At 43.4% G+C, this 144179-nt stretch overlaps 1 protein-coding gene across 1 annotated transcript; it reads left to right on the forward strand.

Annotated features, from left to right (window-relative positions):
- Nucleotides 1-9995: 9995 nt before the first annotated feature.
- Nucleotides 9996-69923, forward strand: SCN1B (sodium voltage-gated channel beta subunit 1). The gene is made up of 7 exons (XM_063436797.1): nucleotides 9996-10426; nucleotides 17088-17705; nucleotides 50529-50695; nucleotides 58511-58748; nucleotides 59603-59744; nucleotides 64831-64927; nucleotides 67309-69923. The coding sequence occupies exons 2-6, from the start codon at nucleotides 17666-17668 to the stop codon at nucleotides 64895-64897; spliced, it is 654 nt and encodes a 217-aa protein (XP_063292867.1). The 5' UTR covers nucleotides 9996-10426; nucleotides 17088-17665; the 3' UTR covers nucleotides 64898-64927; nucleotides 67309-69923.
- Nucleotides 69924-144179: the final 74256 nt, after the last annotated feature.

The raw sequence follows: 144179 nt of genomic DNA on the forward strand, positions 1-144179 counted from the left end.
TGAATTCGCCGGACTAAACCAAGCAACTCCATGGAACTAATTTCGGGAATGTACAGAGCCTCGAGCCCCAGACTTTCGACACTGATATCTCGGGCTCTGTAAATCCAATCGCCCCACTTTTTGTAGGGATCCCAGATGGGACTCGGGGCTATTCCTCAAAATAAGTGTGTCCCTGTGTCCTGTTAGTATCTCCCAGAGCAGGAGATGGTTATCTGTCGCCCAGCCCCCTCCTGCCTGGGATTGTGTTGTGTTGGATGGAGACCCCCTGTGGGGGTCTTTGCATAAAAAGCTGTGTGCCCAAATAAAGATGATCAAAGTTGTACCCTGGAACTGTGTGCCGTCCAGTTACTGGGGAAATGGGTCTGACCTATTATTACTAAAGGGAATAACCAGCCGGGTTACCCAGGTCCCACTACATGTACAAGGACAAGTTATCCCGAAAACCAGTGGGTAGCAACCTGGGTGCTTGAGCATCATAGGAAATATATTACGTCAAGGCCTTAAAATGTCCTTGGATGTAGACAATATGGAATGAGAGGAGGGGACAGTGCAGGAGTATATAGTGTTATATGTCAAATATTAATGGAATATGTGGTCTGTCCCACATTTATAGAAGAAGATACAAGAAACATTGTACATAGGACAATGACGACTCAGACTGACGAAACAGATTCTCAGCCATATTTGAAGTGTTTGTTCCACACTTTAATTTCGCGCACACTGTTCTCGTTATATTAACAATGGCTGGATACTTTCCAGACAGACATTGTTTAGAAGAAGAGATACACTTACAGTTTATAGTGCTATTAGTTTGTTCTACTCTTGTGTGCCTGGGTGGTGTAATCCCTTTATGAGAATGTGTGGTGTATCTCTTGATCCAGATAGAGATGACCAAGGAGGTATTCAAAATAAACAAAATAGACACCAATATAGTGTAGTGCGTATAGTACCACAGGCTTGATGCGTAAATAAATAAAGTTACACTCACATTTAATAGAGCCTTCTAGTGGCTCCTAGTAAGTAGTATGCAGTGGTACCATCCCCATTCTTGGAAATATTGGTATCTGGAGTCCTCACTGTGGTGACATGTAAATGAAAACAGGCAAGTGTACACATTGGTTTGGAGAAAAACTGCTTTGCTGAATCCACAATGCTTAGGTGTTACATTCCCCATTACAGAATATGATGTCCAGGCATCAGGAGAATAAAGCATAAAATATCTATCTTTATATAAATGTAATTGAAACAATTAACACAAAGAATAACGATATAATACTGAAGTGTTTCACCACTAACAGGGCTTTATCGAAGTGTTCCAGGGACCTGGACACATGCTGCTTATATAACGAGGCAAATTCAAATTTTGCGGTTAAATAGCGTCATCATGGCAAATGTCGATCAAACACGAAGCAAGCAAGGCTTTCACTGGACATATGGTCAGAGAGGTAAAGAAGATGGACTTTCTGGGACCATTGGTGGTCAGATATTTTTGGGCCCTCCATAGTCACTGTACCATTATTATTTTTATGCTAGATATAATTTGTGTTATCGAGTCACTCACCTCTCTCTCAGAGGCGTTGAGAGATATCAGTGCAAAGCGCCTCACCATACACTTTAAGCATTTACCCAAAAAACAAGCCATTTCATTTTAGATTTTAATATATTGAAGCTAGAGAGTTAGAGAGAGAGAGGGAGAGAGTAAGGGAGATTCCAAGAGAGAATGATAGGACGTGACAGGAGAGAGAAAGAGATATAGTAAGACAGAGAGACAGACAGAGAGAGGGGTGGCAATAGAGAAAGAGAGATAGACAGTGAGAGAGAGACATAGAGAGAGAAGGGGATGGCAATAGAGAGAAAGAGAGAGAGACAGAGAGAAAGACAGTGAGAGAGAGAGACGGGGCTGTTATTGATAACAGTACATAATAACTATACATACTAACAAATAATAACTGATTACAGTGCAGAACTCTAAATGATAACTGTATGTAATAACAGTACATTATATCAGTACACAATAAAATGGATTAAGTTTTTAAAAGAGCGCTTTACCCTCGCAAAAAATACTTGAACAAACATATAGATATATATTACATGGATCCTGCCGTTGTTCTGACCAATAAGATCAATACATGCGTTAGTGAGATTATAATCAGCTAAGAGCTATTTATTAAACTGGGATTGGCAAATTTAAGGCCAAAATAGACATACTTGTAAAATAGTCAAATTAATTTGGATAAAAATGTACAACTCCCTAATCAAGTACCAATAATCATGGTTTTGTTAATAAATCCAGATGGTTACATTTATTAATATAAATATATATATATAGTCTTAAACATAGGCCTTACTGGATACATTAGAACCCTAACGTTCTAAGTCCACTTCCTTATTCCATCATTTTCATCTGCATGACGACTTACTGGTTACAAACCCAAACGCCTTATGGTTTCTGCAGAAATAAGGGCAGACGAGACTTGATTAGGCCACGATTTCTTCTTCCTTCATTGCATTAGGGTTAAGTATAGTTAATATGGTTAGACATTAGGCTCAGTATAAGGGTATGGTTGGACATTAGGCTCAGTATAAGGGTATGGTTGGACATTAGGCTCAGTATAAGGGTATGGTTAGACATTAGGCTCAGTATAAGGGTATGGTTGGACATTAGGCTCAGTATAAGGGTATGGTTAGACATTAGGCTCAGTATAAGGGTATGGTTGGACATTAGGCTCAGTATAAGGGTATGGTTGGACATTAGGCTCAGAATAAGGGTATGGTTGGACATTAGGCTCAGTATAAGGGTATGGTTGGACATTAGGCTCAGTATAAGGGTATGGTTGGACATTAGGCTCAGTATAAGGGTATGGTTGGACATTAGGCTCAGTATAAGGGTATGGTTGGACATTAGGCTCAGTATAAGGGTATGGTTAGACATTAGGCTCAGTATAAGGGTATGGTTGGACATTAGGCTCAGTATAAGGGTATGGTTAGACATTAGGCTCAGTATAAGGGTATGGTTGGACATTAGGCTCAGTATAAGGGTATGGTTGGACATTAGGCTCAGAATAAGGGTATGGTTGGACATTAGGCTCAGTATAAGGGTATGGTTGGACATTAGGCTCAGTATAAGGGTATGGTTAGACATTAGGCTCAGTATAAGGGTATGGTTGGACATTAGGCTCAGTATAAGGGTATGGTTGGACATTAGGCTCAGTATAAGGGTATGGTTAGACATTAGGCTCAGTATAAGGGTATGGTTGGACATTAGGCTCAGTATAAGGGTATGGTTAGACATTAGGCTCAGTATAAGGGTATGGTTGGACATTAGGCTCAGTATAAGGGTATGGTTGGACATTAGGCTCAGAATAAGGGTATGGTTGGACATTAGGCTCAGTATAAGGGTATGGTTGGACATTAGGCTCAGTATAAGGGTATGGTTGGACATTAGGCTCAGTATAAGGGTATGGTTAGACATTAGGCTCAGTATAAGGGTATGGTTGGACATTAGGCTCAGTATAAGGGTATGGTTAGACATTAGGCTCAGTATAAGGGTATGGTTGGACATTAGGCTCAGAATAAGGGTATGGTTGGACATTAGGCTCAGTATAAGGGTATGGTTAGACATTAGGCTCAGTATAAGGGTATGGTTAGACATTAGGCTCAGTATAAGGGTATGGTTGGACATTAGGCTCAGTATAAGGGTATGGTTAGACATTAGGCTCAGTATAAGGGTATGGTTAGACATTAGGCTCAGTATAAGGGTATGGTTGGACATTAGGCTCAGTATAAGGGTATGGTTAGACATTAGGCTCAGTATAAGGGTATGGTTGGACATTAGGCTCAGTATAAGGGTATGGTTAGACATTAGGCTCAGTATAAGGGTATGGTTGGACATTAGGCTCAGAATAAGGGTATGGTTGGACATTAGGCTCAGTATAAGGGTATGGTTAGACATTAGGCTCAGTATAAGGGTATGGTTAGACATTAGGCTCAGTATAAGGGTATGGTTGGACATTAGGCTCAGTATAAGGGTATGGTTAGACATTAGGCTCAGTATAAGGGTATGGTTGGACATTAGGCTCAGTATAAGGGTATGGTTAGACATTAGGCTCAGTATAAGGGTATGGTTGGACATTAGGCTCAGTATAAGGGTATGGTTAGACATTAGGCTCAGTATAAGGGTATGGTTGGACATTAGGCTCAGTATAAGGGTATGGTTAGACATTAGGCTCAGTATAAGGGTATGGTTAGACATTAGGCTCAGTATAAGGGTATGGTTAGACATTAGGCTCAGTATAAGGGTATGGTTAGACATTAGGCTCAGTATAAGGGTATGGTTGGACATTAGGCTCAGTATAAGGGTATGGTTAGACATTAGGCTCAGTATAAGGGTATGGTTAGACATTAGGCTCAGTATAAGGGTATGGTTATGGCATTAGGCTCAGTATAAGGGTATGGTTGGACATTAGGCTCAGTATAAGGGTATGGTTGGACATTAGGCTCAGTATAAGGGTATGGTTGGACATTAGGCTGTTGTATAAGGGTATGGTTGGACATTAGGCTCAGTATAAGGGTATGGTTGGACATTAGGCTCAGTATAAGGGTATGGTTGGACATTAGGCTCAGTATAAGGGTATGGTTAGACATTAGGCTCAGTATAAGGGTATGGTTAGACATTAGGCTCAGTATAAGGGTATGGTTGGACATTAGGCTCAGTATAAGGGTATGGTTGGACATTAGGCTCAGTATAAGGGTATGGTTGGACATTAGGCTCAGTATAAGGGTATGGTTGGACATTAGGCTCAGTATAAGGGTATGGTTGGACATTAGGCTCAGTATAAGGGTATGGTTGGACATTAGGCTGTTGTATAAGGGTATGGTTGGACATTAGGCTCAGTATAAGGGTATGGTTGGACATTAGGCTCAGTATAAGGGTATGGTTAGACATTAGGCTCAGTATAAGGGTATGGTTAGACATTAGGCTCAGTATAAGGGTATGGTTAGACATTAGGCTCAGTATAAGGGTATGGTTGGACATTAGGCTCAGTATAAGGGTATGGTTAGACATTAGGCTCAGTATAAGGGTATGGTTGGACATTAGGCTCAGTATAAGGGTATGGTTAGTGTGGCGGAACCCACCCCGCCACTGGGCATTGGAGGGGCCTGGCTGCCTGCCTCTTACCCGCTGACTATGGCCCCTGGAAAACTGGTACATTTAAAGATTTATATTTGGGCATATTGTACTGTATATTGCTGCTACTGGCCCTTTTAACAGCATCTATGGACACATTGGGACTTTTGGGACTACTGTCCCTTTAAGACTGTGAAGCATGTTCTAGTGTGCTGCCTGTAGTATTATATATGTATTTATATATGTGTTAAGTTTAACCTGGGTGATTTGTATGCAGCATTCTACTGATTGTTCGGTAGAATCACTCCATTCAGTATGAGTGAAACTACCGAACAACCAGACCACCCAGGAACGAGTGTGCCTCCAATTACCGTTTGCAACAATGTTGCAAACGGGTAATTGGCAATCAGTGCAGTGTGGTCTGTGTCCTCTGGGTGGCCGCCATTCGGGAGCCGAACACGTGGCGGCGGCCATCTTAAACTACCGAACAGCGGTGTTTTGCCGTCGAGTGTCTGGAACTGAAAATGGACACTCGACTAGGCAAGCACCGCTGAGACCTCCAGACTTCCAGGATTTCGTGGGGAAACTACCGAACGGCCCGCAGTTCGGTAGAAAGAAATGCACGAACTAGGGGATTCATACGAATCCCCCTTAGTCTCTATAACCCAGGCAATTCGTCTGTTTCATTCCCTTTTCTGTGACCGACCGCAGGGCCAAAATGCATGGAACTGTTTTCGGATACTTTAAGGTTGCAGCGTTAGGATTAAGGTTGCAGCGTTAGGCTCACTTTAAGGGTTATGGTAATGGCATTAGACTTAGTATTAGTATTAGGGTTATGACGTTAGGCTTAGTGTAAGGGTTGGGTTATGGCATTAGCATAAAGCATTGAGTTACAACATTAGGCTCATAAGGCTAAGGATTAAGGTTGCAGCATTAGACTCGATATAAGGGTTATAGATATGGCGTTAGACTAGGTATAAGGGTTATGGTTTTGGCATACGGCTCAGTATAAGGGTTACAATTATGGCATTAGCCTCGGTATAATCATTGAGTTAGAACATTAGGCTCAGTATAAGTATTATGATTATGGCATTAGCCTTGGTATAAGCATTGAGTTACGACATTAGGCTAATTAGGCTAAGGATTAAGGTTGCAGCATTACGCTCAGTATAAGGGTTATGATTAAGGTTGCAGCATTAGGCTCAGTATAAGGGTTATGGTAATGGCATTAGACTTACTATAAGGGTTATGGTAATGGCATTAGACTTACTATAAGGGTTATGGCGTTAGGCTTAGTGTAAGGGTTGGGTTATGGCATTAGGCTTGGTATAAGGGTTATGGCGTTAGGCTTAGTGTAAGGGTTATGGCGTTAGGCTTCGTGCAAGGGTTATGGCGTTAGGCTTAGTGTAAGGGTTATGGCGTTAGGCTTAGTGTAAGGGTTTGGTGTTAGGCTTAGTGTAAGGGTTATGGCGTTAGGCTTAGTGTAAGGGTTGGGTTATGGCATTAGGCTTGGTATAAGGGTTATGGCGTTAGGCTTAGTGTAAGGGTTATGGCGTTAGGCTTAGTGTAAGGGTTATGGCGTTTGGCTTAGTGTAAGGGTTATGGCGTTAGGCTTAGTGTAAGGGTTGGGTTATGGCATTAGGCTTGGTATAAGGGTTATGGCGTTAGGCTTAGTGTAAGGGTTGGGTTATGGCATTAGGCTTGGTATAAGGGTTATGGCGTTAGGCTTAGTGTTACGGTTATGGCGTTAGGCTTAGTGTAAGGGTTGGGTTATGGCATTACTCCAATCGAGTACCTTCGCCCAGTTCGCTTCCTAGCTGCTTGCAGGGACTCTGGAAGCAGCTGGGGTCCCTCCGCAGCTCTTACACCCGATGAAGTTGCAGCTCTCTTTCCAGGCAGACATCGTCCCCTCTGCCTATTCCGCTGCAGCCCTTTTTCCAGGCATGGGTCGTCCCTTCTGCCTATTCCTCTGGAGCTCCGCTTATAGTGCTCTCAGGCCTAGCTCTCTTCACTTATCCCAAGGCTAGAAGGATCCTTCAGCTAGCAAACAGGTCCAAAGACTCTGTCACTGGGATCCCTAAAAATCCACAAAAATCCAAAAGGAACTAACATAACATTCTTTATTTTTAACTCGGGACTAGCCTATATGTTCATTACATATAGATTACTGTTACAACTCTACCAAAATATAAACAGTCAAATCACAGACAACATACAGGAACTTATAATAACATAATGATTATATATATATATATATATATATATATATATATATATGTCACATAAAGGGGTAGGAGAGACAATAATTAACACAAAACATCTCTCCTGCCTGCAGAAATAGCAATATGCAAATCTACCTGAATATGCAAATTAGCACCCCCCTTGCTATTCAGGTAATGCACAGCGGTTGCTAGATCCTTGTAACCAACAGGTGGTGCTGCACAGGCTCTCTCCCCCTAGTTGATTGCAAGCATTAGCAAGACAGGAGAGCACACTAACATTTAACCAGAAACAACAACATTACACACACACCCTGCACCCACAATGGGTACAGGATGACTTAAACATAGGGTTTAATCCAGGGAACTTATTAATGTGTCCGTCTTATGTTCCCAGTGATGGTGACTACCGTTACAGTTAGGCTTATGGCATTAGGCTTTATATAAGGGTTAGGCTTACAGTATAAGGCTTGGTACAAGGGTTGGGGTTACTGCTCGGTATAAAGGTTAGGCTTATGATGTTAGACTTCGTATAATGGTTGGGTTTGGCATAAGGCTTGGTATAAAGGTTGGGTTTGGCATAAGGCTTGGTATAAAGGTTGTTGTTACTTCATTAGGCTTGGTATAAGGGCCTTGGCTACGACATTAGGCTCACTATAAGAGTTAGGGTTATGGCATTAGGCTCAGTATAAGGGTTAGCGGTAAGGAATTTAGTTTGGTACAAGGGTTGGGTGTTACGGCATTACCCATGGTAGAAGAGTTAGGGTTATGGGATTAAGTTTAGTATAAGGATTAAGGTTTTGGCTTTAGGCTTGATATAAGGTTTGTGGTTATGGCATGAGGCTGGGTATAAGGGTTGGGGATACGGCATTAGGCTCAATGTAAAGGGTTGGGGTTACTGTATTGGGCTTGGTATAAGGGTTGGGGTTACAGCATTAAACTGGGAATAAGGAATGGGGTTACTGCATTAGACTGGGTATAAGAGTTGGGGTAATGGCGTTAGGCTCTGTATAAGAGTTCAGAATATGGCATTAGGATCGTCATAAGATTTGGCTTGCTTTGCAGGCCCACTTGTGGTGGTCGAGGACCTTTAAAAAGGCTCTTCAATAGACACTCCTTTGGTTTCTGCTGAGTAAGGCTAGTAGTTCACGAATAATGTTTTAGAGACAGACAAAAGGTTGAAGCCATATGTTCCATGGAGGAGATACAGTGGTCATCATTGGAAAAAAAAACATAAATAAGCCCAGACACGGGCCCCTTTAGTTGACTCTTTTCAAGGCACCTCTGAAGACCGTGGTGGTAGGGGTACTAATCTGAGAAAAAGATTATCCCTGTTTGACAGTCACAACTTGGCAATATCAAGCAAACCCAAGAAATAACACATCTTTGGTTATTTCGGGTTAAATTTCATTTTTAATTTTTTAATGTTATGTTGATTATTAAAAGTAAGCAAAGCAAATACCTTCTTAGGATCATGCAGTTTGACCCATGGAAGATGTGGTAGAGGTCACTCTGAGAAAGGTGACTGTCTATACTTTGATAAGCGACATTGGAGTGATTTACATTCAAACAATATCAACCAGATGGATCCAGTGATAACCCACTTCTTTAGACAATTTATACCTCTCTGCTATTAGAGAAGTACACAAATGCTAGATATGTCTAAATAAATAATACAGTAATTAACAATATACTTGTAGATGTAACAGGCATAATGTCACTCCTGTGTACGATACCTGTCTGATAATATCTGTTGGGATGTTCGCTCATTTTATCGCTAATGCCATTGATTGCTGATGCACAATGTAATGTATGTAAAAATATAAACAATAAATACATTTAATAAAAATGATTTGGCTTGCTATCCCCTGGTTAATCTCAGGCCTCTCCTTTATTTCAGTTCAATCATTTTTAGTACCTTGTGATGGGCAGGATATACTTCCTTTTTATTTTGCTTAATGCAGATTTCAGTGACTTGGTCCCAGATCTCCAGTTCCCTATCCCGGGCCATGTACTATATGTCATTGTTGGCTGCTGGTCAGAGCCTGGTTACCTATGGTTCATCTGGCATCATATAGCATTACACAGAGCTATGATAATATTAATGCCGAGAGGCCATCTGTGGCTGTCCAACTATGCGTGGACCTCAATTCCTATCATTCTCACGTTGTTGGCCGTGGGGTAAATGAATTAGAGTCTATAAACCTCTGATTTATATTCTTTCATTCAGGACAAACTAATACATAATGGAGAGTCGTGCCGTACACGAATCCATTAATTTTGTGTTATATATTTATTACAAAAAGCATGCCATGTCACGCGTATCTAAATATATGGAACTTCTGTATCCAAAGATTAACAGGGCGAGCGTTATGTCTGATCGTCTGCGTGTTTTCTTCACCTATTGCTGTGATTTATTGATGCTTATCTAACATATTCCATAGCGCTGTACAATGGGAGCCGGGACACTCAGAGAAGATGAGCTAATGAGAGCAGATTTGTCCAATGTAGAGAGTAGAAAGAGAGTTCAGTGCTGCTGTCCCCCATCCTTATAGTCTACCCTTCCCCCTCTGCGATCTATGCTAATAGGAACCATCACTAGCCCCACTCCTTCCCTAGCTCATTCCCATCAATGCAGCAGTGAGAGTCAGAGGGGGGGGAGACTGCTCAGTCAGGCAAAGGAAGGGATGACAGAGATAATGGAAGGAAGGAGAGAGAGAAAGTGACAGGGGGAGGAGGACAGAGACAGACAGGACTAGCACCGGACAGGGTGGGAAAATAGAAAGAGAGGCATCCAGGGCGATGGGGAGAGCGAAGGATCTGCAGGGAGTGAGTTTTTAGAGAGATACAGCCAGAGATACTGTCTCCAGCAGGGAGTGGGTTTATACAGAGATACTGTCTCCCTGGGATACAGCAGGTATACACTGCATTGCGTTGGGAGGACACAGCCTGGAAATCCCTCAGCAAGAGACGGTTACCTGCCCTGGGTGTCTCAGTGACAGCCGCCTGCACCTGGCATCCCTCAGCACCACCAGCCCAGCAGTCTGCAGAGGCCAGCAAAGAGAAGGGGCACAGAGAGGTAATGGGGGGCACCGTGTGCATGGCATCCACTGGCATCTTTCTATTTCCAATGGCTTTGTTTTGCATCCACTGAAGATGAGTTAAAGGAGGAGGAGAAAGGGAGAGGGGGAATGTGATACTGCAGAGACAGACAGAGTGAGAGAGAGAGAGAAGGGCAGAGCAGAAGGTGGATGGCTGAAGGTGGATGGCTAAAAGTGGATGGCTGAGGGTGAATGGCTAAGAGTGGATGGCAGAGGGTGGATGGCTGAGGGTGAATGGCAGAATCAGCATGGTGAAAGGATTGCACAGACACAGGAAGGATGACGAGTGAGCAAGCCAGAATGGGGCAGACTAGGGAAGTGATGAGAACAGAATGCTGGATGATGAAAGGGTAGAGTCAGCTAAACACAGGGACATGGATAAACACGAGAGACAGACAGAAAGAAGGAAGAGTAGAGATCTAGATACTCTGACAGGTCTCATCACTAGAACGTGAGGTTAATGGAAGCTGCAACTGCAGGATCTATGTTTGACCAAAAGGTGTTACATCTGTCAGGAAACCACTTAGTGAATCTGGCTCGTAGTGATGGGATCTTAAACTATAGTTTAAGACATATCGGTTTATAGAGAAGGTTTGGGGTCATATTATAGAGAAGATTTTGGCTGATATTATGAAGTGGTCTGGGGTCAGATTATTGAGAAGGTTTGAGTCGGATTATAGAGAAGGTTTGAGTCGGATTATAGAGAAGGTTTGAGTCGGATTATAGAGAAGGTCTGATTCGGATTATAGAGAAGGTCTGATTCGGATTATAGAGAAGGTCTGATTCGGATTATAGAGAAGGTCTGATTCGGATTATAGAGAAGGTTTGAGTTGGATTATAGAGAAGGTCTGAGTCGGATTATAGAGATGGTTTGAGTCGGATTATAGAGATGGTTTGAGTCGGATTATAGAGAAGGTTTGAGTCGGATTATAGAGAAGGTCTGATTCGGATTATAGAGAAGGTCTGATTCGGATTATAGAGAAGGTCTGATTCGGATTATAGAGAAGGTTTGAGTTGGATTATAGAGAAGGTCTGAGTCGGATTATAGAGATGGTTTGAGTCGGATTATAGAGATGGTTTGAGTCGGATTATAGAGATGGTTTGAGTTGGATTATAGAGATGGTTTGAGTTGGATTATAGAGAAGGTCTGAGTCAGATTATAGAGAAAGTTCGGGGTCATATTATGAAGAGAATGTGGAGTCAGTTTATGGAGAAGGTAAAGGTCAGATTATAGTTAAGGTTTGAGTCATATGATAGAGAAAGTTTGGGGTCATATTATAGAGAAGATTTGAGTCAGATTATAGAGAAGGTTTGGGGTCAGATTATGAAGAGAATGTGGAGTCAGTTTATGGAGAAGGTAAAGGTCAGATTATAGTTAAGGTTTGGGTCATATTATAGAGAAGGTTTAATGTTATATTATGAAGAGGGTCTGGGGTCAGTTTATTGAGAAGGTTTGGGTCAGATGATAGTTAAGGTTTGGGTCGTATAATAGAGAAGGTTTGGGGTCATATTAGAGAGAAAGTTTGAGGTCAGATAGTCAGGTTTGAAGTCATATTATGGAGAAGCTCACTGGGTTAATTTATAGTGAAGGTTGCCAAATCTAGTTGTACTGACTGTCACAAGGTCACAGCCATGCCCTCTTCGCATGTCAGTGCATTGTATGAGCCGGATTCAAGTGAAGTCACAGTCACATCCAATTCTGCTGTCAGCCACCAGTCTTTCTGAATTAAACCAGGAAACGTGGGGTTAAGAGCATTAGGTAATGAAGTAATAAGCCTGCTTACTGAAGAGCCAGGCGCTGGCTTTATGGAAACAATACTGCCTGCCCAGGATCAGTGTGTGATCCTAAAAACTCCTGAGAAATGCACAGCGGGGACCACAAACTGTGGCTATATCAGCATGCGGGTGGCATGTTAGTAAACTGTATAACGTTACCTGTTTCACCATACCTTTACCTGTGTACGTGTCACTATGTGTTATATGTGACATCATCTAGCATGTCTACAAATTCCTTTTCATTTTCTTAAACAAATAATACAATTAAATAAAATGACGTATATAATGTGGTGGACGACCAGAGTATCGCCGCCACGGATTCCCTTTTCCCAGTGTGAAATAGCTCTATCCAACCACAGTAGTGATTATTGCTGGTATAGCTTTCCCCTCATAAATTAGTCGAGACTTAATGTTGGGAGTAGATCTGGTGTATTTGGTCAAATAATACAAACTCCTCCCAGGTGTCTCTGGGAGATAATTGAATCAAAAGCCTGGTAATTCAGTTGTCTCCCAGTTACAGGGATACATACAGATTTTACACAAAAAAGCACCCCAAACCCCCATTAATATCAAACAGGAACCCCACATGTCCTATATCCCTGGATAGCCTGGATCTGAATGCCCAAGTTGTCCAAATAGCGCTTAGATGCCTTCGATGTAGTGGGATCGCCACTGGGGTAAAGTTTTGACCGGCCGGCCACGAGGTTGTAGCCCAAAACAAGAGGCAGCGGCTGGTCAACTTTCGGGAGCTCCTGCGCGAAAACAACCGAATGTTCCCCCTGGCTCTTAGGGCGTGAATGTTCCTCGTAGTTCAATGAGTCTTTTTCCCGAAGAGCGCTCTCCTGGCTTGTCTGTAGGGGGAGCAGGCAAAGGTACAAGTTCAACAGGATTTGCAAGTTGTAATGTCCGAATTTAGTTCCATGCGATCAACGACAAAGTACCGCTACCTGCATTCGGCAGACAAGATGGCCGCCATTCCAAAGAGCACTCGTGTTCGGTCATACGAATGTCGGACTTCCAGGGAGAGCACTTGAATGAATGACCTTCTTTGAAGTTAATGAGTCAAGGGGTGGTCTTTGTTTCGGGAGTATAAAAGGGGAATACAAATCATCGTTCGGGAAACGAACAGGGGGTACGGTGAAACGAATGAAGAAGGGAACTAACACAAGTGATGGGGTATCCTTTCACATATATATTATAATTGTGCAATACATAGATACATAAGCATACAAGATTTCTATTTCTTTATTTTATTATTATATGTCCTTTACATTTTCATTACTAGTAAGTACAGTTCCTGATTCAGAGCACTTTAGGGGATTTAATTTGTCCCAAGAGCAGACACTTCAGGGAAAGCAAACACATAATTTTGATATGTCCCGGGGTACGTGGGAAGTGAAGGCTAATAAGAAGCTTGTACAATGGATAACAACTTTGATGTATAAATGGTTTTTAATTAATATTAAGATTCGTTATGGAGAAGATGATTAAGAACGCTGTAATAATAATTTGAGTGTCGCCCAGAGATGTGAATTTGATGGAGGTGGGGAGAGTGTGACACACTGCAAATGTGTGGGGAGAGAAAAAAAGATTGGGGGGCCGAGACAAATACATGGGGACACATAAAGTTTGAGCAGTGAGACACAGCACAAATGAGACAGAGAAAGTGTGTCTGGAGTAAATGAGACAGAGTGAGAATTGGGAGAGAAACTGAGGAGCAGAGAGCGATTGTGAGGGAAGAGGGGGACTGAATGGAGTGCATAGAAAATGTTTGTTTAAAGGGGGATAAGCATGAGTATTTGTGGAGGGAGAGATGAGGGAAAAAGACATGGAGAAAGACAGAGTGAGATGGGTAAATTAGACACAAAGTGTTTGTGTTGATCAAATGAGCCACTAACAGGCTGTAGGGGAGATAATGACCACAGAGAGAGAGAGAGAGAGAGAGAGAGAGAGAGAGTGTGTGTAGGGGAGGGAGAGATTGAGTCATAGATAGGCTATGGGGGGAGAGAATAAATCCCAACTAAGGTATTTGGGGGAGAATGAGTCCCAGATAAAGTATGGGGGAGAGAATGAGCCCCAGGTAGGGTATGGGGGGAGAGAATGAGTCCCAGGAAGGGTATGGGGGGGGAGAGAATGAGTCCCAGATAGGGTATAGGGGGAGAGAATGAGTCCCAGCTAGGGTATGGGATGAGAGAATTAGTCCCAGATAGGGTATGGGGGAGATAATGAGTCCCAGATAGGGTATGGGGGGAGAGAATTAGTCCCAGATAGGGTATGGGGGAGAGAATGAGTCCCAGCTAGGGTATGGGGGAGAGAATGAGTCCCAGATAGGGTATGGGGGAGAGAATGAGTCCCGGATAGGGTATGGGGGAGAGAATAAGTTCCAGCTAGGGTATGGGGGAGAGAATGAGTCCCAGATAGGGTATGGGGGAGATAATGAGTCCCAGATAGGGTATGGGGGAGAGAATGAGTCCCAGATAGGGTATGGGGGAGAGAATGAGTCCCAGATAGGGTATGGGGGAGAGAATGAGTCCCAGATAGGGTATGGGGGAGAGAATAAGTTCCAGCTAGGGTATGGGGGAGAGAATGAGTCCCAGATAGGGTATGGGGGAGATAATGAGTCCCAGATAGGGTATGGGGGAGAGAATGAGTCCCAGATAGGGTATGGGGGAGAGAATGAGTCCCAGATAGGGTATGGGGGAGAGAATGAGTCCCAGATAGGGTATGGGGGAGAGAATGAGTCCCAGATAGGGTATGGGGGAGAGAATGAGTCCCAGATAGGGTATGGGGGAGAGAATAAGTTCCAGCTAGGGTATGGGGGAGAGAATGAGTCCCAGATAGGGTATGGGGGAGATAATGAGTCCCAGATAGGGTATGGGGGAGAGAATGAGTCCCAGATAGGGTATGGGGAGAGAATGAGTCCCAGATAGGGTATGGGAGAGAGAATGAGTCCCAGATAGGGTATGGGGGAGAGAATGAGTCCCAGATAGGGAATGGGAGGGAGAATGAGTCCAAGATAGAGTATGGGATATAAAGACAGTGTGCAGTACTGGGAGGGATAAAGGATGGGGTATAAAGACAGTGTGCAGTAATGGGAGACAGTGTGCAGTACTGGGAGGGATAAAGGATTGGGTATAAAGACAGTGTGCAGTACTAGGAGAGATAAAGGATGGGGTATAAAGACAGTGTGCAGTACTGGGAGGGATCAAGAATGGGGTATAAAGACAGTGTGCAGTACTGGGAGAGTTACAGGATGGGGTATAAAGACAGTGTGCGGTACTGGGAGAGATAAAGGATGGGATATAAAGACAGTGTGCAGTACTGGGAGGGATAAAGAATGGGGTATAAAGACAGTGTGCAGTGCTGGGAGGGATAAAGAATGGGGTATAAAGACAGTGTGCGGTACTGGGAGGGATAAAGGAGGGGGAGATAGAGACAGTGTGTGCAGTGCTGGGGGAGGGATAAAGGATGGGGTATAAAGACAGTGTGTGCAGTACTGGGAGGGATAAAGGATGGGGTATAAAGACAGTGTGCGGTACTGGGAGGGATAAAGGAGGGGGAGATAGAGACAGTGTGTGCAGTGCTGGGGGAGGGATAAAGGAGGGGGAGATAGAGACAGTGTGTGCAGTGTTGGGGGGATAAAGGAGGAGGCAGAGACAGTACATATATATATATATATACTCTCTGACATTTGTCTCAAGTTTACTGTATCTTTATAACTCAGCCTGCATTTAACGCTCTATTTCAAATAACGGACTTTGCTTCCTGATTGAGCACACAATACCCATTATACACCAATAACTGCACCACATCGAAGGAACATACAATTTAAACAACTGCACATTAGCCATGGCGTACACATATCATTAATTGCTCTTTGGATTTGTGTTATACACTTTGTCTACTGATACTTTCTCATATAATTGAATGTAATTAAACTGCACTAAAAATGATACTCTTTAAAGTCATGGGAGTTTATTTACCATATGGGGATATGCAACTAAGAAAGAATTGTATTGTGCTGCAATTATAAGGAGCACGAAAAAACAGAAAATAATCGTAATTCTTTTCAATAATAGTTAATATAGAAAATATCAGCATCTTCTGGTTAAGCAATAAATCCTTTTCTCTCTATTGGGCGAATCTTTTCTCCGCTAAGGAAAACCTTCGCTGGTTTCTGGTAACTCAATGTGCCCTTTGCAATGGCTTTATCATTTTAGACAAATCCCTTCTCAACCTTTTACCTCATCACACCACCCTCTCTCTATAGTCTGTACCTCACATTCGTGTCTATGTGCTCCTTCCCAATTCCTTCATGCTCCCTTCTAGTCCTCTTAACACTGAAACTGACTGCCTCCTCAAATCCAGTTAGCCACCAACCCCAGGCGCTAGCTTGTTTAATATATGAGTGGATGGCCTAATTATAGACTCTGGTTTAAGAGGAGTAATAGTGTGCGTATCATTGTGTTAGATCCCCAGGAATGATATGGTATACCCCCTTTCCTTTTGTGCCAGGACAAGTAGACAACAGGCCGTCTTTGGGGTGTTTTTTACAATACAGACAAGTGGGGTGTGAATAAAAAATGGTGTGTTCAAAACACTCCTGCTCTACGTGGACCATACTGGGACCCAACATCCCAGAGGGCTGATTTGGTTGCTCCTTATTACCAGATATTATTGAACTGAGCTTGGGATCAGGGGATAGTGTGTCTTCTAACAGAACATATTTGCTTGTGAGATGTTTAGCACTGTGACCTGCACTTGGTCCTATCAATCTTCTTAGTTAAGGTCCATTTTTATTGCATGGTGGTGTCACCATTACCTAATGACTGCACATAATTTGTGTCTTTGCTATTCTTGTAGGATTGTGAGAAGCTACCTCTCCTTCAGTGAAAAAAGATCTTCGTGTAACACTGGATTTAAACCCCAATGCCAAGTTCTACATTCTGGTAATCTCAGTCAGCTAAGGAGACGGGAAGAGTGGGTGGGACACCTTCGTCCATTTCAAGCTAAAATTAGGCACCCTGGAAGGGTCAGCTGAGAGATCGAGTAACATCGTCTAGAAGAGAATTAAGAAAGGGAAGGTAGAAGAACGAAGACGAGAGAAGACAACAAGTACTGGAGAAAACAAGGAAGGAGGGGAGGCTTTGTGGGGTGGCATATGGATCCAGTGTAGGAAGAAAAGAGATAGACAAACATTAAAAGGGTGACAGCAGCCTGTCAGGGGATTTGAAACAAATCAGTTTGGAATAAAAAGCAACAAAACCGAGAATGGGAGGAGAGAAACAATGTAGAAGATAAAGACTTAATATATTAACAAAGAAAACGAACTCCAAGACAGAGCGATAAACAAAGCGAAGGAGTATAACAAGGAGTGTGTGACTTGGTGCCAATTTGGCCACGCAAGGAAGACCTCGGTGGTACAGGACACAGGACAAGACATGGACTCTTGGTCGAGATTTCTACTCTGTCTCATGACAGGTGAGTCCTTAGTCTCTGTCTGTGAGTCTGTCCATGGGGCCGGGACAAACCAGTCTGTATTATTGGAAATGATCCACTGATAACTTCTAATAATGTATTAATTAATTAACAGATTGCATATAGTGCTCTAATACAGAATTATTTGGCTATAAGTTGTGTACTGCATTAATAATACATCTTAATGAAACCCTCCAAATCCCTGTTAATCGAGCAAAGCCTTGTAGTTAGCTCAGCCGATGGTTTTATGTTTATGCTTTGTTTAAAGAATGTGATCTACAGGGGCTTTTAACATAGTTTACTGCACAAACCTTTCAGAAATGGAAAAGACGAATTTACAGTACGTTTGGTTCATGTCCCCCAGTAATATGTTGAATTCAATGTCCCCCAGCGTTTTATTAAAGAAACACTAAATTATTAGGAATACAAACCCCGTACACACCTGAATTCCGAATGCTAGTGTCCCTGTCCTCTGTTACGTAGGACCCCCTGCACTGGGAGTTCCCTAAAAATAATGAAAGTTTGTCATGACCTTTTTCCAGTGCCAAGGCTCTCTCTGCCTCCCGTGATGTCGTGGAGGAGTGGGGACCGGATATGCATACCCAATGAGTGCTATGCACACATCAAATGTTCCCCATAAGAAAGCATCAAATGAATGCTTTTGTATGGTGGCTTTTGCGTCGAATGACAGGGTTTTATTCGGTCAGTGCAGCGGACGTCCTGTCTGTCAGTGGAACAGCCACTGGAGGTGTGTTTAACCCTGGGAGGTAGACATTGCAATGTTTTGCCTTGAATGGTTAAATTGACAGGACCACAGTACCCAGATCATTGAAGTGAAATGACCTGGTTGACTCAGGTGTTTATTAAATATTTTATTGCTAATGTTTTATATTATATAGCAATGTAATTGTATTGGGACACGCAGCACTTCTGGAAAAAAGAATTGGTTTCCATTAACCGCCTAAGATGGTATCAGGCATCTGACAGATCATTGCACAGAGGATCATTCGGAGTTAGGATTTGTGCATAAAGTTAGACAGATTGCTTTTACAAAACAAACACTGGGCTCTGACTAATCTAGCAGGGAACCCCAACTTGCCAGTGACGCCTTCCCATTCTGCTCTGTTCCTACTGTATCAGATTCTGACACCACCTTCCTCTATAACAGGGGTAGGCAACCTGCAGCACTCCAGATGTTGTGGACTACATCAACCATAATTCTCCTAGAGCCATAATCCTGGCAAAGCATTATGGGGGACGTAGTCCACAACATCTAGAGTGTCGAAGGTTGACTACCCCTGATCTGTAATGTGTACGTGTAGAATTATGGTAGATTTTGATTGACATGTAGGACAATCTGACATGATTGAAAACTTGCGCAGGAAAAAAACAATGGATGTAACAAGTGGACAGTGTGCTAGAAAGAGCTATGACATTGCATGCATAGTCTGGTTCATTGTGTTCATTCATTCATACGGTCGCCAAAGGTAAAGCTTTCAAAACTGACAGCTAAACTCTTCATGACAGAATCCCCTGCTGCCTGTACATTACTGGGGAAAAGTTCATTTTATTCCGTTTTTGTCTCAATCTACTTTTAGTCCTTTTCTGTCCTTTAAATGCAGTGATGAAAAAAACGCAGAGGTCTGTTTCCGTGATTTATTGCAGAAAATACACTCATAGCTTCCATGGAGAGCCGATACCAGCTCTGAATTTATACTTTGTCTCGTCTGCCAGGTCTCTCTCTGTCAGCGGGTCCCCTGATGGAATATAAAATTGGACCCTTGGCATTCTTTGCAATTTCTCTAGATTAAAATATTGACGCTGTTTCGGGTTATAATGGTCTGTCTGTCTTTCTTTTGTTAATTGCCATTCTGACAGCAATTTACCATTTCATGCAGTACGGCACATCCACGTAATACATAACAGGGTGTAGTAACACAGTCTGTTTCAGAGCGTTTATTAGTAATCATCAAATTGGGGACACCTGTAGGAGCTGGGAGCATCCACAGACAAGGTGGGATTTACTGTCATTAACCAATTACTTGCTTCTGGGAAAAGGCCTTTGTTTATAACTCAGAATTGGACATTATTTTTCAGTTTTTGGTAACAAACTAAAAAAATTGGAGGCGTTCAAAATGATTGTCCGATAGAGTACTTTTATCAGGGATAACCATAGAGGATAATAGGAGGACCGAGACTGGCTGAGAAAGTTCAGGCAATAAATTAAAAGGACACTACAGCTTAATGTAGTTGTTCCGCTGTCTATAGCCTGTTCCTGCAGGCTTTTCAATGTAGATGCTGCCACGCATTCGTAACAGCCTCCCAATGCTATCCTATGGGTAAGCATTGCATTGCATTGGCTAAGATCATCAAAACTGATGATCTCAGTCATGGAAGAAGAGCCAGTAGGGAGCAGCCACGGGGAGATCGGTGCAGCATGGGAAGCAGGGACAGTCTCCTAAACCGCCACATCAGCCCTATAGTGTCAGGATCACATGTTTCCGTACGTGTTTCTTTAAGGCAGGATATGTGCAGTGGCATCAGAATACAGGGGAGTTACTGGTGCATGTGTTTATGTATTGTTTGCATGTATTGAATGCTTTATTTCCATTATGAATTTATTTTATATTATAGCGTTTATTTTTATTGCGGATTACCGGGCCCACTTTGTAAAAAAAATAAGTTTCAAAAAACAAACAAAATCCGAAATCTTTTTTCTAATGCAATGCTGTGATCCGGACATCGATGATCTCTTCTCCTGTCTAATGCATGGTGTACATGGCGTTCATCTACCCCACCACTACGCCGAAAGCTTGTGCTTCATAAATAAAACAAATATTGCATTTTAATTCCACGTGACAAGCAGCAATGTGATTGAATATGTTTTCCAGAAATACAACATTTACTTCGGAGTTAAAAAGTAAACCCACAAGTTTGCGTAATATTTAGCAGGTGGGATTTTTGTCTGATTAATGTTTGGTGGTAAATGTGAATCACAGATAAAATATTCACAGTCACTATCGAACAAGTATCTGACTCCCACTTTATTCTATCAATTACCGGTATTAAGCTGGAGACGTTTTGAAGGTGATTAAGACATGGGGTTTAAGACTGTGGGTTTAGCTGTAATTAGTCCAGATTTACTAAAAGAGAAAGGAAGGAAATATATTTTATTTTTTCAGCTGAAATTTTGCCAATAAGGTTTATTCACTGAGCAGGAAATTATGGTGATTTAAAAACCAAAGTACAAATTTCAGGCTAAAATAATCATTACTCTTGATAAAAATGAAAAGTTTTGGTTTGTGTAGTTGCTTTGTGTTAGCCGGTTTGTGTAGTTGCCTTGTGTTAAGCCGGTGTGTGTAGTTGCTTTGTGTTAGCTGGTTTGTGTAGTTGCCTTGTGTTAAGCTGGTTTGTGTAGTTGCCTTGTGTTAGCTGGTTTGTGTAGTTGCTTTGTGTTAGCCGGTTTGTGTAGTTGCTTTGTGTTAGCTGGTTTGTGTAGTTGCCTTGTGTTAAGCCGGTGTGTGTAGTTGCCTTGTGTTAAGCCGGTGTGTGTAGTTGCCTTGTGTTAAGCCGGTGTGTGTAGTTGCCTTGTGTTAAGCTGGTTTGTGTAGTTGCTTTGTGTTAAGCTGGTTTGTGTAGTTGCCTTGTGTTAGCTGGTTTGTGTAGTTGCCTTGTGTTAAGCTGGTTTGTGTAGTTGCCTTGTGTTAAGCCGGTGTGTGTAGTTGCTTTGTGTTAGCTGGTTTGTGTAGTTGCCTTGTGTTAAGCTGGTTTGTGTAGTTGCCTTGTGTTAGCTGGTTTGTGTAGTTGCTTTGTGTTAGCCGGTTTGTGTAGTTGCTTTGTGTTAGCTGGTTTGTGTAGTTGCCTTGTGTTAAGCCGGTGTGTGTAGTTGCCTTGTGTTAAGCCGGTGTGTGTAGTTGCCTTGTGTTAAGCCGGTGTGTGTAGTTGCCTTGTGTTAAGCTGGTTTGTGTAGTTGCTTTGTGTTAAGCTGGTTTGTGTAGTTGCCTTGTGTTAGCTGGTTTGTGTAGTTGCCTTGTGTTAAGCTGGTTTGTGTAGTTGCTTTGTGTTAAGCTGGTTTGTGTAGTTGCCTTGTGTTAGCTGGTTTGTGTAGTTGCTTTGTGTTAGCTGGTTTGTGTAGTTGCCTTGTGTTAGCCGGTGTGTGTAGTTGCCTTGTGTTAAGCTGGTTTGTGTAGTTGCTTTGTGTTAAGCTGGTTTGTGTAGTTGCTTTGTGTTAAGCTGGTTTGTGTAGTTGCTTTGTGTTAGCCGGTTTGTGTAGTTGCTTTGTGTTAGCCGGTTTGTGTAGTTGCTTTGTGTTAGCCGGTCTGTGCAGTTGCTTTGTGTTAGCCGGTTTGTGTAGTTGCCTTGTGTTAGCTGGTTTGTGTAGTTGCTTTGTGTTAGCTGGTTTGTGTAGTTGCTTTGTGTTAGCTGGTTTGTGTAGTTGCCTTGTGTTAGCCGGTGTGTGTAGTTGCCTTGTGTTAAGCTGGTTTGTGTAGTTGCTTTGTGTTAAGCTGGTTTGTGTAGTTGCTTTGTGTTAAGCTGGTTTGTGTAGTTGCTTTGTGTTAGCCGGTTTGTGTAGTTGCTTTGTGTTAGCCGGTTTGTGTAGTTGCTTTGTGTTAGCCGGTCTGTGCAGTTGCTTTGTGTTAGCCGGTTTGTGTAGTTGCCTTGTGTTAGCTGGTTTGTGTAGTTGCTTTGTGTTAGCTGGTTTGTGTAGTTGCTTTGTGTTAGCTGGTTTGTGTAGTTGCCTTGTGTTAGCCGGTGTGTGTAGTTGCCTTGTGTTAAGCTGGTTTGTGTAGTTGCTTTGTGTTAGCTGGTTTGTGTAGTTGCCTTGTGTTAAACTGGTTTGTGTAGTTGCTTTGTGTTAAGCTGGTTTGTGTAGTTGCTTTGTGTTAGCCGGTTTGTGTAGTTGCTTTGTGTTAGCCGGTTTGTGTAGTTGCCTTGTGTTAAGCTGGTTTGTGTAGTTGCTTTGTGTTAAGCTGGTTTGTGTAGTTGCTTTGTGTTAGCCGGTTTGTGTAGTTGCTTTGTGTTAGCCGGTTTGTGTAGTTGCCTTGTGTTAAGCTGGTTTGTGTAGTTGCTTTGTGTTAGCCGGTCTGTGTAGTTGCTTTGTGTTAGCCGGTCTGTGTAGTTGCTTTGTGTTAAGCTGGTTTGTGTAGTTGCTTTGTGTTAGCTGGTTTGTGTAGTTGCCTTGTGTTAGCCGGTTTGTGTAGTCGCCTTGTGTAAGCCGGTTTGTGTAGTCGCCTTGTGTTAGCCGGTTTGTGTAGTTGCCTTGTGTTAAGCCGGTGTGTGTAGTTGCCTTGTGTTAAGCCGGTGTGTGTAGTTGCCTTGTGTTAAGCTGGTTTGTGTAGTTGCTTTGTGTTAGCCGGTTTGTGTAGTCACCTTGTGTTAGCCGGTTTGTGTAGGTGCTTTGTGTTAAGCTGGTTTGTGTAGTTGCTTTGTGTTAGCCGGTTTGTGTAGTCGCCTTGTGTTAGCCGGTGTGTGTAGTTGCCTTGTGTTAAGCTGGTTTGTGTAGTTGCTTTGTGTTAGCCGGTTTGTGTAGTTGCCTTGTGCTAAGCTGGTTTATATGCAATGTGCACTGTGAGTGATGCTTTATCCCAACTCGGCTGCAAACACTCACTCGATAAACGCATTGTGATGTAATTCCAGTAAAATACAAGTTTAGCAGGCTAAGATTGCCACAAGGCATATGTATGTATATGTGTTTGTAGTATCAGTTGGTTAATTACACGTAGCTAAGATACTGTCATCACTGTACTGACCAGGTGCAGGAATGTAAGAACTGGAATTACGCGTCCCTCTCCTTTGTATCAGATGAGCCACGTGGTTAGACCGGATGGATGAGTTTAGACTCTATTCATTAAATAGGTTAAGGGTATGTGTGGGTGTAGTTAATTGTGGGAGGAGCTACAGTGCTATATAAGGAATGTACTCTATGTATTCAGTACTCAGACTTTGCTGTATTTTGGTGACGCTAGTCCCTCTGAGTCCCGATCGGTGATCCAATAAAGAATCTCTTCCTTCCTGAAGAAACCTGTGTCCATCTCTCTGTGCTTGGCTTCCGTCAGTTTCTCCGGTATCATTTGGTGCATTGGCCGGGAAGCTCATCGTTCAACGGTAGCTGAGAGGCAGAGGCGTGAGACGGTCTATCTTTGCCCACGTTCTCTACGGCTGCACCCCTGAACTTCTGCGTGGACCTCCCTTCGTCTCGGCGCCACTGGTCTGTTGTCCAGGAGATCATCGGCCTCTACGTGAGAAGTGCTGGGGTGTCCCCGTCGATGAGTGTGAACTCAGGTTCAGGAACGAGGAGGTAAGATAACTGCTGTTTTAGACGGCAGGACCCGCTAGGGGTATACCGATTGTGCGGTAGGCCCAAAGGGGTTTTTGAATCTGTATCTGCCCCCTCTGTCGGAGGGAAGGAGCGAAGGCGCACCGCTCGATCGAACGCTCTTTAGTCAGACCGTTTGATTTGGTTAGTCAGGCGGGGTCCTGGTGTAAATAGCCCTAGCCGGACACCGGTGTCTTGTCTAGACTAGCGTTCTAGGGTGTATATTACGTTCGCTAGGTCGGAGGGACCGGGAGACTAAGCGGCGCCTGTGTAAATTCGGTTCGCTAGTTCTCATCCTATCTGGGCTAAGTGGGAAGGCGTGTAAATTTGGAACCCACTAGACTTTTGATAGTACGACTAAGAGGCGCCTGTGTAAATTCGGATCTCTAGCTCGTTGTATAGTGCGACTAAGAGGCGCCTGTGTAAATTCGGTTCTCTAGCTCGCTATGTATATGTGGTGATTGGGCAGTGTGGCTAACCAAAACGGGTGTATATAGTTTTAGGTAGTCCATTCAAGGTACTGGCCAATAGTTTAGTTGGGAATTGTAAATGTGTTAATGATTGTTTAGTAAAGTGTATATCTTGTTAGATAGCGCGAGCTCAGCCGTCTAGCGAGAGTGTTAATAGTGTGTTGCTGTATTATAGTGCACGGTACCATAACCCTGTATATTTACTGACACTGTATAATAAGTACTAATCATTGTCGTCCATTGCATGTTTAACACCATAACCACTAATAATTGTATTGTGACCTTAACTTGTGCTTTGACCTATGCTAACCGTACTGTAACCGCTATTTGTAAAAGACGATGTTACTGGGGTGTGTTATAGACGGGTAATTCGTATATAGAGAATTATAGCGTGGGTGACTGTGTAGTTACGCCAAAGGGCATAATATTGATTATATAGTGACTGGTGTAGCAGCTGTGTGTGTATGGGAATTCCCTGAGTGTTTATTGTTATTGTGTACGTTTCACTTGGTAACCATACCACGTGGTGCTGTTGCCAGAGGAAACGGGTGTGACTGTTGAATAGTACGCGTGTATAGTAATCGTTGTCGACGACGTTCCACTGTTAAATATGGGTGCGTCGCAGTCAACGATTCCGGATCCCTTAGGATGTATGGTTAAGAATTTTAAAAAGGGATTCAAAGTTTGTGATTTTGGGGTTAAGATGTCCCCTGTACGTTTGGTCACTTTGTGCACTAGGGAGTGGCCTACTTTGGTTGCGGCATGGCCGCCACGTGGCAGTTTGGATCCAACTCTGGTACAGCGCTTACACGTGGCTGTATCAGGTAGGCCTGAACTTTACGGCCAGTTTCCTTATATTGATTGTTGGAGACAGGCCGTAAATGACTCGCCAAAATGGCTCCGGACATGCCACGAGGAACAGTGTCGCCTCATGGTAGCTAGGACTTGTTCGTCCACTAGGGCTGGTGTTAGGCCCATTTTGGACACGCCCCCTGAGTCCGAGATCCCTTTGCCGCCCCCTTACTTTCCGGTAAGAGGAAGTGACGCAAATACAGGAAGTCCTGTAACCCTTCCCTCATTACCCTCATCCACTTCCGCTTCCTCCTCCAGTACAGGATCCACCCCCCCTCATACTAAATCTCCCCTTCCGGAACCAGAACCCACCCCCATTAGAAACGAATATCCTGATTTGGCGCCACTTCAGACTTCCGGTCAAGCTTCATCTAGCTCGGCCCGAAGTGTTCTATTCACTACCTTTTCCCAAAACCAACCTCCCACATCCCCATACCCTAAATCTCCCCGACCGGAACCCATGACTGACGCTTCCCTACGTAGCCCCATCCAAACCCGACAGTTGACTGGTGCCCAACAATTAAAGCACTATCAGATGCCTCTTCGCTTAAATCCCGGGTCAGCTTATATCGATGCCGCAGGTCAAATGGCACACGCTGACCCTGTCTTCGTATATGTCCCTTTCACCACTACCGACCTTTTAAACTGGAAGACCCATAATTCCTCGTATACTGAGAAACCACAAGCCATGACTGATCTGTTCACCTCAATAGTACAGACACATAATCCGACATGGGCTGATTGCCAGCAGTTATTAATGACTTTATTTAACAATGAGGAAAGGACAAGAATAAATCAAGCAGCCATTAAAGCATTAGAGGATAGAGCCCGTGCTTTGAACCAAGCTAATCCAGCAGCATGGGCCGCAACACATTATCCCAACACTGATCCCGATTGGAACGTAAATGGTGCTGATATGGTTCAACTCAGAGCCTATAGAGACGCTATAATTGCTGGCATGAAAGCCGGAGGAAAGAAAGCCATTAACATGTCGAAGACAGTTGAGGTGATCCAGAAAAGCGATGAAGCGCCCAGTGTCTTTTATGACCGATTATTGGAGGCGTACCGCTTGTACACCCCCTTTAATCCGGAAGACGCAGACAATTCCCGAATGGTTAACTCCGCCTTTGTCAGCCAAGCTTACGGAGATATTAAGCGCAAGCTACAAAAGTTAGAAGGGTTTGCAGGTATGTCAATCTCCCAACTAATGGAGGTAGCTAATAAGGTCTATATGAATAGGGAAACAGAAAGCAAGAAAGAGGAGGAGCGCAAGATGCGTAAAAAGGCTGATATGCTAGCGGTAGCGATCGCAGGCGTAGATAAACGGGGCCCAGATAGAGGCAATAATAGATGGAGTAGGGAGCCTTTGAGTAGGGATCAGTGTGCGTATTGCAAGGAAGAAGGGCATTGGAGGAACGAATGTCCGCAAAGAGAGCAGTACGAGAGAGACCAACCCAGGGCAGGCTACGGAAACTTTAGAGGCAGAGCGAGAGGTAGAGGAGGTCCCGGAGGGAGTAATGGTTATAGAGGGAGTAATGGGAACAGAGGAAGTGTTAGGGAAGACAGGTATATTCCAGCAGCGCAAAGGTCTCGCGATAGAGAAGGTAGGGACTTTGTAGGATTGGCTGACACGGTCATGGAGGACTATTGATACCGACCGGGCTCCATCCCCCTTGGTCGAGCGGAGCCTATGGTCGATGTATCAATAGGGGGGAAAAGGAGTGCGTTCATGATCGACACTGGTGCTGAACATTCAGTGGTGACTAATCTAGTTGCTCCTCCATCTGGAAGGACTATTACTGTGATAGGAGCAACTGGAAGAAGTGCTGAAAGACCGGTTCTTAAAAGTCGACTCTGTACATTGGGAGGCCACGTAGTAAAACACCAATTCCTTTATATGCCTGAATGTCCAGTCCAATTGCTGGGACGTGATATGCTATCCAAATTACAAGCGCAGATTACGTTCCTACCAGATGGAACAACATCTTTAAAGTTTAATGGACCTTCAGGTATTATGACTTTATCCGTACCAAAGGAAGAAGAGTGGCGACTTTATACAGTGTTGACTAGCCAAAACCCTAGGAGTGATGAGACATTGTTTAACATACCAGGAGTTTGGGCAGAGAACAACCCACCAGGACTGGCCCGCAATATTCCACCAATAAAAATTGAACTGAAACATGGGGTTTATCCAGTGAGCCTAAGACAATATCACATTCCGCAGAAGGCTAAGAAGAACATCCAATCCTATCTGGATAAGTTCATACGGTATGGTATCCTAAAATTCTGTACTTCCCCCTGGAACACCCCATTGCTGCCTGTTCAAAAGCCCGGCACAGATGAGTATCGACCTGTGCAGGACTTAAGAGCAGTCAATGATGCGGTTGTTAGCATACATCCAGTTGTACCCAATCCATATAACCTGCTTGCTTTAATTCCGGGCGGGGCTACTTACTTCACAGTTTTAGACCTCAAAGATGCCTTCTTTTGCCTCCGAATTGCCGCAGAAAGTCAATGTATTTTCGCTTTCCAATGGGAGAACGCTGTAACGGGCTCAAAACGCCAAATGACTTGGACAAGACTGCCCCAAGGGTTTAAAAATTCACCTACCCTATTTGGTTCAGCCCTAAGTCAAGATCTATTGGATTTCGAGTCCATCCCAGGAGAGTGTGTATTGTTACAATATGTAGATGACTTGTTGATAGCAGCAGTTACAAAAGAAATCTGTCAGCAAGCAACGCACGATCTACTACACATTCTCTGGAAGGCAGGATACAAGGTGTCTAGAAAGAAGGCTCAGTTGTGTTTGCCAACTGTCAAGTATCTAGGATTCCATATCTCTGAAGGTCAAAGAATTATGGGGCCAGAGAGAAAAGAGGCTGTCTGCCAAATACCAATACCCAAGAATAGAAGACAAGTGCGAGAATTCTTGGGGGCAGCAGGCTTCTGTAGGATATGGATTCCCAGCTATGCGATACTGGCAAAACCTCTGTACGCAGCTATCAAAGGTACAGAGCACGACCCCTTCCTATGGACCCAAGAACAGCAAACGGCATTTGAAGATGTGAAGAAGGCTTTGATGAGTGCCCCAGCATTAGGTCTACCTGATCACACACGACCATTCTACCTGTATGTACACGAGCAAAGAAGAATGGCTGTGGGAGTATTGACACAGTACTTGGGATCATGGCAAAGACCTGTTGCCTACATGTCTAAACAATTGGATGCAGTGGCCAGCGGACTTCCACCTTGTCTAAGAGCCGTAGCTGCAGCCGCCCTGCTAGTAGCTGAAGCCGATAAACTCACTCTGGGTCAAGAACTTTATGTACGAGTCCCACATGCAGTACAGACGTTGTTGGATTACAAAGGAAATCATTGGTTTAGTAATAGCCGTATGACCAAGTATCAAGCAATGTTGTGTGAAAACCCAAGAGTGCATTTAGAGACTGTAAACACCTTAAATCCAGCTACCCTTTTGCCACAACCTACTGAAAGTCAACATGATTGTTTGGAAGTAATGGATGAAGTATTCTCAAGTAGACCAGATCTTCGTGATTTTCCCATCCAGAACCCCGATGTTCAATATTACACCGACGGCAGTAGTTATGTGAAAGAAGGGATCCGCTATGCAGGATATGCAGTGACAACAATAGACAAGGTGATAGAAGCTCGGCCACTGGCGAAAGGAACATCAGCACAAAAGGCAGAATTAATAGCACTAACACGAGCGTTACAATTGGCTGAAGGTTTAAGAGTAAATATCTATACGGACTCTAAGTATGCGTTTTTAACCACTCATGCCCACGGAGCTTTGTATAAAGAAAGAGGACTACTGAATTCAGAAGGCAAAGAAATCAAGTACGCAGCTGAAATCCTACAACTATTGGAAGCAGTGTGGGAGCCGAAAGAAGTCGGTATCATACATTGTCGAGCGCATCTGAGAGGAGATGGTGATGTAACCAAGGGAAATCGGATGGCAGATAGTGCAGCTAAGCGTGCTGCTGAATCAGGAAGACAGGAGTATGTAGGGCATATAGCTGCTCTTATACCAACTCCACTGTCCCAATGGACTCCAGTTTATACAGCTCAAGAAGAGGAGTGGTTAAAGACTGAACCGGGAAAGTATCTGGAGAACAAGTGGTATCAGCTAGAAGATGGAAGAATAGTTATACCAGCATCGCTAGCGGTAGAAATTGTCCAAAATTATCACAACGGGACACATTCTGGGAGAGACAGTACTGAAGAATCTCTTAGAAAACATTTCTACATACCAAGATTGTCCAACTTGACTCAGGCCATTGTACGCAGATGTGTAACGTGTGCTAAGAATAATGCAAGACAAGGACCAGTAAAGCCACCAGGAGTTCAGTTTATGGGGGGACTCCCCATGTCCGATCTACAAATAGACTTTACAGTGATGCCTAAATCGGGTGGACATCGTTACCTGCTGGTAATTGTGTGCACCTATTCAGGCTGGGTAGAAGCATGTCCTACTCGTACAGAGAAAGCAGGAGAAGTTGTGAGATTCCTGCTACGAGAAATAATACCCCGATATGGACTACCCTGTTCTATAGGATCGGACAATGGTCCAGCTTTTGTTCACCAGTGCCTACAACAACTGACTCATATGCTTGGTATAAAGTGGAGGCTTCATACTGCATATAGACCCCAGAGTTCTGGTAAGGTAGAGAGAATGAATAGAACTATAAAGAACCAGTTGGCTAAAATGTGTCAGGAAACCCAACTTAAGTGGAACGTTCTCTTACCTATAGCCTTATTGCGAATCCGCAGTACCCCTACCAGAAGGATGGGCCTCTCTCCTTTTGAAATCATGTATGGGCGACCACCTCCCGTACTTGGTAACTTAAGGGGGGACTTGAGTCAGTTGGGAGAAGGAATTACCCGGCAGCAGGTTGTAGAGTTGGGTAAGACTATGGAGGAGGTACAGAAATGGGTACAAGATAGATTACCTGTGAATATTTATCCCCCTGTTCATAGTTATCATCCAGGAGATCAAGTGTGGATTAAAGAGTGGAATAATGTACCGTTAGGGCCCAAGTGGAGAGGTCCTTATGTTGTTCTTTTGTCTACCCCTACAGCAATAAAAGTAGCAGAAGTGACTCCGTGGATACATCACTCCAGGGTTAAACCAGCAGCAGTCGATTCTTGGCAAGTTACAGCAGATCCAGAGAATCCCTGCAAGATCCGGTTAAAACGCACTACTCAGTCGGAGTAACGAGGAATTATTGTGGATTACAAATTTTATTGTTACAGGTGTGAGTGAGAAGGCCATAATAAAGCCTGTCCGCTTACCATCACATAGTGTATAAGCCAGGAAAGTCTCGAAGGGACACCTGTGAAGATGAGCAGAACTCCATTCCCTGCAGCCCCTCACATCCTGGAAGCTGAGGCGCCATCGCACGGACGAAGACTGAGGATGACGGCGAAAGATGTGCTTTTGATAGTGTTTATTTATATGTGTTTTTATATTCAGGAAGGTAGAGGTACCGACACTCCTAGCTGTGAGGTATGCATTAAGACTACGAGAACAGGTAACCATATTTCCCAAACCCTAATTTGGCATTCACAATACGAGTGTAAAGGAGATGTATCGAGATGTAGATACTTAAATATAGATTATAGTGTGTGCCATTTAGGAGTAGGAGAACCTAAGTGCTTCAGTCCGGAGTATCAACCTCGTACAATTTGGTTGACTCTCAGGAATGGAGATCCTCAGGGGACCCTAATTAATAAAACGGTGTTAGAATCCGTACATTCTTCGGGTGTTCTGCTATTTGATGCGTGTAAAGCGATATCGAGTGGTAGAAAGCCGTGGAATGTATGTGGGGATCTTAGATGGGAGAGGACGTATGGGTCTAACGATAAATATATTTGTCCCAGTAGCAAAAATAAATATGTAAGTCCTAGATGCCCAAATAGAGATTATAACTTTTGCCCATATTGGTCTTGTGTGGGGTGGGCAACTTGGGGACAGACAGTAGACAAAGACATGATAGTGACTAAGTTGCCGACTAGCCCTTATTGTAAGTCTATGGAATGCAACCCAGTCCATATACTCATTAATAACCCCGACAAGTTCTTAGATAAGTATGGAAATTTATTTGGGTTTCAAATATACGGGACGGGTTTAGATCCTGGGACATTATTGTTTATAGGAATAGAGACTGATACGGTATCCTCCCAGACTCATCAAGTATACCATTCCTTTTACGAAGAGATGAGTATAGATAATAAGATCCCCCATAATGCTAAAAACCTGTTCATTGATCTAGCTGAAAGTATTGCCGGTAGTCTTAATGTTACCAACTGCTATGTGTGTGGAGGTACTAACATGGGAGACCAATGGCCTTGGGAAGCAAAGGAGGTAATGTCCGGTTCTGAGGCAGTTGACCAATTAATATCTACACAAGCCGATTATCATATGAGTGTTAGAGGTAAATCTGAGTGGAGATTAAAGACCTCCATCATAGGTTATGTTTGCATAGCAAGGAAAGGAATAATGTATAATACTTCTGTAGGAGAATTAACTTGTCTAGGGCAAAAAGCTTATGATGATGATACAAAGAATACAACTTGGTGGTCGGCTTCAAATGTCTCAGAACCATCTAACCCGTTTGCTAGATATGCCAATTTAAAGGATGTGTGGTTTGATCTATCCATCACATCTATTTGGAGAGCCCCAGCAAATTTGTACTGGATCTGTGGTAAGAAAGCCTATTCGGAGCTGCCACAGGACTGGGAAGGGGCATGTGTGTTGGGTATGCTCAAACCATCCTTCTTCTTGTTACCGATTGAAACAGGTGAGACTTTAGGTGTTAAAGTGTATGATGTGAATCATAGGAAGAAAAGGGGACCCATAGAGATAGGCGCCTGGGAAGATGATGAATGGCCTCCCCAGCGTATCATAGATTATTATGGGCCAGCCACGTGGGCTGAGGATGGTACCTTTGGTTATAGAACCCCTATTTATATGCTCAACCGTATTATAAGATTACAGGCGGTGGTTGAGATTATCACAAATGAGACATCACAAGCGCTCAATCTTCTAGCGAAGCATAACACCAGGATGAGGACAGCAGTCTACCAAAACAGATTAGCCTTGGATTACCTTTTGGCAGTAGAGGGAGGTGTATGTGGGAAGTTTAACCTAAGTAATTGCTGTCTTCAAATAGATGACGAAGGGCAAGCAATAGCTGAGCTTACTAGCCATATGGTTAAACTAGCGCATGTGCCTACTCAGGTATGGAAAGGGTACAATCCAAGTAGTTGGTTTGGTAGCTGGTATGAGTGGTTTGGAGGGCTTAAGGCAGTGGTAGGTGGAGTCCTACTGATTTTACTGTTGTGTCTACTCCTACCGTGTCTTATACCCTTAGTAGTTAGGTCTGTGCAAAGCCTGATAGGAAGTATAGCAGAGAGGAAGGCTGCTGCACAGATAATGGCGATATATAAGTATAAGGCTCTAGATCAGGGAGAACCAATGCAAGAAGATGAATGTTGAAGATTCACATCATAAGATAAGTCTGGTCTGGTTCATGGTAACCTGAGGTATATGCAAACCAAGGTTAAGTGATGCCTCAAGTAATTGTGAAATATCAGAGGCATCAAAGGGGGGAATGTGATGTAATTCCAGTAAAATACAAGTTTAGCAGGCTAAGATTGCCACAAGGCATATGTATGTATATGTGTTTGTAGTATCAGTTGGTTAATTACACGTAGCTAAGATACTGTCATCACTGTACTGACCAGGTGCAGGAATGTAAGAACTGGAATTACGCGTCCCTCTCCTTTGTATCAGATGAGCCACGTGGTTAGACCGGATGGATGAGTTTAGACTCTATTCATTAAATAGGTTAAGGGTATGTGTGGGTGTAGTTAATTGTGGGAGGAGCTACAGTGCTATATAAGGAATGTACTCTATGTATTCAGTACTCAGACTTTGCTGTATTTTGGTGACGCTAGTCCCTCTGAGTCCCGATCGGTGATCCAATAAAGAATCTCTTCCTTCCTGAAGAAACCTGTGTCCATCTCTCTGTGCTTGGCTTCCGTCAGTTTCTCCGGTATCAGCATGCTTTCATGGCATATGTCAATGGGCTCTGGATTAGGATTATTACTGTGTGTGTGGCACAGTTTGTTACTAATATACAATATATGACTAGAATGGAGTTCTCCTACGCCCAGTCTTTATGGCTACATGCTAACAGCTAGGAAAGTGACTAGAGGGATGTGGGCTCACGGAGTACACTACATCGATGCATTCACTGTATAGAACACATGTTTTTATTACAGTATACTTTCTATGTGGGCAATTTGCCAGTCTTTATATTGACGTTTTTAGGAAGCCACATCCCCAGAAATGCTATCAGGCTCCTTACTGAGTATTGTATTTGGTTATTTGTTGTCACATCTCTTTCAGACAAACATGGTATATGTGCATGTACGTTCCTGTGCGCAATATTGCATTGTGAGAGGCACCATATAATACATACAACTTTTGGCCACCGATATCTCTATAAATGATGTACAAATTAATTAAAATAGTGTCAGAACATATAGTCACTTTAAACTGACACTATACACAAGATTACAAACATGCACTAATGCTCACACTATACACACAAAAATATACAGATGCAATGACAGATGTTTTATTATCAGACACTCACACAGCAATCTACACATTCATACACACACACACACACACACAAATTCACACAGTAATCTACACATTCATTCACATAGTAATCTACACATTCACTCGCACAGACACTCACACAGCAATCTGCACATTCATTCACACAGTAATCTACACATTCATTCACACACACACACACACAAATTCACACAGTAATCTACACATTCATTCACATAGTAATCTACACATTCACTCGCACAGACACTCACACAGCAATCTACACATTCACTAACAGAGTAATCTGCACATTCATTCACACAGACACTCACACATTAATCTACACATTCACTCACATAGTAATCTACACATTCACTCACACATTCACTCACACAGTAATCTGCACATTCATTCACAGACACTCACACAGTAATCTACACATTCACTCACACAGTAATCTGCACATTCATTCACACAGACACTGCACACACTAGGCCGGGTGTCGGTGGGTATGTTATTTCATGGTATATTTAATATGAATTACATTGTACATCATTAGTCAGGTTTATAAGGATGTATTCCTCTGTGTTTGTGAATTCTTTGGAAAATGTAATTTGCAAATGTCTAAAGTATCTCTGCATCAAGGAAGCCCCCAGCCATGTATTATAGATCTACTCTACATGCAGTGTATCCTTGGAAATGTTACTCACATTCCCCGCTGTGCTCATATTATTGTTACTGTGACGAAGTGCCCTTCGCCACTTGGTCCAGGAAAGGCCTGCTTTCCAGCCTCCTGCCCTGTGATTATGGCCCTGGGGTGTATGGCCCTTTAAATGAAACTGGCTGCTTTGTCCCTCCTCAACCTCTCATCAGCCCGTGCTAAACTTTAACCCTATGGCGATTTTATTCTGTTCATGGGATCTGAGCACTGTTCGTATATATTGAGCGCTCAGATCCAAGCTATCTGGGGATAGGTCGAATGTGGGGGCTCTGTTCAGTGTAATGGGAATGATGTATTTTTGTGTATTTTTGCTGCTGTTGTGAATGGAGATATTTTCTGTATCTGGAGATAATTGGCTTACCACACCCAGTTATGCCAATTATCTCCAGGATAGAGGAGAAGATAGACCGGCTGCACAGCCTAACTCTGTGGAACTGATTTGGGGCAGAAAAAACATTCTTGCAGTCGGTCAAAAAGGACTTCCATCTAACTTTTGAACCACTGGACCAATTTGTATGATTTTGACATATGTTTGTATACTGCGTATGCTGGTTCAGAATATGTGTGTGATGTGTACTTTTAAAGTTATGAATATTGTGTAAAACTGTGTATTTTCCTGCCTTGATAATTACATTAACCCATTGCGTCCAGTAATTATATCACAGGCAGAGGGGAGGATTTTGTGGGAATGAATGGGAGTGTTTAACTGTATTATACGTGTTTGATTGGCTGTTCTACAAAACCATGTGGGTGGCAACATTGTGTAAAAATGTGTATATAAGAACCAATAAAGCCACAGCTCTGTCTGTTCCTGCTTACACTCCCAAACTGTGTGTCGTCCAGTTATTGGAGGGAAGAAGATTTGCTCCTGTGTCTGCGGTTCCAGCTGGCAGGAGATTCAACGGGGAAAGTCCTCGTAAGGACTAGAGCTAATTCCCTATGAGGTTCCAGAGTTCCCAGGACTGAGTGTCGTCCAGTGTCTGGAGGTGTCTGCTGGAGCCCTCAGGAAGCGCTAGGAGCATCTTTCAACAGAGGTACCCAGTCGGGTGCCAGGCGATCCGTTACAGTTATTATTTAGAAAGTGCCAACAAATCCCGCTGCACTATAGAGGGCCACAGAGAGAGAGAGAGATCCAATGGGGCTCCATTTAGTCCTCACATAGGGATGGTGAATCGGGCCAAGCAGATTCATAGTTCCGGGGCCCCTGTCCAACCCCTGGGCTCTGGGCGGACACCCACGCTATGGGTAATCTTGCCAAATTGAGCCTTTAACCCTTTTTGTTACCATGTCCTTGCTTACCGATTGGCGATGAAAGAGTGAATGTAATTCTAAAAATCATAATAATTACTTCCCTTCCTAAGTTGTCAGGGGAATCTGACGGAAGTATAGTCTGAAACACAGAGCTGATTTCTGACATTGATCAGGGACATGACACAGTGCTGGGCAGTGTGTGAGTGTGTGTGTGTGTGTTAGTATGTGTGTGTGTGTGTGTGTGTGTGTGTTAGTGTGTGTGTGTGTGTGTTAGTGTGTGTGAGTGTTAGTGTGTGTGTGTTAGTGTGTGTGTGTGTTAGTGTGTGTGAGTGTGTGTGTGTGTTAGTGTATGTGAGTGTTGGTGTGTGTGTGTGTGTGTGTGTTAGTGTGTGTGTGTGTGTGTGTGTTAGTGTGTGTGAGTGTTAGTGTGTGTGTGTGTGTGTGTGAGTGTGTGTGTGTGTGTGTGTTAGTGTGTGTGTGTTAGTGTGTGTGTATTTTACAAAAGTAGACAGAACGTGTAAAACATACAGAGTCACACAATGCTTTTTTTTTTTTAAACTCAATGACATTCAGTGAGTATCTCTCTTTTGGGCAGGAAACTACCATTAGTTGCCATTGAACTACAACTCCCATAATTCTTAGCTGTAGCGGTAGCAGGTATTTTAGCATGCATTTCAGCAATCGTGTTCTACAGGTTACAAGTGGCTGTCAGTGGTAATAATTGTAAATCGTGGCTGTGATGCTAAAGGATCAGCTGGCATTAATTAACTTTAATTAACTTTACATTGGTGGCATTAAACTCCCCGATGTGCCCTGTCCCAACAGAATGTAGAATTCATGGGTGAAGAGTTTGATAAAATGTCTCCAGTCAGTGAATGGGCTGTACCTATTGTCTATGAAAATGTTGCTCTCTCTCTTCCAGCTGGGAAGATACAAATTAGGGTGGAGTCAGAGGTAGGTGCACACCACTGACCTTCACATCACTGATGGCAGACAGGCATCCAAGGAGCGATGCCCAGGTGCTGAGTATGGCTGATGCAGAGTCACATGGGCAGAAATGCCCAGAAATGATGGCACACATTGACAGACGGGCTGGCAGAGAGCTTACTGTTTCAGGGTTAAATGTGAGATGAAGGAGATAATGGCTGATAGGAGGTCCATCACTTCCTAATAACCCAGGGAGGGAAGATATCCAGTAGCCAGGCCAGGCCAGGCGTGTTTCCTTGAATGCAGGTGGGCTAAATTAACAGACAGACAAGGAATGTCCCACCTGTGTTCAGGTTACACTATTCCATAAACGAGCGCTGCTGGGGGTATTCAGGACTGACACTGACAAAGCACAAAAACAAAATGCTTTAAACTTGCCGTTTATTTGTAAATACATAAACACCATGCGACAGGCTCTGGGGTAAATGTGTCCCAATTTCCTTCCAGTTCATACATCTTTCTCCCAGGCCTTACACGTTCTCTCTGTCTCCGTATTCCTCTCTCTCACCCCCCCACCAAGCTATCGTAGTGTTCACATCGCTCCCCATATGATAGATGTGTAGAGATCTCCGAAAACAGGTGCAACAACTTAAGGCCGCGTTGAAATTCATCCTGCGTGCTCAGCGTGTTCTGCTAATAACATAACATCCTGTTCATTTCACCATTAGTTAGTTCGCATTAGGTGTCTGTTTTATTACTCTGCAATACAGCGCAGTGTTTAGACTGGGTGTATTCGCTAAATGGTGTACTGCTAGTCTACTTCAGCTGCAGTCTGCTAAAAAAGCAAACGTGCCCTAAAGAAATCTTGTCTGCAACTGGAGCAGCCAAAGAGATGTTGTTTTGCTGCTAAATGGAAAATTGTGAACAATTGGAAAATAAATTATACATTTTAGGAGAAAGTAGCTTAAAAGTTAGGTCCAAAATGTGCATTTCCACATTATTCCACGTGCGGTACATACCTCAATGTATGGAAGCAGAACTAAGTGGATGGGGGTCATTACTCTGCAAACAGAATTCTCACTCCTACCTCTTCTCTGGAGAATTCCCACAAAACACCTACAATCTGCGGATATCACCCCAAACAGCATCCGCAATCTGGATATAAACAGGCAGAGAGCCGCTCCACTCAGCAATTTACACGTTTTCATAAATCTGACACCGTTTGCAAGAAGTGAAAACAGGGCTTTTCCATCTCCAGCAATTAGAGGCCAGGATCTCATTCATTAGCGATAGATAAAAAATAACGCCAGGAACGGATGGTCAACGGATAGAGAGAATTAACTAGCAATAAAGAAAGTGAGAGCAGAGTTACATATAGTTACATAGCTGAAAAGAGACTTGTGTCCATCAAGTTCAGCCTTCCTCACATTTGTTTTTGCTGTTGATCCAAAAGAAGGCAAAAACCCCAGTCTGAAGTGCTTCTTTGGAGATAGAAAAAGGCCAATTATAGAACTTACCATGAGGTGAACACATGGAGACATTGTATCTATGAGCCAGTGGTTGAAAGGATGACCTGAAAGTGTGGTTGTGACTCAGGGTATGACACCGGTGTTGTAGGAAAGTACAAGCACAGTCAGAAATAGGAGTCAGGTAGCTGGCTGAGGTCAGAAGCTAGAGAGACAGCAGGTAAACGGATGATCAGAGAGATGTCATGGTCAGGAGACAACAATGAAGGACAAGGGAAATCCAAGATTTCTAGAATATAAAAAAAGAAAGATTTCACCTAGAGCAAAGGAGTGAAATTGCAGTGAGAGCTAGAAAGATAGAGTATTCTACTGGATCCAATTTAGTAGATTTCTGTAAAAAGGTCTGGATATTTTTTTTTAACAAAACAGGAGGATACAATCATGTTATTAATCCAATGAGAAATCTGAATGTCACTTTTAGTGAAGGTTACCACAATTTGATTTACTAGTTTGGGTGTTCAACTTCTTCTAGGTCAGCAGCAGAAGAGAGATGTGTAAAATGCTGAATGTGATAGACTGGAGTCTTTTATTTCATCTCGTATTACTCACTAACTTTGTAAAATGAATCCTGCCTGTGCACTACTTAGCTCTAATGTGCATTCTGTCATGACGGCACAGTTAATTAACCCGGGGTTTATTATTTCAGCCAAAATAGATGACTTGGAAAAAAAATCACAAACTCAGTTATACTACAGTCACAGATAAGCCATTTTAGCCCATATTACACAATTCTATTTAAAAAAAATATTTGTTAATTTGTTTAGTAAATAAATAGTTTTGAATCATTAGAACAGCGCTCCATAAATACAAATGATGATAAATATTATTTGAAAACAGCAGCTATGCCAATGTATTCATTGATCAGATAATCTCTATGAGACGATCTTGTGAAAATATCAGAGTTTTTCATTTACATTTAAACCTTGTGATGAAAACTTTGCTATTCCTGAAGAATGACAATGTTTTACATGGCTGTGTTAAACGAGGGGACCTGGGACCCCGACCACGTCATTGAGATACGTCACATAGATACAGCACTGAGATACACCATGATTGAGATGCAGTGGTCTGGGTGCGTTTATTAGACCTACAATGTGCACAAAGCTTCCTGGATAGAATGATGGCATGTGTGTGCGTGTGTACATGCCGTGTATGTAGCATTCAATATCCGCTGGCCGGGCTAATGCGATTTCTGCTGAGTGCATTATTTGTGTCCCTGGCTTGGGCCGCTGGGATCATGGAAGAAGAGGGAGTTGCTGGTTTTTGAAGCCTAATACTCCACAGAAAGACAGTAACAGATGGAGGGATGCAGACAAGGAGGGAGCAGAGACTTGGAGAAAAATGCAAACCCAGCAATTCTTCCACATCATTTCTGAAAATCTGCGCGTGAGTGGTCCAATCATTATTTAGAAAGTAGAATAGATGCCATAACTTTAACCCTTTTAGTGCTACAGTGCTGACCAACAGAAAGGGTTAACGTTAAGATGGCGTGCACAGCAGAATGAGCAACCTTTTTACCCAAACACTGCAGGCATAAAAAATGACACTTCACCGGTGTGATAAGTGCTTTCCATTCTCCGCGGATTGAAGCAACGGGTTTAATTTTCTTATATTGTTCTGCGCTCAGTAATTTACCTGCTATAAAAACGTGCATTACCCTATTATAGAACAAAAGCACTTAGTATTGATATCACTGAATAAAGCAGATTATCGACTGTGTGAAACCATTCCAATCTAACGGGATATTAATAACGAACATTCCTAGGCTGCAGAGTGTACGATTTAATTAGTCTTAAATAACAAGGTTTATTTTACATTCATTCAGAGAATGGCTCGGATAAAGGCCCCAAATAGGTTATCTGCCTTTTGACACTGCTCGTGGGTAGTTATGTCAGCATAACCCACCACTCGCTAAGTAAGAGTTTGTAATCTTTGTTTTCCAAAAAATTGGTCAAGATGCTATTCAATTAGAGGTTCCTGCCTCTCTCTGTCCTATATTGCACAGAACCATCAGTTTCCAGTGAACATACCTGTGGCGAAACCAACCTTGCCACTGTGAACTGGAGAAGCCTGGTTGCCCGCCTGCTGCCTTTGGATTATGAACCGGCATTTATTCCTTCCTTTCTGCACAGCCATTCGGTAGATTCTATCTACCAAACAAACAGCCTTTTATCCGCCTCCCCAGAGCCGTGGGAAGCCGGCCGGCGCTGTTAATTGGCCACCCAGAAGCTGGAGTGTGCCCTCCATCTACCTCCCTAAAGCCGCGGTTAACCGCGGCTTAACAAGCGTGTGCCGGCAATTGACCACCCAGTAGCTGCGGTTAACCGCAGCTTAATTGACTGTTACTGTGGTCGCGGTGGTCGCGGTTACACCTAGCCGCCACACGATGGCGGTGTTTTGGAGCTCCCCGGGCAGCCAACGCTTTTCTGCCCGGCTTTCATGCACTAAAAGCGGACACTTTTACGTGCAGGCACTGCTGAGCCTCCAGCCCCCTGGTTCCTATTCGGGACAATTCAACCAAACACCTGGAACTTCGGTAGTTTATTTTATGTGAATGTTTTAACCCAGATAGCTATGCCATGGAGCCTATTCGTGTAATTAAAGACTTTGGCTCCATGGCAATTAAACTATTCGTGTGGTCTGAGTGCCATTCTCCTAATAATGTGCACCCAGACCTGAGCTATCTGGGGATATGTTACATGTCTGTGTTTTATGTATAAAAAGTAACTTTGTGTATTGTAAATAATATTGTATCTGTGTTCACCACATGCATAATGGAGTCTTGCTTCTGTTCTGGGAGATAATTGAATTACTTCTCAATTATCTCCAGGGCAGAGGGGAGGAAGCCAGGATGCATTGTGGGAAAATATTGTGGCTGTATGTCCTAAAATGATACATGTCTGTCTGTTGTTACAGTCTCCCATTTGGTCCCCTAGGGGAGTGTCCACCAGGTGGGAGACCTGCATAAATACTGGGCAGGTAGCCCTCATTAAACAGATTCTGCTTAACCCTCAAAGTGTTGTCTCGTATTTGGGGGAATTGGATTGTATGCTGATTGCCAGGAGTGTAAGTGGATTGTATGCTTTTCCTGTTCAGCTATTTCAGTGTTCGTGTGTTTCCAGTTCGGGAGATTGGGGAATTCAAGTGTGTCTCTTGTTCGGGATTTGGTGAATTCGGGCAGTTTACAGGTTGGGAGATTGGTTATTGCAGTAGCTGCTTGTCTATCTGGAAGGGGATTATTGCCTAAATGGTTTTTATCCTCTTGTGAGCGAAACGGTCCGTTACAATACCATTTGGAGCTACACAGTGTGAGAGTTCTCCCTCTCAAGTGGAGTATTACACACCCAGATCCAGGGGTGATAGGGCTCTGGTAAATATCTATTGCTATCAGTTTAGCGCCCTTCTTTGGTAACCATTTTTGATATTTGGGCGTACTTTTTGTATCACTGTGGTTTAGTGCTGCTATACTGAGTGCTCTATTGCCTTCATAGCACTCACACACTGCTTTTTCATTTTTCCATATAGACTATTTGCACTGAAGCTTTCCAAGTCCCTTAGTGATTCTCCTAAATTCTCAATTAGTGCGAACTCCCAAATCCCCCCTCCCACCATTAATACCAGCGTTACCGCACGCGGCTTTATTAGCGCACAGAGAAAAATGCAAAAATGCAGGTTCTGAAAATGTTTCCTTATTGTAAGAATGGATGAATCATTGATGAGTAAAATCCAGGAGAGTGGGAAAGACTTTCCTTTTATACAGGGCAGGAATACTTTAATGTAACCCCCCCCCCCCCCCCCCCCCGGAATTAAAATGCAACATTTGCCAAGCTGCTACAATAGCTGAGCTGGAGATTTTTCCAGGATATAATTTACAATTCAGTTAGTTCTCTCAGGTTTAGTAAATAAGGCTCGAGCACAGCCTGTGTGATCCGCTCTGTAAGATCTGCTCTGCACATGCTCTGTGAGGCTCTGTAAGATCTGCTCTGCACATGCTCTGTGAGGCTCTATCAGATCAGCTCTGCACATGCTCTGTGAGGCTCTATCAGATCAGCTCTGCACATGCTCTGTGAGGCTCTATCAGATCAGCTCTGCACATGCTCTGTGAGGCTCTATCAGATCAGCTCTGCACATGCTCTGTGAGGCTCTGTAAGATCTGCTCTGCACATGCTCTGTGAGGCTCTGTAAGATCAGCTCTGCACATGCTCTGTGAGGCTCTATCAGATCAGCTCTGCACATGCTCTGTGAGGCTCTATCAGATCAGCTCTGCACATGCTCTGTGAGGCTCTATCAGATCAGCTCTGCACATGCTCTGTGAGGCTCTGTAAGATCTGCTCTGCACATGCTCTGTGAGGCTCTGTAAGATCTGCTCTGCACATGCTCTGTGAGGCTCTATCAGATCAGCTCTGCACATGCTCTGTGAGGCTCTATCAGATCAGCTCTGCACATGCTCTGTGAGGCTCTATCAGATCAGCTCTGCACATGCTCTGTGAGGCTCTGTAAGATCAGCTCTGCACATGCTCTGTGAGGCTCTATCAGATCAGCTCTGCACATGCTCTGTGAGGCTCTATCAGATCAGCTCTGCACATGCTCTGTGAGGCTCTATCAGATCAGCTCTGCACATGCTCTGTGAGGCTCTGTAAGATCTGCTCTGCACATGCTCTGTGAGGCTCTGTAAGATCTGCTCTGCACATGCTCTGTGAGGCTCTATCAGATCAGCTCTGCACATGCTCTGTGAGGCTCTATCAGATCAGCTCTGCACATGCTCTGTGAGGCTCTGTAAGATCTGCTCTGCACATGCTCTGTGAGGCTCTATCAGATCAGCTCTGCACATGCTCTGTGAGGCTCTATCAGATCAGCTCTGCACATGCTCTGTGAGGCTCTATCAGATCAGCTCTGTACATGCTCTGTGAGGCTCTATCAGATCAGCTCTGCACATGCTCTGTGAGGCTCTGTAAGATCTGCTCTGCACATGCTCTGTGAGGCTCTATCAGATCAGCTCTGCACATGCTCTGTGAGGCTCTATCAGATCAGCTCTGTACATGCTCTGTGAGGCTCTATCAGATCAGCTCTGCACATGCTCTGTGAGGCTCTATCAGATCAGCTCTGCACATGCTCTGTGAGGCTCTGTAAGATCTGCTCTGCACATGCTCTGTGAGGCTCTATCAGATCAGCTCTGCACATGCTCTGTGAGGCTCTGTAAGATCTGCTCTGCACATGCTCTGTGAGGCTCTGTAAGATCTGCTCTGCACATGCTCTGTGAGGCTCTATCAGATCAGCTCTGCACATGCTCTGTGAGGCTCTATCAGATCAGCTCTGCACATGCTCTGTGAGGCTTTATCAGATCAGCTCTGCACATGCTCTGTGAGGCTCTGTAAGATCTGCTCTGCACATGCTCTGTGAGGCTCTATCAGATCAGCTCTGCACATGCTCTGTGAGGCTCTATCAGATCAGCTCTGCACATGCTCTGTGAGGCTCTATCAGATCAGCTCTGCACATGCTCTGTGAGGCTCTGTAAGATCTGCTCTGCACATGCTCTGTGAGGCTCTATCAGATCAGCTCTGCACATGCTCTGTGAGGCTCTATCAGATCAGCTCTGCACATGCTCTTTTTTTCCTTTGTAATTGTGAGTGGAAATTGCTGTTTCTGCTCAGATATTGCAAAAAGCTAAGGTTCTTGAGTTCTGCCCTCTGACAATCCATTAGCAGGCACACCATGCACACTTTGATTCACTGAAACTCTGTATTAAAGCTTTGTCACTGTCTCCGCACAATGCAATTCCTCCAATAATGCACTGAGTCTTCACAGTGAGAAGAGGTGACCCCCATATTTAATGTCCCATATAAATAAAATATTAACAAATGTAAACCAAATCCTAAAAGGACTCATCTTTCGAGGGCATTTACTGTAATTCCCCCCGGGCTTCCTGTGTCTGGCTGCAAGCTCTGCTCAGATTAGAAACTAGCCTTTCTGCTCTCTTCAGCAGCTGTGACGGAGCTCAGTACTCAGTCTGAGTACTTTAGTCTATAGTATTTCTTCAAGCTGGAGAAAGTTGCTCTTCAGTGATTCTAATCGACCCCAAACACTAGACGACACATAGTGTAGGGTACAAGAACACACTTTTTTGCCACCAAACAGTGGTATATATAGGGACAATAGCAACAAACTGGCACAATGGGTTACTACCCTGGTGCCTCTAGGTGGGGAAGATAATTTAATTAAGTGCTGCTAACTTTATTCAATCCCCAGACACCAGGGCGCCGTAATAATAAAACATATTATACATCACCGGATAGGTCTCGTTCCCCCAAGCAAAGGGTCCATTAAGTGACCGGATCAGGTTGTCGAATGAAGTTTGACTTGGCATGGAGTTCCAGGCTGCTGTGGCTAGGTGCCTGTCATTGAAACTGTCTGTTCACGGCGTAGAGAAAGGGGCTCCCCCTAGCCCCCGAATAGCGATTGTCAGCTTTTCTCTCTTCTACCTCCCCTCCAAAAAGCCTCCACCTCCTAGGTGGTAAATTGCAGGAATGCTGGTTAGTTTCACCGGGCAGCAGCACTGCACCAGGGTGTCTTAGAGTACCATGAACTTGGCGCCTTTGACTGCTTGAAGTATTGTGGCTGTCCTGGGCTCCTGCAATAGTTTTACGGCCTGGAAATGTAGCGTTCAATGCTGTAGGTGCTTGGAGAGGGTAGGGGAAGCCAGGGGGTGTAATTTTCGAGTCAACCGCCAGTTAATCCACAAACATGGTGCAAGATCTGCCACAAAGCAGAATAGCACAAACATCAAAGTGCGAGTGCATCGCTTACAGTATGTTGAACTGTACCTCTTCTGTGGATCAAAATCCTTCAATATAGTGCACATAGGAAATGAAGACACAAAAGGAGCACACAATAGTGAAAGTACCTCTGAGGTAAAATAGAATGTGACGGCAGATAAGAACCATTCGGCCCATCTAGTCTGCCCAGTTTTCTAAATACTTTCATTAGTCCCTGGCCTTATCTTATAGTTAGGATAGCCTTATGCCTATCCCACGCATGCTTAAACTCCTTTACTGTGTTAACCTCTACCACTTCAGCTGGAAGGCTATTCCATGCATCCACTACCCTCTCAGTAAAGTAATACTTCCTGATATTATTTTTAAACCTTTGTCCCTCTAATTTAAGACTATGTCCTCTTGTTGTGGTAGTTTTTCTTCTTTTAAATATAGTCTCCTCCTTTACTGTGTTGATTCTCTTTATGTATTTAAATGTTTCATATCCTTCCTTTAGTGTTAAAGTTATGAACTTAATCAAAAATAAACATTTTAGGGGGAGGCGGGGCCTGACAGCCGAGCTAGCCAGACGCACAGGCTAAAAGCGATATATTTAACCTGTAACCGGGGTTCCAGTAGCCTAATTCAATGATGGCTCACGGCACAAACGGGTGGGAACCAGAGGAGACCAACTCCGAGTTTTCCGCCGAGGCATAAAGCAACCCGCATTGAGGCCTAGCGCGGAAGGCGGCTTAATGGCTGGGAGAGACGGCCGCTCTTCCGCCGTGGAGACCGCGCCAAGCGGCAACCATCCCGACGCCATGCATCCCCCCCCTTTGGACCGGTGGGGGTCATCCCGGTCCCAGCTGGAGAGACTCTCACACCAGCAATGGGGGAGTACTCAACCTAAGTGTGGCCCGCACGCTACATCTAAGATGGCCGCCGAGCCACTACCTCTGAGGTCCCAGGAGAACCCGGAAGTCTGGAGGGAGCACTTTAATGCCAACTTTGACCGCATATGTCAAGAATTTTGGAGACGCCTGGAGTGCAGACCTCCCCACAGCAACTCACCTACAGCACAAGAGAAGCTGGCGGATGCAAAAGCCTGCCGACCCGGCGTGAGGCCCAGCATGCTGCCCGCCTGCACAATCCCCTTGCCGGTCGCCCACTGGACCCCACAGGTATCAATACAAGCAATAATGTGTGAGTCTGTCTGTCAGTGTGACTGTATGGGTCTGTCATAGTGTGTGTCTGTCTGTCTGTCATTGTGTGTGTCTGTCATGGTATGTGTGTCTGTCTGTGTCATGGTGTGTGTGTCAGTGTCATGGTGTGTGTGTCTGTGTCATGGTGTGTGTGTGTGTGTCTGTCATGGTGTGTGTCTGTCATGGTGTGTGTCAGTCATGGTGTGCGTATGTGTGTGTGTGTGTCTGTCTATGTCATGGTCTGTGTGTATGTCAGTCATGGTGTGTGTGTGCGTGTCTGTCTGTGTCATGGTGTGTGTGTATGTCAGTCATGGTGTGTGTGTCTGTCTCTCATGGTGTGTGTGTGTGTGTCTGTCTTTGTCATGGTGTGTGTATGTGTGTGTGTCTGTCTGTGTCATGGTGTGTGTGTGTCTGTCATGGTGTGTGTGTCTTTCTGTGTCATGGTGTGTGTGTGTGTGTGTGTGTGTGTGTGTCTGTCATGGTGTGTGTCAGTCATGGTGTGAGTGTATGTCAGTCATGGTGTGTGTATGTGTGTGTGTGTCTGTCTGTATCATGGTGTGTGTGTGTGTGTGTGTGTCTGTCTGTCTGTGTCATGGTGTGTGTGTGTAGGTTACCAGACCCCTTCCGTTCTCAAGGGAATGGTGTTTTTACTCACCTTATTTTTCCCCACGCCGTGCTGGTCTCCTCTTGACTGGCCCAGCCTCTATGGCTGAGATCATCAAGCTTGATGATCTCAGCCAATCCAATGTTTTGCCATAGGATTGGCTGCAAAACGCTGCACCAATCAGCATCTCCTCATAGAGATGCATTGAATCAATGTGCAATGTATCACCATTTCCATTCAGCACCAGACTAATGTATCATAATATAAGGATAATCATCAATTACCGATTATATTAATATATAAAACATTCCCTGCACCCTTGTACGAGTGTGAGATTTCCTCTAATGTAACGTCAGGCTCTAAAAGCTGTAAATGTACCACCAGTTGATATAGTATTAATCTATCTGCAAATGGACAGCACAGCCTTTATTGCAAGCGTTCTCCTGAGTCAAACGCTAAGTGGCCAATTAACTGTTTGAGAGATGGCCTGGTTTCTCCTGGAATGTATTTGTAAACAGTTGTTGATGAGAGATTTCCTGCCATGTGGGTCCCTGTGCCCCAGTCAATATAATGCCCACGAGATATTGCTCTGTGCCAGGCAGACATGCAGTGCTCCAGCTCTCTGAGAATCAGAAACCTCGGATGAGGAAGCCACTGTTTGGCAAAGCTATGACAAAAAAACACACAAAAATAATGCTTAATGTGTTACGTGTCCATTGTTTAGGAAGCTGTGTTTACCAGCAGATGTAATGCATTAAGCAAGCGGTATAACTGGCTGATGGAGATGGAACAAGACAGACTGGCATAGGAAGCTTGTATGAGAGGGTTATATAGCCAAATCTGCTTTTACTACGTGTCATCGGTGATACCTGCGCTAGTTACAGTGAATTACCCTCCTGTGTAGGCAAAGATTGTGCACCATACAAATGAACTGACTCAACCGCTGACATCATACAAACTAACCATCATAAAAATTAACAGCTGACATCACACAAATTAACTGCTGACATCATAAATCAACCGCTGACATCACACAAATGAACCGCTGACATCATAAATAAACCGCTGCCATCACACAAATGAACCGCTGCCATCATACAAATGAACCGCTGATATCATAAATTAACCGCTGACATCACACAAATTAACCGCTGACATCACACAAATTAACTGCTGACATCATACAAATTAACTGCTGACATCATACAAATGAACCGCTGATATCATAAATAAACCGCTGACATCACACAAATTAACTGCTGACATCACACAAATTAACCGCTGACATCACACAAATTAACCGCTGACATCATACAAATGAACCGCTGACATCACACAAATTAACCGCTGACATCACACAAATTAACTGCTGACATCGCACAAATTAACTGCTGACATCATACAAATTAACTGCTGACATCATACAAATTAACTGCTGACATCATACAAATGAACTGCTTATGAAAAGCAGAGTATAAATTATCTATGGCAGCAAAGACGCAGAACTAGCTGTTCCAACCTCTGCGAGCCATGGTCGGAGTTACCCAGAATGTCCCTTCTATTTTACAGAAATGTTTGAGGACTGACCGGCAGGAGAACTCGGAGTCCAACATTGCTACGATAGGAATCCTTGGTTTATTATAGCCCATGTAATAATTAGCACCGGTAAAGACTGCCTGCCAGGTGCGGAATTAACTCACAGAAACTTGTGGCGTTTTGCCCAGTAACACCACATGGCAGGGGGTTGGGACATATTTGGCATCACTGGCACAGAGGGGATGCGATTGTGCCACACGAAGTGACCGGACATTTATAAAGGTCCAGCTTGGGTCAGGGAGTGACCTGTGCTGGGACCCACAGGCAGGGGAGGTGCTCTCCACCTGATGATGCAGATGACTGATTGATAAAACCCACTACGGGGAAGGATGCAGATTCTGAAGTTTCAGCTGGGACTCCAGCTTTTAAGAGTTTAGCCATGGTGGTTATTTGCTGCCACCTTCTGGCCATTGACTAAAATGCAGAATTTGGTTCTAATGAAATTTGAGAATGTGGCAAAAACTATGAATCTAGTGTCTTTTTCAAGCCCTTGGACCCAGTCTAAGCAATTTCTGGTTTTGCCTCCAGGAGAGATTAGGGTTCAAGACCTCAATTTAACATAATAATAATAAAGATAATAATAATTTAATATTTTTGGATAAGCATTGCAAAATGCTCTTTGTTTCAAAATATCATAAAATATATATTATATATAGGGTTTGCCACCTTTCTTGGCAAAAAATACCAGTGATACTGATTTGCATATTTAATTATATATGTCATAAGATGTAAATCACAAGGAGTGACATAAGAGAAATTTATGTAAAATCACCAAAAACAGATTGCTCCCACTGTCTCCCTGTCTCTTAGTGTCCCCATGTCTCCCCTAGTCTCTCAGTATCCCATGTGTCTCTCAGTGTCCCCTAGTGTCACCCAGTGTCACCTAGTTTCTGTGTCTGCCAGTGTCTCTATGTGTCTGTGTCCCCATGTCTCCCAGAGTCCCCAAGTGTCATCCAGTGTCCCCTAGTGTCTGTGTCTCCCAGTGTCCCATGTCTTTTACTGTCCCCATGTGTCTCTGTGTCCCCATGTGTCTGTATCCCCATGTGTCTCTCAGTGTCCCCATGTGTCTTTCAGTGTCCCCATGTGTCTCTCAGTGTCCCCATAAGTCTGTATCCCCATGTGTCTCCCAGTGTCCCCATGTGTCTCCCAGTGTCCCCATGTGTCTCTCAGTGTCCCCATAAGTCTGTATCCCCATGTGTCTCCCAGTGTCCCCATGTGTCTCCCAGTGTCCCCTAGTGTCTCTATGTGTCTGTGTCCCCATGTGTGTGTCCCCTAGTGTCTGTGTCTCCCAGTGTCCCATGTCATTCACTGTCCCAATGTGTCTCAGTGTCCCCATAGGTCTGTATCCCCATTTGTCTCTGTGTCCCCATGAGTCTGCATCCCCATGTGTATGCATTCCCATGTGCCTCTCAGTGTCCCCCAGTGTCCCCCAGCGTCCCCTCGTGTCACCCAGTGTCCCCTTGTTTCTGTGTCTGCCAGTGTTCCCTAGCATCTCTATGTGTCTGTGTCCCCATGTCTCCAGTTTCCCCAATGTGTCTCTCAGTGTCCCCATGTGTCTGTATCCCCATGTTTCCCAGTGTCCCCATGTGTCTCTCAGTGTCCCCATGTGTCTATATCCCCATGTGTCTCTGTGTCTGCCAGTGTCCCCATGTGTCTCCCAGTGTCCCCAAGTGTCTGTATTCCCATGTGTCTCTCAGTGTCCCCTAGTGTCTCCCAGTAAATGATAATTGCTGTTTATCAATCCTAAAGAGTTGTTCACTAAAGTGAGAATTAACGATTTAAAGTGAATTTCAAATTTAAGGCTAAAATAGCCGAAATAAAAACAGAATTGGCACAGACAATTTTTTGTTTGACAATTTTGGTCTAAATTTTAAAATGAACTTTGAATTAAGTGTAAATTCCTGGTAATTGCTGTTCCTGTAATGAATCCATAAAACCTTTCTCACTTTTCCCTGTGCTCAGTGAGCTGCTGCTGGGCAGGCTGCGTGGAGGTGGACTCTGAGACCGAAGCCGTTTTGGGGCATGAATTTAAGATCCGGTGTATTTCATGTAAAAAACGAGGAGAGACAACAGCGGTAACGTTCGTTGAATGGTTGTTCAAAGAAAAGGGGACAGAAGAATATGACCGGGTAAGTGTTATATGAAATTGTGTAATGTATACATTTTATTGTTAATAAATCATCCGTATGGAACCGACGACCATGATTAAACCTTAAAGGGACTCTCCAGTGCCAGGAAAACAATCCGTTTTCCTGGCACTGCAGGTCCCCTCTCCCTCCCACCTCCCATCCCTGGTTGCTGAAGGGGTGTCCCACATCGCTGCTTCTTCTTCCGCCACTCCTCCCCTTCATTACGCCAGCAGGCGGGGGAGACTGATCCCGCCGCCGGCTGGGGAGACCTAATGCATGCGCATTAGACCTCTCCATAGGAAAGCATTGAAAATGCTTTTCAATGCTTTCCTATAGGGATTTTAGCGACGCTGGAGGTCCTCGCACAGCGTGAGGACGTCCAGCGACGCTATTGCACAGGAAACCTGTGCTATGGACCAGGAAGTGTCCTCTTGTGGCTGTCTAGTAGACAGCAACTAGGGGAGGAGTTAACCCTGCAAGGTAATTATTGAAGTTTATGAAAACTGCAATAATTACAGTTGCAGGGTAAAGGGTAGTGGGAGTTGGCACCCAGACCACTCCAATGGGCAGAAGTGGTCTGGGTGCCTGGAGTGTCCCTTTAAAGGGACACTATAGTCACCAGAACAACTACAGTTTATTGAATTTGTTCTGGTGAGTAGAATCATTAAAGGGACTCTCCAGTGCCAGGAAAGCACTCCGTTTTCCTGGAACTGCAGGTCCCCTCTTCCTCCCACCTCCCAATCCCTGGTTGCTGAAGTGGTGAAAATCCCTTCAGTCACTTACCTGAGACCCCCGCCAATGTCCCTCGGCGGTGGTTTCGGGTCGCTGCCGCTCCTCCTCTTCATTACGTCAGCAGGTGGGCGAGACTGATCCCGCCCGCCGGCCAGGGGGGTCTAATGCGCATGCGTGAGGACGTCCAGCGAAGCTCTAGCACAGAAAATCTGTACTATAAACTATAGGCAGCCACTAGAGGTGGAGTGAACCCTGCAAGGTAATTATTGCAGTTTATAAAAAAAACTGCAATAATTACACTTGCAGGGTTAAGGGTAGTGGGAGTTGGCACCCAGACCACTCTAATGAGCAGAAGCGGTCTGGGTGCCTGGAGTGTCCCTTTTCAGAGAAAATGCAGTGTTTACATTACAGCCTAGTGATAACTTCACTGGCCACTCCTCAGATGGCTGTTAGAGATCCTTTCTGGGTCATGGCTGCCTAAAATGCATCCAAACATTCAGTATCTCCTCCCTCTGCATGCAGACACTGAACTTTCCTCATAGAGATTCATTGGTTCAATGTATCTCTATGAGGAGATGCTGATTGGCCAGGGCTGTGTTTGAATCATGCTGGCTCTGCCCCTGATCTGCCTCTTTGTCATTCTCAGCCAATCCTATGGGGAAGCATTGTGATTGGATCAGGCCACCACTTCTGATGATATCAGAGGTCAGAGGAAGTTCACAGGCAAAGGCAGCAGCTTCAGACTTGAATACATATAAGATTTGATTTTGACTATCTTTAGGGAGGCAGAGGGGTCCAAAGGGGCTAGATAGTGGTTTTAACACTATAGGATCAGGAATACATGTTTGTGTTCCTGACCCTATAGTGCTCCTTTAATTTCCCAGGAGTCAAAGACAGCAATTGCTCAGAGCACCTGCCTTGCAAAGACATCTCATTGAGCTGCATTAGGAAGTCTGTGATTGGACAGCCACAGAAAGACTGGGTGGGGTTAAAAGGGGAGGGCTTACAGTCTTGTCTTCAGGGTTTATAAACTATTTTTTAGATATACCTCCAATGAAACAAAACAAGTATAATTAAATGCATGCAATGTACCTTTAATTTATATAAATGTCACAAATGGACAAATGAGGCATGGTTGTAAAAGTAAAGCAATCACCATGGAAACCAATTCAATGTATCTGCTTTTCCAGTGGTTTCCATGGTGACTGCTCTACTTTTAAAAGATATTTAATTTGTAGTGTTTGGGAGTTCCTCCCTTTATCACGTCTAAAGCATGATGAGCATAATACATTACTGGAATAATAAAACATCTCAAATATCATGGCTACTTTTACAACTATGGTCACATAGAATTGTAATGCATTCTGGGTGATATAATGTTTGATGTCCTGAGAAAAGGAGGTAGAATGATAGGGTCAGTTATAGTCATCTTCTTGCTCTGAGTATGTGACCTACACTGAACAAAATTATAAAAGCAACACTTTAGTTTTTGCAGCCATTTTTCATGAGCTGAACTCAAAGATCTAACACTTTCTCTATGTACACAAAAATCCATCCACCTCACAGGTGTGGCATATCAAGATGCTGATTAGATAAGCGCTACGGAATCTGTTGGCGCTATATAAATGGCGATAATAATAATTAGAGCCTTTGGAGATGGCTTGTGGTAGAAAAATGAACATTCAATTCATGGGCAACAGCTCTGGTGGACATTGCACGCTCCCTCAAAACCTGCGACATCTGTGGCATTGTGCTTAGTGATAAAACTGCACATTTTAGAGTGGCCATTTATAGTGGCCAGCCTAAGGCACACCTGTGCAATAATCATCCTGTCTAATCAGCATCAGCAATCAGCCACACCTGTGAGGTGGATGGATTATCTCGGCAAAGGAGAAGTGCTCACTAACACAGATTTTAGACAGATTTGTGAACAATATTTGAGAGAAACAGGCCTCTTGTGTACATAGAGAAAGTCTTAGATCTTTGAGTTCAGCTCATGAAAAATGGGGGCAAAAACAAGAAAGTTTTGCGTTTATAATTTTGTTCAGTGTATAAGTCTATAGACTCAGAGATCAGATGTTAGTGAACATAAATTGATGTCAAATAAAAAAAAAAACACTAAACACCATAACCACTGTAGTGTTATGTGCTTGGAGTGTGCCTTTAAATCCAAATCCATCTAGCATGTGTATAATAACTAACACAACTAATAAATGTTTTGAATTCACAATCACAGTACGGCAAATAGGACAACTTTTAACATTTCCCCACCTCTCCCGTGAGCCCCAGTTAGAGTTTTGGTTCTGTGTTCGGTGGTGTTTCTCCTCGCTGCTAATGAGAGATAAAAGTCCTTTCATCTTCCAATCCATCTCAGGAAACACAGCTTTAATATTAATGGAGGTATTCTTATAGCGGTTTTACTTTCCAACAATAACAACCGAATACATAATCAGTAATAATACTCTGGTATTTGAGAGATTAAAAGTTGTGAAGATACAATTTAATGTAGAAACCCACATCTCTTAGCCTCCATCTTAACTCCCTGTCAATCATTGTTATAAGCTCCGCCCTTTACACCCGGCAGTCAGTATAGAGAGAGCCACCTCCATCTTAACTCCCTGTCAATCATTGTTTTAAGCTCCGCCCTTTACACCTGGCAGTCAGTATAGAGAGAGCCACCTCCATCTTAGCTCCCTGTCAATCATTGTTATAAGCTCCGCCCTTTACACCCGGCAGTCAGTATAGAGAGAGCCACCTCCATCTTAGCTCCCTGTCAATCATTGTTATAAGCTCCGCCCTTTACACCCGGCAGTCAGTATAGAGAGAGCCACCTCCATCTTAGCTCCCTGTCAATCATTGTTATAAGCTCCGCCCTTTACACCCGGCAGTCAGTATAGAGAGATCCACCTCCATCTTAGCTCCCTGTCAATCATTGTTATAAGCTCCGCCCTTTACACCCGGCAGTCAGTATAGAGAGAGCCACCTCCATCTTAGCTCCCTGTCAATCATTGTTATAAGCTCCGCCCTTTACACCCGGCAGTCAGTATAGAGAGAGCCACCTCCATCTTAGCTCCCTGTCAATCATTGGTATAAGCTCCGCCCTTTACACCCGTCAGTCAGTATAGAGAGAGCCACCTCCATCTTAACTCCCTGTCAATCATTGGTATAAGCTCCGCCCTTTACACCCGTCAGTCAGTATAGAGAGAGCCACCTCCATCTTAGCTCCCTGTCAGTCATTGTTATAAGCTCCGCCCTTTACACCTGGCAGTCAGTATAGAGAGAGCCACCTCCATCTTAGCTCCCTGTCAATCATTGTTATAAGCTCCGCCCTTTACACCTGGCAGTCAGTATAGAGAGAGCCACCTCCATCTTAGCTCCCTGTCAATCATTGTTATAAGCTCCGCCCTTTACACCTGGCAGTCAGTATAGAGAGAGCCACCTGCATCTTAGCTCCCTGTCAATCATTGTTATAAGCTCTGCCCTTTACACCTGGCAGTCAGCATACAGAGAGCCACCTCCCTCTTAGCTCCCTGTCAATCATTGTTATAAGCTCCGCCCTTTACACCTGGCAGTCAGTATAGAGAGAGCCGCCTCCATCTTAGCTCCCTGTCAATCATTGTTATAAGCTCCGCCCATTACACCTGGCAGTCAGTATAGAGAGAGCCACCTCCATCTTAGCTCCCTGTCAATCATTGTTATAAGCTCTGCCCTTTACACCTGGCAGTCAGTATAGAGTGAGCCACCTCCATCTTAGCTCCCTGTCAATCATTGTTATAAGCTCCGCCCTTTACACCTGGCAGTCAGTATAGAGAGAGCCACCTCCATCTTAGCTCCCTGTCAATCATTGTTATAAGCTCCGCCCATTACACCCGGCAGTCAGTATAGAGAGAGCCACCTCCATCTTAGCTCCCTGTCAGTCATTGTTATAAGCTCCGCCCTTTACACCTGGCAGTCAGTATAGAGAGAGCCACCTCCATCTTAGCTCCCTGTCAATCATTGTTATAAGCTCCGCCCTTTACACCTGGCAGTCAGTATAGAGAGTGCAACCTCCATCTTAGCTCCCTGTCAGTCATTGTTATAAGCTCCGCCCTTTACACCTGGCAGTCAGTATAGAGAGAGCCATCTCCATCTTAGCTCCCTGTCAATCATTGTTATAAGCTCCGCCCTTTACACCTGGCAGTCAGTATAGAGAGAGCCACCTCCATCTTAGCTCCCTGTCAATCATTGTTAGAAGCTCCGCCCTTTACACCTGTCAGTCAGTATAGAGAGAGCCACCTCCATCTTAGCTCCCTGTCAATCATTGTTATAAGCTCCGCCCTTTACACCTGGCAGTCAGTATAGAGAGAGCCACCTCCATCTTAGCTCCCTGCCAGTCATTGTTATAAGCTCAGCCCATTACACCTGGCAGTCAGTATAGATAGAGCCACCTCCAACTTAGCCCCCTGTCAGTCATTGATATAAGCTCCGCCCTTTACACCTGGCAGTCAGTATAGAGAGAGCCACCTCCATCTTAGCTCCCTGTCAGTCATTGTTATAAGCTCCGCCCATTACACTTGTCAGTCAGCATACAGAGAGCCACCTCCATCTTAGCTCCCTGTCAATCATTGTTATAAGCTCCGCCCTTTACACCTGGCAGTCAGTATAGAGAGAGCCGCCTCCATCTTAGCTCCCTGTCAATCATTGTTATAAGCTCCGCCCTTTACACCTGGCAGTCAGTATAGAGAGAGCCACCTCCATCTTAGCTCCCTGTCAATCAATGTTATAAGCTCCACCCATTACACCTAGCAGTCATTATAGTGAGAGCCACCTCCATCTTAGCTCCCTGTCAATCATTGTTATAAGCTCCGCCCTTTACACCTGGCACTCAGTATAGAGAGAGCACCTCCATCTTAGCTCCCTGTCAATCATTGTTATAAGCTCAGCCCATTACACCTGGCAGTCAGTATAGAGAGAGCCACCTCCATCTTAGCTCCCTGTCAATCATTGTTATAAGCTCCGCCCACTACACCTGACAGTCAGTATAGAGAGCGCCACCTCCATCTTAGCTCCCTGTCAATCATTGTTATAAGCTCCGCCCTTTACACCTGGCAGTCAGCATAGAGAGAACCACCTCCATCTTAGCTCCCTGTCAATCATTGTTATAAGCTCCGCCCTTTACACCTGGCAGTCAGCATAGAGAGAGCCACCTCCATCTTAGCTCCCTGTCAATCATTGTTATAAGCTCCGCCCTTTACACCTGGCAGTCAGTATAGAGAGAGCCACCTCCATCTTAGCTCCCTGTCAATCATTGTTATAAGCTCCGCCCTTTACACCTGGCAGTCAGTATAGAGAGAGCCACCTCCATCTTAGCTCCCTGTCAATCATTGTTATAAGCTCCGCCCTTTACACCTGGCAGTCAGCATAGAGAGAGCCACCTCCATCTTAGCTCCCTGTCAATCCTTGTTATATGCTCCGCCCTTTACACCTGGCAGTCAGAATAGAGAGAGCCACCTCCATCTTAGCTCCCTGTCAATCATTGTTATAAGCTCCGCCCTTTACACCTGGCAGTCAGTATAGAGAGAGCCACCTCCATCTTAGCTCCCTGTCAATCATTGTTATAAGCTCCGCCCTTTACACCTGGCAGTCAGTATAGAGAGAGCCACCTCCATCTTAGCTCCCTGTCAATCATTGTTATAAGCTCCGCCCTTTACACCTGGCAGTCAGCATAGAGAGAGCCACATCCATCTTACCTCCCTGGCAATCATTGTTATAAGCTCCGCCCTTTACACCTGGCATTCAGTATAGAGAGAGCCACCTCCATCTTAGCTCCCTGTCAATCATTGTTATAAGCTCCGCCCTTTACACCTGGCAGTCAGTATAGAGAGAGCCACCTCCATCTTAGCTCCCTGTCAATCCTTGTTATATGCTCCGCCCTTTACACCTGGCAGTCAGAATAGAGAGAGCCACCTCCATCTTAGCTCCCTGTCAATCATTGTTATAAGCTCCGCCCTTTACACCTGGCAGTCAGTATAGAGAGAGCCACCTCCATCTTAGCTCCCTGTTAATCATTGTTATAAGCTCCGCCCTTTACACCTGGCAGTCAGTATAGAGAGAGCCACCTCCATCTTAGCTCCCTGTCAATCATTGTTATAAGCTCCGCCCTTTACACCTGGCAGTCAGTATAGAGAGAGCCACCTCTATCTTAGCTCCCTGTCAATCATTGTTATAAGCTCCGCCCTTTACACCTGGCAGTCAGTATAGAGAGAGCCCCCTCCATCTTAGCTCCCTGTCAATCATTGTTATAAGCTCCGCCCTTTACACCTGGCAGTCAGTATAGAGAGAGCAACCTCCATCTTAGCTCCCTGTCAATCATTGTTATAAGCTCCGCCCTTTACACCTGGCAGTCAGTATAGAGAGAGCCTCCTCCATCTTAGCTCCCTGTCAATCATTGTTATAAGCTCCGCCCTTTACACCTGGCAGTCAGTATAGAGAGAGCAACCTCCATCTTAGCTCCCTGTCAATCATTGTTATAAGCTCCGCCCTTTACACCTGGCAGTCAGTATAGAGAGAGCCACCTCCATCTTAGCTCCCTGTCAATCATTGTTATAAGCTCCGCCCTTTACACCTGGCAGTCAGTATAGAGAGAGCCACCTCCATCTTAGCTCCCTGTCAATCATTGTTATAAGCTCCGCCCTTTACACCTGTCAGTCAGCATAGAGAGAGCCGCCTCCATCTTAGCTGCCTGTCAATCATTGTTATAAGCTCCGCCCTTTACACCTGTCAGTCAGCATAGAGAGAGCAGACAGAGAGGAAGAGACATGACACAATGGCCTTAATAAAGTATTTTTCAATAAGCTATTCAAATTATTAAAATATCCAATACTATTTATTATATCAAAGTTTCTTTTTAAAAAAATACCAAAAATACAGAGTAACGATATTACCTTGAAATGAACACTCCAACACCATGCCCACTGCAGAACGCGCTAACTCTTATGGTGCACGGAGTGTTCTTTTATGGATAATGAACAAACCGAAATAAATAAAAATAATCTTTTCCTCTTTGGTAAATTCAATCCTCGATGTTTTCTCCTTTTTTGCCAGATTTATATATATAACTATCCGCAAGACGATGTCCTTGATGAACGTTTTAAGGGCCGTCTGGTTTGGAATGGAAGCAAGAATACAGAAGATATACAAGATATGTCAGTCATTATAACCAACGTCTCTTACAGTCATCACGGGGACTACATTTGTAAAGTAAACCGAACACTCACATTCAACAGCCATGAATACAATACCAACGTCACCAAATTTATCAACGTGACAGTGGTGGCCAAAGGTGAGGTGGTGACATTTAAAGTGTAAAGAGATATCTGCGTTGGTGAAGACAATATATATATATATAATCCTGAATGGCCAATCCAGAATGGATTATTCTATATACCTTTCAGTTTGTATTTGTCACTTTATGGGTAACAGAACACTTTATGGGGAGAATGTTCTATAGCATTCCTGCAAACAGTCTTTGTCAGAAACTACAAAGTTTTAAAGGAATATTTTAAGCACTAAAATAACTTTATCTTAATGAAGTAGTGTTGGTGTATAGATCACGCCCCTGCAGTCTCACTGCTCAATTCTCTGCCATTTAGGAGTTAAATCACTTTGTGTCTGCAGCCTTAGCCACACCTCCCTGCATGTGACCTACACAGCTTTCCTAAACACGTCCTCTAAAGAGTCATCTAAGGTTTAAACATACTTTATTTCAAATTTTGTTTGATTAGAATGTCTTAACTCCTGCCATGTGAACAGCCTGCAAGAGCATGCAGCTGCTTCATGTGTCTAATTACAGTTCAATTAACAAACGTCTAAAGTAAACACACTGCTTTAAGATCTGAATAAAAATTAAACAATTTTTCAATACAGGCTGTGTCAATCATAGCCAGGGGAGGTGTGGCTAGGGCTGCATAAACAAAAACAAAGTGATTTAACTCCTAAATGGCAGAGAATTGAGCAGTGAGACTGCAGGGGCATGATCTGTACACTAAAACTGCTTCATTAAACTAAAGCTGTTTTGCTGCTTTGGTTATCCATTTAAATTAGCCTGTAATAAGTCTGCACTACGGTCTTCTGGCAAATACATCTGCTGCATTCAACTCATCCAGTAAGATGTTCATTTTCCTTTCCCTCAACCAGCAAACAGAGATATTGCATCCATTGTGTCGGAGATCATGATGTATGTTCTGATCGTCGTTCTGACCATCTGGCTGGTAGCAGAAATGATTTATTGTTATAGGAAGATTGCCGCGGCTGGTGAAGAAGCCGTTCCAGAAAATGCGTGAGTATGAATAAAGATATCTTTTTTAAAAGAGAGAGACAGAGAGAAAATTAGTCGTCAATAAGTGAAAAATAATTGGAGGTGCTTCTTAGATTGCTTGAAAACTTAAATACAGAAATGAGTCCAAGTAACATAAAGTGAGTGAGTGACTGCTTGCTGTAGCCAGGAATTCTGGCATTTTCACTACCCCATACTTCACCATATTTCTAATCACGTTAACCCTCATAATTCCACCTCTGATTTAACTTAATTTTATTATACACTGGACCTGTCAACAGCTAAAACATTCGCTTTGGACCAATCACTTTGAAAATAAAATGCAGTTCCGGTGGTCCAATAGGCGCCCAGTTCGTCTCATCCGAATATCAACTATTGAAAATATTCAGGAAAATTATTCAGTCATACACAAAAGGTGCAAAAATGGAGGAATCAGTGCACTGCAAACCATATACACAATATATTATTATTATTATTATTATTATTATTATTGCCATTTATATAGCGCCAACAGATTCCGATATCATGTATATGTATTACCGTACATTGATACCATTTGGTTCAAAGATACAGTGAAAAACAATAACATATAGAGAAGAAAAAAATCTATATTTATGTAATTATTATATTTATTGACTTTAAAATATAAATAATTATTGAAATCTATATATTTTTTTTCTTCAGATTTTCTTGTTTTTCCCTTTATTGCCCACTTATTACTTGATCTGTAAATAAAATCCACATTTAGTGACTGAGCCCATGCAATCAATTAACTTTTATTTACACCATCGATGGAACTGTAAATCACAGCGCACACTAACATGATCCATTAAACCATACGTTTGTTTGGTTAGATATCTGTATAGCGCTTTGGAGTTACTTTATTTGGATGAATTCCGAGAAATTGCAATTGCGCCAAAACCAAATGCATAAGTTTATTATTATTATTTATAAAGCGCCAACAGATGCCATAGCGCTGTACAATGGGTAGACTTACAGAAATGTAATTGTAATCAGACGAGTTGGACACAAAGGAACAGAGGGATTGATGGCCATGCTCAATGAGCTTACATGCTATAGGGAATGGGGTATAGTGACACAGTAACAGAGGGATTGAGGGCCTGCTCAGTGAGTTTACATGTTAGAGGGAGTGGGGTATAGTGACACAGTAACAGAGGGATTGAGGGTCCTGCTCAGTGAGTTTACATGTTAGAGGGAGTGGAGTATAGTGACACAGTAACAGAGGGATTGAGGGCCCTGCTCAGTGAGTTTACATGCTATAGGGAATGGGGTATAGTGACACAGTAACAGAGGATTTGAGGGCCCTGCTCAGTGAGCTTACATGTTAGAGGGGGTGGGGTATAGTGACAGTAACAGAGGGATTGAGGGCCCTGCTCAGTGAGTTTACATGTTAGAGGGAGTGGGGTATAGTGACAGTAACAGAGGGATTGAGGGCCCTGCTCAGTGAGTTTACATGCTAGAGGGAGTGGGGTATAGTGACACAGTAACAGAGGGATTGAGGGCCTGCTCAGTGAGCTTACATATTAGAGGGGGTGGGGTATAGTGACAGTAACAGAGGGATTGAGGGCCCTGCTCAGTGAGTTTACATGTTAGAGGGAGTGGGGTATAGTGACACAGTAACAGAGGGATTGAGGGCCTGCTCAGTGAGCTTACATGTTAGAGGGAGTGGGGTATAATGACACAGTAACAGAGGGACTGGGGCCATGCTTAGCGAGTTTACATGTTAGAGGGAGTGGGGTATAGTGACACAGTAACAGAGGGATTGAGGGCCCTGCTCAGTGAGTTTACATGTTAGAGGGAGTGGGGTATAGTGACACAGTACTAGAGGGATTGAGGGCCTGCTCAGTGAGTTTACATGTTAGAGGGAGTGGAGTATAGTGACACATTAACAGAGGGATTGAGGCCCTGCTCAGTGAGTTTACATGTTAGAGGGAGTGGGGTATAGTGACACAGTAACAGAGGGATTGAGGGCCTGCTCAGTGAGCTTACATGTTAGAGGGAGTGGGGTATAGTGACACAGTAACAGAGGGATTGAGGGCCCTGCTCAGTGAGTTTACATGTTAGAGGGAGTGGGGTATAGTGACACAGTACTAGAGGGATTGAGGGCCTGCTCAGTGAGTTTACATGTTAGAGGGAGTGGGGTATAGTGACACAGTACTAGAGGGATTGAGGGCCTGCTCAGTGAGTTTACATGTTAGAGGGAGTGGAGTATAGTGACACATTAACAGAGGGATTGAGGCCCTGCTCAGTGAGTTTACATGTTAGAGGGAGTGGGGTATAGTGACACAGTAACAGAGGGATTGAGGGCCTGCTCAGTGAGCTTACATGTTAGAGGGAGTGGGGTATAGTGACACAGTAACAGAGGGATTGAGGGCCCTGCTCAGTGAGCTTACATGTTAGAGGGAGTGGGGTATAGTGACACAGTAACAGAGGGATTGAGGGCCTGCTCAGTGAGTTTACATGTTAGAGGGAGTGGGGTATAGTGACAGTAACAGAGGGATTGAGGGCCCTGCTCAGTGAGCTTACATGTTAGAGGGAGTGGGGTATAGTGACAGTAACAGAGGGATTGAGGGCCTGCTCAGTGAGTTTACATGTTAGAGGGAGTGGGGTATAGTGACACAGTAACAGAGGGATTGAGGGCCTGCTCAGTGAGCTTACATGTTAGAGGGAGTGGGGTATAGTGACACAGTAACAGAGGGATTGAGGCCCTGCTCAGTGAGTTTACATGTTAGAGGGAGTGGGGTATAGTGACACAGTAACAGAGGGATTGGGGGCCTGCTCATTGAGTTTACATGTTAGAGGGAGTGGGGTATAGTGACACAGTAACAGAGGGATTGAGGGCCTGCTCAGTGAGTTTACATGTTAGAGGGAGTGGGGTATAGTGACACAGTAACAGAGGGATTGAGGGGCCTGCTCAGTGAGTTTACATGTTAGAGGGAGTGGGGTATAGTGACACAGTAACAGAGGGATTGGGGGCCCTGCTCAGTGAGTTTACATGTTAGAGGGAGTGGGGTATAGTGACACAGTAACGAAGGGATTGAGCTTACATGTTAGAGGGAGTGGGGTATAGTGACAGTAACAGAGGGATTGAGGGCCTGCTCAGTGAGTTTACATGTTAGAGGGAGTGGGGTATAGTGACACAGTAACAGAGGGATTGAGGGGCCTGCTCAGTGAGTTTACATGTTAGAGGGAGTGGGGTATAGTGACACAGTAACAGAGGGTTTGAGGGCCTGCTCAGTGAGTTTACATGTTAGAGGGAGTGGGGTACAGTCACACAGTAACAGAGGGATTGAGGGCCGTGCTCAGTGAGCTTACATGTTAGAGGGAGTGGGGTATAGTGACACAGTAACAGAGGGATTGAGGCCCTGCTCAGTGAGTTTACATGTTAGAGGGAGTGGGGTATAGTGACACAGTAACAGAGGGATTGAGGGCCTGCTCAGTGAGTTTACATGTTAGAGGGAGTGGGGTATAGTGACACAGTAACAGAGGGATTGAGGGCCTGCTCAGTGAGTTTACATGTTAGAGGGAGTGGGGTATAGTGACACAGTAACAGATGGATTGAGGGCCCAGCTCAGTGAGTTTACATGTTAGAGGGAGTGGGGTACAGTCACACAGTAACAGAGGGATTGAGGGCCCAGCTCAGTGAGTTTACATGTTAGAGGGAGTGGGGTATAGTGACACAGTAACAGAGGGATTGAGGGCCCTGCTCAGTGAGTTTACATGTTAGAGGGAGTGGAGTATAGTGACACAGTAACAGAGGGATTGAGGGCCCTGCTCAGTGAGCTTACATGTTAGAGGAAGTGGGGTATAGTGACACAGTAACAGAGGGATTGAGGGCCTGCTCAGTGAGTTTACATGTTAGAGGGAGTGGGGTATAGTGACACAGTAACAGAGGGATTGAGGGCCATGCTCAGTGAGTTTACATGTTAGAGGGAGTGGGTTATAGTGACACAGTAACAGAGGGATTGAGGGCCCTGCTCAGTGAGCTTACATGTTAGAGGGAGTGGGATATAGTGACACAGTAACAGAGGGATTGAGGCCCTGCTTAGTGAGTTTACATGTTAAAGGGAGTGGGGTATAGTGACACAGTAACAGAGGGATTGGGGGCCTGCTCAGTGAGTTTACATGTTAGAGGGAGTGGGGTATAGTGACACAGTAACAGAGGGATTGGGGGCCCTGCTCAGTGAGTTTACATGTTAGAGGGAGTGGGGTATAGTGACACAGTAACGAAGGGATTGAGCTTACATGTTAGAGGGAGTGGGGTATAGTGACAGTAACAGAGGGATTGAGGGCCTGCTCAGTGAGTTTACATGTTAGAGGGAGTGGGGTATAGTGACACAGTAACAGAGGGATTGAGGGGCCTGCTCAGTGAGTTTACATGTTAGAGGGAGTGGGGTATAGTGACACAGTAACAGAGGGTTTGAGGGCCTGCTCAGTGAGTTTACATGTTAGAGGGAGTGGGGTACAGTCACACAGTAACAGAGGGATTGAGGGCCGTGCTCAGTGAGCTTACATGTTAGAGGGAGTGGGGTATAGTGACACAGTAACAGAGGGATTGAGGGCCCTGTTCAGTGAGCTTACATGTTAGAGGGAGTGGGGTATAGTGACACAGTAACAGAGGGATTGAGGCCCTGCTCAGTGAGTTTACATGTTAGAGGGAGTGGGGTAAAGTGACACAAAAGGTAAGGATAGGGTAGAAAAGCATGTTGCTAGGATAGTATTCATTGAGGGCTTAGTGTTTTGTTTTGATGACAGTTGCAGGAGAGGAATCAAATGTTGATATGAAACATCAGCTTTAAAAGACTAAACATCCTTATAACTGCTATAATCGGGTTATTTTCACACAAGTGCAGTTCAATTACAAGTATAAATTATCACATCATGATATAATATATTATAACTACAATTAATTCCCTTAAATCAATATGTATTATTTCTTGTCCTGTCCGTGCAATCTCCTACAGGACACCCCATTCCGTGAGCAGAGATTTGGTGTTTTGGTTAGATACACGTTACTAGGTTTGATGCTCGGAGTGACCATATCCACCATTATTTGTTTCCCTTACAGCTCAGACTACTTAGCAATAACATCGGACAGTAAAGACAATTGCTTGGGAGAGCAACCACAAGTATAGATTGTGGCAGAGAGTGACTCAGGGTAGCAGGTACGTGTCTTACTATACGGACCAGTCAAATATTTCACAATATTGCAATGTGTTTTACCATGAATAATATTTAAAATAAGCTAGAAAAGTTTACAACTGTTTTTAAAAACACACAAAGTAAACAATTCTAGTGGGATATTGGGATGGGATGGGCGTTGGTTTGTAAATATCCTTCCTTTGGGTGGGAGATTTAGAATGTGAGTGCAATGCGAAGGGTTAAAAAGACCACATTTAATGAGTAGTAACCCGCATTGTGTGTATTCTGGAAGGTCTGCAGGGATATACGGGAAGAATATCTTGTTTTTATAGACCCCATGAATCTAGAATAGTAATCGTCAACCTTGAGAATTATTTGAGCACCATGGGAAATGCAGTTAATGCATACATGGTGTGCCATGCTAGAATACAGACACATTGTATAACGTTTTAACTCTTAGTGATGGTAGGTCAGCTATAATGAAGGTAGCAGCCCCGGACAGCCGGTGCCATCATGCCACAGCCATCAGACTGCCATTATTGTAGTGCCTCAGTCCGGGTAGTACCTGCAAATCCCATTATACTGGCTTATAGCTAGACGACTTGTGTGGCAGCCGTGCAATATGGGATATGAGACCTCTGAATCGGGTATCCCATTGGTTGTGGGGGTTATAAGAGGCCTGATCACATTAAGATCATTTTCATGAGGATGGATAAATGGTATAAACTAATTTAAAGAAAACCATTAATCACAGTGTGAGTTTAGCTATATTCAATGAAATGATTTACCTCACAAAACTTTCAGGCCTTTTGCTTATAATTTAAATAATTTGAATATAAATCTTTGTGATTTTGATTTGCTATTTAGTTTTGTTGTTTGTCTGGGAAGTCTTTAACCAGTATATGTAGTAGAAAAAAGGGAGGGTTGCACTCAGTCACAAGTTTTTAACACAGGGTGCTTCTGTATGTGTCAGCAAACCCCAAGGAAAAAAAACCTCAGGCACTCACTGTGATCACTTCCTGGCAGATTTATTGCAACGTTTCGACTTGTAACCAGGTCTTTATCAAGCTTGGTTACAGGTCGAAACGTTGCAATAAATCTGCCCGGAAGTTATCACAGTGAGTGCCTGAGTTTTTTTTCACTTTAACCAGTATATGAACAGGAAAAAGGTGAATTGTGTTGAACTGATGTAGGCAAAGTGCACTTTTTAAAAATATAAATTGCCCTTCTTTCTTCTTGTTGGGTGGCCTGTAGTAATGTTAAGATACATTTATATTATAATTCTTCTGTGTGTCAGTTTGAAACATTAATAAGCATCAGACTTACATTATCTGTAGATTTATTCTGCTTACAATTACTAATAAAAATAAACAAACCAAAACAGAGGATTTTACAGGATAATGGGTGTTCAACAGCAGATGGTTATTGCTGGACTCAGGAAGAGAAGGATAGAGTATTTGTCCTTAAAGGAGCACTATAGGGTCACGACCACAAAAATATATTCCTGATCCTATCGTGTTAAAACCACCATCTAGCCCCCCCCCCACCCCCGGGCCCCTCTTGCCTCCCTAAATATAGTAAAATCTTACTTATAATCATGTCTGCAACTTCTGGCTCTGCCTCTGACCTGCCTGCTGTTTGCTGACATCATCAGAAGTGGTTGCCTGAGCCAAACACAATGCTTCCCCATAGGATTGGCTGAGACTGGCAGAGGCAGATCAGGGGCAGAGCCAGCACAAGCCTGGCCAATCAGCATCTCCTCATAGAGATACATTGAATCAATATATCTCTATGAGGAAAGTTCAGTGTCTGCATGCAGAGGGTGGAGACACTGAATGTCAGTCACACTGTGCAGCACTGCCCCAGGAAGCACCTCTAGCAGCCATCGGAGGAGTGGTCAGTGGAGGTATCCCTAGGCTGTAATGTAAACACTGCATTTTCTCTGTAATAAGCTGTGTCCCTGTAAAATCAGAGAAGATCCACACCTACCCCCAACACACCAGTTAAAAAAGGATGTATGTGACGAAGCCTTTCTTTGTGTTTTTACACCAATCGATTAAGAACATTCATATGATCCCTATTGATTTAGAACCACATTCCAGAATTCTCAGACAAAGAAAGTCTTGTGACTTATACCATCTCTTACTTTTCTCAATCCAGACACCCTATCTAATGTGAATAGATTATGCAATATTCTACAAAGGAATTGTCACTAAGCAGCCGAGATGTAAAATAGCTGGGTCCGAGAATTTCTGGATGAGATATTTACTACCGACTGGTTCAACTCAGTTCTCTTTTCAGTGAAAACATAATGTCACAGTGCACTAGATGCTGAGTAACCTTCTCTGTGTGTATGTGTGCAGTTTAAAAGATAACATTACTCTTTTTGTATCTTATTTAACAGTCAGACGAGCGAGGAAGAAGAAGGTAGCCTCGCGATATTGCCACTGCTGGGTGTATCGAAAACTGTAATGGGTCACAAATCGAACCGATTCCTATGGCCAAACCCTTTCATCCATAGGAATCCCGCGAAAGATGTCATTTTCAGTTTTTTTTTACATTGTCATCAAACTTGCTGCTTCTGATCCCCATTGCCGACTTCCTTGTGCGAATATTATCAATCGGATCGAAAAATCCTTCTTTAAACTAATCGTTTTGTTTCCCCATTCCGGCAATGTAGGGGAAAAATGCCAATATCAAAGAGGCTTCCAGAAAAAGTGGAACAATTTTATAATTACACATTTCTGTTTTATTTTAGCATGATTTAATTACCTTTTATAATTGTCTTTCGCTGGAGATGGGATATGAATTGAGGGGTAACTGCGTATCACGTACACCTATTTTCACATTTAGTAATTGCTAATTAGTTTGCTCTGATTAAGTTTCAGAAATTGTGAAATAATGGCCGGCACTTTACCTGAGGGCTAATACTGACTTTACAAGAATCATTAGAGCAATGAAACTGTCTATAATGTGGTGATATTTCTTTAAACAAAATGTCTGTATTCAATATTTAATTTTTATTATTTTCATTTAGAATGCTCCTCCCGGCTGGAGATTCCCCCTATGTGAACCTAAAAACACACACAATGGGCAGCCACTAGAAAAATGAACTCGTGGTGGCTACTGCCTTGTGTTTTGATGAGTACTCTATGCACCAAATATTGAATTTTGGGACAAGTAGGATAAGGAGATGGGTTTATATAGGAAAATATTCTTTAAAAATAAAGATTAACAAATGTGAAAATAAGTGGACAGCTTTTGATGCTCACTTGGTTCTTTTGTAGATGTTATTAAATTTCTGGTAATCTAAAATGTACGGCACGATCTTCACGTTCTCTAAACACTGCACAAATATCTGACTCTATTTATTCTGCCCGGGATGTCTGCGTAATATTGCTGAGCAACATGTAGCAGACTGCCCTGGAATTCAATCAGTTAAACAAACAACAACCCAGATTTCTTAAGCTTTAACAATATGACCTATGGCGGCAATAAGGCACTGCAGGGAAAGGCTTCTCATTGCCCCTAGGATGGTGTTCTGTTTTGTTGACCCAACTCCTGAACTGCACTCGGTCTGTGAAACTTGTGGGTGAAGGGGTTTAAAGACTTTTTAACAAAGCATGTTATTTATTTTTTAATACAGAATAAAACAAAGATAAATTAGATTATATTATGTATGATCGGATGAGGAAGTTTTGGCCCGGACGCCTTCCCTATCAGACTTGACCGGTTGTCTAGGTGATCTTTGCAGAACATCACCCAGACTTATGGTTTCATTGAAATAAAGAGACCGATGATCCTCAGAAAAGATCAATTCACGATGAGATGCTCGATAGGCCTGTATACGAGGATGCCATACAGGGACGGTGGAGGATAAGTATCAGCAGGATGTAGAACAGATACAACATATCGAAAGGCAAACCATTAAGGAGCAGGAAGCTGTCTTGGACATTTCGTCCCTATGGACACCAACATCCCGAGAGTCATCGATATCACCTAAATTCTGGACCGATGGTTGTTGCCTGGATTGAAAAGTCCTGCTGTAGCATTCTTCAGTGTTTTTATTCCGAGAGAAATGTTCGACAATCCCTTAGGTGAAGATTCACCATCACTGTGGATAGCCATCATGGCACTAATATTCAGCCGTCTCCTCACACAGCTTGTCTTTTTTACAGGCGGTGGGGATAAAGCACCGACGAGCCATGTCTCCCCCTACTCAATATTAAAGGAATATACATATTCTAACAATGAAAAGACACAAAGGAATTTATATCTTGTCTTCTGAACAAAACGCAGCTTCTCTGATCTCTGGAGGAAATCCCGTTATTAAAGCCGGCTCTTTGACATTGCGGAGACACTTTGTAGCTGGTGGGCTCAGTGTTCATTGTGCGCACCACGTGGTCCTGATAGCTATGACAAAACTCCAACACTGCTTTCAGAAACACAATTCTACAAACTGAATTATTTATCTGTGAATTATTTTCAGAGGTGTGGGAAGCAGCGAATTGTGCAGTAATTAAAACCCTTTGAGAAAAATTGATTAATATTCCTTTAAGTGCCTCCGAGCTGTGAGTCCCATAGGGAAGGTGTCATGGTCGGAATAAAACTTTCTCAGTAGCATATTGTTTAGTAGGGCTACCGCGTAGCCGAAATTAAGTAAGTACAATGCATGCTGGAATTTCTTGTACCAACAATGGCTGCAGCCTTGCATAGCAAGCTTCTACTGTCCTATATTGTGCCTGCTTTTTAACCCTTCCTGACCCAGTCAGCGCTTGTTCAGGTTTCAGCCTGGGAACGAAGGTGTTAAATATATCTGTCTGTCTGTCTGTCTGTTTTCACCCGCAAACCCCTATGTGCTACGCCTTGCTGTAAAATTTCCTTTTCCCTTTTGCTCCTGGTCTATGTTGTTTTTCATTTAATATTTGCAACAACAAAATCTATCTAATTTTTTGGAATGGGCTGAAATTGGTTTGCGGTTCTATTTGATTGGAAAACAATAAAGATATTAAATCACTATTATTTGTGAATATGTTTTATTTTATGAAACCAAACCCGGATTTCAGTTACATAGTTACATAGTTACATAGTTACATAGGCTGAAAAGAGACTTGCGTCCATCAAGTTCAGCCTTCCTCACATATGCTTTTGCTGTTTATCCAAAAGAAGGCATAAAAAACAAACAAACAAAAAAAAAAAAAACAGTTTGAAGCGCTTCCAATTTTGCAACAAGCTAGGAAAAAAATTCCTTCTTGACCCCAGAATGGCAGTCAGATTTATCCTTGGATCAAGCAGTTATTACCCTACATTGAAAGATTATATCCTTGAATATTCTGTTTTTGCAAGTATGCATCTAGTAGCTGTTTGTGCTCAAATTGTGTAACTCCAAAACAGGATAACAATAAACTCATGGAGGGTTTACCTGGTAGTAGGGATGGTCCTTAGGGTTATTCACTAAATACCAGAAAAACTCAATTCTGTGAAAATGGATGAATTCTGATCGCAATGGGAATTCTCATATTTACTAGAAGCCAATTCTGGTTAGAATTTGCTCAGCCCAACCAAATCTTAACCAACTAACCTGGTGCATTCGGTGTCACAAGAGAACCATTTACAAAGTGTAGGATCCGGAATATTTAAAGAGCACTAATCTAAAATATTATATGGGAAAAAAACTAAAAAAGTCAACCTAGAGCATAATTTTAAATAACACAAGGTAAAATGCACAAAAAAGGGGGGTAACCCTTAAAGCTGCTCTAATTTGCTGACTGCCTAGAAAACAACTTATCCTGTAAATAGAAAATATACAACAGCAGTAAAAGAGAAAAGATCCTTCATTGGAGTTGGATTGGTTAAAGGGCACTGGGGCATGACCCAGAATAATAATAGAGAAAATAGAGACTGAGATGGGTTAACTAAACAGCGCTCCCAATATCAGTGCGGATACCCTGGTGAAAGCTGCTCCGCCAGTATCAGGCAATAGTTTGCCAGTTATAGAGCATAGGTAGAACTGTAATTAAAATTAAATCTTCATTAGTCCCTAGTGGGGAACAAATTAAACAAAATAAAATAAAGAGTGTATATGCAGTGATAGTGAGGATAAAATCGGACCACCTATTATTATGCAAAGACCCACAGTACAATAGCCACCTAGATGTTTGTTTAAATCCAGATAAATAAGTGATGTGTAATGTTGCTAGAAACTAGTCTGCAACAGAGTATCAATGGTGATCTGGAAATGTTCTAAAGGTGATAGTGTAAATACACGGACGCTAAATGCAGCTGCTGGTTTCATGGACTCAAGTAATTTAGAAAAAGGTGAAGTATACCTGCACATACAAGTGCCGTTTAGTAAGGGTATATAAGTGTCCCCAGAGAGTATGCTGAATACGCTTCCTATAGTTTTAGGGGTTTTAAAACCATTAATAGGAGAAGGGTATCAATGGGTATTTGGGGAGAGTGGACAGCAGTACAACCCCCACTAATAGTACAGTCGGAATACTGACCGAAACAAATACCTACAACCCCAATTGTAATATCCCATATAAACCCAGTTACTGTCGATAAATCGAACAGGTATGATGCAAAAGATAGCATCAAAAGTAATGGGTTATGAGAACCCAGCACTGATATAAACAGTTAAGGTAGTTAGTCCGGCAGGACGTAAATAGAGGTAAGTATATAGTTAATAGTACCCTCTATACTTCTAACGCTGTCCCATCAATTGCAAATCATACTCGTAAGTCAGGATTCAATACTAATAGCTTTCCTAAGTAGACACTGTCTAAATAGTGTGAGCTCGGTACGTCTAAAATAGCAGATCGAAAGGGACTGCTAGACAGCCTAGTGCTCTCGTTGTAGACGAAAAACTATCAGTAGGAGTAAGACAAGTCTTTCTGAATTTGTATGTCTAGAGCACTTAAATAGGAATATCTAGAGTCTAACTGCCTCAGATACTAGAAATAGCGATCGAGCAAACACCTGAAAGCTAATAGTCCAATAGTAAGCCCTAATGGTATTAGCGAAACCCCCAAACAAAACGCATAAAGCAGTAAAAGCAGTGGTCCTAAATGAAACCCAAGTGGGAATAGTTGTAACGAAATCCCTGTTTGAACAGACTAAGAGAAACAGCATTTCGTCTAATTATTCGTATGTATGGCTATTTCCTGCAGTTTGAAAGAACCAAACAAACTACCGAACCACCCGACCTCCCAATGAGGTTGTGTGCAGCTCATTTACCACCCAGACCTTGCGGTTAACTGTAAGGTAATTGATGAAAGGCTTGGTGGCCCGCATTTGTTTGCCGAACACGTGGCGGTCGCCATTTTAAAGTCGATGAACACTCAGCGGAAGATGGGCGTCGATCCTCTCGAACTATATTCATACACTTATTCAGCCGCACACCGCTGACGCGTACCAAGTCCTCGTTCATACGGCTAATAACTCCCGAACACTTTAAACACTTTCCTGTTCGGGACTTTCCTACTATACAAGATAGACCGACCCCAGGTAGCTACAGTTATGGAACTCTTTTCGGATTCAATTTCCCGAACAACCAGTGAGCTAAAAACTTTACTCGACAATATTGAGAACTGTGTTCATGGGATCTGAGCGCTATTCGTCTATATTGTGCGCTTAGATCCAAGCTATCTGGGGGTATGTGGAACATGGAGACTACGTTCGGTGAAATATAAGTCATGGATTTTAATACAGTTTTGTTAAAATATAAAAAGGACATGTTTTTCTCTACCTGGAGATAATTAGGTTCTCTTCAACCACTTAAGTTAATTATCTCCATGGTAGAGAGGAGGGGTTGCACTGTAACTGTGGGTGTGTTTAATAATTGTACTGTAAACTGATTTGTTCTGTATATTTTGTCACAGTTTTCCACAAGGTCCATGTGGGAGTTCCCTTGCTGGGAGACCATCATAAAAGGACTGAGTTTGGCCATCAATAAAGCAGATCGTTTTACCCTTTCATGAAGTCTCGACTCATGTTTGGGGGAATTGGGAGTTATAATCACTACTTCGTTATTATAACATCTGGGAATTCGGGAGAAGCTGCAAGGATCGGTACTACAGAGCTAATAGGATCCTTTACAATAGCCATTTAGCAGAATGGTTAGCAGAATGAAAACTGCGGGCACTCAACAGGCTATTTGCATCCGTGGGTTTGGAAAACAAATCAGTGTTAAGGCAATTGTCCCATTTCTTAACCAGTACATCCAGGAAGCTGACCTCTTTTGTCTCAATATTACAAGTAAATTTAATATCAGGGTGACAATAGTTCAAATAGTCTAAAAAGACATCCAGGTCTCCCTTGGTGCCTCTCCATACCATGAAGCAGTCATCTATGTAGCGAAACCAGGTGCACACGTGAGTAAGGGATGTCTCATAGGTGTATAGGAAGTTGTCCTCAAAGTACATCATGAACAGGTTGGCCATATTAACATCCACTCACAGTGCCTTTGACCTGCTCATAAAAGATGGATTGATACCGAAAATAGTTCTTTTTGAGTACAACCTCCAATAAAGTGACCACCAAATCACACAGTTTCTTATCATGGAGTACAGTGGATAGTCTCTTTTGTGCCACCAAAATGCCATCTTGATGTGGAAAAGAGGTGTACAAACTGGTGACATCCAATGTGACCAGAAGATCTGTTTGTTCAATATGTATACTGTTGATCTTATTAAGGAAGTCCTTTGTGGGGGGTGGGGCCTGCCTGCCATGCTGACCGGTCGCATGCGGGAGAGGCTCCTGTAGACATTGGCCTTTTTGACTAATAATCTGGGCTCACAACCTTAATTCTAGCTGGAGGGGAACAGCATTGTGTTCGAGCTGAAGTTGGCACAACAGCAGGCTCTGAGATCAGGAGTATTGGGGCCCCACGGGCTAGACAAGGCTTTGGAGCTCGCGGCCTTCTTGAGAGAGAAGTGGGACAGACGGCTGCCGCCCTGCTCACCTACCTGGCTGCCACACGACTGCTCTGTGACACATCTCACAGGCCCTTCCCCCCCCTTTGGACCGGGGGGTTATCCCGGTCTCCACTGAAGGGTACCGAAGCGGTCTACAACAAAGCCTGCAGGACGCACTCTAGCACCCCAAATCTAAAATGGCTGCAGCACTGACTCACAGCTTTACCTACCTAAGCCTCGAGCCAGGCAACATGGCACCTCACATGGTAGCGCTACACCCTGGAGTGGGGTCCACAGGCACCGGGACACCACCAACCTAATCCCTGGCAAGATCAGCTGCTCTTCTACCGAGCTGGGAACGCACAAGACACACGTCCAGCTATTGGTCCCCAGGACCGGGCTCCAGCTGACCACCCACTACTCCAAATCCGAGTTCAAGACTGGGAGAGGCGAATGGTGCTGCCATACATGAAGCAGGAAAAGATGGCACAACATGATCAGCATGGGGCAGGGAGGAACTGCTCGTTGACACACTACCCTGTCTTCGAGAGACATTCAAATACCTACTCTATTTTGGGTCTTGTGCCCAGTAGACATACCCACAAGCACTCATATGCATACTCTGATTGTATTAGTCAAATTTCTGTTCAGCTGGTTTGCCACCCTTATTTTTGTTCTCTCTACACTGCTGATCTAACATCTACCTGGTGCAGGGATCCTTCCCTTATACATAGTTACATAGTTACATAGCTGAAAAGAGACTTGCGTCCATCAAGTTCAGCCTTCAACAGTGTTATACATGCTACGAGGAGTTCTCTTAAATGTTCTCTTAATTTTATCTATGAAGTGTATGGTACCCAGTGGAATATCAGCCTATCACGGTTTATTAGCATGTCAACCTAACTTAATACCTACCTGCATCTCCATGTCTGACTAGTTATATAAGACATGAAACTAACTGTAAGCATTTCTAGTTAAATATCCTATGCTAGCTTATGTTTTGACCTTCTCATTTCTCGTAGTTAGACATGACTGAGTAGCCTGATCATACTTTCATTAAAAAATGTGCAGATAATCTACATGACATGACACAGTATTGTGATGTTTGCAACTCTGATGCTTGTCTAAACTGTCATGGTCATACAAGCTTGTATGTAATTCTATGCAAAAAAAAAAAAAAGTCCTTTGTGTCCTTCACATATGACCTGCCCGAGGTCCCCAGAGGTTGCAGGAACCGTTCCACAAACAAAGCTAAAGGCTGGAAATTGGAATCAGTCTGAGCAACTATTGGGCGGCCTGGGGGATGTGTAGAATCTCTATGCACCTTCGGCAAGGTATAAAAAAGGGAACTGCAGCAGTGTTAAACAATATCTCCGTTGTGATTGTGTAATCACCTGATCCGTCAGTGCTCTTTCAAGAATAGTTTTGATGATTCTAGAGACGTGTGCTGTGGGCTCACTTTTCAAGATTTTATAGTTAGATTGGTCTAGAAGTTGTCGCATAATCTCTTGATGATAATCACATTTACTCTGTTTTTGTAAGGACCTGCATTGATAAAGGGGATAACCTGAAACGTTTGTACCTTATGTCCTTGAGAATAATTCTTTTTGTAGCACTTGTTGTGCACATTTGCAATTGTTTGCGCTGCCCTCATTTTTCATTTTTTTGTGGATTATTTTACCCTGCTTGGAGCTGCAGAGGGAGGTGTCAGCAGCACAATACGAAAAGTTTGTATTTTTATTTTCTCTGGGTACTGCAGTAACCCTTACCTTTGCTATTTATTGGTCTAATTACCGTACTTTCAGACAGAACCTTTCTCTGAGTGGGCAGCGGGGGGACCGGAGTCATGAATACCGGCTCTTTTTTTTAACGATCCCTCATTTAGATATTGTTCACCTATTATTGACTCTGAGGACAGTTTCTTCAAACTTCATGACGAGATGTCAATGTACCCACCGACACGTTGTCTGATAGAACACAGCTTCTTATATATCGTTAAATAATTCAGTTGTCTATGTGGTGATATTAATTATAGTCGTTGGTGAACGTCTCCTCCACCTCCTGTACAGGGCCAGATTAAGAGCCCAGTGGGCCTGGTGCTGACAATTATGATTGGGCCTAATTACAGAATCTTATCGACCAAAAACACTAAAACAGTCCTACCTGCCAAGCGTCATGTATCTCATGGAGATGGTGCTGGAGGGAAACTCATAGGATGCAGCTATGAGAAAACACACACCCCATGCTAATCTCATGCTTTCATCTTTCAAGTAAATCCATACCCCCTAGCAGCAGTGTCCAGTAAAGCAGGGAACACAGTGTCCAGTAAAACTAGGGAACACTGGGAGACCTGGGGACACTAAGACACTTGGGGACACTGGGTGACTTTGAGACACGAGGGGACTATGGGAGACATGGGACACTGAGACACTGTGATACATAGGGGACACTGTTATATATAGGGGACATTGGAGACTTGATAAAGACCTGGGTTCAGGTCAAAACATTGCGGTGTCCAATAAACCTGCTTAAATCTATTACAGTGAGTGCCTAAGATTTTTTAGGAAACAGTAAGACACTAGGGACACTGGCACACTGCGGACACTGGGAAACATGGGGATACTGAGATACTAGGGACACTGGCTGTAAGACATGGGGACACTGGGAGTGCCCCATGTCTCCCAGGTCTCAAAGTTGCCCAGTGTCCCCATGTCCCCCTGTGTCTCCATGTCTCTGTGTGCCCTATTGTCCCCATGTCGCCCAGTGTCCCCTAGTGTTTGTATCCCCATGTCTCCCAGTGTCCCTTCGAGTCTGTGTCCCCATGTCTCCCAGTGTCCCCATGTCACTTGGACACTAGGGGACACTTAGAGACATTGGGACACTGTGAGTCACTAGGGGACACTGGGAGACTAGGGGACTCTGGGGACACAGAGACACCAGGGACACTGGGAGACATGGGGACACAGAGAGACACCAGGGATTCTGGGATACATGGGGACACTGAGAGACATGGGGCCACTGTGCCCCTAGTGTCTCAGGGTCCCCATGTTCCCCAGTGTCCCAATGTCTCTCACCGTCCCCATGTCTCCCAGTTTCCCCTAGTGTATCAGTGTCCCCAGGTCTCCAAGTGCCCCCTAGTGTCTCAGTGTCACCAAGTATCCCTATGTCTCCCAGTGTCCCCAAGTCTCTCACCATCCCCATCTCTCCCAGTTTCCCCTAGTGTTTGTGTCCACAGGTCTCCCAGTGCCCCCAGGTCTCCCAGTGCCCCCTAGTGTCTCAGTGTTCCTAAGTGCCCCTATGTCTCCCAGTGTCCCCTAGTGTCTCAGTGCCCCTAGTGTCCCAGTGTCCCCATGTCTCCCAGTGTCCCCAAGTGTCTCAGTGTCCCCTAGTGTCTCCCAGTGTCCATTAGTGTCTGTGTTCCCATGTCTCCCTCCAGCCCCACTTTCCTGAGCTTTGGCTTTATCTGCAGGCTCAGAGCTGCTGTCTGGACTCTCTGTGCAGAGATGCTCCCCCGCGGATCAGTGAGTAGAGAGAGGCAGGGAGGGAGATGCTGTAACTTCTTATCCCTGCCTCTCTCCACACAAACAGCGACCCCTACTGGCCGGCGCTGGTATTGCAGAATAATCTCTGTTTATACTGCGACTGACATTTGTATTGCCGGTATTACTGCAATACAGGTACCGGCTAGGCAGCCTCAAATACCTAAGAAATACTTCTAAGAAATACCTGGCAACCATAAGAAATATACTGTGTAAAAAATGTTTTTTTTTAATCAATGGGCCTATTCAATGGGCTTGGGCCTGGAGCTGCAGCTCCATCAGCCCCTATGTTAATCCGGCCCTGTTCCTGTACAGATATACGCTTTCAACACGTGACACTGTTAATTTAAAGTCATTATCTGACTGTGAACCGGGCTCACTCTTCATTAAGTAAGCTGTTAATTTCATCTTTGTAAACAAAAACAATAGATAACAATACAATACTAAACAAAACAATAGATATTCACCACATTCTTTATTATAGCAAAACATTGATTTAAAATCTCTAATATAGCAATACATAAGTGACTGGTTTGGGGTCAGATTAAACATAACAATAAAATGAAAACTAACAACAGACTGACCAAAACATGTTATATAACTTCCACCAAATATGAGGAAGCATAACCCAAGACATAATTACAATTTATAAGTGAATTATGTTGACTTAATTAAAGAAGTTTTATCATATGTAAATTTGCATAACACAGGCTCAAAAAAGATTACATTTCATCACGTTCAGCCTTTCTAACATCCCCAATACTGCTGTTCATCCAAAAGAAGGCGAAAACCCCAGTTTGAAGGTAAATCGCTATGCATTTGTTTCACGTTCCACTTTTTGGAGGTCCACTTGCAATGAGGTTTCAGAGGTTGAGGAAGTTTATGGTGTTTTTTCCAATCATATACGGCAGGTTGCTTCCACGCTGTCATTCTCTGAAGTTCTGCCTGTGCATAACACTCAGAATGACAGGCGGATGCGTATTAGGGACTTTAACTTGTGGCTTGGTGGATGGTGTTGGGAGAAAGGATTTGTCTTTATTTCTCATGGTAGCTCTGTTTGGAATGGAAATAAACTGTACAAAAAAGATGGTTTGCATCTTTCTCAAAAGGGAACAAATGTTCTCAGTTCAGAGGTTTTGCAGAGCAGTTCAGAGGTTTTGCTAGGATGTATTTAAACTAGGAGGGGGTGGGGGCAAAAGGGTGATAGAACATCAATCCAATTGTCCCCGAAAACAAGGACAGAAGGTGCCTGTAGCAAGTGTGTTAAAAAAGGATAAGCTTAGAGTCATGTCTACAAATGCTCGCAGTTTAGGGAATAAGATCCATGAACTTGTGGCAATAATGGCAACTGATAGTGTAGATTTAGTCGCTGTTACTGAGACATGGTATAATGAGAAAAATGACTGGGACATAGCAATACCAGGGTACTCTTTATATAGAAAAGACAGGGAAGGCAAGAAAGGGGGAGGAGTGGCCCTGTATGTGAAGGATAGCATTAAATCTAGCCTAATAAAAGTTAGTGAGGCGAACACTAACATTATTTCCTCAACTAGTAGATTATCTAACTCTTCAATTTGTCCTGGGGGCCTATAAATCACACCTACACCAGTTACTGTGTGATCACCAAATTCTAACATAACCCATTTGTCAGTAAGAGTAAAAAAAATTAAAGAAACCACCGTGGTACTCCGCAGATGTGGCCAAAATAGTAAAAAAAACTAAAAGTTAGCATTTAGTAATTATAAAAAAAAACCAGAGTGAGGAAGACAGCCAGATCTATAAGATTAGGCAGAAAGAGGCTAAGCAAGTTATAAGAGTTTCCAAATCACACACAGAAGAGAAAATAGCACAGTCAGTAAAAAAAAGGGGGACAAAACTTTTTTTAGATGGCGAATGTTGTGCCCATTCACAAGAAAGGTAATAGGGAGGAGTCGGCAAACTATAGGCCAGTAAGCCTTACTTCAGTAGTGGGGAAAGTGATGGAAACCATGTTAAAGGATAGGATTGTTGAACATCTAAAACCACATGGATTTCAAGATCAGAGACAACATGGGTTTACTTCAGGGAGATCATGCCAAACTAATCTTATTGTTTTTTTTGATTGGGTAACTAAAATGATAGAATATCAATAAACAAGTGAACAAAGGCGCTTAAATTATAATAGTAGTGACCTTATTTTAAAAAGAAAGCAGCACCTATATGTGTATCAGCTCATAAAACACAAAACAGAATACAAACAGAAAAAATAAGTGCGCTAAAAACAATTTTATATATGAAGTGCAGATTTCCTCACAATATCAATAAAGTGAAAGTAGTGCAAAAAAACCTCATTCCACTCTTTATAAGGTGCAATGTGCTTATATATTCAAAGTGCTGAATGCAAGAACTTAGTGATCTGTGCACACAAATCTAATAGAGTACACTTACTGTAATCACATATTTGAAGTTATACACAATGTTATCAAAATGTTACATCCTCTATTTTGAAAATAGAGGATGTAACATTTTGATAACATTGTGTATAATTTCTGGCTTTCTTATTAAAGTACACATTATGTAGACATATGGATACAAGATAGCCTTGATAGGTATACTAAATGAACTAGATGAATATCAGACATTTGGGAATATCCTTCGTTTTTATTTAAATTTGATTGTGAAAAAGCCAATAAGAAGCCATTGCCCAATGATACTACGCCCTTATGAGTGGTATAAAAAGCCAATTAGGACAAAGAGAAGTCAGATCTGAAGAAGCCGATCCCTCGGCGAAACGCGTCATCTGACTCACTATGTGACGTCATTACGCACGTCCTGCCTCCTGGAAGTATTGAGTGGAGACCGCCAAACTCGAGCGTGGAAAGACTGTTTGTTTTCAACCGACGGCTGCATGAACTGGAGAAAGGAAAGTCTTCACGAATACCCAGTGATTTTTAAAAATTGTGCTGTTTTCCATTTATGGAAATAAATCGTTTTACCCTATTGGAGGAAGTGGATTCTATATTTGGAGCTATTTAAAGTAGAGCAGGCTTATCTGCTCTCTACTTGTGAGTGAGCATTTTAGATTCATTTAAAGTTTTGTTTTAGTAAAACAATACTTCACTATATATGTTTTTGTATTCTATTTTCTTCTATGTATTACTATCTGCAACTGAGAGTCACTTCAAATATGTGATTACAGTAAGTGTACTCTATTAGATTTGTGTGCACAGATCACTAAGTTCTTGCATTAAGCACTTTGAATATATAAGCACATTGCACCTTATAAAGAGTGGAATGAGGTTTTTTGCACTACTTTCACTTTATTGATATTGTGAGGAAATCTGCACTTCATATATAAAATTGTTTTTAGCGCACTTATTTTTTCTGTTTGTAGCTAAAATTATAGATCAGGGTGGTGCTGTAGACATTGCTTACCTAGATTTCAGTAAGGCTTTTGACACTGTTGCACATAGAAGGCTAATCAATAAACTGCAATCTTTGAGTTTGGATTCCAATATTGTTGAATGGGTTAGGTAGTGGCTGAGTGACAGGCAACATAGGGTTGTAGTCAATGGAGTATATTCAAAGCTTGGGCTTGTCACCAGTGGGGTACCTCAGGGATCTGTACTTGGACCCATTCTCTTTAATATTTTTATTAGTGATATTGCAGAAGGTCTTGATGGTAAAGTCTGTCTTTTTGCTGATGATACTAAGATATGTTGTGGATGCATGGAATAGCCTTCCAGCTGAAGTGGTAGAGGTTAACACAGTAAAGGAGTTTAAGCATGCGTGGGATAGGCATAAGGCTATCCTAACTATAAGATAAGGCCAGGGACTAATGAAAGTATTTAGAAAACTGGGCAGACTAGATGGGCCGAATGGTTCTTATCTGCAGTCACATTCTATGTTTCTATGTTTCTAATCAATTTTGCTACAAATAGGGAAAAATTACTTCTTGATCCCAGAATGGCAGTCAGATCTCTCCTTGAATTAACCAGCTCTGACCCCAATTAAGAAATTAAGAAAGAATTCAATTTTGAAGACATTTCTTTCTGTAGCATTGAACCTCTAATCTTCTGTCTTCATAGCCATGTAACACCCCTAGCAAAGTAAATGGAAAAGTATTGAATCAGCATAAATTACGTGGCTTCATAATTTACCCCATCAAGACTATCAGTCTCAATAAGCAATACATACGCAAGACACTGAGCATAATAGGACATTTTGACATGATGGGTACTTGCTGAATAAAATATTCTCATCTCTCTCTCTCTCTCTCTCTCTCTCTCTCTCTCTCTGTCTATCTATCCATCTGTTTATCCATCCATCTGTCTGTCTATATAGGCATATGGAACAAAAAAAAACCTATTAAATTATTATTTGACTTATTACTATTTAACTTGTGGATGCTTGGAATGTCCCTTAAAAAAAGACTTTCTGAAAATTACAATGTGCTCCACCTCTCCCCCCCCCCCCCCCAGAAAAATATTTAAATAAATATTTTTGGGAAAAACCTGAACCTTTAAATCTCTTTATGGCAGAGGCGTAACTAGAAACCATCAGGCCCCGTTACAAAAATTGTCTCATTCTCATCTCTATGTGTCTCATTCTCCCCCCAACTCTCCATGTGTCTCCTTTCCACCACAGCCCCTCCATATTTCTCCTCCCCCCATCACCTCCATGTGTCTTCTTTCCTCCCATAGGCCCTACATGTGTCTCCTTCCCCAGCCCCTCAATGTGTCTCCTCCACCCATCACTCCATGTGTCTCCTTTCCCCCAGCTCCTCCATGTGTCTCCTTTCCTCCCCAACCCCTCCATGTTTCTTGTTTTCTCCCCAACCCCCAACCCTTCCTGCCCCTGCCCCTCCACATGTATCCCTCCCTTCCCCAGCCCCTCCATGTGTCTCCTTCCCCCCGTCACTCCATGTTTCTCCTTTCCCCCAGCTCCTCCATGTGCCTCCTTTCCTCTCCAGCCCCTCCATGTTTCTTGTTTCCTCCCCAACCCCTCCATGTGTCTTCCTTCCTCCTCCTGCCCCTCCACATGTAACCCTTCCTCCCCAGCCCCTCCATGTGTATCCTTCCCCCCAGTCACTCCATGTGTCTCTTTCCCCACCAGCTCCTCCATGTGTCTCCTTTTGTCCCCAGCCCCTCCATGTGTCTTCTTTCCTCCCCCTGCCCCTCCACATGTGTCCCTTCCTCCCCCAGCCCCCCATGTGTCTCTTTCCCCACCAGCTCTTCCATGTGTCTCCTTTCCTCTCCAGCCCATCCATGTTTCTTGTTTCCTCCCCAACCCCTCCATGTGTCTTCTTTCCTCCTCCTGCCCCTCCACATGTATCCCTTGCTCCCCAGCCCCTCGATGTGTATCCTTCCCCCCCAGTCACTCCATGTGTCTCTTTCCCCACCAGCTCCTCCATGTGTCTCCTTTCGTCCCCAGCCCCTCCTTGTGTCTTCTTTCCTCCCCCTGCCCCTCCACATGTATCCCTTCCTTCCCACAGACTCTCAATGTGTTTCCTTTCCCCCAGCTCCTCCATGTGTCTCCTCTCCTCCCCAGCCCCTTCATGTTTTTTTGTTTCCTCCCCCTGCTCCTCCACATGTGTCCCTTCCTCCCCCAGTCACTCCATGTGTCTCTTTCCCCATCAGCTCCTCCATGTGTCTCCTTTACTCCCCCAGTCCCTTCATGTGTCTCCTCCCCCTCCATGTGTATCTCTTCCATTACCCTCACCTCAATGAGACCATGGTCCGCATAGTCACTCTACATTCAGTGACTGGCAGGAGGGGCTGTGTGCTCCACTCCTGCCAGTCACCCACCAACGGCGCTTCCTGGGCTGGTGCAGATGTACACCGGACCTGCCAGTGGCAAGGGTCAACGACCCCTATAGGTATGCACTGCTCTATAGGTAAACTATAGAAAATCGTAATGTAATTCCACATATTTCTTTTAGAACCACAGTTTTACAGATTTTCCTAAAATTATTTTTTTAATTTACTAAAAGCATTTAAATTCTTACCAATTGTCCATCAGTTTTGCCAGGTTATATAGAAATCTAACTGTCTCGATTGATTTATTGGGAAAGACACGCTCATTGTAAAACTGAGCCAGATATGAGTAAAGGATTAGAACATTAAGACAGACGTCAAGACATTCTATCGGTCCTCCAAAACCAATCTTCTGGGTAAGTCCACCATTCTTCAATGAAGATACAAAGTTCTCTTTCTCCATTTTCACGGGGCAGATATCTGGAGTTAACAGGAGAACAATATCCAATAATTAGATATTTTACAAGATCAGTAGTCACTGATCTTGATGCCAATCACTGTATTGACATACTTGTAGCGGAATGGATGCTCTAGCTACACTTTTATTACCTTTTGTTACCGAGCCAACTATGTGTGGGTCCCCAGATTCCTTTTGTATTTTGGTTACCCTGTGCCCATTATTGCTGCAGGCTATTGATTGTCTGTACCTCTTCCCCTTGCCCTTTTTCCTGTCCTATTGTTTCTCCAGCAGGGTGTTGTCCCAGGGACACTGCCAGACCAGTTGAAACTGGCTGCTTTGTCCATCCTAAATCTCCCATCAGCCTTGCTATTGTCTGACCCCACCTTTCCTTGTACTATAGTGCTTCATGCACCTTACTGGATGTAAATGAGGCTTTGGGGGTATAAATATGTGGCTATGTTTTTTTACGTCTCAGAAGTAACTGTTCACATTTAGCAGATTTTAAAGAACAAGCCCAGAACTTTAAAGAAAGATTTATTGACAAAAAATATTCAGCAGATAACCTGAACGTCAATCTACAAAACAAACAGATCAGACCTCTTAAGATTATAAGGTTGAAGATACTCAACTTTTATGACAGTCATTTTTAATTTTAATAATCAAAGTAATAAAGTGAGAAAAATCATTAATAAACATTGGCACATTTTAAAACAAGATGATATTTTAAATGATTTTTAGAGGAGCCCCAAATTTCAGATATACACTAAGACTAAAACCAGCCATTTCTCATTTTCTTACCACAAGCCAAAGCTTTTTTTTTAAATGTCATTACATGATGGGTCCCCAGAGCAATCAATCAACCTGGACATCCATCCATCTACTAAACTGTGCATTCTTAGCGTACGGGATAGTTAGGTTTAGCATCAGTCCTAAAGCCAAGCCCCTAAAGCAGTTTAATCTGATAAAGTGCTTTATGTGCGAAGAGTGAATTCTCTTTATTCATTTTACAAAAAGTGGAAATTTCAATAGAATTTGGCACTTTCATAAATTAACCTTGTTACACCCCCCTGGCTGTCAATCAGACAGCCGGTCCTGTTACTTCCTGGTTTGTTTAGCTCAGTGGAGATAAACTCAAGAGACAGTAATTGCCCAGAGCACCTGCCTTGTAAAGAAGGGGAAGGTTTGCAAAGGCTCCGTACTAAGAGCCAGAATGCTGCTGTAACTTGTTCCTGAAATAAAGACTGTGTGTACTTGGTGTGACTAGAATGAAAAAGGGAATTTCTTTCCATGGACATATTATTATTATTATTATTCATATTACCATTATTGATGTTATTACTACTACAATATTATTACTTTATTATTATTACTACTTGATAATTTTTTATTAATATTATTATTACTACTGCATTATTATTAATTTATTATTATTATTACTACATTATTATTATTATTATTATTATTATTATTATTATTATTATTAATTTATTATTATTTGAAAACACGTTTTGTGATGTGATGCTATATGGGGATGATAAAATAATGAAAATTAAAGATTAAAATGGCCAATTCTATTGGCAGTGATAAAGACTAACAATCATTATAAATTTGTAAACCTGACATTTCACTGAGAAAGCACACTCACACCTGTTGGAGATGGCTGGGTTGTATCTGACTCTTTAAGGATTATAATTACAGACTGAGCCATTAATTAATAATATTTGAGGATTGTCTGTATAAGCTGTTTGGGTATGTCAAGAGCCAGAGCTTTGAGAGAAGCAGATTTGCCCGGGCCATCGCTGGCAATGCAGAGTGTCTGTGTGGGGTACACAGCGAACACGACTTGATGCAAAGGGACATTATTTGTAAAAAGCGATGTTCTTACTTAAAATGCACAAAATCATGTGGCAGATCAGCGTTATAGACTGGCAGAGTAATACCCACTTACCTTCTCTCCTTCCGTTATCCCAGCCTCTGCTCACAGGACTTGTAGGACCTGGGTCATCCTCGGCCAGTGTCACACGGACATCCAGGGCAACTCCGGCCTCTGACAGCTTAGGAGATGAGTGCTTCGTCATGTTTGAAAGAGGATGGTGGACAACTCCAGTCACTATCTTAGGCCATAATACTTCTATTAAGAGATTTATATAATGTACCCATAAAATAAAGAAACATTCCAGCAAATCAATGTGAACATAGAATATTAACTACTTCATGCGCGGAGTTATAGAGTTATGTTTATTATTATTATTATTGTTATTATTATTATTATGTTTAGATTTCTGACATATCTGAGTGAATGCACCCATACCATCTTATTTGGCACGTACTATTCATGGAGCTTAGGGGGTACACCTCTATACCCTGAATTAGAGCATCGCAAAAACAGTGAGGTTATGATATTTTCAACTCATGTGCATGAATCGAAAATGTAAAAGGATGGTAACATCTTACCTCTTACTTGTATAATAAATAAATTAAATACACTGCTCAAAAAAATAAAGGGAACACAAAAATAACACATGCTAGATCTGAATTAATTAAATATTCTTCTGAAATACTTTGTGTGGCGGAACCCGCCTCGCCACTGGGCATTGGAGAGGCCTGGCTGCCTGCCTCCTACCTACTGACTATGGCCCCTGGTAAAGTTGTACTTTTGAATGCAACATTTGGGCATATTGTATTTTATTGTGCGGCTACTGGCCCTTTAAGCACAGTGAATGGACTTTTATTGTACTGTGCTGGCCTTTTAAAAACAGTGTATGGACATACTGAAACTTTTTGGACAATTCCTCTTCCCCTCCCCCGGATCCATTGTTCTCCAGCAGGGTGTTGTCCCAGGGACCAGGAAAAGCCATGCTTGCAAGTGAGAAAGGACTTCGACCTAACCGTTAAACCCTTGAACCTATTCAAGTGAATTTTGGATATGTTTGTCCCCAAGTTATACTGGTTAAAATAATATAAGTTTTATGTATGTACGATGTTAACTCACAAAGTTATAAAAATGTATAAAAAGTGTAACTTTTCAGCTTGGAGATAATTGAGTAGATACAGTAATTGACTCAATTATCTCCTAAGCAGAGGGGAGGAATATGCTGGGTGTGTTTCTATTGTCCCATTGTGTCTGATTGGCTGCTGTACTTGCATTGTATGTGATGTAATGTGTTTATTGGTTGTTCTGCAAAACCCTGTGGGCAGTACTATGTTTTGTGGATTGTGAATAAAAGAGGCTGTATGTGCCAGTACAGGGAGTTCCTGCTTAACCCTCAAAGTGAAGTGTCGTCTCATTATTGGGGGAGGATTTATTGTATGCTGTTCCAGTTTGACTGCTAGGAGTGTAAACCTATTCGTATGGTTTCCTATTCAACTGTCTACAGCATTAATATGCTTGAGAGGATTTATATGTTTCTTCGGTTTGGTGATTGTGGTGTCTGCCAGAGTGCTTGGAGTCCTCAGGAAACGCTAGGAGCATCCTTCAACGGAGGTAACCAGTCGGGGTGCCAGGCGATCCGTTACATTGGTGGCAAGCGGTGGGATGGCGTCCTAGTGCGAGGTAAAGCAGCTTGGAGACACAGTTCGTTTGGAGTTACAAAGTGAGGGCGACGCTAGTGTTCATACAGCATCCCTGTCTACATAAAGATTTGGGAAAATGGGGTTAATGGACCCCTGGGCAACACACACACACCTGAGGAAGAGAGTGAATTAGAATGGAGAGATATTGCCTGGAAAGAACTATGGTATGATGCCCTGGAGGAAGTCCAGTATCAACGGCAGCACCTCCTTCCGGGTGTCACATACCAGTTGAAGGAACAAATGGCCTGGCGGATGCCGCTTCTGGGAGACCAACCCGGAGGAGAGCGGGTAAGACAACTTGAATACCTCGTGGAAAGGGAACTGAGCCTGGACGCCTCATACCGCGCACTGTGGTAGTGCACTGTCCAGCCAGAGACGTGGAGGGCAGAGGGCATCCAGCCGGAAGGGAGAACTACACTAGCCCTGGCCTGTTGTGGAAGGCCTTAGTGGAAGATGTCGACTTTGGCAGTCCAGCAGAATCACGGTACTGGGCTATGTTGCATTACCGAGGTGAGATGTTACAGGGCCCGAGATCTATTGGACTGGGAGAAGACCTCCGCCGTTTCGCTGCCATGGAACGAGAGCTGGAGATGGACTATGTAGAACTATTAAATTCATGCCAGCCGCAGAGCATGGACGCAGACCGGGAAAACTGGGTGGCGGACCCAGACCTGCTAGCCTACAGCTGGGAAAACGTGGCCGAGGTACCCCCTGCTTCACTACCAGCTGCAGAAGTAGGGGAACTCATGGACTGGCCCTCGAGAGACCCACAGATGGTAGGTGGAGATGGGACCGAGATCTCTCTACCGGCCCTACAGGGATGCTGGGCAGTCGGCCCAGAACCCCAGCGGCAGAGTACATTATTGGAAGGGGAGACAGTCGGTCCCCCTCTCTACCAGCAGAGAGAGTGTCAGGGAGAGGAGCCGGTTACCCCCTCTCCCCAGCAGCTGAAAGCGTGTAAGGGAGAGGAGTTTGTTACCCCCTTTCCCCAGCGGCAGCATAGCCCACCAAGGGGAGACAGTAAACCCCACAACAGTGCAGATGGGACCGTAGTCTCTGCACCTGCACCACTGGGGATATGGACAGTCTGTCCTGGTCCCCAACAACAGGACAATGTATTGGTAGGGGAGGCAGTTTGTTTTCCCCTACAATCAGAGAGGGTGTCACAGGGAGAGGAGCCTGTTACCCCCTCTCCCCAGCAGCAGCATAACCCATCAAGGGGAGACACTAAGCCCCTCACCAGCGCAGATGGGACCGTGGTCTCTGCGCCTAATCTACAGGGAGTAGGGACGGTCAGTCCTGCTCCCCATCGGCAGAATATTTTACCGGGTGACGAGAGTCTCGTTTCCCCTCCCCAGCGGCAGCCTAGCCCACCAAGGGGAGACAGTAAGCCCCACAACAGTGCAGATGGGACAGTAGTCTCTGCACCTGCACCACTGGAGATATGGACAGTCTGTCCTGGCCCCCAACAACAGGACAATGTATTGGAAGAGAAGGCAGTTTGTTTTCCCCTACTACAAGAGAGGTCGTCGCAGGAAGAGGAGCCTGTTACCCCTTCTCCCCAGCAAAAGCTTTGTCCAACCAGGAGAGAGAGCACCCTGGTTACCTTTCCACCAGACCATGGATTTCCAACTGGACACATGTGGCAGGAGAACACCGGGACAGTTACACCGGGTGCGAAAGGCCGACCGACTATCAGAGACCCAGACTGATTGAAGGTCTGGAGTCTGGATAGTCTCAATGGGAAAGGGGAGAAATGTGGCGGAACCCGCCTCACCACTGGGCATTGGAGAGGCCTGGCTGCCCGCCTCCTACCTGCTGACTATGGCCCCTGGTAAAGTTGTACTTTTGAATGCAATATTTGGGCATATTGTTTTTTATTGTGCGGCTACTGGCCCTTTAAGCACAGTGAATGGACTTTTATTGTACTGTGCTGGCCTTTTAAAAACAGTGTATGGACAAACTGAAACTTTTTGGACACTTCCTCTTCCCCTCCTCCGGATCCATTGTTCTCCAGCAAGGTGTTGTCCCAGGGACACTGCCAAACCAGTGGGAACTGGTTTGGACAGGAAAAGCCATGCTTGCAAGTGAAAACAAAGGCCTTCGACCTAACCGTTAAACCCCTGAACCTATTCAAGTGAATTTTGGATATGTTTGTCCCCAAGTTATACTGGTTAAAATAATATAAGTTTTATGTATGTACGATGTTAACTCAGAAAGTTATAAAAATGTATAAAAAGTGTGACTTTTCAGCTTGGAGATAATTGAGTAGATACAGTAATTGACTCAATTATCTCCTAAGCAGAGGGGAGGAATATGCTGGGTGTGTTTCTATTGTTCCATTGTGTCTGATTGGCTGCTGTACTTGCATTGTATGTGTTTTAATGTGTTTATTGGTTGTTCTGCAAAACCCTGTGGGCAGTACTATGTTTTGTGGATTGTGAATAAAAGAGGCTGTATGTGCCAGTACAGAAGTGAAGTGTCGTCTCATTCTTGGGGGAGGATTTATTGCTGTTCCAGTTTGACTGCTAGGAGTGTAAACCTATTCGTATGGTTTCCTATTCAACTGTCTACAGCATTAATATGCTTGAGAGGATTTATATGCTTCTTCGGTTTGGTGATTGCCAGAGTGCTTGGAGTCCTCAGGAAACGCTAGGAGCATCCTTCAACGGAGGTACCCAGTCGGGGTGCCAGGCGATCCGTTACACTTTGTTCTTTACATAGTTGAATGTGCTGACAACAAAATCACACAAAATTTTAAAAATGGAAATCAAATTTTTCAACCCATGGAGGTCTGGATTTGGAGTCACACTCAAAATTAAAGTGGAAAAACACACTACAGGCTGATCCAACTTTGATGTAATGTCCTTAAAACAAGTCAAAACGAGGCTCAGTAGTGTGTGCTGCCTCCATGTGCCTGTATGACCTCCCTACAACGCCTATGCATGCTCCTGATGAGGTGGCAGATGGTCTCCTGAGGGATCTCCTCCCAGACCTGGACTAAAGCATCTGCCAACTCCTGTACAGTTTGTGGTGCAACGTGACGTTGGTGGATGGAGCGAGACATGATGTCCCAGATGTGCTCAATTGAATTCAAGTCTGGGGAATGGGTGGGCCAGTCCATAGCATCAATGCCTTTGTCTTGCAGGAACTGCTGACTCACTCCAGCCACATGAGGTCTAGCATTGTCTTGCATTAGGAGGAACCCAGGGTCAACCACACCAGCATATGGTCTCACAAGGGGTCTGAGGATCTTATCTCGGTATCTAATGGCAGTCAGGCTACCTCTGGCGGGCACATGCAGGGCTGTGCGGCCCCCCAAAGAAATGCCACCCCACACCATTACTGACCCACTGCCAAACCGGTCATGCTGGAGGATTGTAGCAGAGAGGTAGTATAATCCACAAGGTCTCTGCTGGTAGACAGGAAAAGCAGGTAATAATCCACATAGGCAGGTACAGCGTACAATAATCCCGGTAGCATTATAAGAATCCTTCCCTCCCAAGAACTAGACGAAACACAGGCTGGGAGTCAACTGAGTTCTTTATTCACAGGTCACAGTATTTATGGTATTCCCCATGCAAGGGGTTTCCCTACAGACATTCCAGGGGTTGTACAGTAGGGGACTACATGGGGAACTTAACAACCTGGACATTTCTCCCATCATACACTGCTGCACGAGAGGGACCCTCCCACTAGAATATACAGTTAAGTGGATTATCCCCTTGTGCAGCAGAGCCAATATTCTATATAAAAAATTATAACTTTCACAATATTCGTTAGATTTGAACGAATGGACGTTCGGTAGTGTCAGGGTACCTGAAGCCTCTACCTCCGAAAGAGGTAGAGACTTAGTAGTTTACTCCTCCAGCAGGTCGGCTTCCTCCATCCCTCGCGGCTCTCCTAGACACTCTCACGCCGGCTGCGAGGGATCCGTCTCATTTTATGACGTCACGCACGCTGCCCGACGTCATGACGTCAGTCCGGACCGATCTGTCACTCAAGTGACTGGAAGCCACTCAGGACTCGTCGGAGGCGGGTATACTCACTGTAACCAGGGTATTTAAACCTGTTTCTCCCATTCACTCATTGCCCTGTCGTGGTTCTAGCCTGTCTAGTCACACAGTGCTCTGGCGATTTCAGTTATTCCTTTGGTTCCGACCCGGCTAGTTTGACTTTCTCTGTTTCCCTCTGGTATCCTTCACCCGGCTTGTTCCTCGCTCACCTGTCCTCTCGTTCCCTCGACCTCGGCTTGTTTCTGACCATTCTCTTTACTCTCCGTACGTTAGTCCGGCCATTCTAAGGTCCGGTATACGTACCCTGTCCTGTTTGTACTTTGCGTGTTGGATCCCTGTCCCGATCCTGACATTACGACAGGGCCAATGGATCCTGCAGGTACAAACAGTCAGGTTGGTCCCTCTGATTCCAGGTTTGACGCCATGGAACACAGAATGGACCAGATGGCACTAGCACTACAGGCGCTATTATCTCGTGCCAATAACCCACCTGAGGAGATCCGTACTACTTCCATCTCTCCTGTAAGTTCTGGTCTAGAGGTAGCCACTGTAGGTGCCTCTTCCTGTATTACCGCACCTGTACGTTATGGTGGTTCACCGGAGAAGTGTCGTGGTTTTTTGAACCAGATTAGTATCCACTTCGAACTACAACCTCGCTCCTATCCCACAGATAGGGCGAAAGTTGTATTTATTATCACCCTACTCATTGAGAAAGCTCTGAGATGGGCCAACCCACTATGGGAGAATGATAACCCATTGGTATATAATTATAATGCCTTTGTAGCTGCATTTAGAAGAACTTTTGACCCTCCTGGTAGGAAGGTTAATGCAGCCAGATTACTGTTGCGCCTGAGACAGGAGAACCGAACACTTGTGGATTATGCACTAGAGTTCAGGTCTCTGGCGGCAGAAGTCAAGTGGAATGAGCAGGCTTATATAGATGTATTTTTGAACGGGCTATCAGATATTATCCTTGATGAGGTTGCTACTAGGGAGCTTCCTGAGAATTTAGAGGATTTAATTTTGTTCATTTCTCGTATTGATGAGCGTTTAAGAGAGAGACAGAATACTAGAGAGAGGAACTTCAGACCTGCCTTTAAATTAGCCCCTACATTTCAAAGTCCTGATTCCAATACCTCACTGTATCCTGAACCTATGCAGATAGGCAATACTCGCCTCTCTGAAGAGGAGAGGCAGTACAGGAGAAGGGAGGGTTTATGTATGTATTGTGGAGCCAGAGGTCATTTGCGTCTGAATTGTCCTACTCGCTCGGGAAACGTCCGCACCTAAGTTTCTCTAGAGGACAGGCCTTGGCTGTTTCTATTTTGTCCTCTACGCATAATTATAAAGATCACAGGCTTCTGCTACCAATTTCTTTAACGTGGGAGAAGGGAATGCTAAAGACCATGGCCTTGATAGATTCCGGAGCTGCTGAGAATTTTATCGACCAAGTCTTTGCTACTAAACACACTATCCCATCCCAGTTAAGGGATACACCCTTGGCCGTTGAGGCCATAGATGGTAGACCTTTACTTGAGCCTGTTATCTCTCGTGAGACTATACCCATTAACTTAACTATTGGTATCTTACACGAGGAGAACTTATCACTTATGCTAATTTCATCTCCTTCTGTTCCCATAGTCCTGGGCTACCCATGGTTAAAGAGACATAACCCTATTATCGATTGGGAATTAGGGGAGATAATCTCATGGGGCCAGGGTTGTCAGGAGAGGTGTTTACGCAGGGTGTCTCCATTGGCTATGATTAACACACCAGATAGTTCTACCCAGTCTACTGGGAGACAGATACCTCCTCTGTACATAGACTTGAAAGCAGTGTTCGATAAGAAGAACGCTGATACACTACCCCCACACAGGACCTTTGATTGTAAAATTAATCTTCTGCCCGGCACCATGCCTCCCAGGGGTAATGTATATCCTCTATCCATTAAAGAGAATTCTGTTTTAGAGGAATATATTCAGGAGAATTTAGACAAGGAATTCATTAGGAGATCCTCTTCTCCCGCCGGGGCTGGATTTTTTTTTGTTAAAAAGAAGGATGGCTCACTCAGACCATGTATTGATTACCGAGGTTTGAATAAAATAACCATTAGGAATGCCTATCCGATCCCCTTGATTACCGAGCTCTTTGATCGGCTAAAAGGTTCTAAGATTTTCACCAAGTTGGACCTCAGAGGGGCATATAACTTGGTGAGAATTCAACAAGGTCACGAGTGGAAGACGGCGTTTAATACCCGCTACGGGCATTATGAGTACACGGTCATGCCTTTTGGCCTTTGTAACGCACCGGCAGTATTCCAGGATCTAATTAACGAAGTTCTTAGGGAATTTCAACAGGATTGTGTTATTGTATACCTGGATGACATTCTCATACACTCTAGAGAGATTGAGACCCACCATAGACAAGTCAGAAAGGTATTACACAAACTTCTACAACACGGCTTATACTGCAAATTGGAGAAATGCAGCTTTGACCAGACCCAGATTGATTTTCTTGGATACGTGATTTCTGGGGAAGGCTTTAAGATGGATCCTGACAAACTCCAGTCTATTCTAGATTGGCCATTGCCTAAGGGACTCAAGGCTATCCAGAGGTTTATTGGGTTCTCCAATTATTATAGGCGCTTCATTAAGGGTTACTCTTCTATTATTGCACCTATTACCAATATGACCAAACAAGGGGCTGATACTAAGACTTGGTCTACTGAAGCTCTCGTTGCTTTCAAAAATCTCAAAGAACTTTTTGCTTCTGCTCCAATATTAGTCCATCCTGATACATCCTTGCCGTTCCTACTTGAGGTCGATGCCTCTGAGACAGGAGTAGGTGCCGTTCTCTCACAAAGGTTGGGGGTGGATAAACCGTTACATCCTTGTGGTTTTTTTTCCAAGAAACTTTCTGGGCCTGAGAGCAGGTATGACATCGGAGACAGGGAATTGTTAGCAGTCATTAAAGCCTTGAAAGAGTGGAGACATCTATTGGAGGGCACCTTACATCCGGTTACTATTTTGACGGACCACAAGAACTTGTCCTATATTGGGGAGGCTAAGCGTTTGTCCTCTAGGCAAGCTCGTTGGTCCTTATTCCTGACTCTTTTCAATTATGTACTTACTTACAGACCTGGCTCTAAGAACTCTAAGGCCGATGCTTTGTCTCGACAATATGAACCTTTCACTGTATCTGAACCGATTCTTTCTTCTATAGTTCCTAAATGCAAGATTGTTGCTAATACGAATCTCAGGATTCATTCTCCGTTACTGGCCGAGATCATTAAGCTGCAACATCTAGCACCTAAACAGACTCCTGAGGGTCGACATTTCGTTCCTCCTACTCTTCAACTGGAGCTGTTGCAATGTTTCCATAACAGCAAGATGGCGGGACATCCTGGTATCCGCAAGACGTATGCTTTGATTTCTAAAGACTTCTGGTGGCCTGCTTTACGTAAAGATACTAAAGATTTAATCGCTGCGTGTGAAGTGTGTACTAAGACCAAACAACCTCATACGCTCCCAAGTGGATTCCTGCATCCCTTAGAGGTACCAGAGAAACCATGGTCTTGTTTGGCCATGGACTTTATTGTCGATCTACCTATCTCTAAAAAACAGACCGTGAACAGACAGTTATCCTCACCGTGGTTGACAGATTCACCAAGATGGCCCACTTCATTCCCTTGCCTAAACTTCCATCCTCCCAAGAGTTGGCAGAGATATTCGCGAGGGAGATTTTTCGCTTACATGGGATACCTTCCCAAATCGTATCTGACAGAGGGTCCCAATTTGTTTCCCGTTTTTGGAGATCCTTTTGTTCTCAACTAGGTATTAAATTAAATTTCTCTTCTGCCTATCATCCCCAGTCTAACGGAGCTGCTGAACGTACTAACCAAAAATTGAGCAATATCTACGTTGTTTTGTTTCCGAACACCAGGACGATTGGGTCGGTTTGATTCCTTGGGCGGAGTTTGCGCACAACAATCTCGTTTGTGACTCTACTCATTCAAGCCCCTTCTTCATGAACTATGACTTTCATCCATCTATTCTTCCCTTGGTTTCTCCTTCCCAAGGTGTACCGTCGGTTGATGTACATGTTGCCAATTTGAGGAAGTTGTGGGATCAGACTCGACAAATTCTTCTACACAATTCTATGCTGGTTAAGAAACACGCCGATAAACGTAGAAGAGCGGCTCCGATTTTCGTTCCAGGCGATAGAGTATGGTTAAGCACTAGGAATATTCGGCTTAAAGTTCCTTCCATGAAATTCGCTCCTCTATATATTGGCCCTTACAGGATTTTGACTCGAATTAACCCAGTGGCGTATCGTCTAGCTCTCCCAGCTGCCTTACGCATCCCTAACTCCTTTCACGTTTCATTGTTGAAACCCCTAGTTTGTAACAGATTCTCCTCCACAATCGCCCCTCCTCGCTCTGTTCAGGTGGAGGGTCAGGAGGAGTATGAGGTTAACTCCATCATTGATTCTCGTATCTCTCGGGGGAGAGTACAATATTTGGTCGACTGGAAGGGATATGGTCCTGAGGAGAGAAGTTGGGTACCACAAGAGGATGTTCATGCTCCTTGTCTTCGCAGGGCGTTTCACTCACGCTTTCCGTCTCGTCCCGGTTCCTTCCACCCGGTGGGCGTATCTGAGAGGGGGGGTACTGTCAGGGTACCTGAAGCCTCTACCTCCGAAAGAGGTAGAGACTTAGTAGTTTACTCCTCCAGCAGGTCGGCTTCCTCCATCCCTCGCGGCTCTCCTAGACACTCTCACGCCGGCCGCGAGGGATCCGTCTCATTTTATGACGTCACGCATGCTGCCCGACGTCATGACGTCAGTCCGGACCGATCTGTCACTCAAGTGACTGGAAGCCACTCAGGACTCGTCGGAGGCGGGTATACTCACTGTAACCAGGGTATTTAAACCTGTTTCTCCCATTCACTTATTGCCCTGTCGTGGTTCTAGCCTGTCTAGTCACACAGTGCTCTGGCGATTTCAGTTATTCCTTTGGTTCCGACCCGGCTAGTTTGACTTTCTCTGTTTCCCTCTGGTATCCTTGACCCGGCTTGTTCCTCGCTCACCTGTCCTCTCGTTCCCTCGACCTTGGCTTGTTTCTGACCATTCTCTTTACTCTCCGTACGTTAGTCCGGCCATTCTAAGGTCCGGTATACGTACCCTGTCCTGTTTGTACTTTGCGTGTTGGATCCCTGTCCTGATCCTGACAGGTAGATAGCTGGGGTCTGAGCGCACATTTCAGATCCCAGCTTAAATAACCAAACGCCGCACGAAACACACATTATTTCTAAGTTGCCTTCAAACTACCGATTGCCTATAGAGAAACACATTACCGAAAGACCGGGGCTCCCGAACGGCTTGGAAGACCAGCAGTATTTGTGGCGTCGAGTAGCCGATTTTAGTTCCAGGCACTCGACGACCAAATACCGCTGGGCTAACAAAGGATCCAAGATGGCCGACCGCCGCGTGGTCGGTAGTCGAACGACGGCCACCCTGAATCCTCTTAATTACCGATTGCAACAATGTTGCAATCCTTAATGGGAGCCACACAACCTCCTGAGTGTGGTCTCCATTCGATAGTTTGTTCGTTTCACGGACAGTGTTGGAATTCACTGTTCGTGAAACAATTACCTGAATGCTGGCGGTTTTCATGCCGTCAGCATACGAACGCTGTAGATCACCAGAACCCTGTATACATAATACACATACGCTTGGTTCTTTAAAGTGGTATACACATATGTAATAACATGAGACATACAGGAATACAGTAGACAGTGGCTATGTTTGCCACAAGGATGTTGCAGGCAGCAGAACGTTCTCCACGGCGTCTCAAGACTCTGTCACGTCTGTCACATGTGCTCAGTGTGATCCTGCTTTCATCTGTGAAGAGCACAAGGCGCCAGTGGCGAATTTGCCAATCTTGGTGTTCTCTGGCAAATGCCCAACGACCTGCACGGTGTTGGGCTGTAAGCACAACCCCCACCTGTGGACGTCAGGCCCTCATACCACCCTCATGGAGTCTGTTTCTGACCGTTTGAGCAGACACATGCACATTAGTGGCCTGCTGGAGGTCATTTTGCAGGGCTCTGGCAGTGCTCCTCCTGTTCCTCCTTGCACAAAGGCAGAGATAGCGGTCCTGCTGCTGGGTTGTTGCCCTCCTACGGCCTCCTCCACGTCTCCTGATGTACTGGCCTGTCTCCTGGTAGCGCCTCCATGATCTGGACACTACGCTGACAGACACATTGATGTGCCATCCTGGTTGAGCTGCACTACCTGAGCCACTTGTGTGGGTTGTAGACTCTGTCTCATGCTACCACTAGAGGGAAAGCACCGTCAGCATTCAAAAGTGACCAAAACATCAGCCAGGAAGCATAGGAACTGAGAAGTGGTCTGTGGTCACCACCTGCAGAACCTCTCCTTTATTGGGGGTGTCTTGCTAATTGCCTATAATTTCTATCCCATTTGCACAACAGCATGTGAAATTGATTGTCACTCAGTGTTGCTTCCTAAGTGGACAGTTTGATTTCACAGAAGTGTGATTGACTTGGAGTTACATTGCGTTGTTTAAGTGTTGGCTTTATTTTTTTGAGCAGTGTACATTTACTTCACTCTATCGCATGGACTCAGCCTTCCAAAAAACAAACCATAATAACCCAGAAACAATTCCTAAATGCATCCAGCGTGGATTGTGACAGAGTGACACATGAAACGTGTTCACAGTGTGTTTATACGACTAACTAATAGCAACAACAACAACAAACTGAGCTAATTTCAATTTAATTTCAGTATTATTTATTGCAATCATCAATATCTCCTTCAACTCACTGTCTATTGTTACCCAATGAAAGCGATAGGAAAGTCATTACCTTTCCTCTCCGAGCTTCATCAGGGCACGGGAAAATGTAGCCCCATCAATCAGAGTTTTTAAATGTTGTCTGAAGACCGCTATTCTGTTATTGCTTATGGTGAGATAAATCAAAATATTCAGAAAGCTTTTCCCAATGTCCAACAGTTCCAGGGAAAAGGCTTTGAAAAAACAAACAAATAATGAAGCAGAGATGAGAAAAGAAACCATCTCCACGGTCTCCAAAGTCCATTAAGTGATACTTGATTGATACTTGTCTTTTGTAATACATAATTTTATACGATTACCTCAAACCATTCCTGAACATTTTTGCAGTGTAGGAGGGTGCATTATCCTGCTGAAAGAGGCCACTGCCATCAAAGAACACCATTGCCATGAAGGGATGTACCTAATCTAAAAGAAAATGTGATTCATCCAGCAAGCAGCCTTCTTCCATTGCTCTAAGGTCCAGGTCTGATGCTAATGTCCTCACAGGAGGCAGTTTTGGCACTGATGAATAACAGGTGTGTAAACTTAAAAATGAATCTCTCTAAGAGAGAGTATGGTGGAAGGGGGTGGGGGGAGGGGACCGGGAAAATTAAAAAAGAGACAGAACCAGGGCTCTAACAATTGGAATCAAAGAAATTGTGGGGTGAGATCCAACAAAATCGCAGAGGTTCCACTTTAAATAACTCATACAGAGCCGGTGATGGGGCTATAAAAGAAGTAAAACGTGGACTGGAATGGCAGAAAGAGAAAGGATAATGTATAAAAATGAGATAGATAAAATAAAATCTTAAAGGGTCTCTCCAGACTCCTAAAGAACTTTAGCTTGCTGAAAAGCTTTGTGTGTGAAGAGTGTGTCCCCTCTTTTTTCATTTTACAAAAAGTGCAGATTTCAATAGAAATTTACACTTTTATAAATCAACCTGGTTACACCCCCTTTGGCTTTCAATCTACTGGTGCTGTTACTTCCTGGTTTGTTTAGCTCAGTGGAGATAAACTCAAGAGGCAGCTATTGCCCAGAGCACCTGCCTTGCAAAGACTTCTCATTGAGCTGCATTGGGAAGTCTGTGATTGGACAGCAACAGAAAGTCTGGGCGGGGTTAGAAGGGGAGGGATAGCAAAGGCTGCAGACAAAAGATCTACAGCTTTTACAATCTGTTTTTAGATATATACCCCTAATGGACACAATGGATAATTAAATGTATACATGTTTTATATCTACTAAACAGTAATTATAAACATCTATACTCAAATAAAACTCTTACACATTAGTTTGATGTCCTCATTTACTTGAGAATGGTGGCCATGCTACATTAAGAAGATTTATTGTAATGAAATGGTTTCTTTACACACTCAGTTCTGTACCTGTTGTTTGCAGTTGGTTTGTTTCCACGCTCGTCCTGTTAAAAATGTGACTTATAGAACCTGAAAATGATCCATCTCCATCTGAAAAATAACCAAGGATAGTGGGAGATAAAAATGAGGCCTTGCCCTGCACCAAAAATGGGATTAAACCACTAATTAAAGAACTCAAGTTAAACAGAAATTATGTAAGCACCATAACTTCATTGCAAACCCCAAGCAAGTCATAATTACAAGAGATGCCTCGGCATTAGGATAGGGAGCACATTAAAATTGAAACACCACAGAGTTTTGCACTCTGTCAAGCATTTTCTGCAAAGATCAGAGGTATGGATGTCTGATCAGACAATGTTACAGCTATAGTTCACCTAAATTGCCAAGAAGAGACCCGGTCTCATCGCAATTCAAATCTGCTTACATGAATGATGGAATTGGCAGAAAGTTACCTCACTTCAATCTCTTCAGTAAATGTAAGAGGCTCAGAAACCACCATAGCAGACTAACTCGAGGGAAATAAGACCAGAATGAATAGTCCTTATCCAAGGAAATTGTCCTTCGGTTAACTCACATATTAGGAATCCAACTACAGACGTTACGGCAATGAAAGCAAACCACAAGACAGCCAAGTTTGGGTCCATCAGCCAGATGGATCAGCCACTGCCGCGAGGACATATGGAAAAATTTTATTTTACTCACCATAAATTCACCTTTCCATATTCCAAGCAGCATCCCCTCCCTTATTTTGTACTAAGGAAATTATTATTTTATATTTCCTGGTGTCTAGCTGTTTTATTACTGGGGACATTATGAGGCTGTCTGCCAAGGTACCACTGCCACGGATACCCTTTTTCCAATAGAAACAGCAAATAATTCCCACAGGCACAATATCACTGATGTAGCATAACTCTCTCCCCCTTCCCCCACACACGAGTCAATACTTAATGCTGGGAGAAGACTGTTTATTGGCAGTACAGACATCAAATTTATAAAGTCAGTAAACTCCTCCTCTGTGCCTGAGAGGTAATTGAGTCATGAACTGTAATAAACTCAATTATCTCCAGGCAGAGAAAAACATAAAATTCAACAGCACCCCAAAACTACCCCTAACATACAAGTTAACCACACAATTAAAAAATCATAGCCCAGATCAGTTCGGTAGTTTTGGATCGCCATTGCAGGGAAGTTCTGACTGGTCTGCCACGAGATTGAAGCCCAAAATAGCCGGTCTCCACTCGCGGGGTTTGGTACGAAAACCACATAAGGTAGACGAAAGGAGCATTTTAGTTACGAAGAAAGGTTAAAAAATTAAATCTGTTTTGTTTGGAAAAACGGCGCCTGAGAGGGGATATGATAACATTATACAAATATATTCGGGGCCAGTACAAACCATTATCTGGAAATCTATTCATAAACAGGGCTATACGTAGGACACGAGGTCACACATTTAGGCTGGAAGAAAGGAGATTTCATCTAAGGCAAAGAAAAGGTTTTTTTTTACATTAAGGTTTTGCCAGTCTATACAGATGTTTAAACTGCAATTGGATAAATACTTGCAAAAACATAACATACAGGGATATAATTTCTAATTAGTGGGGTAATAGCTGCTTGATCCAAGGAGACATCTGACTGCTATTTTGGGGTCAAGAAGGAACTTTTTCCTAGTTTGTTGCCAAATTGGAAGCGCTTCAGACTGCTTTTTTTTGCCTTCTTTTGGATCAACAGCAAAAACAAATGTGAGGAAGGCTGAACTTGATGGACACAAGTCTCTTTTCAGCTATGTAACTATGTAACTATGTAACTATGTAATGCTCCCCTTGTTCTGTAGCATGTAATTCCTGAACGCCGTTCGTGTAGATGTCATGGAAAGTGAACGGGCTGCATGTCCATGGTGACCAGTGTTTGGGAGAGTGCCTGGCCGAAATGGGTTCCAGACACTCAACGACAAAGTCCCGCTGCCTGTATACGGGAGACAAAATGGCAGCCATCCATTGTCCTGATCACGTTTGTTCGTATGCATGAAATGGCGGCTACCCAGTGAAGCATTCAATTAATTAGTTCCTTTGCGGTTATCGTACAAGATACATAATGTTCCAGGTTCTAATGGGTCTCTGGAGTGGTCTCGGTTCGGGAGCCGAACAAAATAATCAAAATAAAAATCCATCCGAATCCAAAAATGTGAAGAGAGATATTGCTTCACACATTATATATATAGTTTTTTGAGGTGCCGCGTGAGGAAGGGTGGGGGGGGGGGGGGGGGGGGGGGGAGGGGAGAGTGGCTGATCTCTATTTTTAAACCATTATACAGGAGGCACATTTACTCATCAGCCACACTGCTTTGAAAAAGAGAATTTATTGTGAATAAAACTTAACTTTTTTTATTTATTATAATTGCATAAAACCCAGAGTTGGTAATGTGAGATCTGTGGTAGAAATCAGCAAACACTTTAATACCCAGACCTTCCATGACTTTAATACCCAGACCTTTAGATTCCATGATTATACCAAGAATAGTTAATATATATGTCACCAAATTAAACACAATGTGACAAAGAATGTTTCACTGCACAATAACCAAACCAAACTGGATCTGACAGCAAACAGATACAGCAAATCGCAACAATGTAATCAATGCGCTTGTTTTCTATTGGTGGTAATCTATATCCAATATGCTTGAATTTATATTTATGTATACATACTGGGGATTAAAGATCTCCCCTCGTAAAGGAATTCAACGTGCACGGTGGTGGTACCCACACTATCTCTGCCCATCTGGAAAATATTCACAAAATACTATTTATTGTATTACCACGGATTAGAGTGTTCCAGGTTCCTCGAACTGCTGAGTATTCTGGACACGGATTGTTTTCAGCATTAGGAAGAGCTATTGATGTAACAGTTCTGAAATCCATAATCGGATCATGAATCCTCCACAAATTCTGATCAACGTCTGGAGAAAGAAAGATGATAAACAAATGTTACTTAGGAAGGCTCACTGCAAAGGATATTGACAGTATTATTGAAGTATTACATTTTTTTTTTTTTTTAAATGATTGTGTTAATTTGCCCAATTACATTTAAGGGGACGGTGTATGAAAATGGTTGCAGTCCTAAATGTTTTATAAAACATTTTTGTTCAACCCCTTGAATTAAATCTGAAAGTCTGCACTTCATCTTCATCTTGGTTGCTTTAATGCAAATCCATTGTGGTGGTCTACAGAACCAAAATTATGAAAATATGTCTGGACCTAACTTTATATCACATACCGCATTCAAGGTACTCGGCCATGTCAGGTCCGGTTTCCCACGAGTACAAAACTCCAAATGAACTAGTAGACAATGGAGAATACCATGGACTTGATAACATTCCTGTTGATGACATTTATCAGCTCCTGATAAGCATTGTATCTGTTCAGATCACATTACCGAAGTTAAAGGCTTATTGGGAGCCAATAAATATTGGTTTAAATAATATCCCTGTTTCAAAAATATAAAAAATCAATAAATATCTTTAGCAGTGAAAATATACTGGTTTTATCTGCTACGATCTTCCAAATTATTCCCTATTTTGATTGTTTTTATTCCAAATGGATTTTAAAGGGACACTGTAAGCACCGTAACCATTTCATCTCATTAAAGTGGTTTAATGAGATGGTGAAGCCAAATCAAAAGAAACCTGAAAAGGACAGAAGAAAAAAAAGTAATTTTCTGACCTAAAATGCTGGAACCAGGAGCAGAACCAGAGTATCTGTAGTAGATTGGGATGGATTGGAAGATAAGTAATAAGTAAGCGCCACTCCTTCCTTTATCAATCACATATACCGTTATTGTCTTGGACAGTTTATAGGGGTTTATATAATCAGCCCTGAAAAAAAAGAAAAATGTCACCAAAATGAATCAAAGAATCAGTGAATATGAAATACTATCTACTTCGAGCACAGAGGCATAGCATTATTTCGAGACTTCCAAAGTATTCGCAAGTGAATTCACACTATTCCATTTTATTTTGCACATAATATAAGAATAACCATACAGTAACAGGGGATCCTGGGGCAATACTTTATGTAAATATATCATTTATGTATCTATGGAGAATTCTTTACCCTTTTTGCCATAGTTTTGCCGAGGCACGTAGTACTTTTGCCACCTCACTGATGGTTTTTACACGTTCCCTGAAGTCATTCAACCCTCCTTTAAATTTAGCCAGAAACTTCGTAACGCACAAATAGCTTTTCCAAACATCCAGCACCTTCAGGACATGTGGAATTCCCATTTTTAAGGAAATCTCAGGAATTCCTGCAACTGAAAAGAAAACAAAATCTGAGTTTTATCATTTGGTAAATTAGGAATAACTGAACCAACCAACTCAGCTGAACCGCTGGCCTCTGCCCACCAGGCGTGGATGAGGGAAACTGCACCCTCAGCCCCCAGCTAGACTTGGTCCAACCGGGGGGGGTGCGTCAAGGTTGTTTTCCTGCCGGACACTGGATCTACAAATGGGCACTTGTGGCAGGAGGCTGTCTGGACAACTAGGCCTTTTGGGAAAGGCCACCAGACTATCACAGACCCAGACCGATTGGAGGTCTGGGGTCTGGATAGTCTCCCCGGGAGGGGGAAGATATGTGGCAAATTCCCCTTTTTACCCGTGTTTGCCACAAGCCCCTGGAGAAGCCTGCTTGCCAGCCTCATGCCCACAGACTATGGGCCCTGCAGGGAAACCTGTAAAAGATTACTGAACTTGACTGACTGTTAGCACTGATTTCCCTGGAACTGTTTTGGGCATGGGGCCATGCTTGCGGTCGGTCAAAACTATGACTTCCAGGAAATTCCTGAACCCCTGAACCGATCTGGGTGATTTTTGGATATGCTGTTCACCCAGATTTGGGCTATCAGTGGGGTTTGGTGTGTTTTTAGGGAACTTTTTGTGGTTTCATAAAATTGTTTGTGTAAGGGAATGTCTCAATGTATGACTCTGTTTTTATTGGTTTGTTCACTTTGTGTCCTTGTGCCCAACAAGGTCCACCTGGGTGTTGCCCTTGTTGGGAAACTTGCATAAAGGGCCAGTGTGTCTCAATTAAAATGGTATTCCAGCTTACACTCCAAAACTGTGTGTCCTGTTATTGGAGGGAAAGAAGATTTGCTCCTGTGTCTGCTGTTCCAGCTTGCAGGAGATTCAACGGGGAAAGTCCTTGTAAGGACTAGAACTGATTCCCCATTCGGCTCCAGGAAGGAGCAGTTCTAGGGCCCCAGTCAAGCCACGGCAACTGTGGGTGGAAGTGCTGCGGTTTGTCCCCTGCTCCAGCTAGGAAGTGGTCCTTGGTAGAGGTACCCAGCCGGAGTACAGGGAGCTCCACTACAAGAATCCGTTTACATAGGACAATGACCCCTCAGTCCCCTTCAAAGTCGGCACCTTGGGACCTCACACAGCTCTCCCAGCATCTATTCCACTGTTCAAAACACTCTGCAAAATCCTTTGTTGGATTTCAGCAGCCTCCTTGTATTTACTGAAATCTCATCGGCGGTCTGAAATCTCTTCCCTTTCAAACGTGATTTTAGTATTGTGAAAAGCTATAAGTTGCGGTGTTCAAAATCTGAGCTGTAGGGGGCCTGAGTCACCTGGGGGATTTGATGTTTTGCCAAAAATTGTCGTGATGAAGCTGCCAATCACCAGTTGCCCATAAACAAGAACATTGAGGTAATACAGATTCTCGACCATCGTTGAAGCGTTTGTTCCACACTTTTATTTGTGCTGCTTTCAGTACATTGTCCCTGAAACTGTCATGTATTCTTCATCTCCATGTGACAAAAACAGAGATATATACCTTCCGAAGATAGAGGGGAGTGCTGCTCGGCGGTCTTCTGCTATCATGCCTGGCTTTTGCGACACTGGCCGCTGTGGACCCATGAAATTATATAGCTCCACGTCCATCCACAGTAAAGACGACATTGACATGCAGGTGACGTCACGCAAAAGACGAACACGCACGTTTTGGGGTCAAGGGCTAGGTACAGCCAATCGGATCTGCAAAATGGTTATTTAAACTCTGTCATATTCCATAAGCTCATTGCCCTGTCGTGGTTTCCCCATGATGGTTATCCGAGAGTGTGTTCCTGATCGTGTTTTTCTGGTTTTTGACTTTGGCTTGATTAAACTTCCCTTATTTCTGGTACCCTTGACTTTTGGCTTTTCCTTATCGCTGCGCATCATTCTGTGTCCCTGCCCTCGGCTAGTTTTCTGACTATTCTCCGGTGCGGCCATTCTAAGGTCCAGTAAGACGTTACCCTTAGTTCTAGGGTGTGATACTATTCTGCGTGCTGGATCAATATAATCCTGACAGAAAGCCTTCTGAATCATTCAAATAGTTTCTGTGGAGGAATGTTTAAGCTTAACATAGACTTTGATGCAGATTCGTTGCTCTACTCGTTCAGTGATTTTGAAAATGGCAGCCACAAAGTACACATGCTCACTCAACGGCGTCTAGCGCTCCCACTGACTAGAAGAAGAAAGTCATAATTGGTCCTGGCTGCCAGGTTGTATCGATGACATGCAAACCGTTCTCGTTATAGTAACAATGGCCAGGCTTTTTCTAGACTCCATTGAGACTATGGTGGCTTTTGCCTCTTTTTGCCATCTACATCTCCAACTAGCTCACAACACATTTAAACTTTACCTTACAGGAGTCCAACACCACGTCCTTACCACATACCCTAATCACACAAACTTTCTCACCTTGTATCGAATTAAAACCATCCTTAAATGCATCAACAAATAAAATAGACCTCTTTCTTTAATCAGACTACTCCTTGACAGCACCATATTTAGAGACCTCTCCAACTTATTGGACACAACACCCTTTGACAGCCACACAAATGACGCACTTAAGGCAGTCATTCACATCACCCTCTACGGTTTCTTAAGACCTAGAGAATTTGCGGTGGTATGACAATCCGAGGCTAACATAAGTCTCAAAACTTCCGACATTATCAATCAAACATTACGACCACTACCTTCTCACCCTCTACAGATTTCCAAAACTAACCAGTCCAACCAGCCATCCATGATCCCATTATTTCCTACAGGAAAGGATTGGTGCCCTGTTAAAGTATTAGACGCATACCTACCTACATTCAACAGCCCTAATTATCCTTTACTGTTGCTTCACGGCCATCCACTTACTAGTTCTAAGTTTGTGTTCTACATTACTACGGAGGTTGGGTCACAACCCATCCTCCTTTTCCAGGCACTTTCTTAGGGTTGGTGCAGCATCTGCGCCTCCAGCGTGGACACACCAATTCATCTTATCGAAAGGGAGATGGAAATTCTCGGTCTATAATAGATATATCCCACAGCCTGAGAAAGGGTTCAGGAAAGCAATTAAAAGTTTAGCTTTGACAGATATGCAATAAAGTGTGTTTTTTCTCTGACATCTTTCTTGGTTTCGGTACACCACTGTCCACTCTCACCACTTTCTACTATTAGCACCACCTACTACCATTTCATATTACTATCATGTTTCTGACAACAAATATATAAATTAAAAAAAACTTACAATGGACCTACCATGTAACACACTTATGGAGAATGTTAGAGACCCCAACAGAAAGGTTATAAGATCCCATTGCCTCTTTATGTCACTGCTGGCAGGTTCTGGATGTTCTGGGGGATGTTTTGGTGATGTCTCTCTAGATAACGGAACTTGTTCGAAGACAGTGTTTGTTGGAGGCTGGTGGCTTACAGGGGATGCATGACTACAGATAACTTTTGGATGTGAATTTTCTGAAAGATTGATGTATTGCCCTCTAAAAAAAAAATTGAAAGATTAACCAATAGTGTCAGTAGACATAGTAGACATTGCACATGTCATTTCATATTACACAGCAGGGGCGGGCTGGGCCGGGGGGCAGGGAGGCAATTGCCCCCCAGGCCGCCCTAAATAATTAGAAAAATGGCCACTGCAGGGCCGGTCCTGGGCGCCAGGAGGAGGGGGTGCCGCGCGGAGCAGGCTGATAGCCTGTCACAAGGAGCCCAGCAGGTGGCCAGCTGGCCACTTACGGTGCCCCAGTAGCAAGGCAGAATAGGCACCTGCTTGTCCCAGATGGCAGGTGCCTACTCTGCAGCAATATACCGGCCGGGAAGGAGGCATGCAGCGGCGAGGGAGCTCTGCTGATGATCTTCCTGCTCCCTCGCGCGCCCTCTCTGTTGATGTCGGGAGCCGGAATATGACGTCATTCCGGCCCCGCATCACTAAACTGCGCGAGGGAGCAGAGAGGAGCAGGAACAGGGGAGGGCTGGCAGCCTCAGTCATGGGGGGCAAATCCAGTCAAGTGGCCCATTGCACCCCTGAATCAGCTCACCATCCATGGCAACCTTTTCCTGGTTTTATAACGGATATTGATATTATGCTAATTAGTAGCTCTTTGCCATACCCACTCCTTCGCGGCTCCAACTTTCAATGTTGTTAGAGCGCAGGCTGAGAATCTCTGAGCCTGTGCTCTGACTCACTAACTGAGCACCGGAACCACAAGGGATATGATCTGACTGCACCTACTGCTGGTGCGCACCAATGGACCACCAGGGAATCGTTTAAATTAAATATGCTGGTGTCCAAAACTTGTGAGCTGTGTTGGCCGCCGGGCGCCTCTGTTGTTATTGCGCCCTACATGACCCCACAGCTTGCATACCTCAAAGGCTGGCCCTGCTGACAGACACACTGGCCCTCACTCTCAATAACATACACACACAAACCCTGACAAACACTCACTGACAGGCAGACACATACACACACACACTGACAGGCAGACACACACACACACACACATTCACTGACAGACACACTTGCTGACACACACACACACTGACAGACACCAGTGCCATCTTAACAACATTATGGGTCCCCGGGCAAAGCAGTGCACTGGGGCCCTGCCTACACAACTTACAGGAATAAAAATGTAAATTATAGATACAACGAAGATTATATTTAGAAGTACCTCCAACAAATGCAATGCATACATTCAATACATACACACAGACTGCTGAATGCAGTCACACACCGACTGCTGAATGCATACGCACGACGACTGATGAATACACGCATACAGACTGACGAATAGACACACACACACACAGACTGCTGAGTACACATAGAGAGTGCTGAATACATACACAGTCCGCTGAATACAAACATACACAAACATACACACAGACGGCTGAATACATACACAGACGGCTGAATACACACACACAACAGTGAGGGGTGCAGTGTATGTGTTTGTGTGTACGGGTGCGGTGTGTGTGGGGTGCTGTGTGTGTGTGGAATGCTATGTGAGTGTGGGGTTCTGTGTGTGTGTGTGGAGTGCTATGTGAGTGGGGTGCTGCGTGTGTGTGGAGTGCTATATGTGTGTTGGGTGCTGTGTGTGTTTGAGGGGTGCAGGTAGCAAATGTTTTTTGTTTTTTAATACTACTATACGTTAAATAAAATCTATATGTCCCCCCCACCCTTCTTCTTACCTTTGGTGAAAGAGGCTGGGACACAGCCAGCCCTGGTGGTCCAGTTGTGAATTCTGTACAGCCTGCAGCTTGTCTGGCTGCAGGCTATCTCCTGTCCTACTGCGCGCAGAATGCTGTGTGGAGCATTGCAATGGTAATGCGCTGCAATGCTCCACACAGCCTGCTTGCGAGAGGAACGATCTGCCTTACAGGTCGGCCTCTCCTGCAGCCCTGGGTCCTAGGCAGCTACCTCTCTCCCCGATTGAATTGAGATCTCCCTCACCGGCACAAGGCCAGAAAACAAGGCCACCTCTCCGTTGGCAGGATCTCCCCTGTCGGCCAGGCATGCTGGGCAGCGCGGTAGGGCCCCATGCGGAAAGACATCCCTGACAGACACACACAAACACTTCCAGACACACACAAACACTTCCAGACACACACACACTTCCAGACACACACACACACACACACTTCCAGACACACACACACACACTTCCAGACACACACACACTTCCAGACACACACACACACACACTTCCAGACACACACACACACTTCCAGACACACACACACACACACTTCCAGACACACACACACACACTTCCAGACACACACACACACTTCCAGACACACACACACACTTCCAGACACACACACACACGCGCACACTTCCAGACACACACACACACTTCCAGACACACACACACACACATACTTACACACTTACACTTCCAGACACACACACGCACACACACACACACACTTACACTTCCTGACACACACACACTTACTTTCAGACACACACACACAAATGTATTTTATTTCTTGTTGCTCCTACCTTTAGGAGTGCTCTGGGTCCTTTCCCCGGGGTCCAGTGACTTCCTCCGTGATATTCCTGCTCCTCTCTGCTCCCTCGCGCAGTTTAGTGATGCGGGGCCGGAATGACGTCATATTCCGGCTCCCGACATCAACAGAGAGGGCGCGCGAGGGAGCAGGAAGATCATCAGCAGAGCTCCCTCGCCGCTGCATGCCTCCTTCCCGGCCGGTATATTGCTGCAGAGTAGGCACCTGCCATCTGGGACAAGCAGGTGCCTACTCTGCCTTGCTACTGGGGCACCGTAAGTGGCCAGCTGTCCACCTGCTGGGCTCCTTGTGACAGGCTATCAGCCTGCTCCGCGCGGCACCCCCTCCTCCTGGCGCCCAGGACCGGCCCTGCAGTGGCCATTTTTCTAATTATTTAGGGCGGCCTGGGGGGCAATTGCCTCCCTGCCCCCCGGCCCAGCCCGCCCCTGAGCAGGAATATCATGGAGGAAGTCACTGGACCCCAGGGAAAGGACCCAGAGCACTCCTAAAGGTAGGAGCAACAAGAAATAAAATACATTTGTGTGTGTGTGTCTGAAAGTAAGTGTGTGTGTGTCTGGAAGTGTGTGTGTGTGTCAGGAAGTGTAAGTGTGTGTGTGTGTGTGCGTGTGTGTGTGTGTGTCTGGAAGTGTGTGTGTGTGTGTGTGTCAGGAAGTGTAAGTGTGTAAGTATGTGTGTGTGTGTGTCTGGAAGTGTGCGCGTGTGTGTGTGTGTCTGGAAGTGTGTGTGTGTGTCTGGAAGTGTGTGTGTGTGTGTCTGGAAGTGTGTGTGTGTGTGTGTCTGGAAGTGTGTGTGTGTGTGTCTGGAAGTGTGTGTGTGTCTGGAAGTGTGTGTGTGTGTGTCTGGAAGTGTGTGTGTGTGTGTGTCTGGAAGTGTGTGTGTGTGTCTGGAAGTGTTTGTGTGTGTCTGGAAGTGTTTGTGTGTGTCTGGAAGTGTTTGTGTGTGTCTGTCAGGGATGTCTTTCCGCATGGGGCCCTACCGCGCTGCCCAGCATGCCTGGCCGACAGGGGAGATCCTGCCAACGGAGAGGTGGCCTTGTTTTCTGGCCTTGTGCCGGTGAGGGAGATCTCAATTCAATCGGGGAGAGAGGTAGCTGCCTAGGACCCAGGGCTGCAGGAGAGGCCGACCTGTAAGGCAGATCGTTCCTCTCGCAAGCAGGCTGTTTGGAGCATTGCAGCGCATTACCATTGCAATGCTCCACACAGCATTCTGCGCGCAGTAGGACAGGAGATAGCCTGCAGCCAGACAAGCTGCAGGCTGTACAGAATTCACAACTGGACCACCAGGGCTGGCTGTGTCCCAGCCTCTTTCACCAAAGGTAAGAAGAAGGGTGGGGGGGACATATAGATTTTATTTAACGTATAGTAGTATTAAAAAACAAAAAACATTTGCTACCTGCACCCCTCAAACACACACAGCACCCAACACACATATAGCACTCCACACACACGCAGCACCCCACTCACATAGCACTCCACACACACACACAGAACCCCACACTCACATAGCATTCCACACACACACAGCACCCCACACACACCGCACCCGTACACACAAACACATACACTGCACCCCTCACTGTTGTGTGTGTGTATTCAGCCGTCTGTGTATGTATTCAGCCGTCTGTGTGTATGTTTGTGTATGTTTGTATTCAGCGGACTGTGTATGTATTGAGCACTCTCTATGTGTACTCAGCAGTCTGTGTGTGTGTGTGTCTATTCGTCAGTCTGTATGCGTGTATTCATCAGTCGTCGTGCGTATGCATTCAGCAGTCGGTGTGTGACTGCATTCAGCAGTCTGTGTGTATGTATTGAATGTATGCATTGCATTTGTTGGAGGTACTTCTAAATATAATCTTCGTTGTATCTATAATTTACATTTTTATTCCTGTAAGTTGTGTAGGCAGGGCCCCAGTGCACTGCTTTGCCCGGGGACCCATAATGTTGTTAAGATGGCACTGGTGTCTGTCAGTGTGTGTGTGTGTCAGCAAGTGTGTCTGTCAGTGAATGTGTGTGTGTGTGTGTGTCTGCCTGTCAGTGTGTGTGTGTATGTGTCTGCCTGTCAGTGAGTGTTTGTCAGGGTTTGTGTGTGTATGTTATTGAGAGTGAGGGCCAGTGTGTCTGTCAGCAGGGCCAGCCTTTGAGGTATGCAAGCTGTGGGGTCATGTAGGGCGCAATAACAACAGAGGCGCCCGGCGGCCAACACAGCTCACAAGTTTTGGACACCAGCATATTTAATTTAAACGATTCCCTGGTGGTCCATTGGTGCGCACCAGCAGTAGGTGCAGTCAGATCATATCCCTTGTGGTTCCGGTGCTCAGTTAGTGAGTCAGAGCACAGGCTCAGAGATTCTCAGCCTGCGCTCTAACAACATTCAAAGTTGGAGCCGCGAAGGAGTGGGTATGGCAAAGAGCTACTAATTAGCATAATATCAATATCCGTTATAAAACCAGGAAAAGGTTGCCATGGATGGTGAGCTGATTCAGGGGTGCAATGGGCCACTTGACTGGATTTGCCCCCCATGACTGAGGCTGCCAGCCCTCCCCTGTTACACAGTACTGTAATATTTTAACTAATATTTTAATTTGTATCTAATTTGTTGAATACTGTTTACAAGAAAACATTCCATGGATGTAATGGAGTCATAATAATGATGATGATGATGATGATGATTATTATTATTATTATTATTTAATTCTTATTAAAGTTATTATTATTATTTAATTCTTATTATAGTTATTATTATTTTGTTTTGTTAGCTGGTGGAAGACAACCTCATTCATGGTGTTTGCTTCCTTTTCTGATGTTACTTCTATACATCACACACACTTTACAAATGAATTTATATTTTTTTCGTTATAGCTACATATAACTCTTTCCTAGACTTTCCGACACACTGCTTTTTTGTTTCTTTAATCTCTTTCTCTTCCTTTTCATTATTAGCACTGCTAGTATCTTTACACATTCACACCTTTTTTTTTTTATCAATCTAAATCAGACATCTATACAGGAAAAAAAATGTTTAGTTAATTCAGTTAATTTTTATTTCAGTGAAATTACTTAATTATCAATTTATAACAAAACTAAATTGTTATTTTGAAACTTTTCTGAAAATATGTCCAAAATCCTGAAATCCGTTATTCCCTATATGGCATTGGTTAGTAAATAACTCCCCTAATTTAGTACCGTTATGTGGGAGATTGCCTGACTCGGATACCAAATTAGGGTGCTGTTTAGTAGATAGCTCCCCTAATTTAGTACCGTTATGTGGGAGATTGCCTGACTCGGATACCAAATTAGGGTGCTGTTTAGTAGATGGCTCCCCTAATTTGGTGTGTTTATGTGGGAGTCAAACAAGAAAAATAGAGATTAACTACATCATCATTACATAGTCCTATCGGAACCATCGGTGTTCAATAATTATATATGTTTGTCAAAACTGCAGCTTTCGGCATGACATTACCCCGTCTCCTGTACAGAGAGCTTCACGTCATCCTTGTTCAATCTGAGGTCTTCCATTCTGTGGACAAAATACATTAAAATCAATGATTAGACACAACTTTTATGCTAATATTTATTGAGTTTTTATTTTGTTTATCATTCTTTGCTTTTATTAAAAAGTACAAATAAACCCACTATAAGCACACCTTATCTTATATGTCTGATTTGAACATATACTATATTTATACATACACTATATTTATACATATACTATATTTATACCTACACTATATTTATACATACACTATATTTATACAAAAAAAGGGGGTAGTACTAGCGCTAATTATATAGATGTGATGAAAGTGAGTCAGCAGCTATACATAAAAGATACGATCACTATTTTAAATATTTTAAAAGAATGCACCTGGAATTCAAATTGTGTTTTGGTCACTAGTGATGTCACAGCACTTTATAGCAATATTCCCCATCTTTATGGGTATAATGCAGTAAAATTATTTTTAAACAATTTCTCAGATCTAATCGATATTAAGATAGAATATATTTTGGAAGGGATAGACCTTATTCTTAAAAACAATATTTTTTGGTATGGAGAAGAGTTTTACCTCCAGATCAATGGAACGACCATGGGGACCAAGTTTGCCCCCAGCTATGCTAATTTATTCATGGCCCATTGGGAAGAGTCATTCGTATTTGGCCAGCATGGCTGGAGGCAGAACTTGGTCACCTATGGCCGGTACATTGATGACATTTTTTTCATTTGGGAGGGACAAGAAAGCGATGTTATTGAATTTTTAAACTATTTAAATACCAACTCATGGGGGATCAAACTCACAAACAAGTCAGAGATTATATTTTTAGATTTACAGATATATATAGAAGATAACAAAATAAAAACAAAAAACAATTTTAAGACAGTGGAAGCAAACAGCTACATAGGAGGAGACAGCTGTCATTTTGCTCCATGGCTTGAAAATGCCCCCAGAGGCCAATTTCTACATATTCGTCGGAACTGTACCGACTCTAAAACCTTCGAAATCCAATCAAACAAAATTAAACAGGACTTCTTGGAGAAGGGATACGAAGAAGTAAAATTAGAAAATGATAGAAAGCAAGTGAAGGAAATGGAAAGGGATAATCTATTAACATATAAAGAGAAAAAAGAATACGAGTTTAAAGACATACCATTCATATGTAACTTTAGTACTGAAAATTATAAAGTTAGAAAAATAGTCTCGAAGTTCTGGCCCATCCTTTTACAAGATCCTGTAGCCAAAACATTCCTTCCAGAAAAACCCCGCCCTTACATCCACCAAGTTTTATAAAATAAAAGAAAATAACTAATACATTTTTAAATACAGAAAAATGTTTCTTTGGGTGTGGGTACTGTCTGACCTGTAAGAGGACCACAAATAAGAAAAGACATATAAAAAATGTTCAGTAAAGAAGGAGCAGAATATCAAATTAAGGAGTTTTTGACATGCCATTCAAATAATCGTATTTATTTAATTATATGCCCTTGTGGTTTACAATATATTGGGAAAACCACAAGAGCATTACACATCCGGATAGAAGAACATGGAAGAAATATAGTTAAGGGTTTTGAAAATCACAGCATCTCTGCCCACTATAAAGTTCATCACAATTGTGAAATGAAAGATACAACATTTTTTGGTATAAAAAAATTAGAAAAGGATTGGAAAGGAGGAAATTTTGATACCAAAATGAGCAAAAATGAAATGGAATGGATTTTTAAATTAAATACACTTATTCCCTATGGTCTCAATACAGACTTTGAGATGTATATTTTTTTAAAATAGAATGTATATCTTTTATTTAGATTTTATCTAAATTGTACATTTTTTAGATGTCTGATGTATTGGGTTTCTTAAAATATATTTTATAAGTATACGTACTAAAGGTTGATGTATATTATACTTTGCTCTCTTTTAATATGGGGTACATATGTCCTATCTACATTTATGTTTCATTTAATAGTGAGACAACATTTGATTATATACATATTTGGTGCATTAATCTTGTTTTTATATACTATACACAATTTCAGACCTGTGTGTGCTAAATGATTGATGTAGTTAATACTTTGTTCTCTCTAAATATAAGATATATATGAAATATCTATATTTATGTTCCCTTTAATAGTGAGACAACATTGAATAATACTGTTTATTTATCTACTGTTTGAGGTTTAATATTTAGCCTAAACGAAGGTGGCCTTATATTTTTATATATATATTATTTATATTCTGATTCTTCATTACTATTCCAAACATCTTGTCCAACCGGAGATACGGTCCGAATGAACCGCAAGTTGGAACGCATGACGTATCGGCATATTCCCACGTGACCGGAAGTGACGGCGAAATCAAGAAAATACATTGAAAATTACGCTTGAAACACAGGGCGTCACCGTTTCCATGGTGAACGCCCGCAAATTCACAAGCCGGATACACATTATTGATTTGTTGAGGGACATAAAAGCAGGAACTGGTCCTAGGAAGAACATGAAGACTTTTCCATTTTACACATTCCCCAGTTGAGGAAGCTGATAGAGCGAAACGCGTCCTGGGAACTTGGAGAATATCTGTCTTCACGAAATTGGACTTTTTAAATGCCTAGTTAGTGTTTTTATAATGTTATATATTCTTATGTAAAACAAAGTGTTTATATATATTTTTAACACTACTGGCATTGTTCCTGCTCTTTTTATAAAGAAGGATTGTGGTCCTTAACCACATACACTCTTGATCAGAGCCGATGTGGATGGCTCTGGGTTTGTAAGTACCCCTTTTGCCTTTTCCCTTTTATATTTATAATATCAACGGTACTGCACCATATATACCTTTCCTGACCTTAGAGATCAAGAAAGAGAAAGAACACCCACCAAAAGAAGGGATAGGATCGCCTCTACGGATCCTACAAGCCATTTTATTGAGCTATATTATTTTAGCTCTGGAAAGTGTGAGTGGGAAATGTATTTCACTCTATATCAATATATTTATATCACAGAATACACTATGTTTGGTTGTATTTGTTTTTGTTTTTAAGGTATTACATGCCACGTATAGACTTTTGTGTATAATATCAAGGTATTATCCATTTTTTTCTTATATTCACATTGTCTAAGATATACAGCGCTTCACCTTCATTTCATTTATACATAAACTATATTTATACATATACTATATTTATACGAACACTAGATTTATACATAAGCTATATTTATACATACACTATATTTATACATATACTATATTTATACGAACACTATATTTATACAAACACTAGATTTATACAAACACTAGATTTATACATAAACTATATTTATACATACACTATATTTATACATATACTATATTTATACGAACACTATATTTATACAAACACTAGATTTATACATAAACTATATTTGTACATACACTATATTTATACATATACTAGATTTATACATATATTAGAGTATTAATGTTGAGATCGAATGATTGAGGACCGGAGTTTAGCTCAATCTTTACTCGATAATAAAATTCCAACTATGCAAAAATATCTGTGACATTACAATACGTCATCATGTTAGACGTCACCTAAATGCACATGATCAAAAATATCTGTAACATTTGTGGATTGTGATCGTTGGGAAAACTCACATTGAATGCAAATCAAATTTCCAAAAACCTTATCAATCGAATATTGGGGATGTGTTGTGATCAATATGTGTTAGATCGTTTTTGTGCCTAGTCTTGGATCATTGCACGTCTGCCTGTACCCATGCTACACATTTAGACGTTTTATTCCACAGATTGTCTGTAGACGGCTGCACTATGTGCAGTATCTGAATGCAGCGCGCAGGATGTGTGCAGCAATCTATATGCTGCAAATCATGGGTTTATACTGCACACAGACTGCCTGTACTAATGGCATATCTTGATTTATTGTAACGTCAGCCTTTAATAATCTAGCATTCACACGGGGCATTATTGTACAAACACAATACATAGTTACACTCAGTCTGCTTCCCTGATTATTAGAGTTTCACCGGGTTCATTACACGGGGATTTATTCTGTGGAGACATTCAGTAAATAGTTATTATCTGGGTTTTTGGACTTTTCTTTCTCATACTTGAGGTTATCAGCTGTATTTATTGCCAAACTCTGTAATAACTTGCTGTGTTTGCTCAATGCGTCCACCATAAAATATGTAACAAATACAATGAATTTACAGAGCTCCGTGGCCCTCACTATGCTGATACATATCATGTGTACTTGTTTAACAGGTGTAATAAATAATAGACACCAGCAGAGCTATTTACTAAAGTGAGAATTCAAAGTGAATTTCAGATTTAAGGCCAAGTAGTAATATTACAGTATAGGGGCACCAAAACAACTTCAACGAAACAAAGTTGTTATGGTGCCAGGAGTCCCCTTGCTCACTCCCACCTGCAGAGATTAAGCCGTTCTAACAATACAGCCCAAAACGTGATATGAATATGAATAATAAGCGTGGCACTCAGCCCAGAGTTATACAGCTTCACATGCCTTTAAATACAGAGTGGATCCATCCCCAGATTAAAGAAACAAAGTAGCCTCGGGTAGGTAATTCCAGCGAATGCAAGTTAGAGAAACACAAAGGGAGATCAGCGGAGATCTGTCAAATACAACACTCTATAAATACCAGGTTTTCATACATAACCCCATAGTACTTATCTCTGCTGTCAATAAAATACAAAGAGTTCTTTATATCAATTCATTCAATTATCCTTCATAGAATGTATTACTCTTCTTCACGTGTCCAGACTCTTTTCTTCCTCCACAACACCCTCTCCATTCTTCCCTGTCTTTATACACCCCCTCTACTTCCATCATGGCTCCTCTCACTCACCCCATCTTTCAATCCCAGCCCCTGAAATCTCTCTTCCTCTCTCCCCCCCTCGCTCTGCTCTTCTTCCATCATGACTCCTCTCACTCACCCCATCTTTCAATCCCAGCCCCTGAAATCTCTCTTCCTCTCTCCCCCCCTCGCTCTGCTCTTCTTCCATCATGACTCCTCTCACTCACCCCATCTTTCAATCCCAGCCCCTGAAATCTCTCTTCCTCTCTCCCCCCCTCGCTCTGCTCTTCTTCCATCATGACTCCTCTCACTCACCCCATCTTTCAATCCCAGCCCCTGAAATCTCTCTTCCTCTCTCCCCCCCTCGCTCTGCTCTTCTTCCATCATGACTCCTCTCACTCACCCCATCTTTCAATCCCAGCCCCTGAAATCTCTCTTCCTCTCTCCCCTCCTCACTCTCCTCTACTTCCATCATGACTCCTCTCACTCACCCCATCTTTCAATCCCAGCCCCTGAAATCTCTCTTCCTCTCTCCCCTCCTCACTCTCCTCTACTTCCATCATGGCTCCTCTCACTCACCCCATCTTTCAATCCCAGCCCCTGAAATCTCTCTTCCTCTCTCCCCCCCTCGCTCTGCTCTTCTTCCATCATGACTCCTCTCACTCACCCCATCTTTCAATCCCAGCCCCTGAAATCTCTCTTCCTCTCTCCCCTCCTCACTCTCCTCTACTTCCATCATGACTCCTCTCACTCACCCCATCTTTCAATCCCAGCCCCTGAAATCTCTCTTCCTCTCTCCCCTCCTCACTCTCCTCTACTTCCATCATGGCTCCTCTCACTCACTCCATCTTTCAATCCCAGCCCCTGAAATCTCTCTTCCTCTCCCCCCCCCTCGCTCTGCTCTTCTTCCATCATGGCTCCTCTCACTCACCCCATCTTTCAATCCCAGCCCCTGAAATCTCTCTTCCTCTCCCCCCCCCTCGCTCTGCTCTTCTTCCATCATGGCTCCTCTCACTCACCCCATCTTTCAATCCCAGCCCCTGAAATCTCTCTTCCTCTCTCCCCCCCTCGCTCTGCTCTTCTTCCATCATGACTCCTCTCACTCACCCCATCTTTCAATCCCAGCCCCTGAAATCTCTCTTCCTCTCTCCCCTCCTCACTCTCCTCTACTTCCATCATGACTCCTCTCACTCACCCCATCTTTCAATCCCAGCCCCTGAAATCTCTCTTCCTCTCTCCCCTCCTCACTTTCCTCTACTTCCATCATGGCTCCTCTCACTCACTCCATCTTTCAATCCCAGCCCCTGAAATCTCTCTTCCTCTCCCCCCCCCCTCGCTCTGCTCTTCTTCCATCATGGCTCCTCTCACTCACCCCATCTTTCAATCCCAGCCCCTGAAATCTCTCTTCCTCTCCCCCCCCCTCGCTCTGCTCTTCTTCCATCATGGCTCCTCTCACTCACCCCATCTTTCAATCCCAGCCCCTGAAATCTCTCTTCCTCTCCCCCCCGGCTCTGCTCTTCTTCCATCATGACTCTCACTCTCCCCTTCCTCCATCGTTATTCACCTCCCTCTATCACAGCAATCACTCCCCCCTTCCTTATCACGTACCCCCTCATGCTCCAATTTCTCCATCATAACTCCCCACTCTCCTTTTCTTCCCCCATTACAGCTCCTCTCACTTCAATCCCTCTGTCAGAGTCTCCTTCCTCAATCACAGCTCATTAACTACTCTCCCCCTCATCCCGTGTCCAGAAGTTTTATTGTGTCATCTTCTCTGTTTAAAGTTTCCCAGCTGTAACGTAAATATTTTACCTTTGATCTCAATCCAGCTACACTCCAGCTAGCACTTCCTGGAATAGAGTTTTTCTGCGTTCTAAATCTCCGTATGGTGATACGTGTGAGTTGTCAAAAGAGCGCGAAACTGCAAGGGGGAAGCTCCACCCGGGAACTTGCGTCATCAGTAAAACTGGCCCGTCCTGTTAATGGTAAAACGTGCTCTGCAAATGTTTTTGGTTTTTCATTTATAACATAAACACTTTGAGTAATATTATAAACAGAAATACAGTGAATAAAGCCATGGGAGCTGAAATGTTAGCCATATAAATCCAGTAATGCACATGTAATATAACAGATTAAATCAGTATCTTTTTTTTTTTCTTTTTTTTTTTACAAAAACATAAAGACAAAACAATACAAACACATAGATGGTGACAAAGGTCCTCAGTAATGTTCCCATAGTAATAATTAGAGTAACTAGTTGATTATCTTAACATTTATTCTTACTTTTCTTTTTTTTCCCCCAATTTCTTTATCAAATTAAAATACGCACAACTTATTTAGCCATTTATCTATATCCATCTTTTTTTTTTTTTCAGGTTTATATTTAAGCCTCCTTCCATTTTTAGCTGAAAGGTTAACTGATTTTTTATGGTTTCCCAATTTGGTATACTATTAGTTCTCCATCTTCTAGCTATAGAAATCTTTGTCGCTATTAGCGCATGAGTAAAAAAGTATTGGAAATCCATATTATATTGGCTAAGATTTAAGTGTAGTATGAGTAATTCTGGAGACAAGGGTATTTTAGTACCGATTATTTCTTGGATTTTACCTATAAACATTTTCCAAAATTCTATTATCAGGGGACAGCTCCACCAGATATGTAACATGTCTCCCGTCGCTCTATCACACCTCCAGCAGGTAGCTGATATGTTATGATCCATTTTATTCATGCGACTAGGGACCAGATAAAGTCTATTTATAATCTTAAAATGTAACTCAACTAAATTTAAGCATTTAATATGTTTAGCCACAGACACCCAAGCTTTTTTCCAATCGCTTTTTTCCAATTTTTTCTTTATTTTCAAATCTTTCTCCCATTTCTCAATGGCCGGAAAAATAAGATCTTCTTCCCCGAGTCTTAGTATCGAATTACACTTTTTTAATAGATTTTTCGTGTCATTCGCCTTCAACAAATGACATAATTTACATTTAACTTCTGAATGTTCTTTATCTAGTGCTTTGCTTAAGTAGCTATTAATCCTTATGAAGTTATATTTTTCTTTTTCTGGAAGAGCGAATTCTGTATTTAATTGTTCAAATGATTTAAGATTTGATCCTATCATTAGGTCTTCTATATTTTGAATGCCTGCTTCGGCCCAATTTTTTAAATTTAGATCTTCTATATTGTTTTCCAGAATAAGAATTGGTAAAATGTTAATGATACGATTATTAAGACCCATATTTTTTCTTATTTTGTTCCATGCTTCTCCAATATTTTGTAACACTATACTTTCAGAACATGGTTGGCAGTTATCTTTCTTTTTTTCCGTCAACCAAAAAAGGGTAGACAGATCTGTATTATTTGACATTTTTTTTTCTATTGCATACCATCTCTCATGTTTAGCCTCTGTATGTTGTGAAATAATGCAATGAGAGAGAGTACTCGCTTGATAATATTGTTGTATCAGCGCAAGTCCTACGCCTCCATTTGCTTGTTTAATTGCCAAGAATTTTCTTGCCAGCCTAGGTTTCTTTGATTGCCATATAAATTTAGAGAAGGATTGTTGAATAAGTGATAGCCAGCTGTCGGGTACCTTCAAAGGAAGCATTCTGAATAGGTATAACCACTTTGGTAGAACATAGGATTTAATTATATTTATACGGCCCCACCAGGAGAATTCCAGATTTCTCCAATCTTTTAATAGCTTGTTCATTTTTAGAAGTAATGGGAGGAAATTAATCTCAACAATTTTGCTTGGATCTGTACAGATGTTAATTCCCAAATAATTAAATGATTTTTCAATCCAAATAAAATCAAACCTCTTTTTTATCTCTTTTTTTTCTTCCATATTTACATTACTCGCCAAAATAGTTGATTTGTCTGTATTTAATCTGTAGCCAGAAACCTGTGAAAACTTTTCTATAGTTATCATGAGCTGTGTTATTGATTGTAACGGATTTTCTAAAGTTATGATCACATCATCTGCGTAGAGGTTTATTTTTATGTTTTCTTTCTTATGGTCAAAACCCGAGATGTTTTCTTCTTGTCTAATGGCAGATGCCAGAGGTTCTAATGAAATTATATAGAGTAAGGGGGATAGCGGACACCCCTGTCGTGTTCCGTTAGATAATGGGAACCACTCTGAGCTAAAGCCATTCCCCATTATTCTTGCTGTTGGGCCAGTGTATAGGGCAAAAATATTCTCAAGAAGTCTTCCCTCCAATCCAAATCGCTGCAGTGTTTGTCTCATGAACTCCCAGTTGACCCTGTCGAATGCTTTCTCAGCATCCAAGGACAGGGTCAACATGGGAGTTCCAGTGGTCCAAGCGAAATCCAATATGTCAATCAATCTTCTGATGTTATGGGTTGAAGACCTCCCCGGAACAAAGCCGACTTGGTCTCTGTTTATCATTTCTGATATAATTTTTTTAAGCATTCTGCTATCATAGCAGAGTATATTTTAATGTCGGTATTCAACAGTGAGATTGGACGATAATTCTTTATCTTCTCTGCATCCTTTTCTTGTTTAAGGATAGGCACTATATTTGCTTGTAACAGTTCTGCCGGTATGCTATTAGGTGTAACAAAGGAATTGAAAACTTCAATTAGGTCCGTTTTAATATTATTTCCTAATAATTTGTAAAAAAGGTTATCAAATCCATCTGGACCAGAGGATTTATTCTTTTTTAATTTGTTGATACAGAAAATCAGTTCTTCTTCTTGAAAAGTTTTATTAAGCTCCTGCAGTTGCATTTGTGAGATTTTTGGACTCTTTATATTCTCGAGAAATGCACTAATGTTCGCCGTTTCGATAGGATCTTTAATATTATATAGATCTTGATAGTAATTTTTGAAGGCTTCTGCTATTTTTTCAGGTCTCAAGAGAGTCTCTCCATTATGAATAATTTTGGTAATGATTCTTTTCGATTTTTCTTTTTTTATTCTGTTCGTCATTAGTTTTTCTGCTCTGTTTCCAGTGTAGTACCATTTCTGTTTTAAGTAAAGCAACGCATTATTAGCCTTTGTCATAAGATGTTCATTAATTAATTTTTCAGTGTCTATAATTTCATTAGTAATACTCCGAGATGGTTTATTTTTATTTTGTTCAAGTAAGTTGTCTAGTTTTATGTACAATTCAGCTAAATTTGCCTTTTTTTATTTAGTTTATTATCTTTTGCTGCTAAGCTTATAAAAAGGCCCCTTATTACTGATTTATAAGCACACCAAGTCATTGCTGGAGAGACATCTTTATTTCTGTTTTCTTTGAAAAAATGGTCTGTTGTGTCTTTAATTTGTTTGAGATTATCTTCATTTTTAAGTAACGAGTCTTTCATTCTCCAGTCAGCTCTTGTTCTTTGATGTTGTTCTTTTATATCTAGGATGACCGGATTATGATCTGACCATGTGGTGGCTATTATGAAAACCTTTTTAATTTGGCTCGCTAAATTTCTATCCCCCAAGAAGAGATCAATTCTAGAATATGAACAGAAAGCTTTTGAGAAACAGGAAAAATCCTTTTCCTTCGTATGAAATATCCTCCAATAATCTATAAGTTGAGCTTGTTTAATTAATTCTGAGAATTTTTTAGCAGTCACCTTCAGGTTTCCATAGTTACTAGTTTTTGTTGTTGAACTTCGGTCTATCTCAATATCGGGTACGCAGTTAAAATCTCCCATAACAATAACTCGGCCCATTTTCACACGTTCAGTTTTATTAAGCACTTTTTTAATAAATGCAATTTGTGATTGATTTGGTGCGTATATATTAACTAACGTATATTTTTGATTATTAATTTCTGCTACTAATATAATGTATCTGCCTTCCAAATCAATTTCTTGGTGTATAATTTTTAATGAAATATTCCTAGAAAATAAAAAGGCTACTCCTCTTTTCTTTTTTTGGCTCATAGAGGCACTGATTATAGTAGGAAAAAATTTAGATTTAAGATTGTTTTTATCTTGCGTTCTCCAGTGGGTTTCCTGTAGGGCTGCAATCTGGATTTGTTCTTTTTTGAGAAACTCAAGGATTGTATATCTTTTGAATTGTGAGTTTATCCCCTGTGCGTTAATCGTCGCTAGTCTCATATTATTTTATGTATCCTATTTCTTTTCCTTCGAGGACTGATAGGTTCACCATCTGTACTAACAAACATATAAAACATAACATAAAACGTACAATGTCTGCCTTTTACTAGGCGAAGAACTATGTATCTATTCCCTCCCTTGTATTCCTCCCTACCTGGGCCACCCATAGCCTTCGGGGGGAAGCCCTGCCAAAAACACAGGGAGAGAAAACAACAACCCAAAAACGACACCGACTCTCTAATCAGTGACGTCGAAAATTTCCCCATACTCAGGAAGGTAAAGTGTCTAGATCTGCGAGCTAGAGTTTCTCCTTGGCCGGACGGGTATAATAGTTATTATTATACCAGAAGGGGAGAAAAAAAAATAAAAAATTATTCCCATTTCAGATATTTTTTTTTATTTTACCAAAATAACCCTTTCATTAAATTAAAGTTTTAGTGTATCTATAAAGTTACTTCTAATATGTATTCCCATTTCATTAGTTTTTTTGTTTAGTCTAAATAGCCATTTAATTGAACCAAAATTTTTTTTTAGTGTATTTAGTGTATTTTTTAGTGTATCTTTAAGTCCGGGGTATTACATTTATTTTGTGTCATAATCTTTCTATCAAATTACCTCTAATATATAGTGTATTTACTTATTATTATTGTGGTTAGTATAAACTCTCCTGTTCTTTTGTCTATTTTAGTCTTTTTTTTTTCCCCTTCTTTCCCCCTTTTTTCTTAATTTTCAGGAGAGATTTAGCTTAATAGTGTGGGACCACCCTTTACCTTTCTATGGCCTCTAGTGTAGCTTTAATCCTAATTTATTTGTTTTATGTTGTGTTTTATATGTGAAAAAAAAAAAAAAAAGTTACCTCGTGCTATAACTTATTTTAAATTCCCTTCTAGTAGCCATTGTTCTAATTTCTGCGGTTTATCAAAGGTCAGTCTTTGGTTATTATGTGTTAGGTTTATGCGTGTCGGAAATCCCCAAGCATATTTAATTGCATTTTTTCTAAGGACCTCTGTCTGATTGGTAAAAGATTTCCTTTGAAGTCTGGTCTGGTATGAGAGATCTTGAAAAATCTTAATTTGATGGAAGATTGACCCCTTCAGGTCTTTTGTTGTCATTGCCTTCATAATTTGCGTCTTAAAACGGAATGTTTGTAGGCAAATGATTGTGTCTCTCGGGGCTTGTTCTGGTACGTTACTAGGTTTATAAATTCTATGACATCTTTCGATGCCGCTTGTACCGTTACCTGAATTAACCCCCAGAAACAAAAAAAACTCTACACAATAGTCTTCTAGATTTGCATTTGCAACAGTCTCCGGGATCCCCCTAATTCGGAGGTTTTGTCTTCTAGATCTATCTTCTAAATCCGTAATCTTCTTTTTCAGGGTCTCTAGGGTTTCATCCAATTTATTTATATTATCCGTATTGTTTTTTTGTTGTATATTTATTTGATCCGTCTTCTCTTCTAACAATACCACTCTTCTTCCTATATTTAGAATCTCATTTTTTATTTCTCTAGACTGCAGGTTTATTTCTTCTTTTATTTTTTCTAATTGGATCTCCAGGCATTTGGATAGATAACCGGCTGTGATAGATACATTTTCTTCCCATGAGCTATCTGACAAAGTTTTGTCTATCTCAGTCTCTTTGGGGTCCAATATAGGTATTGATTCTTCTTGTATAGATTTAGTACTACTCCCCTTGTTTAGTTGGGGAGAGAAAAAACCTGAGGTCCTCCTTTCTATGGCTGGCTCTTGTTTTTTAGCAGCTCTTTTTCAATTCTGTTTACCCTCTGAGTTTTTTTTTGAGGCCATTTACTCCTCCTCTCTTCCCCTCTCTTTCACTTTCTCTTTCTATTCGCGTTCTATTTCCTTCTCTGTTTTTTTTCTTTTCTTTTTTTTTTTATGTTCCTATATTTTTTCTCAGTAAGGTTTCCTTTAAATCTTGGTAAATCTTGGTAAATGATTAAAGGATGATAAGGATATCAATTACTGCGGTAGTAATGCGATAATAATAAGTAGTAATACGTAGTAAGGTATTAAACCTGAATATGGACCTTAATGTAGGCTTAGTGACTGAGTAACTGGGTGATATATAAGCTCTGTTAGCTAATGCATGGATATAGCGTAAATGTAGCATAAATGTGTAGCAAACCAGCCGGTATACTTATCCACTTCTCCGTTTAAGCGTCCTGGGGGGTCACTCTCATCACTCTTTTCCAGCAGTCACTGGACGGAATTTGTTTTCCACTTAGCAAAATAAGCATTTGAGACCTGTCTTCTCTCACGACCGCTCAGCAACACCGCATCGACCAGTACCGCCAACCGCAGCGGAAAGCAGATCGGGCGTCTTCCCTCACAACGCCCCGCTCTGCTCAGTATCTCCCATCTTCCGGCCAAGAAAAAAAACCTGCGAGACGCGGCGTGCCTCCGTGCGCCGTCCCACGTCCTACGTCATCCTACATCCAGGAGGCAAATGCAAATGCCCGATTAAATCAATATCTTGTAATACATTTTTTTATTGGGATAATAGAATTTTGGAACAACCGCATTTTAATAAATCTTTCATTTAACAAGTCTAAGGCATTTCTGAACAAAATTACACAAATGATTCAAACTTAGGTTGTGGTAAAAAGGGCTAAAGGTATAATCCACAATTATCAGTACACAAAAAAAAGATAAATCACTGTTTAGTAGATGTATCCCCAATGAAAGCATACATTATAGAATGCTTTTTTTTCATTGAGGGTATATCAGAAAACCGATTGCAAAAGTTGCAGTCCTCTTGTCTGCTGCCTTTACAAACCCTCCCCTTCTAACCCCGCCCAGTCTTTCTGTGGCTGTCCAATCACAGACTTCCCAATGCAGCACAATGAGAAGTCCTTACAAGGCAGATGCTCTGGGCAATTGTTGCCTCTAGAGTTTATCTACACTGAGCTAACCAACCAGGAGGTAACAGGACCGGTTATCTGATTGACAGCCAGGGGGGTGTAACAAGGTTAAATTATAAACATGCCAACTTCTACTGAAACCTGCACTTTTTGTAAAATTAAACATGTGGTGGCACTCTTCACACATACAGCTTTTCAGCAAGTTATAGTGCTTTAGGGGTCTGGGACACTGTTCATCTCGTTGAAGTGGTGTGGGTGCAGTGTCCCAGTCCCACTCAGTCCTGCAAGGTAAATCAAAGCAGTTTTCGAGAAACAGCCATGATTACTCTGCAGGACTAAGACTGTTTCCATACAGCCACTAGAGGTGCTTGCGGGATTCTTAGGGACTCTGAGTTATTAAATGACGTCGGAGGTCCTCACATTTTGCATGAGTACATCCAGCGTCAGTAAAATGGCCATAGGAACACATTGAAGCAATGCTTTTCTATGGGGAGGGCCTAATGCACTCACCACACTCGCTGCTCATGCGTGTTTGGTCACCAGTTGGATATGTTGGAGGAGGTGAAGAGCCAACCGAGCACCGAGGAACATGGGAAGTGAATAAAGGGTGTTTTAACCCTGTATGTGCCAGAAGGTGGAGGGGTCAGAAGTCTCTATATGTTAGGAATATAGATATGTATTCCTAACACTAAAGAATCCCTTTAAAGAGAAGACAGCAAACAGGTTTGATCAGGGTAAGAGGGAATAATGAGAGAGAGAACAGATGTCGTTCTTCCAGTGGAAAAGAGTTTAACAAAATAACACAGAGAATGTCACAAGATGGAATAGTAAATAGCTCTGCTGGTGTCTATTATTTATTACACCTGTTAAACAAGTACAAATGATATGTATCAGCATAGTGAGGGCCACGGAGCTCTGTAAATTCATTGTATTTGTTACATATTTTATGGTGGACGCATTGAGCAAACACAGCAAGTTATTACAGAGTTTGGCAATAACTACAGCTGATCACCCCAAGTATCAGAAAAAAAGTCCAAAAACCCAGATATTAACTATTTACTGAATGTCTCCACAGAATAAATCCCCGTGTAATGAACCCGGTGAAACTCTGATGTCTGCTGAAGTATAATCAGGGAAGTAGACTGAGTGTAACTATGCATTGTGTTTGTACAATAATGCCCCGTGTGAATGCTAGATTATTAAAGGCTGACGTTACAATAGTGCTATCTCCAACTAGGAATCGTGTTCCAGGCAGAATCGTTCTGATATATGAAGGACTCTGGGATATTTGTAGGAACATGTTTTATGGAGTTTCTGTGCCCATGGAGGCCTTCTCAAAGTCCAGCTGGCGATAACCAGGGGAGGCACAATAGTAATGTTTGAACTTGTGGCTGTGTGTGCATAAATCTGTGTATATGTATGTACTGGTATATGCATACGTATGGCTGTATATATATATTCTCTGTGTCTAGCACATCTCCTGCTTTGCTTGCTCTCTGATCCTTAGACAGAATATTTATGGCCCTCTGGAAGGCTGGTGCCTATTGCGTCCTGGACTGTGTGCAGAGAATGGTGGGATCAGACAGAGATTGTTAATATTTATTATCCCACCTTCACTTGGATTGTCAGTGGAGGGATCACTCTGGGATATAACGACCCATGGATTCGGAGCCACGTATACCTAAAAACCTGTAGCTTTGTGTAAAGCTCTGGTTATGCGAATAAGTTAAATAATAGGATCAGTGACGGATAAAATGGGAGCTGGGTAATCCGAAATAAGGGATTGTGCCATGGCAAGGACTGGTTCTCACAGTGGATTTTACTGGAGAAATATGTGTGACAGGAGACTATAAAGAGTAAATTCGATCCAAATCGATCAGCCTTGCGTGGGAGTAAATGGATTCTAAGAGATTGGGCGGCTGTATGGTGGAAGGTTTAATATTTAATGTGTATGCAAAAAAAGACAAGCAACAGCGCTTAAAACTCACCTACCTACAGGACTGGCCGGTCAGTGTCCATGGTGCTGTCCTACTAATGACAAATGTTTTCCTGGAAAATTGGGAAGATATTAAGAATGATGACAACTGATGGTGTGGAAGGATGTAGTCGTGCTATCCATCACAGCTCAGACAGATAGAAAGAGGCAGAAAAAAATGATTGAATTATGATTTTATAATTAATATTGCCTTTTATTAATGAAACACCAGGATATTGTGCAAGACTGTAGAATACTGTGCATAGAATTGTTAACAATTATCAGTCAGTGAACAGTGGTCCGCAGGGTAAGGTGGGACAAAATAAATAAAATCTATTGGCATTGTAAGCACTACTGATAAATTAATATCGTATCTACACTTTCCATTCTCCCTTTTATTTATGGCTGGCTCTGGTATTGAACACGGCATGGCAAGTCGGGGTGCAGAACCACAATCTTTAAACTTCACCAGCAGCAGCTGTAGAAAAGAAACTAAATTCAAACATGTAGGGGCAGAGAGTGCTTAGACTCTAGCACGGTGGCACCGTTACACCAAATCAAGTGAAATAATAGAAGGTTTATTAGGGACCAGTTTGTGAAATGATTGAGATAGCCGAGGAAGAAGATTGGATGAAGAAAGCAGAGGAAGACAGAGGGGTGTTCACAACATGAGCTCGATTAAATAATCTGAGAAAGATTTGCTACATTTATTCCACAGTTTTTACAGAAATACCTGTAAAAACCTACAGCAAGGTGCTCTTTTTTTTTTTTAATAACACTGCAAAAGTTTTGTCTCCATTTAAACCCTTAGAGGGCGATGCATCACCTCTAGACGCCTGCCTTAATCAATAGCTTGGCTATTGAATGACACAATTGCATCATTTTCAGGCATAAAAAGCAGATAAATATGCATTCTCAATGCGTACCTTAGAGAGAACACTGATCTTGTTGTGAATGCACAACAGAAATATTTTACAATGTAATCAGTGACTTCACGAGATCTCGGGATTTGTACCAGCTGTGAATGTGCATTATTTTTTTACATTTTATTCTTTATTTCATTTTCAAATTTTATTACAAAGACATCACAAGACATAAAAACTGGACAATACATAATTGGGTTGTACAACATATCATTTTTCATCTCTTTCTTTCTGGTTCATGTTACTCTATTTTTATTTCTCTGTTTGAAAATTCAGACATCTGGGTATATGGATTAACCAGCCCAAATTAAAACATAAACTTACATTTAAGACCATACAGATCAAGAATTATTTCCTCTATACTATAGTTCGTAATTATCTATTATACTTTATATACTATTTACATTGATTCTAAATTTTGTTCAGCCCCCCAAAAAAAGGAAAAACACAAAAACACAGAGACGTATACTCATTCACACTCAAAGGAAAAAAAAACAAAAAAAAAAAAAACAGAACAACACTGCTCGTTGCTGAGAGTTAGTCACGTATTACTCCTGGGAGCCTAAAAAAAAGCAAAACTTAAGAATCATTCTTTCTACCCAGCCGGCTCCGAACAACTATTGCTTTCTTAGAAATACATGCACAGGTTCCACTACCCCATTTAGAATTCCCAAACGTATAGACCTTAATGTGTGTTAAATCTCACTTCTTCTTCTTAGTTTTACAATCCATTTCTGCCATAGTTCAATTCGTGGATTAAAATAATTATCTTGTCTCAATATCCCTATTTCCATTATACAGTTATTCAGGACCTGGTGTTTTATCATCTCCCAGGACGGGGAGTCTGGAATTTTCCAGAATCTTGCAAGAGTGGCTTTAGTTTCTATAAGAATGTGGATAATTATTTCTTTTTTGTGCATTATATGCGTTCATGTCGGGCACTTCAGCTAGACTTTGCCCACTGGCATCTGGGCCCCCAGTCCAAGCTCGGCCCTACACATTGAGCTGCAAAATCAGCAGGAAATTATGGCGGGTATGGTCTCTCCAACACCTTCCGTCCCCTTCATCATAATGCTCTCCATGATATTTCCCCCATCATAATGCTCTCCATGATATTTCCCCCCATCATAATGCTCTCCATGACATTGCCCTCTATCATAATGCTCTCCATGATATTTCCCCCCATCATAATGCTCTCCATGACATTGCCCTCTATCATAATGCTCTCCATGATATTTCCCCCCATCATAATGCTCTCCATGACATTGCCCTCTATCATAATGCTCTCCATGATATTTCCCCCATCATAATGCTCTCCATGATATTTCCCCCATCATAATGCTCTCCATGATATTTCCCCCATCATAATGCTCTCCATGATATTTCCCCCCATCATAATGCTCTCCATGACATTGCCCTCTATCATAATGCTCTCCATGATATTGCCCTCCATCATAACGTTCTGCATGATATTGCCCTCCATCATAATCCTCTCCATGATATTGCCCTCCATCATATTGCTCTACATCATAATTCTCTCCATGATTGGCCCCTCTATGGTTGTGCACCCCATTTCATGACATACCATCATATGCAATGCCATGCGACTCGCACCATGTGCCTTGCCTCACCACTCCAGTACACTCTGTTTATTACTTCCCCCCCTTCATAGCACTCCCCATGCAATGACTGGCTATTGAAGAGTTGATTTAAAATATATCACTATTTATAGAATTCTGTACCCCTCATTAGTCAGTGGTTCTCACACAGTGATCTTTAGCACCTTCCATAGTGGACCTGATTACGCAGTTATCCACAAGGGAATCAAAAGCATTATCCACGAAGAATCAGGAAGGGTCTTTGCCAGGAACATAAGCAGCATGCCAGGTAACGTTAGCTAAAGCAGCAGAATGACCAAACACCAGACTGACCACGCTCAGGCCTTTTATTGGGATTTCTTCTTCACAGCCAGAGCATGGGGTGCATTACGCAAACGAGCAGGTAAGGAACTCACCACTATACCCTTGTAACTGGCAGCCACCACCATTCCAATCTTACCTCAAAAATGGCAGATGGTACAAGAAGGAATAAGTGACCATGCTGTAAGATATAATCAGTGAAAATGTAGAGTTGGTTTATAAGGGTGCTTGGAGACGAGCATGAAATACTGTTTTTCTTGGCTGAATAACAATACATAGCTTTACGTATTGCACAAAGATTCACTTTTGCTTTTGAAATGGAAGATTCTGGAAGATTTTTTCACTCACAAGTCTAGACCAACAGACAACTTTGGAGGTGATGCCTTGGAAACCCATCATCCAGTCATAGTTGAAGTCGTTTTGAGAAAGAGTTTGTCCTGGGTCATCACTAAGTCATTGAATCCAACGGCAAACATTGTTTTGATTTAAACACAAGTACAGTCATACAAATGGCCCCGAAGCATTCTACGTGATAGTTTGTTTGGTTTAATGTGACACAGATTATAAGCTTGTTTGAGTAGGACCTTCATCATCGCTTGTCTCAGCTACAATCTATACTTCACTTAATTGTTATTAAACACCTCCATTCTATAATTGCAAAGTGCTACCGGATATGTTGGCGCTATATAAATAAAAATAATACACCTTATATAGAATACCTTCAGCCATAAGAAACACTGCTTGTTTAAACAAATATTTGTGCATTATGACCACTAGAGAGCAGTAATAAACCTAAAAACGCTGGAACGTTTGTTGGAGTTCCCCCACAGCTCCTACAACACTGCTATGTTTATTAGCTTTCCATTGTTTTCCTTTAATAACTAAATAAACATTTTGCTCGTTTTCTATAATAAGTTATACGTTCTGTATGTAACGAAAGCTCTGACTCAGTGAGATTTCTCAATAACTTCCAAATAGCTCTCAGACTACTCTCAGCCAGGTGAGACACGTTATCCATGTGGAACCTGAGTGACCGGCTACAGTGCCGAAATCAGGGGAGCCGGTGCTAAAGGGACCGTATTGGGTTTATTCATGAGCAGCACACATTCTCTGGGAGAAAGGAAAAGGAGAATTTATCAAAACGTTTAATCTTTGTATTTATTATGCAGAAAGACATTTAAACGTGAAAAAATGCACTTTACATAAAGCTAATAAAATATTGTGTATATGAATTATGATTTTTTATGTTATACTCTTCTATATTATTACTATTTTACGTTTCATTAATTATATTATAATCATCCTTTGAGCAGACAGAGAATCATTTCAGAGAGGATCGAGAGCCGTGCCTGTAATTAGCGACATGTAGATTTAATAAGAGAAGTTACATAGTAATCAGTGTCCGGGGAGGACATTAGATGACCCGCTCCCAGTCCCATATATGTCGGATTCCTCAACGCAATCTGCAGCATGAAAGACATCCAAAGCTGCACCCCAGACGAGAAGAAGGCTCCCACAAATCCTCGAGATTTTCCTGCTTTCTTTACATCCAGGAAGTGATCCTTAAAAACAAGGGAAATAGCTCACGTTATGTGTAAATATTTGGTAAATCTCTGCATTCTTTCTGTATCTGATATTCTGATCTTTGCAATGCATTGGGCATTCTCGCCGAGCCCCACACCGAGGGCTCCTGTCCATGGCTGCCAGCATTGAGAAGCCCCTGCATTGGGCATTCTCGCCGAGCCCCACACCGAGGGCTCCTGTCCATGGCTGCCAGCATTGAGAAGCCCCTGCATTGGGCATTCTCGCTGAGCCCCACACCGAGGGCTCCTGTCCATGGCTGCCAGCATTGAGAAGCCCCTGCATTGGGCATTCTCGCCGAGCCCCACACCGAGGGCTCCTGTCCATGGCTGCCAGCATTGAGAAGCCCCTGCATTGGGCATTCTCGCCGAGCCCCACACCGAGGGCTCCTGTCCATGGCTGCCAGCATTGAGAAGCCCCTGCATTGGGCATTCTCGCCGAGCCCCACACCAAGGGCTCCTGTCCATGGCTGCCAGCATTGAGAAGCCCCTGCATTGGGCATTCTCGCCGAGCCCCACACCGAGGGCTCCTGTCCATGGCTGCCAGCATTGAGAAGCCCCTGCATTGGGCATTCTCGCCGAGCCCCACACCGAGGGCTCCTGTCCATGGCTGCCAGCATTGAGAAGCCCCTGCATTGGGCATTCTCGCCAAGCCCCACACCGAGGGCTCCTGTCCATGGCTGCCAGCATTGAGAAGCCCCTGCATTGGGCATTCTCTCCGAGCCCCACACCGAGGGCTCCTGTCCATGGCTGCCAGCATTGAGAAGCCCCTGCATTGGGCATTCTCGCTGAGACCCACACCGAGGGCTCCTGTCCATGGCTGCCAGCATTGAGAAGCCTCTGCATTGGGCATTCTCACCGAGCCCCACACCGAGGGCTCCTGTCCATGGCTGCCAGCATTGAGAAGCCCCTGCATTGGGCATTCTCGCCGAGCCCCACACCAAGGGCTCCTGTCCATGGCTGCCAGCATTGAGAAGCCCCTGCATTGGGCATTCTCGCTGAGCCCCACACCGAGGGCTCCTGTCCATGGCTGCCAGCATTGAGAAGCCCCTGCATTGGGCATTCTCGCCGAGCCTCATACCGAGGGCTCCTGTCCATGTCTGCCAGCATTGAGAAGCCCCTGCATTAGGCATTCTCGCCGAGCCCCACACCGAGGGCTCCTGTCCATGGCTGCCAGCATTGAGAAGCCCCTGCATTGGGCATTCTCACCGAGCCCCACACCGAGGGCTTCTGTCCATGGCTGCCAGCATTGAGAAGTCACCCTTGACATCCGTTCAGTTTGGAAAGTGGTGGATGGCATCAGTGGGTTAGATGTGAGTACTAGGCTGGAGTTAACCCAAGTTTTGACCAAGAATACCAGTCGGTATTTCTAACCTGCAATCACCTACCAGCTGCTGACAAGTTTATAGTTTAACTAAAGTTAAAATTTTACTGAATTCAAAATGAACCGGAACAATTCTCAGAGTTACATTTCCATTTTGGCTGCTTTCCATTTAAAATATGAAACTTGCAATGAATTCACCACAATTCAGCTATTGGTAAATAACCCAGATAGTAAAGGCTTTGGGAATACCATAGATCAGAAGTGCCCATCGTGTTAAACTCCATTTCCCAGAATTCTTTGGGTGCTTGGATATGTGATAAAGAAATACTAAGTCCCTTACCAGCAGACTAGGATTGCCACAGACAGCAGGAGTAGATATTTTGTATTGATGCCGGTAGCTGGATTCCTCACGTTCATGGCTGGATCCATTTTTGCCATTTGGTTCATTTCCCTCTGTGTTGAAATAGAAAGGTGAAAGTGTGATAAAATGTTAAACGTGATCAATACAGTCTGGAAAATAAAAGGAGCAGATCTAAAATGTGATATTACAAATATTGCTAGGTTCCTGATCAGTCAATCCATAATAAACCGACCCATGACAATTCAATATGACACATTATGGAGCAAAAAACGGGGCGCAAGAGAATACTGAGAACGGGCAGCAGCTGAAACAGCCTGCCCTTCACAATATGACACATTATGGAGAGCAAAAAACGGGGCGCAAGAGAATACTGAGAACGGGCAGCAGCTGAAACAGCCTGCCCTTCACAATATGACACATTATGGAGAGCAAAAAACGGGGCGCAAGAGAATACTGAGAACGGGGCAGCAGCTGAAACAGCCTGCCCTTCACAATATGACACATTATGGAGAGCAAAAAACGGGGCGCAAGAACATACTAAGAACGGGGCAGCAGCTGAAACAGCCTGCCCTTCACAATATGACACATTATGGAGAGCAAAAAACGGGGCGCAAGAGAATACTGAGAATGGGGCAGCAGCTGAAACAGCCTGCCCTTCACAATATGACACATTATGGAGAGCAAAAAACGGGGCACAAGAGAATACTGAGAGCGGGGCAGCAGCTGAAACAGCCTGCCCTTCACAATATGACACATTATGGAGAGCAAAAAACGGGGCGCAAGAACATACTGAGAACGGGCAGCAGCTGAAACAGCCTGCCCTTCACAATATGACACATTATGGAGAGCAAAAAATGGGGTGCAAGAAAATACTGAGAACGGGCAGCAGCTGAAACAGCCTGCCCTTCACAATATGACACATTATGGAGAGCAAAAAACGGGGCGCAAGAGAATACTGAGAACGGGCAGCAGCTGAAACAGCCTGCCCTTCACAATATGACACATTATGGAGAGCAAAAAACAGGGCGCAAGAACATACTGAGAACGGGGCAGCAGCTGAAACAGCCTGCCCTTCACAATATGACACATTATGGAGAGCAAAAAACAGGGCGCAAGAAAATACTGAGAACGGGCAGCAGCTGAAACAGCCTGCCCTTCACAATATGACACATTATGGAGAGCAAAAAACGGGGCGCAAGAGAATACTGAGAACGGGGCAGCAGCTGAAACAGCCTGCCCTTCACAATATGACACATTATGGAGAGTAAAAAACGGGGCGCAAGAACATACTGAGAGCGGGGCAGCAGCTGAAATAGCCTGTCCTTCACAATATGACACATTATGGAGAGCAAAAAACGGGGCGCAAGAGAATACTGAGAACGGGGCAGCAGCTGAAACAGCCTGCCCTTCACAATATGACACATTATGGAGAGCAAAAAACGGGGCGCAAGAACATACTGAGAACGGGGCAGCAGCTGAAGCAGCCTGCCCTTCACAATATGACACATTATGGAGAGCAAAAAACGGGGCGCAAGAACATACTGAGAACGGGGCAGCAGCTGAAACAGCCTGCCCTTCACAATATGACACATTATGGAGAGCAAAAAACGGGGCGCAAGAACATACTGAGAACGGGGCAGCAGCTGAAACAGCCTGCCCTTCACAATATGACACATTATGGAGAGCAAAAAACGGGGCGCAAGAGAATACTGAGAACGGGGCAGCAGCTGAAATAGCCTGCCCTTCACAATATGACACATTATGGAGAGCAAAAAACGGGGCGCAAGAACATACTGAGAACGGGCAGCAGCTGAAACAGCCTGCCCTTCACAATATGACACATTATGGAGAGCAAAAAACGGGGCGCAAGAACATACTGAGAACGGGCAGCAGCTGAAACAGCCTGCCCTTCACAATATGACACATTATGGAGAGCAAAAAACGGGGCGCAAGAGAATACTGAGAACGGGGCAGCAGCTGAAACAGCCTGCACTTCACAATATGACACATTATGGAGAGCAAAAAACGGGGCGCAAGAGAATACTGAGAACGGGGCAGCAGCTGAAACAGCCTGCCCTTCACAATGTGACACATTATGGAGAGCAAAAAACGGGGCACAAGAGAATACTGAGAATGGGGCAGCAGCTGAAACAGCCTGCCCTTCACAATATGACACATTATGGAGAGCAAAAAACAGGGCGCAAGAACATACTGAGAACGGGGCAGCAGCTGAAACAGCCTGCCCTTCACAATATGATACATTATGGAGAGCAAAAAACGGGGCGCAAGAGAATACTGAGAACGGGGCAGCAGCTGAAACAGCCTGCCCTTCACAATATGACACATTATGGAGAGCAAAAAACGGGGTGCAAGAGAATACTGAGAACGGGGCAGCAGCTGAAACAGCCTGGACTTCACAATATGACACATTATGGAGAGCAAAAAACGGGGCGCAAGAGAATACTGAGAACGGGGCAGCAGCTGAAACAGCCTGCCCTTCACAATATGACACATTATGGAGAGCAAAAAACGGGGCGCAAGAACATACTGAGAACGGGGCAGCAGCTGAAACAGCCTGCCCTTCACAATATGACACATTATGGAGGGCAAAAAACGGGGCGCAAGAGAATACTGAGAACGGGGCAGCAGCTGAAACAGCCTGCCCTTCACAATATGACACATTATGGAGAGCAAAAAACGGGGCGCAAGAGAATACTGAGAACGGGGCAGCAGCTGAAACAGCCTGCCCTTCACAATATGACACATTATGGAGAGCAAAAAACGGGGTGCAAGAGAATACTGAGAATGGGGCAGCAGCTGAAACAGCCTGCCCTTCACAATATGACACATTATGGAGAGCAAAAAACGGGGCGCAAGAACATACTGAGAACGGGCAGCAGCTGAAACAGCCTGCCCTTCACAATATGACACATTATGGAGAGCAAAAAACGGGGCGCAAGAGAATACTGAGAACGGGGCAGCAGCTGAAACAGCCTGCCCTTCACAATATGACACATTATGGAGAGCAAAAAACGGGGTGCAAGAGAATACTGAGAACGGGGCAGCAGCTGAAACAGCCTGCACTTCACAATATGACACATTATGGAGAGCAAAAAACGGGGCGCAAGAGAATACTGAGAACGGGGCAGCAGCTGAAACAGCCTGCCCTTCACAATATGACACATTATGGAGAGCAAAAAACGGGGCGCAAGAACATACTGAGAACGGGGCAGCAGCTGAAACAGCCTGCCCTTCACAATATGACACATTATGGAGAGCAAAAAACGGGGTGCAAGAGAATACTGAGAACGGGGCAGCAGCTGAAACAGCCTGCCCTTCACAATATGACACATTATGGAGAGCAAAAAACGGGGCGCAAGAACATACTGAGAATGGGCAGCAGCTGAAACAGCCTGCCCTTCACAATATGACACATTATGGAGAGCAAAAAACGGGGCGCAAGAGAATACTGAGAACGGGGCAGCAGCTTAAACAGCCTGCCCTTCACAATATGACACATTATGGAGAGCAAAAAACGGGGTGCAAGAGAATACTGAGAACGGGGCAGCAGCTGAAACAGCCTGCACTTCACAATATGACACATTATGGAGAGCAAAAAACGGGGCGCAAGAGAATACTGAGAACGGGCAGCAGCTGAAACAGCCTGCCCTTCACAATATGACACATTGCTTCGATTCCAGGAAATCTTGGTTTGGTTTTAGGCAATCATTAATAAGGACAATCCGGTCAATAATATTTATTGTATGAAAATATAATACTACAAAATATTACAATATATCACCAATAAATGGAGGGACCAGAGCTATTTTGAACTGTTTCCTGGTTCCACGCAGAAAGAGCTCCATAATGAGGTTCCAGGTTTAAATAAAGAGTGTATGAAGAGCCCGGACTGCAATCTCTCACGGTCAGACTAAATGCATCCTGAGTCCAGGAATCTCTAACTGCCATGTATCGGAGGGAGACAGGGACACTCTATATATTTCCTGGCTATATAGTATATGCTGCATGAATAATAGCCAGGGAAAGAAAATTACTATAAGTATCAATACATTTTCCACCACACACACACACACTTACTGATAAGGTCCAGATGGACATCTTGTCCTGGGTTTCGGAAAAGACCTTGCTCTACAATGACGTGTGGGTATGTTTCTCTGTCTCCTTCTTTGCAATATAGCTGGAATACTGTATCATTGGCATAGCAGCCTTGGCAGTCTTGGGCGATGGTGCTGTGTAGCGGGCATAAGGTGCTTTTCGGAGATAAAAATGGCGCCGTGTTTTTATGTTTAGGAAGACCAGGGGCTCGTCATCAACTTTCACAGCAGCATGGCAGCGATATGGAACTGAAACTAGATAAATTAATATAATAATTAGTTTTACATCACAATATAACTAATTACATTGATCAATAGAGGTATTGCAGTAAGCAAAAAGGCGTAGTGATGTGTTTGTGTCTGTGCTAAAGCCATTTTACCTACATTCTGTTTCTTTTCTAATTATAATGTCTTTAACCTTGAGTGCCATAAGTGTGCTAAACATATAGAAACATAGAATGGATGGCAGATAAGAACCATTCGGCCCATCTTGTCTGCCCAATTTTCGAGAGCAGAATATGAGGAGCATCCCTTTGGCTCTCAACGGGTTAACATTTACAATGCTGATGAGGCTTGGGCCTCGGTGGGAGGAGGGTGACTGTATAAGTAATAGAGGAGGGATTTATATATTAGCGTTTTAATTGTTTGTTAATACGGTGCTTTGAATAAGTATCCAACCTTGAACATTTCTACATTTCGTGGTTTAGGTGCGTGCCAGGTCCCTCTAGTTTTAACCCTGCAGCTGAAAACTGCTATGTTTCACTGAGGGTTAATCCAGTCTCTAGTGGCGGTCTCACTGACAGGCGCTAGAGGCGCTTCCACGATTCTCACTGTGAAAATCACAGTGAGAAGACGCTGGACGTTCATAGGAAAGCATTGAGTAATGCTTTCCTATGGACTGTTTGAATGCACGCGCGGGGAGGAATCTAATGACCCTCTAGTGCCAGGAAAATGAGTTTGTTTTCCTGGCACTATAGTGCTCCTTTAAACTAAACTGAAAATAATGTAACAAAGGCTGATCGTTGGTCTTTTGTAGCAAAATGGGAGAATCAGAAAGTAGATTATAGAGACGTGGCAGTAAAGGAGACACAGTACGGTGACTGTGGGTGGGGGTAACATCAACCCCCCTTATTTATATGCTGTTTATATGATCTTATTTCATTTTTATCTTATTGTTTCCTATAACAAATGATGGTTTAATCAAGGAAATAATGTGACACTATGTGTCATCCAGTCCTGCAAGAGACAGCGATCGCTTTAACCCCTTAAGGACACAGCTTCTGAAATAAAAGGGAATCATGACGGAATATATCCGTCATGTGTCCTTAAGGGGTTAATTCATCTTGTAAAACGTAAGATCTGTGATAAAACCACATATAAACAACATAAAGAAATAACAAGTGATATAAACATGTTAAATCCCCATTTACCAGCATGATCTGACTGAGCAGGATTAACAGTAACATGACCTTAGGTAACTGCCTAGGGCCCAGAGACTAGAGACAGGGCCCAGTAATATGAATTTCCTTGTTTTCATTCACCACCCCTCTATGATGAATAAAAGGGGGCCCCAAACTGCACAGGGCCCCCTTGGGCTTCCTCTTTAGCAGTAATAGTGACTTTCTTATTATAGTTTGTTTTTGTTGGGTGACCGACTGACAAGTGTTTCTGTCGCTTGGTAGAAGCAGTGTAGATTCTGGGGAGAGTCGTGTCATTTGGAGTTAATGTTTACTTGATATGTTAAGAGTTTATGGAGAGCCTCAGGGGGGAGTTCTCCCAGCTCGCTATACGCTATTACTGTGCGAATGTCTTATTGTGTCTTTGTTTCTGAATGCATTCTATACACGGCTTGTAACAAAGTGTTAATATTATTATATTAGAAATTGAAGTAGAAAGTATTCACGTTTTAAACTGTTAGCGTTATTGAGGTCCTCTGAACCCCTAGTTACATTACGAGTGTTTCTACGTTTGGTGAGAATATTATTGTTTGACAGAAGTTTATGTTTTTTAAATCAGGAACCATAATACGGGAACTAATCCCAAAGTGTCTTACTGTCTGTTTAATGGACGATGACTATATACTTCCTACGTTTCGGCTACTGCCTTTATCACTGGATCTCAATGACCCATGGTCTCAGGTATCTTATATACCTGAATAAAAACTAATTGAGTGTCCTGATTGGAGCTTACAATAAAAGGTTTGAGATGTATAACGTCATCACGCTATTGCACGCAATGTTATGGCATCCAATATTGTTTAATTCATAATTGTCGTTAGTGGCCAGATAGCACCTGGTGATAGCCTGGCTCCATATCGCCAAAGTTCTAGCAAATCAGACCTCAGTTCCCCCTCTTACCAGCTGGTTCACTGTGTGTAAATTAAAGATATACTTTTTTATTTTATTTTAACATATATTGGTGTGCTGTGGGTTTCTTACGCATTTTATGATATAACAGTACAATATAAAGAAGAAGTAAAAGTGTTGCAAAAATATTTAAAAAATGAACAGATATCTTGGTCCACACGGGTTACACTTCGGGTGTGGAACATGATAAAATATTAATAACAGTAATCAGATACATTGTAATAGATATTGATAGTTTAGCAAAATGTGCTGTTAGTGACCAGAAAACGCTCTGACAATGCAGGCTGTACAGGTATGACAGGTGGAGGAAGTGAGTGAGGTAGAAGAACGTGATTTATGCACGCCCAAACCCACATGACCACATTCTGCATGTATTTGTATTGCAGGGTGCTGTGCCCAGTGCGTCAAGCGAGAGGCTCACAGTGTTCAGCAATGCGGTTTTTAAAGGGACACGATAGGCATCAAAACAACTTCAGCTTAACAGAGCAGTTTTAGTGTATAGAGCATGGGTCGTCAACCTGGTCCCTACCGCCCACTAGTGGGCGTTTCAGGATTCCAGGTGGGCGGTAGGGATTTCGGCGGCTAAATCCTCTGTTTAAGAGAGTGGGTGGCTGGGCTGGTGGGGCTGGGCTGACAGACCTAATCATTCTGATTAATCCTCCCCTCAGACTCTGCCAGCCTGTCAGTCCGAGGGGAGGAAGGAGGAAGGAGGGAGGAGCTGGGGGCTGGTGTGGCTGCCAGCAGCTGCAGGGAGACCTCTCAGTCTCCCTGCACACTCTAAAATCATTCCGGTCGCATGCCCCGCCCCCAAACAGAAGCTCTGCCTCCTGCCCACAAGCTCCACCCCCACACATGTTACTGGGAAGCTGCCCACCGTACCAAGAGGACACTGAAAGGTATTTACCTTTTTCAGCCCCCTACCCACCATTCAAATGCCCCCACCTCACAGCCCCCTACCCACTATACTGCCCCCCTACCCACCTCACAGCCCCCCTACCCACCTCACTGCCCCCCTACCCACTATACTGACCCCCTACTCACTATAATGCCCCCTACTCACTATAATGCCCCCTACCCACTATAATGCCCCCCTACCCACCTCACAGCCCCCTACCCACCTCACAGCCCCCTACCCACTATACTGACCCCCTACTCACTATAATGCCCCCTACCCACTATAATGCCCCCCTACCCACCGCACAGCCCCCTACCCACTATACTGCCCCCCTACCCACTATACTGCCCCCCTACCCACCTCACTGCCCCCTACCCACTAAACTGACCCCCTACTCACTATAATGCCCCCTACCCACCTCACAGCCCCCTACCCACCTCACAGCCCCCTACCCACCTCACAGCCCCCCTACCCACCTCACAGCCCCCTACCCACCTCACAGCCCCCCTACCCACCTCACAGCCCCCTACCCACTATAGAGCCTCCCTACCCCCCCTTACAGCCCCCTACCCACTATAGAGCCCCCCTACCCACCTCACAGCTCCCCTACCCACTATACTGCCCCCCTACTCACATCACAGCTCCCCTACCCACTATACTGCCCCCTACCCACCTCACAGCTCCCCTACCCACTATACTGCCCCCCTACCCACCTCACAGCTCTCCTACCCACCTCACAGCCCCCCTACCCACTATAGAGCCCCCCTACCCACCTCACAGCTCCCCTAACCACTATACCGCCCTCCTACCCACCTCACAGCCCCCTACCCACTATAGAGCCCCCCTACCCACATCACAGCTCCCCTACCCACTATACTGCCCCCTACCCACCTCACAGCTCCCCTACCCACTATACTGCCCCCATACCCACTATAGAGCCCCCCTACCCACCTCACAGCTCTCCTACCCACCTCACAGCCCCCCTACCCACTATAGAGCCCCCCTACCCACCTCACAGCTCCCCTAACCACTATACCGCCCTCCTACCCACCTCACAGCCCCCCTACCCACTATAGAGCCCCCTAACCACTATAGAGCCCCCCTACCCACTATAGAGCCCCCCTACCCACCTCACAGCTCCCCTACCCACTATACTGCCCTCCTACCCACCTCACAGCCCCCCTACCCACTATACAACCCCCCTACCCACCTCACAGCTCCCCTACCCACTATACTGCCCCCATACCCACTATAGAGCCCCCCTACCCACCTCACAGCTCTCCTACCCACCTCACAGCCCCCCTACCCACTATAGAGCCCCCCTACCCACCTCACAGCTCCCCTAACCACTATACCGCCCTCCTACCCACCTCACAGCCCCCCTACCCACTATAGAGCCCCCTAACCACTATAGAGCCCCCCTACCCACTATAGAGCCCCCCTACCCACCTCACAGCTCCCCTACCCACTATACTGCCCTCCTACCCACCTCACAGCCCCCCTACCCACTATACAACCCCCCTACCCACCTCACAGCTCCCCTAACCACTATACTGCCCTCCTACCCACCTCACAGCCCCCCTACCCACTATACAACCCCCTACCCACTATAGAGCCCCCCTACCCACCACACAGCTCTCCTACCCACTATACTGCCCCCCTATTCACCCCACAGTCCCCCATCCACCTCATAGTCCCCCTACCTACTATGCAGCCCCTTACCCAC

The sequence above is a fragment of the Pelobates fuscus genome, chromosome 11, assembly GCF_036172605.1.
Source record: "Pelobates fuscus isolate aPelFus1 chromosome 11, aPelFus1.pri, whole genome shotgun sequence".
Lineage (NCBI taxonomy): Eukaryota > Metazoa > Chordata > Amphibia > Anura > Pelobatidae > Pelobates > Pelobates fuscus.

Bases quoted from the DNA above. Each gene is read 5' to 3' on its own strand.
- SCN1B (XM_063436797.1), top strand. From the start codon at position 17,666: ATGGACTCTTGGTCGAGATTTCTACTCTGTCTCATGACAG. The intron at 58,749-59,602 runs GTGAGGTGGTGA...TCCCTCAACCAG, and splicing joins CGTGACAGTGGTGGCCAAAG to CAAACAGAGATATTGCATCC. The intron at 59,745-64,830 runs GTGAGTATGAAT...TTTCCCTTACAG, and splicing joins GAAGCCGTTCCAGAAAATGC to CTCAGACTACTTAGCAATAA.